Below are 144,179 nucleotides of genomic sequence, written 5' to 3'. Positions count from 1 at the left end.
AAAGTTAGTGGGAGATGTGACGACAGAAGCAAGAGGTTAGAGCAACGTGAGGAAGGGGCCATGAGCCCAGGAACGCTGGTGACTCTCAGAAGCTGGAAAGGGCAGGAGAACAGTTCATCCTTAGAGACACCTGAAGGAGCCTGCCCTGCTGAAGCCTTGATGTAGCCCGCAAGGCACATTTTGGGCCTCTCCCACAACTGTAAGAGAGTCAGTTTGTAATGTTTTACGCCACTAGGTTTGTGGCGATATGGTACAGCAGCAATAGAAAACTAATACTGGGTTTAAGCCGTAACCTTCCCAGTGTCACAAATCAGACAATGATGAAGCCAGGATTAAAACCAAGAGTGAGGCCGGGCGCAGTGCTCACGCCTGTAATCCCAGCACTTTGGGAGGCCGAGGCAGGCGGATCGCGAGGTCAAGAGATCCAGACCATTCTGCCCAACATGGTAAAACCCCATCTCTGCTAAAAATGCAAAAATTAGCCAGGCGTGGTGGTGCACGCCTGTAGTCCCAGCTACTCAGGAGGCCAAGGCAGGAGAATCTATTGATCCCAGGAGGCAGAGGTTGCAGTGAGCCAAGATCGCGCTACTGCACTCCTGCCTGGCCACAGAGTGAGACTCTGTCTCAAAAAAAGAAAGGAGTGACTAATTCCAAAGCCCAAGTGGTCTTTTTCCTCTTAGGAAACTCTTTGGTCTTCACTCAACATACTTTGAAGAACTTGTCTATCAGTCTCTCTTCTCTCTTGCCTAAGGCACAAATATGTACTCACAGAGACAGTAAGTGGCATTAGATGCAAAAACGTTGGAATGCAAGGGAATGAACATTCGCAGATGAATGAATGTTTGTTTTTTGAATAGTATTGTGGAAACGGAACTGGATTAAATGTTAAGAGACTTAGTTCCAGTCCTAGTTCTGGTATTAACCAGCTCTGAGACTGGAGCAAAGCCCTTCACATTTCTAAGCCTCTTTTTTGCTCATCCGCAAAGCGAGGGCTTAAGCTAAATCGTTTTTCAATATCCTTTTAGTTTCAACTTTCTGCAATTCCTCAAGACTACCGGTATGCCCTGCCTCTTCTCTTCAGCACACACACTTTGAGGCCATTCAAGCCTCTAATAGGGGTTCAGTCTTAGCAACTTAGATGCCAGTTCATTTATTATTTAGCCAAGGACGAGGAAAGAGACCTCTCCTTTTGCAGTGTCAGCAGAGATCATCTTAAAGTCCCTGAGTTTCAGAACCTCTGCAGATAAGCTGAAAGATTACTTAGCAACTGGCAGAGCTGATGAGAATGATCTGAGTTTGTAAATTCTGACATTGCATGTAAAGCCTTATTTGAGTGGTCTTAGAGGAAAAAATAGTTCCAGCTAGTTCTGGAGATGGCCATACTCCAGGTCGTCTGGTGCTTGAAAGGGGAGCTTGAAATGAGATCTGGATCATTGGCAAATGATCTTAGGGGCCTCAGTATATTAGATTCAAGGCCGTTTCAAGTTATGAGTTCAAGCCAAAAGCAATACTGAGGCTTCAGCAATGCAGGAGTGATCCCTGCGGTTTTCAAGCTGCCTTAATGATTATACCTGCCATGTCACAGCTTGGCATATCTGAAGCATGGAAACCAGCACACATTTCCCTCTATTTTTCTATGCTGGTTCTAGGTATAATTCTACCAACGCTGCTGCTGTTTCCCACATTGGTTCCTTGACATTCCTCTGCTTTCTGCACTGTGGATGCCTAGAAATTAAGGAGGCAAACATATTACTTATTAGCCTGAGCAATCGAAACAATAAATAATAAACACTCCCCTGGCCCTAAAGGATTTGTCCTTCTTGACACCTTTCATCACTTTCTCCTAAAACCCGTTTCCACGCTATTCTAGGACGCTTTACTCACTTCCTCTTCTTGGCTGCCTCTGCTTACCCTCTGGCTCCTCTTCCCTTTGCCTGCTCACTCGTAGTCTTCCTTTTTTTTTTTGAGACAGTCTTGCTCTGTCACCAGGTGCCAGGCTGGAGTGCAGTGGCGAGATCTCGGCTCACTGCAACCTCTGCTCCTAGGTTCAAGCAATTCTCCTGCCTCAGCCTCGCAGGTAGCTGGGACTACAGGCACGCACCGCCATGCCCAGCTACTTTTTCTGCATTTTCAGTGGAGGTTGGCCAGGATGGTTTCAATCTCTTGATCTCGTGATCCGCCCGCCTTGGCCTCCCAAAGTGCTGCGATTATAGGCTTGAGCCACTGCGCTCAGCCAGGCTTTCATTTCTATGCTTGCTTCTCAACTTCCGTCTGCACATTAGCTCCCTTGACAGCCTCGTCCAATCTCAGTGCTTTAACTTCTTAATGCGGACCACACTGAAGTCTACAGAGTTCCAAGCTGTCTTTCGAGCCTCAGTCCCACATGCTGAAGACACTGCATCACCGCGCCTGGGCTGGATCCTATCTCTGTCACTCAGAACAGCTGTGCGAATGTGGTCACATGACATCAGCCTTAGTTTTCCTTATTCATAGAATGGGGAGAATCACAGAATCCACCTCTTAGTGTTGTAGTAAGCATTTAGATGTTAATTTTGTAAAATGATTGATTCAGAGTAGTCACTTAATAAATGATACCTTTTTTTTTTTTGACATGGAGTCCTGCTCTGTCACCCAGCCTGGAGTGCAGTGGTGCAGTCTCTGCTCACTGCAGACTCTGCCTCCTGGGTTCTAGCAATTCTCCTGCCTCAGCCTCCCGGGTAGCTGGGATTACAGGCACGCACCACCACACCCAGCTAATTTTTGTATTTTTAGTAGAGACTGGGTTTCACCATGTTGGCCAGGCTGGTCTCGAACTCCTGACCTCAGTGATCCGCCCGCCTTGGCCTCCCAAAGTGCTAGGATTACAGGTGTGAACCACCACACCTGGCCATAAATGAGATGTCTAATTTTATTTGAATCATTGATCTTTAGAACTTGAATACTCTGCTAGCATATCAATACATTCCTCTCCTCTCCAAACAAGCAAAGCCAAACACCCCGCGCAATCCAGCCAGTGACTGCTACTTCAGTTGATGGTGTCACCTACCTTCCTGTTTTCCAGACCTAAGAGTTTGAAATCAACTTCGAGCCTCTTTGTTTTGCCCCCATAGTAGTCAATGGCCAAGTCATGCCTCTCAGTTCAAACCCGGTCCCTCTTCTCCGTTCTTTCCCCAGCAGCCCAGTTTACATTGCTCCCGGTCACACTCCCTAACCAGCCTTCCGTCCTCTCACAAGCAGCTATCCTGCACCTCACAGAAACATTCGTCTTGGCTGTAATTGCACACTCCCTGCTCCTAAACAAACTTCCACTGACTCACCCATCTTGTTGGATAAAATCCAACCCCTCAACGTGGCATTCAAGTTCTTGCACAGTATAATGGAGGCTTGGCTCAGGGTGCGTGTTAAGGGGCTGGGCAGGTGGGGACTGCCCTCTGGATGGCATGAGTAGGCGTCAGCTTGGAGTGGGAGAAACTATGAGTCACTTGGTTGTTTTCAGTAAGTGGCAGAGAGTTGAAAAAGAGAATGGAGAGCGACATTCTAAATCGCAAAAAATGTAAAAAAATCTTATGAACATGAATAACATTCAACCACAAATATTTATGAAGCATCTGCTGTGTGCCAGACAAAATGGCTGAGTGTCAGGGACTGTGACAGTGAAGATAACACAGCCCTTGCTCTCAAGAATGTACAGTTGGTGAGAAAGCAGACAAATCCAGGGGCCGCTATAAACCACCACGACAGCTGCTGAGCTCTTCTGTGGGAATTTGCAGGAGTGGCACCCACACGTGGGCATTTGGAGAAAGCCGGGAAGGGAGGAAATGATGACTTAGCTGGGACAGAAGCGAGAAGCATCAGTCAGGTAAGAGTGGACAGGTCAGGGTCGGGAGGGGTCGTTTCAAGGCCAAGAGGATGGCCTGGGACCACCAAGAGACAGAGAGAACTTGATGGGTTGCTGCCATTTGGCTGAGACTTACCTGAGGCAGAAGTGAGTCATGTTGAAAGATATATTTCAAAACATCATGCTGTACATGATAAATACATCCACTATTATACATTGATTTAAAAAATAATAAAAGGTAAGGTTGAAGAGGTAAGCAGGGAATGGATCATGAAGGACTGTGCCGTGAGAAAAGACGGGCTTCACCTTGGAGGTGAAGGGACTCTGAGTTTTATTCGGGGGAGTGGATCAGATTTTCTTTATTCTCAGAAGCTGGGGAAAAGGTTGGTATTTTAGTTGGGAGGAGGCTAAATACCCCAATAATTAGAACTCAAAAGAATTTCAGTTAGTGACAAAATAATTGTTCTTGGCGCCATGTCTCTGACCCTTGTGATGTATAGGTAACAAGGGAAGTCATGAACTCATTTATGTTGTTGTCTAAATAAATGTTTCTCAGGATCATAATTATAGTGTCAGAATTAGAAACGGCCTCAGTTAGTGTCTGCTTTAAAATAAAAGCATTGGTGTATTGAATGGTGTGTCCTTGCTTTTTTTTCTGGTTTTCTGCCTTAATTTAGCACCATCCACCTTCTGTAGCCCCTGATTAACTGTAAAACAACCCAGGGTGGAGGCTCTGCCTGGGAGGGCTCTGGGAGGGCCGTGGCCCAGCCCAACACTCCCCTGCTCACGGTGATGAGGTCACGCAGGCCCCCACAATACAGGCGCAGCAGGTTCACTAAGAGAGAGGTGGGAATGGGCTGGAGAGGTCAGGCATCCTGGGAGGAGAGAAACTGGAGCCTGGTTATATTAATACATACCACCCCCTTCAGCCTAATTTTCAAAGGCAGTGATACAATGACTCCTCCAGATCCAGACTCAAAAAGGCTGGCTTAATAGAATTGAGTCCTGTGCAGCGTATGTCATCTGGAAAAAAACCCATCTTGATGGCTTAGTCATGACAGTGGCTTCTGCAGCATAATGGAACAGCCCTGGAAATGGGTATTAGTCACAGACTGGAGATGACTAAGGTTTGATTATTTTCCACGATGGAGGTTGAAGAAACAGCTCCCTAACCCCCAAGCGGTTTTTAAGGTCCCTGGAAATTTCAGCATCATCACCATTACCCTTATACTGGTATGTCCAACCTGGGGAAGAACCTCAGACTTTGAGTTAACACTACAGAATGGGCTTGCTTTTCAGAAAATACCTGCCTTTTTATTTCATCTGCCAGTGAAAGTTCATTGGCAAGCAATAACGTATAGTGCAGTCTCTTGTGAGAGATCTGCCTGAGTTCATGCTCCGCAACCATTACTTAGCTGTGTGTCTTTGAGCAAATTACTTAACCTCTCTGTGCATCTGGGTCATCATTTTCCAAATGGGAATACTAATATCTACCTTACAGAATCATATTAAAAGAGGTAATCAATATAAGGTGCTTAACACAGTAAATGCATTTCAGAAAACAATTTTCTTTTTATTTGTGGATTTCTGTTGTATGGGGATAAAGTCACACCAGGAATAGACAACACTACACATGTTAGCCATTATTATAATTCCAACCACGATTTCGGGTAATCTCGTTCACTTGTCAAGAAACTGATGATGACAGTTGCAACACAGTCTGTGAGACGTGTCAACCTAGCATTTTACAGCTCCTGGGGGAATTTGTGTCTCTTATGATTTACCTGCTCTTACCATTTGTCCAATTTTCAATTAGAGGCAAGGTACCTTTTCTAATCAATCTCAATTGAAATCTCTCACACATTCATACGACAGCAATGCCAAGGGTCTTAGACCTTGAGGTGGCCCTGATTTACAGGTAGACACCACGTGGAATTTATAGGTCCCTTTGCAGTTAGTTCATTATAGTCCTGCAGACTTTCTGTCTACAGCGTCTGTGTTTTCATAGGAACACACAACACTTTTTTTTTTGAGACAGAGTTTCACTCTCTTATTGCCCAGGCTGGAGTTCAATGGTGCAATCTTGGCTCACCACAACCTCTGCCTCCCAGGTTCAAGCGATTCTCCTGCCTCAGCCTCCGGAGTAGCTGGGATTATAGGCATGTGCCACCAAATCCAGCTAATTTTGTATTTTTAGTACAGATGGGGTTTTTTCATGTTGGTCAGGCTGGTCTTGAACTCTGGACCTCAGGTGATCTGCCCGCCTCAGCCTCCCAAAGTGCTGGGATTATAGGTGTGAGCCACCGCACCCAGCCTTATTTCTTTTTCTTTTCTTAATTCTTTACCCACTTCCTATTTTTCCTAAACACTTAGGCTTCCCAACTAAGGAGACATTGACTGTGAGATTTTGTATATAAACCACCATGGATCCCAGAGGGAAAACGGATAATCCAAGAAATAACTACACTCCAATTACTCCTGCATCTTCCACTATTTAGTTGTAAATTGCATTTGTTCAGTCAGCCGTTTACTGTCTGTTCAGCACTCAATGTGTCAGGAAAGGCACTGGCACTCGTCCAAAGATGGAGAGACATGGACCTAGGCTGGAGAAGCGCACACCAGTAGAGGACCTGAAGGAAGACAGTCACTACACTTGACCAAATGGCTGCAGGGACCAGGGGCACACCAAGAAAAAGGAACTGTGTGCGCTATCTGTAAAAATATATCTGTGCTGGGTGCATTTTCTGTTTTAACGTTTGTTTACCTTTTCTTCTTATTAAACTTCTGCAAGACAGAGTCATCCACGGCGCCTTCTTGGCTTCGCAGAGCTCCAGGGCCTTGCCCACCCTGTGTCTTACAAGCAGCTCTTCCCTTTGCATTCTGTATACACAACATGAGTTGTGTAGGGCCCAGGGAAATCAGGGCACAGTTGTTTCAGCACAGCTCAAGTCGCTGTCGACTTTTTTCTCTGGTGTGATTGGTTCAAATTCAGACATCATCTTAATAGAGCAACAGAAACCTGTAAATGAAAAAAACAGTTTTTCCAAAATGCATTTTCAGAAAGGGTGCTAAGCATATTATACAAATTATCCCGTTTTTTTTTGAGATGGAATTTCAGTCAGTCTTGTCGCCTAGGCTGGAGTGAAGTGGTGCAGTCTCAGCTCACTGCAACCTCTGTCTCCTGGGTTCAAGCGATTCTCCTGCCTCAGCCTCCTGAGTAGCTGGGATTATAGGCTCACACCACCACGCCCAGCTAATTTTTTGATTTTTTAGTAGAAACAGGGTTTCACCATGTTGGCCAAGCTGGGCTCGAACTCCTGACCTCAGGCGATCCACCCACCTCTGCCTCCCAAAGTGCTGGGATTACAGGCGTGAGCCACTGCATCCTGGCCCAAGTTATCTCTTTTAATGATCATAACAAATCTATGAGGTAGATATTATTATCCTCCTTCTAGAAATGAAAAAACAGAGGCACAGAGAGGTTAAGTTGCTCTAAGTCACACAGGTGAGCAGTGAAGTTTCCAGAGTATGAATCCAGGCAGGCCTCTTACTAGAGCCTGGCACTATACAATATTGTTTACCCATGAAATCTCACTGTTATATAGATGAAATTTTATAAAGAGAGACAGTAAATCCGCTTATTAGATTATCAAAGATCGGGAGGCCAAATACCCTGCAGGGCGAGAAGGGCCTGGGGAAAGGTGTGCTGTCCATCCGGTGTAGATAAAGTGATGGGCATCCGTTCATCCCTTCCTAACAAAAGTCAGAATTTGTTCAGGTAGCCACCTACCTCTAGCTCCAGGGAGCAACTCAAGTATTTTAAACCAGTGCTTTTCAAACTGTAGGTCATGATCCCCTTGTGAGTCATGAAGTCCATTTAATGGGTTACAACTAGTCCTTTTCTTAAGAAATGAAATTGACCAGGTGCAGTGGCTCACGCCTGTAATCCCAACACTTTGGGAGGCCTAGGTGGGCGGATCATGAGGTCAGGAGCTCGAGACCATCCTGGTTAACATGGTGAAACCCTGTCTCTACTAGAATATAAACAAGTATTTGGGCGTGGTGGCATGTGCCTAGGGTCCCAGCTACTCAGGAGGCTGAGGCAGGGGAATCACTTGAACCTGTGGTTGAACCCGGAGGTTGCAGGGAGCTGAGATTGTGCCACTGCATTCCAGCCTGGCAGCAGAGCAAGACTCCGCCTCAAAAAAAAAAAGGAAAGAAATTGAGGTGGAGAAAATGGAGTGTTCGGTGGCACCTTTCATTTGGAGTTCTGGCTTCTATGAGAAGACAAATGTCTTTGTTATGGAAGCCAATCTGTGTTGAGATTGTTGTTCCTTTGCAGCTGAAAGTATTCTGGCTGATTCACTGGAAGTGTGAACTGTGTGATATTTCTGGAGGGCAATCTGACTATATGTGTCAAAAATGTAACTGAACATATTCAATAATACCATTTCTAGGAATATATTTCAAGGCAGGAAATGACTAGGTGGACAGCATACAAAGATGTTCATAGAATCAATATTTTTAATTGCAAAAAATTAGAAACCATGTAAATAATCATCAACAGAGGTTCAACTGTGTTTTATTCTACATTCTATACAACAGAATGCTATGCAGCCAGTAAAATAAATGGATAAGACTTAGAAAGTAGCGAATTGGGCTGGGCGCGGTGGCTCACGCCTGCAATCCCAGCACTTTGGGAGGCTGAGGTGGGTGGATCACTTGAAGTTAGGAGTTTGAGACCAGCCTGGCCAACATGGTAAAACCCCGTTTCCACTAAAAATATAAAAATTAGCTGGGCATGGTGGCACATGCTTGTAAACCCAGCTATTCGGGAGGCTGAGGCACGAGAATCGCTTGAACCCTGGAGGTATGAGGTGGAGGCTACAGTGAGCTGAGATGGCACCACTCCACTCCCGGCTAGATGACAGAGTGAGATTTTTCTAAAAAAAAAAAAAAAACAAATTACACATATCATATATTAGCATAAAAGACCAGAATAGGAAATTAGTCAAGACACTGAGTTAAAATGAAAAGTTAAGACACCTGTGATTTTCGCAATCACTAATGTATACAGGCAACAAGCATCATTAGATGCTAAAACCGAGTAAATAGGAGCAGGATGCTTATATGGTTTCAAAAGACCACCTCTGATTTGGGAAAAACGAATCTTTACATCTGGCAGAGGCCGTTTTAACCAAGTAATCACACTTTGTATTCCCAACAATGGGACAAACTCACTCAGGGAGCCCCTGATGCGAAGTCTCAACATCACTTAGATTATATCCTTGTCAGAAATATTTAAACAGAATCTACTCAAAAGGAAACAGACAAAGCCATATTGTAGGTCCTTCTGTAAGATATTGGCTTGGACTCAAAAAATGTCCATGTCACAAACAACAACAACAAAACGTGAGAGAGAATATTATGAGCAGTGATGTCCAATAGAAACACAATGCAGGCAAAAGATGGAATTTTACTTTTTTTAAAAGCCACATGAAAAAGTGACAAGCTAGGTGAAATTAATTTTTAATAATGTATTTTAACCCAGCATAATCAATATATTCTCATTTTAACATGCAATCAAAATAAAATTTGGATATAGCGTATTTGAAATTGAATATTGAATTTAAAATTTGAATATTTAAAATTTAAATACTGAATATCAAATTTGAATATTTGTGTATTAGATAATACTACTGTATTGATGGTAAAGTTTTTAGCAATGATTATGAACTCAATGTTTGCGTTCCTCCACAATGCATATGTTGAAGTTCTAACCCAATGTAATGGCATTTGGAGATGAGACCTTTGGGAGATAAATATATTTAGATAAAGTCATAAAGGGGCAGGACCCTCATGATGGGATTAGTGTCCTCATAAACAGAGGAAGAGATGTCAGAGCTTTCTCTCCACCTCCACCACATGAGGACATAGTGAGAAGACAGCTGTCTGGGGGTGGTGGCTCATGCCTGTAATCCCAGCACTCTGGGAGGCCCAGGCGGGCGGATCACTTGATGTCATGAGTTCGAGACCAGCTTGGCCAACATAGTGAAACCCCATCTGTACTAAAAATGCAAAAACTAGTCAGGTGTGGTGGCGCCCCCTGTAATCCCAGCTACTCAGGAGGCTGAGGCAGGGATTCGCTTGAACTCAGGAGGGGAGGCTGCAGTGAGGCAAAACTGCACCACTGCACTCCAGACAGAGCAAGACTCTGTCTCAAAAAAAAAGAAAAAAACAAAGACAGCCATCTGCAATCTGCAAGCAGGAAGGGGGCCCTCGCCAGGAACTGAATCAGCTGACACCTTGATCTTACACATTCAACCTCTGGAATTGTGAAAAATAAGTGTGTGCTGTTGAGGTCACCCAGTCTATGGCATTTTGGTATCACAGACCAAGCCTACTAATACTAATACGGTAGTAATAGTACTTTGTTCTATAGGAGGATGCTGTTATTCTCAAGAGACACACACTGAAGTACTTAGGGTACAGTCATGATATCTGCAACTTTCTTTTTCCTTTTTTTTTTTTGAGACGGAGTCTCATGCTGTCACCCACACTGGAGTGCAATGGTGCAATCTCGGCTCACTGTAACCTCCACTTCCTGGGTTCACATGATTCTCCTGCCTCAGCCTTCCAAGCAGCTGCGATTACAGGTGCACACCACCATGCCTGGGGAATTTTTTGTATTTTTAGTAGAGAAGGGGTTTAACTATCTTGACCAGACTGGTCTCAAACTCCTGACCTCAGAGTCTGCCCACCTTGGCCTCCCAAACACAACTTACTTTCAAATGCTTAAACAAATTATATATAGATGATAGGTAGATAAATAGAGATAGAGATAGAGCAAGCAAAGAGGCAACTATTAATAATTGGTGAATCTATGGTCAGGTGCTGTGGCTCATGCCCGTAATCCCAGTACTTTGGGAGGCTGAGGTGGGCAGATCACCTGAGGTCGGAAGTTCGAGACTACCCTGATTAATATGGAGAAATCCTGTGTCTACTAAAATAGAAAATTAGCTGGGCATGGTGGCGCATGCCTGTAATCCTAGCTACTCAGGAGGCTGAGGCAGGAGAATTGCTTGAACTCAGGAGGTGTAGGTTGCAGTGAGCCAAGATTGTGCCATTGCACTCCAGCCTGGGCAACAAGAGTGAAACTTCATCTCAAAATAATAATAATAATAATAATAATTGGTGACTCTAGGAAAAGGAAATTCAAGTGTTTATTATTTTTCCAACTTTTTTCAGGGTGTAAAATTTCTAAATAAGAATTTGGGGAGAGTAAATAGAGTAAAATGATCTGAGAGAAAAAAAACCCAATAATGTTATTTTATATTATTTTATAGTTTACAGTGTATTTTCACATGTATTAATTTGATCCTTTAAAATATCCATGGAGGTAGATACACTGTGTGTTTTATCCATATTGTAGTCTTCAGAAACATTTCCTCAGTGCCTAGCCATGTGCCAGGCATGGCACATACCTCATCCCTTTTAATTTCTACAGGAACTCCAGAAGGCAGATATCGGCTCTCTCATCCATGGAGGCTCTGGTGGGGTCCTGAAGCTAGCAGACTGCAGAGCTGGCATCTGAATGCAGCTTTGTCCAACTCTAAGGCCTGAGCTCATCCCTCTGTTGGCATCCTGTTTGTGATTCCTGGTTTACAGATGTAGGAATGGAAGCCCAGAGAGGTTAATTAAGCTGTGCTGTGTCACACAGCCACTCAGGGGCAAAGCCAGAATTGAAGCCAGAAGTTCAGTCTCTTATTCCAGAGCTCAGACCTCCTTCCAAAGCGCCTGTAATGAGCACTCTGGAAATAGATTCAGGCTCTAACCTAGTGGCTCATAGGATAAGAAGTCGCAGCACACAAGGGCCCTCAGCATAGGAAGTTACTCAAGTTATTGGAGTGGAGCCAAGGAAAGGCTCTGAAGCTCAGGGCAGGCCTCGCCAGGGAGACGCTTTGTAAAAATAAAAACAAGACTGCACTGACTCAGTCATTTGATGCTCTGATTAAGAAGCATGAGTTACCACACCATGTGACGGGAGCTGTAAACTCCAGCCCTGGAGACATAATCTGGCACAGATTCCCTTGGATGCACAAATGGTATTCAGGCAGGATTATCATTTCTGGGAGGGGGAGATGGGGTGGGGTCGGGGGAAGCAGTTCAGGACTTGAGGCTCACAACCATGCTGCACTGATTGGTTTAAAAGTAAATACTATTTGGTTTTCAACAAAATTTACATTTTTAAATGAAAATTAAAATGTTCACTTACTCTGAGTTATTGCATTAAAAGATAGTCTGCTTTACTGAAAGTCTTAGACTGGAGAGCAACGAAGTCCTTTGTAAGAAGAGAACGGCAATCATAACAGGAATCTAAGGGGACTATGAGTCTTGCATCGGCGAAGCTCAGAGCAGTGGAGATCTGTAAAGGGGGCACTGTGGATAAGCCCTTCAGGATCCACTCTCCTCCCCATGACCAGCGTTGAGGAGGACACTCCAGCAGGGATCTACCAGGTGGCTGTAAAGCTAAGAAGGTGACGTCCTGGGTGTCCATCTTGAAACACAGAGCACTGTTGGAACTGCAGGAGGGAGCTGGCCAGCTGTCACAGAGATCACAGAGCCCTGCAGTAATCAGCTGCCATCTGGATCTGCCTGGGTGCTAGCAAACTGCACAGCCCCGGAAGCTTCCCCAGGGCTCCAAGGGAGCATCTGCATATTGGGGAGCCTGGAATGCGCTGCAAGAACTTCGCTCTGACCCTGGCAAAGCCTGTGTACGCTAGGAGTCACATCGACCTCTTTCCTATTAATAATAACTTATCTGAGCTTCTGCAGCGTCTGTCAATCTAGAATCTGCATTCAGGAATGATCAGTGTCAGCGCTGAGTGCTCAGGAGTGGGACACAGATTTAGGCAGAGATGTGGGAAGCAACCATCAGTGAAGGATGATGTGACTGGTGGCTAAAACTGCAAGTAAACACCGAACTGCTAACAGGGTGGTCGCGGAGGTAGATGGCAAGCAGCCAAGATCAGTCATTTGGAGTCCATGCAGGTCTGACTTGAGACTTAGTGAATTCTGCAGAACTCCGAACTCATTCTGAAGTGATTCTGTTAGGCAGTCAGCTTTACCAGATGCCTTCGTCCAGGCTGTCTGAAAGGCACCCAAGGCAAGGACTGCAAACCTCAACAGCAGAGGACTTATGTGGAAACCCTTCCAAATGCATTCTCCAGACTGGCCAACCAATGCGTCTTCTCTGCTGTCCAGCTTGAATCTCCATCAGATTGTCTTTTTAAAAAAATCCAAGTCTTTGCCCTGCCTTGTACCAGGAAAAGCATGATTTACACATTTGAGAGCTAGTGAAAGGAGTCCATCCGTGTCCTTGTGAATCTGCAGCCCAGGTGAGCTCACGTTTCCCTGTGTACCCCACATCCCTATGAGCCCCAAAGTGGTTGTCCAGACCCCAGGGCAGAAAGAACCTTGTGTGGCTCAATCTCAGAGCAGAGTCCTCTGAGATAGAGATGCTTGATTGACAGACCGCTGGAGGGGCCTCCCCCAGTCGACCCAAAGATATAATGCTGGTGCCACATCTTGTGACTTGTGGTATCAAAGACTGCTGCTGGTGAAAAGGAAACGATGGAGCTTCCACCCCCTGGAGAAGGTCAGCGGTCACTGTAATCAGAGGAGTGCTCTGTTCCATTTCAGTGACGAAATGGTCACATTATCTTCTAAAAAAAAAAAAATTCACATGCCAGCCCTAATAATATTGCCTCTCTTCTCTTTCCCATTTTTCCTCTCTTCCCTCCACCAGTCTCTCCCTTACCTTTTCTCTCTCTCTTTTTATTGATGAGCAACTCACATAACAGACCATTAAGGGTTATAAAGTGCACAATTCAGTGGTATTTCGCAGTGTTGTGCACTTGCCACCTCTCTCTAGTTTCAAAACCTTTTCATCTCCCCGAATAACATCTCACTCCCATTTTCCCCTTCCCCAGGCCCTGACAACCACCAATCTGCTTTCTATCTCTGTAGATTTGCCTATTCTGGACATTTCATGTGAAAGGAATCATGTAACATGTGTTCTTTCTGTGTCTGGCTTCTTTCACACAGCCCATTTTCCAGGTCCATCCAAGTTGCAGCACGTATAACATTTCATTCCTTTTTGTGGCTACATGATATTCCATGCTGTGGGTAAACCACAATTGCTTTATCCATTCATCTGTTGATGGCTGTTTCTTCCTTTTGGCCATTGTGAATAATGTTGCTATAAACATGAGTGCACAATTTCTGTGTAGACACGTGCTTTCATCTCTCTTGAGTGATAGACCTGGGAGTAGAAAGGCTGGGCAGTACGTCTGTATGTTTCACATTCTGAGGAGTTGCCAGACTGTTTTCCATATTAGCTACACCACTTTCCATTTCCACCAGCCACAGGTGAGGGTCTCTCTCTCTCTTTTATGTAACAGAACAAAATCAACAAAACAATTTGTTTATCCTAGACTGCTGAGTGTGCCAAGGGCATTTAAATGACCAGCCATTGTTCTGCAGCCGAGATTCACAGAGTGGCCATGTTAAAAGGTAAGCCCAAGCCAAGCAGGTCCCCAGCTGGTCTGCAGACTTACCCTGGAGGCCAGGAACAAGATTGTCCCTCCCTGCTTTAGAGAGAGAAGACTGCACTGGAGGTTTCTGCTCCTGCGCTGGTTCCCCTGGTCCACTGCTCTTCTCCACACACGCTCTAACTGCAGTGAGCAGGTCAGCTTGGCTGACACCCACTGAGTAAAGAGGCCCCAACCCTCCAGATGATGAGAAAATATATGGCAAAAGATATCAGAGGTAGTGCAGGGAGCTTATTATAATGCAGAGAATTCTGAACCCACAGCAAAGAGATGGCATCTTGTGGCTGGAAAGGACCTGGAGAGCTCAAGACTCAAAATCAAGTACAGGGTTAAAGGTGAGGAAATGGAGGCCCCCACATACCCCCCTCCCCCAGGTCCAGAGACTTGAACCTGGCTGATCAGAGCAGCCCTGTTCCGGCCTTGTCCAATAAGACTCATGTGAGGAGCTTGTTCAAATGCTCCTACCCAAACCAAAGGAATCTGAATCCCTGGGGAGGGGATCTGTGCTTTTAATGTGTCTGTGATGAGGCAAGTTTAGGAAACATGCTGAGCTAAATAAAGATAAGGTCGATTTAACAGCAACAAAGGTGCCTAGTTCTTGATTTGAGTGCTGATACACCCTTCGTGAGAGTGAAAATTTGAAGTCAGCACTCAGGAATAATCGTGTTTGTTTGATATGTGGTTTCTGTCAGAATCTGCCCGAGGCTGTGATGATCTGGACAATCACTATGGTACACACACGTACACACGCACACACACACACACTCTCTCTCTCTCATGGGGCAGGAGGGGGTGCTAATGGATGGATAGTTGCCCGCCCTCTTTTAACCCAGATTGTAGTAACTAACCTCACTGTTCTCTACCTTGCTTTAAAAAACAAAGTTTTGTGCCTTATCTAATCTGCTAACAGTTATTAAGAAAGTAGCCTGCACAGTGGGTATTTTTTAATCCCTATTTCATGGATCAATAAACTGCTTCTGTGAGGTTCAATGACTTGCTCCAATTCACAAAACAAGTTATTTGCTCTTATGAGTTTAATTGTATCCCCCAAAAAGATATATTGAGGTTTCCCCAGTGCCTCAGAAAGTGTCCTTATTGAAAGATAGTGTCTTTACAGACGTAACCAAGTTAAAATGAGATCATTGGGGTGGCCTCCTCCAATATGTTTGATGTCCTTGTAAAAAGAGGAAATTTGGGCCAGGCACAGTGGTTCACGCCTGTAATCCCAGCACTTTGGGAAGCTGAGGTGGGTGGATCACCTGAGGTCAGGAGTTCGAGACCAGCCTGGTCTACAAGGAATGCCAAGGATGGCCAGTGAACCACCAGAGGCCAGGAGAGGGGCTAGAACAAATCCCTCACTCCCTCAGAAGGAGCCCACCCTGACCACACCTTGCTCTCAGACTTCCGGTCTCCAGACATGTAATTTAAGGTAGCTCTAACAAATTCATAGACTGGCCAAACTGAGATTCACACACAGATCTGTTCCACATCAGAGATCAGTGCACATTCCACAGCACCCCAACCACCTTGGGGAGCCCCGAGTGCAGCAGGTGATGGACACATGAGCAAATGCCCGCCCAGTAGTTCCATGACGGGTCTGCGCAGAATAAACAGAGCAGGCAGGGGAAGGGGGCCAGGAGATTCTAGAGGCGGGTTAGATCAGATGGTGTCTGGATGTGCCCTTGTGCTCAAGCCGCTTCCAGGGTTATGGTTTAGGATGCACACAAGGGGAACCCTAGATCTGACTCCGTGCACTGCATGAGCAGCCTCATGCACGGTGGGAAGAGCGGCCCTGAGGAGGCAACTTGCAGAGTCCTGGCTGTGCTCTCTCTCGGACAGGTCGTGTAGTCTCCAGGGGCGTTGGTTATTTCAACTATGAAATTGAGATAATAATACATCCCTACCTAATGCAGGGTAATGCACCAGATGCCCATTTAAGGTGCATTTATTAGCTTAATGTCTGGGTAAAGGTGGCTTGCTGTTAGCCTTTCCAAATTAGGTTCAGTCTGGGAGCTTTGGAAATATGAGGATTTCAGGGTCCCACTCACAGACACTCAGATTCTGCAGGTCTGAGATGCTACCATAGGAAATACATTAAAAAATGCTCCTGGCCAGGGGCGGTGGCTCACACCCATAATCCCAGCACTTTGGGAGGCCGAGACAGGTGGGTCACCTGAAGTCGGGAGTTCGAGACCAGCATGACCAACTTAGAGAAATTACAAAATTAGCTGGGCGTGATGGTGCATGCCTGTAATTCCAGCTACTTGGGAGGCTGAGGCAGGAGAATTGCTTGAACCCAGGAGGCAGAGGTTGCAATGAGCCGAGACTGCACCATAGCACTCCAGCCTGGGCAATAAGAGTGAAGCTCTGTCTCAAAAAAAAAAGAAAAGAAAGAAAAAGTAAAACGCTTCCCAGATGATTCTACTGGGCTGCCAGGTTTGGCAACCACTAGGTCAATGCACACTGCTGTGGAAAACAAGAATGGCCAAAGGTTTGGGTTCAAATATGTGAAAAGGCAGTTTGGAGATGCTGGCATTGAACTCATATAGTATTGAGCTAAAGGTGACATTGAGATGCAGATGTCAGCTGTGTGTTGATGTACAAGGCTAGTTCCTCATAATGAAATCAACACTCTCAGTAGGAAATAATCCTGTGTACACACATGCACGTATCTGTACACACACATACACCCATGCACATAAACACACATACACGAACACACATATACATGCGTGCACGCACACACACACACACACTTAAAGGTGTCCATGTAAAGGGTTGTGCTACCAAGGAGTCTAAGAATTGGTAAGAGCAGGTCTAGGAAGATCACAAGAGATAATCCAGGAGACAAGGGAGGTGCTGGAGGTGGCTGCAGTTCCGCCTCCCAGGGACCGTAATTGAGGTGGCACGGGCCCAGCAATAGTCAAAATAAACATCACTATGCAGGAGCCCAGAAAAGTTCAGAGCATGGAGCACAGGGGATGCTGATGGTGGGAGAGGCATGAAAGCAGAACCCTGCCACAGAAGATACTTAGGAAGACTTGTCACCATGAAATGACATGCCAGGCCCAGTGGCCACCTGAGAGGGGTCATGGGGACAGAGAAGAGGATGGGATGAAGAGTTGTGAGCAGACCTGTCTGAACAGGAGCGAGGGGTGGACTGAAAGGGTGTGGACAGGGAGCCTGGGTGTTGGGGTGTCTGATGGAGGCAGTTGATCTGGGAATCTGAGGCCGAGCTTGCTGTGCAGGGATGTGTGAAGGGTGACTGGAAGAATCATTTGGATATTTTTTTGTTTGTTTTTTGAGACGGAGTCTTGCTCTGTTGCCCAGGCTGGAGTGCAGTGGTGTGACTTTGGCTCACTGCAACCTTCGCCTCCCGGGTTCACATGATTCCCCTGCCTCAGCCTCCTGAGTAGCTGGGACTACAGGCATGTGCCACCACGCCTGGCTAATTTTTTTTTAATTTTTAGTACCGATGGGGTTTCACGGTGTTAGCCAGGATGGTCTCCATCTCCTGATCTCGTGATCCGCCCTCCTCAGCCTCCCAAAGTGCTGGGATTACAGTGAGCCACCGCACCTGGCCTCATTTGGATATTTTTAACTGGAGAAGGAGGTGGTTTAATATTATCATTTATAGCAAACATGCTTAATTTCAGTATGTTTATTTTTGCATCTGTTTACTTGCTGACTCAATAACTAGCAATCTATCCCATTTACCAGGTAATGTGTAGGAAATATAGGGAAGCAGATGTTGGGCTCAGTACATGGCGCTTTTAACAAAAGTCCAAAATAACTCTAAAGAATCAGCTGACTAATCTCTTAGGGCTGAGGCCCATCTCTGCTAAGAGTCTGGTGATCAGAGCTGAGTGGGCTTTGAATTTATTCTAAGAGGTGACAAGTGGGAAAAACCAAAACTAGAGCCTGCAACCACTGAGACATTTGACCTTTAAGGGTCAAATTAGAGAAGCCAGGTTCAGACTTCAAATTGCAAGGGTCAAGGCAGGTTAAGTCAAGTGAGACTGGAAAAGCCTGGATTTGGAAGTCAGCACCTGGAGCAGAGCAGGAAGCGAGGGCAGGGTGGGGTCTGGAGGTAGATTATGACATTTATACAAACATCCTGTCTGTGGGTGTTGGGTGAAGGCAGCTTTAAATGTGCCGGCAGCACGGGCTACATAGTTTGTGGGGCCCAGTGCAAAATAAAAATCCAGGGCGCCCCTTGCTCAAGAATGATTAAGAATTTCAAGACAGCAACAGCAGACCATTAAACCCAGTGTGGGAGCCTTCCAAGTGCAAGTCCTGTGCCATTGTACAGGTCGCTTGCCCAGGAGGCCAGCCCTGTGCCCTGTGCCCTTGGCAGAGGGGAAGGAAGGCAGTGAGCTCCTGCTGCATTTATTGAAGCAGAAGCTGCTCGCCACTGGGCAAAACAGCCCCAGGAATACCCACTACGGCCAGTCCAGTGCTAAGATTCTTTCATTTTACCAGCCAAAAACACCCTGGGATTTTGTAGATGGCATCACAAGGTCCAGATTAAGCCAACCGAAAAGACAGAGCAAAGGTCCCTCCAGGCTCACAACCCAATTACAGAGACTGCCCCCTACCCTTGCATCAGATTCTGCAGCCAGCCTTAGTCAAAGACTATTGTTCTGCTGCAATTCAAACAGGACGGCAAGTACAATAGCAACAAATAGCACAAACAGTCCAGGGCAGGTGGGGAACAGGGGTACAGCTCCCTGCATTCATTACTTTTCTAAGGTTGCCAGTACATTCCTGGCGCCAAAGCTCACAGGCCACTTGTCTTTCTGGAAGGGTCTATTTCCTTTCTGTTACATACAACAATGTGAACAGATGAAAACACAGAGAGTGACAACCCGGGAATTGGATTCAGGCTTTGATGTTGTAACACCTCTGCTGGGAACAGATGGGGGAGATACATTATTCAATTACACTCCAGAATCCAAGCAACCAATTTGCTATTCCTTTTCCTCCTGGAGAGGACAAAAAAAGATGATCTCAAATGTTGAGGTTAGCAGCCCACAGGTTTAACTTTTGAATACACACATCGGTCTTTCAGCTACCTAAATACACACACACACACACACAAACACACACACACACACAAAGACATGTACATATATAAAGACGTGCAAATATATAAATCATTATATATATTTATATAATGATTTATATAATTGCACGTCTTTATATATAATTTATAATATATAAATATGTCTTTATATGTGTATGCATCTATATGTATATGTATATGTATATGTATATGTATATGTATATGTATATGTATATGTATATGTATATGTATGTGTATAAAACACTGACAAGAGATGGCTATGAAGACAGCTTCAGTCAGTAAATACTTGTTTCGGAGAAAAGTAGTGTATTAAAGGCATGCTGTGATGGTTTCTGAGAATATAATTTAGAAGGGGAAAAATGATCTATGACCAGGGTCTAAGTCACCTAAATCATCTCACTCCTCTCCCCTAGATTTGCCCAGTCAGCAAATGCATACAGCATATTTCTCCCTCGTGCACATGGGGAGAGGAACTGGGACGCTAGGCGGAAGACCACCAATCAAGCATGCTAAGAGTGTGACCTTCCAGCACCTCCCCGATCAGTTTAAATTGGTAGTTGAAAGCCTCTATTGGTGAAAAAACCACCTAAAAGGGTGTTTTTCCATCAAGCTGCCTTGAAGTCCTGCATTGATGGAGCTACAACCCAAAATTTCATGTACAATCTAGTCAGATTTTGACTTCAAAGTAAGGATCAGGGTGTCTTTAAAGTTTTCTGGGCTGGGCAAAGTGGCTTATGCCTGCAATCCCAGTAGCACTTTGAGAGGGTTGAGGCAGGTGGATCACCTGAGGTCAGGAGTTTGAGACCAGGCTGGCCAACGTGGTGAAACCCTGTCTTCACTAAAAACACACAAAAAATTAGTGTGGTTGGCAAGCACCTGTAATCCCAGCTACTTGGGAGGCTGAGGCATGAGAACTACTTGAACCTGTGAGGCAGAGGCTGCAGTGAGCCGAGATGGCACAACTGCACTCCAGCCTGAGCAACAGAGTGAGACCCTGTCTCCAAAAAAAGAAAAAGAAGTCTGTTTTCTGCGTAAGTCTGACAGTGCCCTGGTGAGATGCATCAGATATTGAGATGAGACAAACCACCACCGAGTATGAAAGCGCTCTGTCAGGTTTTTTGCCTTGTATTAAAATTTTATATATTGAAATGTTAATGATTTTTATGAATACGGCATCAGTAATATTTCAGGACATTTAATATTTTATTTAAAAAATTTTTTCGAGATAGAGTCTCACTCTGTCACCCAGGCTGGAGTGCAGTGGCACAACCTTGGCTCACTGCAACCTCCACCTCCTCGGTTCAAGCAATTCTCCTGCCTCAGCCTCCTGAGTAGCTGAGACTACAGGTGTGTGCCACCACGCCCAGCTAATTTTTTTGTATTTTTAGTAGAGATGGGTTTTCACCGTTATAGCCGGGATGATCTTGATCTCGTGACCTCATGATCCGCTTGCCTGGGCCTCCCAAAGTGCTGGGATTACAGGTGTGAGCCACCACGCCAGGCCAAAATTTTTTATTTCAACAGATCTTGGAGTACAAGTGGTTTTGGGTTACCTGGATGAGAAGTGTAGTGGTGAAGTCTTGAGATTTTAGTACACCTGTGTCCTGAGTCGTGTGCATTGTATCCAATATGTAGTTTTTAATCTTGCAGTTCCCTCCCATCCTGTTCTTTCTGAGTCTCCAAAATCCATTACACCAGTGTGTCTGCCTTTGCATGCCCATAGCTTAGCTCTCATCTGTGAGTAAGAACGTATGGTGTTTGATTTTCTATTCCTGAGTTACTTCATGTAGTATAATGGCCTCCAGTTCCATCCAAGTTCCTGAAAAAGAGATTATTCTATTACTTTTTATGGCTGAGTAGTCCACGATGTATTTAAACCATATTTTCTTTATTCACACATTGGTCGAAGGGCACTTAGGTTGGTTCCATATATTTGCAATTGTGAATTGTACTGCAATAAACATATGTGTGCAGGTGTCTTTTTCATATAATGAGTTCTTTTCCTTTAGGGAGATACCCAGTAGTGGGATTGCTGGATAGAATGGAAGATCTACTTTTAGTTATTTAAGAAATCTCAGGCCAGGTGCAGTGGCTCATGCCTGTAATCCCAGAATTTTGGGAGGCTGAGTTAGGGAGTTCACGACCAGCCTGATCAACATGGAGAAAACCGGTCTTTACTAAAAATACAAAATTAGCTGGGCATGGTGGCCTATGCCTGTAATCCCAGCTACTTGAGAGGCTGAGGCAGGAGAATTGCTTGAACCCCAGAGGCAGAGGTTGCAGTGAGCTGAGATCCGCCATTGCTCTCCAGCCTGGGCGACAAGAGCAAAACTCAGTCTCAAAAATAAAAAAGGAACACTCCACATTGCTTTCCATATAGGTAGTACTAATTCACATTTTCCTACCAGCAGTGTATAAGCATTCCCTTTTCACCACATCCATGCTGACATCTATTGTTTTTTTGACTTTTTAATAACGGCCATTCTTGCAGGAATAAGGTGGTAGGTCGTTGTGATTTTAATTGGCATCTCCCTAATGATTAGTATTTTTCATGTTTTTTGGGCATTTGTAAATCTTCATTTGAGAAATGGGTATTCATATCATTTGCCCAGTTTTTGATGGGATTATTTGTTATTTTTCTTGCTGATTTGTTTGAGTTCCTTATAGATTCTGGATATTAGTTTTTTGTTGGATGCATAGTTTGAAAATATTTTCTTCCATTCTATGGGCTGTGTGTTTACTCTGATGATTTTGCTGTACAGAAGCTTTTTAGTTTCATTAGGTGCCATTTATTTATTTTTCTTTTATAGTTTAATTAGGTGTCATTTATTAATTTTTCCTTTTGGAGTCTTAGTCATGAATGTTTTGCCTAAGCCAATTCTCAGAAGAATTTTTCCTAGGTTATCTTCTAGAATTTTTATGGTTTCAGGTCTTAGAATTAAGTCTTTGATCCATCTTGAGTTGTTTTTTTGTATAAAGTGAGAGCAATCCAGTTTCATTCTTCTATAGAAGGCTATCCAGTTTTTCCAGCAACATTTATTAAATAGAGCGTCCTTTCCCCAATTTGTGTTTTTGTATGCTTTGTCAAAGATCAGTTGGCTGTAAGCATTTGGCTTTATTTCTGGGTTCTCTATGGTCTACGGGTTGACTTTTATACCAGTACCATGCTGTTTTTGTAATTATGGCCTTGTAATACAAAGTCCAGTCATCTTATGTCTCCAGATTTATTCTTTTTGCTTAGAATTGCTTTGGCTTTTCAAGATCTTTTTTGGTTCCATATGAATTTTAGGATTATTGTTTTCCCTAATTCTGTGAGAAATAATGTTGGTATTTTGATAGGAATTACACTGAATCTATAGATTGCTTTGGGCAATATGGTCATTTTTATGACATTGATTCTTCCAATCCATGAGCATGGGATGTGTTTCCATTTGTTTGTGTCATCCATGATTCCTTTCAGCAGTGTTGTGTAGTTCTCCTCGTAGAGATCTTTCACCTCCTTGATTAAGTATATTCCTAGTTTTTTTTTCTTTTTTGCAGCTGTTGCTAAAGGGATTAAGTTCTTAATTGGATTCTCAGCTTGGTGACTACTGTATATAGCAGTGCTACGATTTGTGTATGTTGATTTTTGTAAGCTGAGACTTTAATGAATTGGTTTATCAAATCTAGGAGTCTTTTGGAGAAGTCTTTAAGGTTTTCTAGGTATATGATCATATCATAAGTGAACAGTGATAGTTTGACTTCCTCTTTTCCAATTTGGATATCCTTTATTTCCTCCTCTTGCCTGGTTTCTCTGGCTAAGGCTTCCAGTGCCACATTGAATAGACATGGTGAAAGCAAGTGTCCTTATCTTGTTCCGGTTCTCAAGGGAAATGCTTTCAACTTTTCCCCATTCAGTATGATGCTGGCTGTGGGTTTGTCATATATGGCTTTTATGATTTTGAGGAAAGTCCCTTCTATGCCTAGTTTGATGAGGGTTTTTATCATAAAGTGATGCTAGATTTCATCAAGTGCTTTTTCTGCATTTATTGAAATAATCATGTGGTTTTTGTTTTTCAATACTGTTTATGTGATGTATCACATTTGTTGATTTGCACATGTTAAACCGTCCTGCATCCGTGGGATGAAACCCACTTGAAATGGTGTATTTTTTTTGATGTGCTATTGGCTATTGTTAGCTAGTATAATGTTGAAGATGTTTGCATCTGTATTTATCAGTGACACTGGTCTTAGTTTTCTTTTTTTTTCTTATGTCCTTTCCTGGTTTTGGTAACAGAGTGATACTGGCTTCATAAAATGAGTTAGGAAGGATTCCTTAAAGAGAGAATAAAAAGCTCAGAGTTGCTCAAGTCCATTATCACATGAGTCAGTACCATAGTTCACAGACATACGAATGCCACAGTCAAAATCACGTCTACTCAAGGAGAAATTGTTACTGGGAATACAACATGGTTAGCCTGTAAAGCTAGTGTTCAATTTGACATCGAATGAGAATAAAAAATAATAACAATGAACACATGTTTAAAAGAAATCCTCTACACTGAAAGAGGGGATCCTAAGGGGCTAGCAAACTGTGGCCCACGGGCCAAATTCAGCCCCATGTGTGTTTTAGTGTGGCCTACAAGCTGAGAATGGTTTTTATGTTTTCAGTTGTTTGAAAAAAATCAAGAGAAGCATGCTATATAATGACACACAAAACTGAAATGAAATTGAAATTTCAGTGCCACTGTATACCCTTCTGCTGGAACACAGCCACGCCTGTTCATTTAGGGATTGTCTATAGCTGCTAGAATGCCAGAGATGAGTAATAACAGCAGAGACCATTTGCCCCGCAAAACCAAAGATAATTAATCTGTGGCCCTATAGGAAGAATTTTACTGACCTCTCCTCTGGTGGCTGGACAGTACTTCCAGATGAAGGCAGACCACCTTCAATCTACGACTTCTTGATAAAGCCACCCTCCAGAGAGAGGTTCATCAAAGAGAGAGAACATACTCCAGCACCCCAGACGAGCCTGCTCCACTGACCTGGAGGGCCAGGAGGCAAACTGCCAGGAGAAGCCAGAGAGAATGAGGGGCTGAGAGCACCTAGGGCCATAGCTCCTGTGAGTGACAACACCTTTCATGTGCTCTAACCCTCACCGACTTTATCAGCTTCTATAGATACTCCTGATAAGTTAATAATATTCCATGTATATTAAAGTCACAAGAGTAGAAGGATGGAAACATTACTGAGTTAGACCAGTATGTGCTAGATACTTACACGTTAATCTTCCTCACAACTTTCCTATGAGTTAGGCATTATCATCTCCATCTTTCAAATAATATCAGCTTGTTTTCTTTTTTTCTGAGTGATTACCATAGTCTCTGGCATTATTCTGTGAGCTTTGCATAAATGGAGTCATTTAATCCTCCCAACGATCCTATAGAAGTCATCAGGGTGAGATGCCCTAAGTAATTTGCTCAAAAAAAAAGTTTTGGGCTAAACTATGTTAATTTCCTTCAAGGCCTGCTATGTCAGGTGATGTTACACCAGAGTCGAGTTGGAACTTGGTATCTTATTGTTGCAGTCTGTTTTGTCAGTCTTAAGAGCTTTGTTTGCATGTTAATAATACTGGTCAGCTGTGCCTAAACTCCAAAGGGAGGAGGTGAATGAGGGATGTCCCACCCACTTCCCACCATGGCCTGGGCTCATTTTTCAGTTTTGCTCGGGTCCCCTTGACCAAGAGGAGGGTCCGTTCAGTCATTCGTTGAGGGAGGAGGTGCTTGAATTTTTAATTTTTTTGGTTTTAAAAGGAATAGCCACTCAGTTACTATTTTTTGCAAGACAATGACTAAAAAGACAAACTTCCTCTGATAAATGCAGTTTATCCAGAGAGAGACACATACACAGAGAATGAACTTCTTTGGTTCCAAACTGGATAAAACACTGCGGAAATCTTTTAAGATGCATTATCTATGTGTAAGTACGTGTGTGTAATGATGTATGATTCAGGCAGCAAACACAAGTGCTCATTCTAAACAAAGGCGTCAGCGTCAAACTCGGTCTGAAAAGTTTGCGAGGGACTCAAGGCTCAGCACCTGGGGCTCATGCACCTTGTACCTGCTTAAAATGGATCGCAGCTTGTCAGCAGCGACTTGGAAGAACAAAATGATCTGGAGGACCAGATGTGAAAGAGAGCAGAAGGAATCTTCTTGTTTCGTGAAAGCTTCTGGGAGTTTGACTCAGCAGGTGAAGAAAGACTGGACCCCAGGTGGCAAGAGAGAGATGAGTCCCTTTGCTCTTCTCCCTGGCCAACTGCACTTTCTCACACTCTCTCTAACCCCCACTTGCAGCCTGCGGTGGAGACTAGAGATGCCCCAGAGACCTGCTTTCAAGACTGAGATGAAGAATGAATCAATAGACGCATTTTCCAGGTGTGAGAGTGCTACACTGTTGATGTGAACAGGAAGTTGGTGCTGAGCTGGCAGGAACGTGTATGTAAATAGCATCTGGTGGCTATTGCCTGTAATGCCAGCACTTTGGGAGGCTGAGTGAGGCGGGTGGATCACCTGAGGTCAGGAGGTCGAGACCAGCCTGGCAAACATGGTGAAACCCTGTCTCTACTAAAAATACAAAAATTAGCTGGGCATGGTGGTGGGCACCTGTAGTCCCAGCTACTTGGGAGGCAGAGGCAGGAGAAAGGCTTGAACCTGGAGGCAGAGACTGCAGTGAGCTGAGATCACACCACTGCATGCCAGCCTGGGGCGCCAGAATGAGGCTCTGTCTAAAAAAAAAAAAGAAGAAGAAAGAAAAAGAAAAAAAGAAGGTGTCAGTTAAGAGTGCTTAAGATCTGCTATTGATTTTAGCTGGCTACACTGCAAAAAAATGTGAAAGCTACTTTCTGTCTTACATTTTTGTCCATTTCCCTCAATCTTTGATGTTATTTTATGAATACTTACTGAACAGCTACTCTGGGCCAGGCCCTTCTACCAGCTTCTAGGAGAATAAGATGAATTAGGCATGGTCCCTAATTGCAAAGGGTTCACAATTTAGCATACTGTGCATTCTTGTTTGCTTGTGCTCTTGAGGTAGACATTCGGGGGTAGACCCTCGTGGCTGTGCGCCCTGCTTTTCCCAAGGCCTGTCCTCCCCTTTCTCCCCATCATTCCATGGGTGGCGCCGTTTTGGCAGCTCTGAAATTTCAGCCACAAAGGGCTGCTCCACCCTTTGTCCTGGCAAAACTCTGAATTGTCCTGTAATTATTGCCACACTGCAACCTGGTGCCATCTGATAAGTACAGGTTTCAAAACTGTGCTCACAATTCCTGCCAAAGCCATCCTGCCAACATCAGGCACTAACATTGGCTAACCTACTCAGTCTGGGCTGAGAGTCGAGTTAAGGTGCCATGGAATCTGGAGACAGGAACTCAGCAACCACCTAGAATAACATCACTTGCAACACACACACACACACACACACACACACACACACACACAATCACAGGCACACATGAGTCAGCATACACCCTTTCTCCCTGGGGTTTTGGCTCAGTCCCTTAAGTGATTCTATGTCAAATTTGTAGAAAAAAGAAGTTGTCCTGAGTACAGCACATTGAAAAATAAACACTGGCAATTCAATAGCTTTGCAGAGAAGGGATCAATAGAACAGCGTTAGGTTTCCTCTTGTTTTGGAATGGAAACATGCTCAGGTGAGGTTTGTACTGGAGCGTTCTGTAGTGATCCCGGGGGCTGATCAGGAAGTGTCAGGTGTGGTGTGTTTAAAAAGTGAAAGCCGGCCAGGCACAGTGGCTCATGCCTATAATTCCAGCCCTTTGGGAGGCTGAGGCGGGCAGATCACTTGAGGTCAGGAGTTTGAGACCTGCCCAGCCAACATGGTGAAACCCTGCTCCACTAAAAATTTAAAAATTAGGCAGGCATGGTGGCGGGGCCCTGTAATCCCAGCTGCTCAGGAGGCCAAGGCAGGAGAATCACTTGAACCCAGGAGGCAGAGGTTGCAGTGAGCTGAGATCGCCCCACTGCACTCCAGCCTGGGGGACAGAGTGAGACTGCATCTCAAAAAAAAAAAAAAAAAAAGTGAAAGCCACAGTTATCCTTTGGCAGATGTTGCCAATAGCCCGCCTGTAGTTTGCTTGGGCATGTTCTGAACATGCAGAGAATAATGTGCTGGGACTCAGTTAGTTTGGCAGTCATTTCAGGAAAGCAAAAAAGAGAAAAATGTTATTAACAGGATTTCCAAGAATGGACTCTAGTCCCAGCCCTGTGATGGAGGTGTTACATGCACTGGCCCACAGAATCCTCACAACCACCCAGTGAAGTGCTTACTATTATTATGTTATTAGTCACATTTCACAGATGGGGAAACTGAGGTTTAGAGAATAAAGCAACTTGCCCAAAGGTCACATATATAGTAGATAATGGAGCTGGACTGGGAACCAGAGCTGTGTGATCCAGTGAAAAGGCCACGGGCTGGTAGAGGCTGCCTTATGCCTGCCCACCGCCTCTTGCCACCATGCTTGTCCCTGCTGCCCCCTGGCAGTGGCAGATTTGCAGGCTATGGTATATGAGATAGCCTCAGGGGGCAGAAGGAGAAGCTCGGAGGCTCACCGGCCTACCTGGTCCCAGATGCAGTGGGGAAGGAAAAGTACATTCATTTCCTCATTCTTGGCAGCAAAATCTCCTTCCTTCCCCATCCTTTTTTGAAACTTTTTTTCTACTTTCACTTATATAATCCTACACTTCAATTCCTGGCCCCCTACCATCCATGCAGGCAAAGCTCCTCTCTTGTTTTATTCATTATTTTTCCCCTGTTCCCCTTCCAAACTTCCCTTCTCACTTCTGTTAGGTGTACATTCTCACATGCTAACATGCCTGTCCTTAGACATGTGTTTACCTGAACTATGGATAGCAGCATTTTGCATATGTGTTTTTTAAAGTTCCATAAATAATATGATACCATCAATTTTATTCTATGCCTTTCTTTCAATTGACTATTTTTTTTTTTGCCTTCACCAAAATAAGACTTCATTTTGAAAGTCATTTGAAAAACACTGAGTAAGACAGGAGACGTTAGATTCAATGGGTGTAGATTCCAAATTTGGATTCTTGTCAGCCTCAATCATGTTCTGTTAGGCTGCAAAGATGGTTTCTTTGGTCATTCCAATTTTTAGCCTACTGGAGAAAAGATCTTTTCCCAGAAGCCATCTTCGTGTGTGTGTGTGTGTGGTAGAGTCTTATTTCTAGGAAACAACGTGTTAGTTGGAGATGGGTATTTTTTTTTAATTGAGGTCGTTCTAATACCTTCAACAAAGTGGGGTGGCTCAGCCAGAGGTGAAGTGGAAGGTTCTCTATTATTTGCTCAATATCCTGCTGCAGCCAGAAATCCACATGTGGAAGCAGCATCCAGGGATACAGAACTGGACAACGTTGTTCTATCTTTGCATCATCAATTCTAATCACTGGTCAATTGACTATGTTTTCAAAGTCTATTCGTATCCCGTTTGTAAATTTAGTTTACGACTTTGTTTTTTGTTTTTGTTTGAGGCAGAGTCTCGCTCTGTCACCCAGGCTGGAACGGAATGGTGCCACCAGAGCTCACTGCAACCTAGACACCCTGGGCTCAAGAAACCCTCCCTCATCAGCCTCCCAAGTAGCTGGGACTGCAGGTATGCACCACCATGCCCAGCCAGTTTTTGTATTTTTCATAAAGATGGGATCTCGATATGTTGCCCAGGGCTGGTCTCAAATTCCTGGCCTCAAGTGGTCCTCCCCTTCAGCCTCCCAAACTGCTAGGATTACAGGCATGCGGCACTGAGCCCAGCCTAGTTTATTACGTCTGACTATGCAAAGTGCCCCCTCCAACTTGTCTTCCTATACCCCTTCACTTCCCACTCCCTGATGAGTGTCTGTGTGTGGGGAGGGTGTGTGCGGATGATATTTGCTCATTGTCTGTTATCACTAACTAAAATATATGTTCCATGAGAACAAGGACTTTCTTTTATTCACTGAGATTCCCGCATCTCTGAGAGTAGGAGCAATACCAGACCACAACAGGTTCTTCATCAATATTGAATAAGCGCATGAGGATATGTCCACCACATTCTACATATTGCCTTCTGTAATGAGGTGGTCTTTCACTGCCTGCTACCGTGGACACCGTATGGAAGAGACTGGTGGGTTTGTGAGGTAGATGCATATTTAATTCTCCTTTCTCCCTCCCTCCTCCACACCATTTCAGGGTGGGGTTTTTTTTTTTTTCAGTCTGAATTGCCCTTAGGCAGAAGAAAGAATATTTATGTTCTTTGAGGCCTGACTCTAGTGAAGTATAAATGAAATCCTTGTCAAAGAAACTTCTGTTGAAACACTTACCCCTGAGAAGATATGCAGACCTTAGATCACACGTTTTTTATTAACTTTAATGTGACCTTCAAATGTCAATTTACGGAGTCCCTGCTCTGTGTAAATCTCTGTGATTGGTGGGGAAGGGACACGAGAAGGAGGCCCCGTCCTGAAAGTCAGGGAGGAGTGCAGCAAGATGGGAGGAAGAACGAGAAGGATGGGAAGGGTGGAAGGGCCAGGGGCTGAGGGCGTGGGTGGCCAAACTCCAGGTGCCTGGCAGCGGTGCCATGGCGTGCACAGCTTTCCGATCTGTTCTAGAGGTTGCCGGGTGCAGGCTTGCGAGAAACAGGATCTCCAAATATCTCCCCACAGATTAAAACAGGATCTCCAAATATCTCCCCACAGATTAAAACGGACATCATGTGCCTCTCAGCATGATGTGCTGAGAAGACATGGCTTGTGCAGGCTTCTGTAGAAGTGCAGAATCTGAACAGGATCACGAGGAGCAAATCAGACAGGCCCAGATGAGGGGCATCTGCACATTCTGCATTCTTCAAAAATGGTTCAACTCGAAGGACAAAGCAAGGCTGAGGAGCTCTTTCAGATTAAAGGAGACTCATGTGACCTGGCAACTGCAAGCAACATGTGATTCTGGGTTGGATCCCAGAACAGGGAAGAACAATCTCTTTAAAAGGCATTAGAATGGAGTCAATGGGGGAAATTTGAGTAGGGATTGTATATTTCATCATAGTATTATATTAGTGGTACCTTTCATGAATATGATCTTCTTACTGTGGTTATATAACAGAACCTCCTTGTTCTTAGAGGTAAAGGGTCAAAATATTCACAACTTAACTCTTAAATAGGTTAGCAAAAATAATAATTATAACGATCATATATATAGAGTAAGAGAAAGGAAAAAGAGAGGGAGATAAAGCAAATGTGACAAAATATTAACAATCAGTGAATCCAAAGAGTGTATGGAGTTCATTGCATTGTTCTTGCAACTTTTCTGTAAGGTTAAAATTATTTCAAAATAAGTTTTTAAAAATCTAGGCCTGGCACGGTGGCTCACGCCTGTAATCCAGCACTTTGGAAAGCCAAGGCGGGCAGATTGCAAGGTCAAGAGACAGAGACCATCTTGGCCAACATGGTAAAACCTTGTCTCTACTAAAAATTCAAAAATTAGCTGGGTGTGGTGGCACGCGCCTGTAGTCCCAGCCAGTTGGGAGGCTGAGGCAGGAAAATTACTTGAACCCAAGAGGCAGAGGTTGCAGTGAGCTGAGATTGCACCACTGCACTCCAGCCTGGCAACAGAGTGAGTCTCTGTTTCAGAACAAACAAACAAAAAAACCCAAATCTGTTTGTGTTAAAGTCGGGGGTAAAGCCATGGAGACAGATGTAGCATAATAAAAGCAATGGCTAAGACACACAGTGCTTTGCAATGTGCCCGGCACCTTATACATATTACATTGTGTAATCCTCAAAGCCACCTATCAGGTAGGTATTACTATTGTCATCTCCATTTTACAGATGGGGGAACTTCGGCTCCAAGAAGCTGAGTATTTTAAATCAGCAAGATCTCAGAGTCAGTAAGTGGAAGAGCTGGGATTTTTTTTTTTTTTTTTTTTTTTTTTTTTGAGTCAGGGTCTGGCTCTGTCACCCAGGCTGGAGTCCACTGGTGCCATCTTGGCTCACTGCAACCTGTGCCTCCTGGGCTCAAGCTATCCTCCTGTCTCAGCTTCCCAAATAGCTGGGACTACAGGTGCGTGCCACCACACCCAACTAATTTTTGTATTTTTCGTAGAGATGGGTTTTCACTACATTGCTCAGGCTGGTCTCGAACTCCACAGGCGCACAGCCACCACACCTGTGCTATGAGCCTGTAGTCCTAGCCAGTTGGGAGGCTGGGGTGGGAGGATTGCTTGAGCCCAGGAATTTGAGGCTACAGTAAGCTGCGATGGCACCACTGCACTCTAGCCTGTGTGACAGAGTGAGATTCCAACTCAAAATAACCCAAAATAACCCCTTCCTGGCTACTGTGACAAAAATCTCTTGACACTCTGTCTGGTCTCGTCTCTCTCCACACGCACCCACACACCCACTCATGGTTCGTTCATTGTGAATCCCCCAGAGGCATCACCATATATAACAGCATAGCCTCTGTCTGGCCCTGATAACCACCCACCACCCTGAGGAGCTGCTCTGTTGGGGAAGATCTGGTACCCATGGGTTCCTGTGACAAGCACCCCAGGGGGAGAGCAGGAACTCTAGTGTTAAGGGCAGATAGGTCCAATGGGCTATCTTGGGCCCCAGCTGAAGTTGGAAAATGTTAATGGGGTGTTGACCAGCAAGCAGTGGATGGGAAATTTAGGTCCAGATGTTTACAAAAAGGAGGGAGCCAGGTCTGGGAAATCTAAGACAGTTCTTGCAGCCCACCCACCCAAACCAGTGCCAGCCTGACTGAGGAACAGGGCAGAGGAAGGTGACCCAAGAATGGAGGCCTTTTTGGAGCAACTGGCTTAGTTAACTCGGAATGTTTCCAGTTTCTCTTCAGGGACTGGCTGGGATGAAGACACTGAGTCTCCTGCCCAGCCTGCCGGGCACAGGGCAAGATTGGCTGCAGAAAGGAGAGAGGCCGCAGATATCCTGCAGAGGAGACACAATTTTGAAAAGGAGGATTCAAGCAATGAAAGTCTTAGATCCCTTTAGTGTGATTTTAAATTATTTTTAGGTGGCTATCAGTGAAATGTGAAACATCCTCTGTCACTTGAGGTAATACTATTTAGTTTCTATTTTATTTATTTAGTTTTTTTGAGACAGAGTTTCAATTTTGTTGCCCAGGCTGGAGTGCAATGGTGTGATCTTGGCTCACTGCAGCCTCTGCCTCTCGGGTTCAAGTGATTCTCCTGCCTCATATTCCCAACTAGCTGGGATTATAGGAATGCACCAGCATGCTGGCTAATTTTGTATTTTTAGTAGAGTCAGGGTTTCTCCATGTTGGTCAGGCTGGTCTTGAACTCCCGACTTCAGGTGATCTGCCCGCCTCGGCCTCCTAAAGTACTGGGATTACAAGTGTGATCCACCGTGCCTGGCCAGATTCTATTGTATTTTAAAATTTTTCTTAGAGACAGGGTATCGCTCTGTCACCCAGGCTAGAGTGCTGTGGTGTAATCATAGCTCACTGCAGCCTCAAACTCCTGGGCTCGAGCCATCCTCCTACCTTGGCGACTTGCGTAGCTGGGACTCCAGAAGCACCTCATTATGCCTGGCTAATTTAAGCAAATTTTTTTGGTAGAGACAGGGTCTCCCTGTGTTGCCCAGGCTGCTCTCAAACTCCTGGCCTCAAAGAGTCTTCCCTCTTGGACTTGCCAAAGTGCTGGATGACAGGTGTGAGCCACCTATTTACTTTAAATCTTACAGTATACGCTTAGCTGTCCGTTGCCCCCATACTGGCCATGAGCTGTGACCTCAACCTGTTCTGGAGCTTTAAGGTGATTAAAGTGGACAATGATTCAACGTAAACACCACCAGAGTGAATAACCAGGGGCCCAGCCTCCTCCTGAAGGTGCATTTATATGTTTATGTCAAATGCACAGTCACAACCCTTGCGTGTTACTGGACCGCTTGCATTGAAAGAGAATGTTTTGCTGAGAAGGTTGAGTGCCCTGGAAGGAAGTTGCTCAATCTAAGTGGAAACCAAACCCTAGCTTTGGTTTCCTTGGGAAATTCTGCAGTAACTACTTCTCTCTAATTAGTGAGCATGGGTTTGACCAAGCCCTTAGCCTAGATCCTGCCCTAGTCCTATGTAGACACAGCAGTGCCCAGACCTAGAGCTATGAGACCGGCCATGCTGCTATCCTGTAACCATGCAGGTGTTGAGTCTTAGAAGGAACTACCCAGTGTGGGAGCTTTCAGGTTGTTTTCTAAATCCACAGTGGATCGACGGGAAGGAGGGACGGCGGCGAGGAGAAGCCGGGTTCCTAGCAGCTTGACTCTCATGTACGGCACACAATCAAGTCCACATTTGAAAGGAGGTTATATGATCAACAGAAAGTGAAAAGGAATTAGCTACCATTGATGACTCTAACTTTGCCATCTCACCGATAAGGAAATGAAGATCCAGACTGGTTAAGTGACTGGCCTGAGGTCATGAGTCTATGATAAATGGCAAAGGCTTCTGACCAGGGCCCATTCTCAGTACTGCACTCCAGTCACACTGATGACAGCGGCGTGACAGGCACTGTTGATAAGCCTCCCGATGGACAGAGTGACAGTCAATCGATATCTGCTGACCCCTACACGTAGGCAGCTTTACTTTTATTTTATTTTATTTTATTTTTAGACGGAGTTTTGCTCTTGTTACCCAGGCTGGAATGCAATGGCACGATCTTGGCTCACCGCAACCTCTGCCTCCTGGGTTCAGGCAATTCTCCTGCCTCAGCCTCCTGAGTAGCCAGGATTACAGGCACGCGCCACCGTGCCCAGCTAATTTTTTGTATTTTTAGTAGAGATGGGGTTTCACCATGTTGACCAGGATGGTCTCGATCTCTTGACCTCGTGATATTTTATTTAATTTTTAATTTTTTTTTTTTGAGACAGAATCTCGCTCTGTCACCTAGGCGGGAGTGCAGGTGCGATCGTGGCTCACTGCAACCTCCTCCTGCCGGGGTCAAGCAATTCTACCTCAGCCTCCCCTAGTAGCTGGGAGTAGCTGGGATTACAGTCATCGCGCCACCACGCCCAGCTAATGTTTTTATTTTTAGTAGAAATATTTTACCATGTTGGCCAGGACGGTCTTGATCTCCTGACCTCGTGATCTGCCCTCCTTGACCTCCCAAAGTGCTGGGATTACAGGCGTGAGACACCGTGCCTGGCCCATAGGCGGCTTTATACTGGCTTCTGTGAGACACTCGTGACTTCTACACTATACCGCGAGCCGTGGCCCATTTTCAAAACATGTAAATAACAGTGCGAAACAAGTGTGGTAGAGAGAAAAAATGCCATAGGAATCAGCAGAGGGAGAGCGTTCTATGAGGAGCCCTGCTGGGGGAGGTTTCATGGAGGGCTGAGCCTTGGAAGATGTATTTCATTCACACAGGTGGAGGAGGGCGGTCCTTAGAGACACTGTGAGGACAAAGTGTCAGCTGCAGAAATGGCAGGGTCTGTGAGGACGTAACAGGGTGTCTTGGGTGGAGTTATGTTCACACTAGCAAATACCGAGCATGAAGGCTGAATGGGGGACTTAGAATGTAGCCATTAAAAAGGGATTTTGGCAGGTATGGTGGTTCACCCCTGTAATCCCAGCATTTTGAGAGGCTGAGGCTGGAGGATCACTTGAGCCCAGGAGTTTGAGACCAACCTGGGCAACAGAGCGAGACCCTATCTCTACAACAAATTAAAAAATTAGCCAGGCATGGTGGTGCACACCTGTGGTCCCAGCTACTCGGGTGGCTGAAGTGGAGGATCTCTTGAGCCCAGAAGGTCGAGGCTGTAGTGAGCCATGATCATGCCACTGTTTTCAGGTCTGGGTGACAGGGTAAGACTCTATCCCTAAAACAAAAGATAGCTTTAAAAATGTATAAATAACTTAAATTATTTTAAATAAAATGGGAATTTAACCTTTATGCAATATGCTCTACAAGCCGGCCGGGGAGAACAGGGATGGGATGACACTGCCTGGGGAAGGGCTGGGTACATGAGATAGCAAAGAGCTGGGGGCCAGGGAGTGGACAGGCACCCAGAACTTGTTGCCAGCAGAGGGAAGAGATCCGACCTGCCGGCTTCCCCACCATCATTCTCCCAGCTGGCCCATAACTCCCAGCAATGCAGTATCATGTCAACACCCGCTGCTGGGTACGAAGCTTAGGCTTTCACCACCCACCACCCAACTTGGTTTCATGATCCTTCTTCTGCCCCTGGGCCCCACTTCCCTACCCTATTTATGGCTACCAGAACTCTGGCTATAAAACCATGTCTATTTCAAGACTGCTTCAAGACTCAGGCAACCCGATGTCTGTAAGATAAGTCCACACCCCTTTGGAGAGTAGACAAGGCCTTTCAAAACCTGGCTATGTCTACTCATGTTCTCCTCCCATCTTGCACCCTTGGCTCCAGGCTGATGACCTCACAGTTTCTCCTAAAAACAATGTGTATGACCCGCCATGCCTTTCTGAAGCTGTGCCTTGCAAACAGATTTCCTTCTTTGCAGAAAGTCTTTTCCTATTTGTCTTCCTGTCTTTTCTTTGGGACTCACTTCCAACGTATCACCTCTTCCAGGAAGCCTCCCTTCCTTGACACTTAGATTCCTGGCACTTAGAGCCTGTTGGCTATTCCATTATTCCTGCTCTGTCTCCACTCAGTTTTTATTATTTGTTTATTTTTGAGATGGAGTCTCACTCTGTTGCCCAGGCTGGAGTGCAGTGGCATGGTCTCGGCTCACTGCACCCACTACCTCCTGGGTTCAAGTAATTCTCCTATCTCAGCCTCCTGAGTAGCTGGGATTATAGGTGCCCACCACCACAACTGGGTAATTTTTATATTTTTAGTAGAGATGGGGTTTCACCATGTTGGCCAGAGTGGTCTCGAACTCCTGACTTCAGGTGATCTGCCCGCCTTGGCCTCCCAAAGTGCTGGGATTACAGGTGTGAACCACCATGCCTGGCTCCATTTGTTTAAATACCTGCTTTCTCTGCAAGCAGTGAGCCCAGGACCTACTTCTCATTCCATGTATTCTCAGGGCTTGATAGGACTCATTGTTCATAGGAAGGAGCTTAATAATTGTTTTGATGAATGAATGAGTGAGGGAAAAAGGATAAAGAGGAGTGAAAAAATGAAACTGGGTTTTGGGGCTTTTGGAGCAAATTAAGTGGGAATACCATGTGGAGATGTGGCCCCATCAAGACCAACCCTGTCCCAAGAATGGCTCAGGTTTGCCTTGCTGGGGTCTTTGCCCCACTATTGCCAAACCCCCATCCTCTGAACTGAGCTTAGGGTTCCAGGAAAGGTACCCCTGTCCTGAGTTGACAGCAGTGATCACAACTGCAGACAATCATGACTCTTTGAATCCTTTTTTTGATGTTAAAGCCAAAAAAGAGCATTATATAAAGTCAGAAAGAGAAAATAAATTTAGCTATCATCCCACAACCACAGTACAATTATTATTATGTTTCCATTTTCCTTTCCAGTCTTTTTCCTTATGTCTATAGTTTTTTGTTTGCTTGTTTTGTTTTGTTTTGCGTCTCACTGTCGCCGGACTAGAGTGCAGTGGCACAATCTCGGCTCACTGTACTCACCACCTCCCTGGTTCAAGCGATTCTCCTGCCTCAGCCTCCCAAGTGGCTGGGACCACAGGTACACGCCACCATGCCCAGCTAATTTTTATTTTTGGTTTCACCATGTTGGCCAGGCTGGTCTTAAACTCCTGACCTCGTGATCCACCCACCTTGGCCTCCCAAAATGTTGGGATTATAGGCCCGAGCCACCACGCCAGGCCTATATCTATAGTTTTAATTATGTTTTCCCATATAAAATATAAGCAGGAAATAGAAATTTTCGGAAGGACTTCTTTTATTTGCCTCCCTCTGTTTTGCATACAATGAATACTTAATACATAATTTTAGGTAGACTGAGCCATCTCCTGACAAAAAGCTTTTCTCAGAGGCCATGTGGTTGTGGCAGTGAGCCTTCCAGAGGATGCTGATTATAAACTCCCTCCATCACGTCCAGCCCTCTCTTTCCTGCCTGGCATACATTTGCCTTCCTTTAAATAATATTGCCCATTCCTACAATCAGTCATTTGATCAACAAACATCTAGTGGGCAGGAACTATGCCTAGGCCCTTGGCTGGGCCCTGTATTTACCACCCTGTGGTGTTCATAGGGTCTCAGCCTGGTGCCTCCACCCTGGTGTGAACCCAAGCGCCCCAAAACCTGAAAACTCATGAGCCTTCCTGATGGTTTATCTCTCAGGCCTTCTCCAGCTCAAAATGAGGTCTGCGTGTACCTTGGCCCCTTCTTTTGTGCTTACTGCCTCCAGAAGCCAAATAATTGTCTAGCTGTCCCAAGAACGGCCAGCCGTTGAGATTGTGTCATTGTGTCTCTATTCAGTTCCTGTAAAGATCGGCCTATTAGGTAATGCAGCCATTCCAAATGGAAAACAGGCCTTTTGAAAGGCCCGAAATAACCTATTGCCACATCCCCATTTGAGCCACAAACGGTTGTTCCACTATGAAAGAACAAACTAACTAGAGCCTCAAAATGTCTTTTCTAACTTTAATACATGGGGAATCTGGCCTCGGGGTCACACAAGGATGACCATACATGAGGAAAGCTCAAAGGAACAGTTATGCCAGAGAGGGTTGGCCTGGGTAAAGCTGGCATTGCTCTCAGATGGAAGCCGAGTTTTTCCAATTGTTATTCTTGTGCCATAGGGAAGATCAGCCAGGGTGGGCCTGTGAACACTGCACTGTCACATCACGATGCTTGCAGGAAGGGACTGCTTGAATCGAGGCTAAATGCTGCGTGAACCTAGGAGGAATTCATCTTAAACCCTGAGACCTAAAGAACTATGTTTAGCTGGGAAATAATGGAGCTAAACATTCAGCTTCTTCATAAACTCACCAATCCAGGATGAGGCTAGAAGAAAGTCAGATTTCTTACTTGCCAGGACCCTTGCTGGGCAAGAAGTCACTCAAGGTATTCCCCAGGGTCACCAGGCTTTCTGCAAAGCACCTCCCTCATGCTCCCAGGCCCATCACACACATGTGCATACACGTATACATGTACACACACATGCATGTGCACACATACATACACATATGCACATGTATACATACGCTGTTATAGACTGAATCTTGTCCCCCTCCCAAATTTATATGCTGAGTCCCTAATCCCTAGTCCTTCAGAATGCCACCTTATTCGGAAATAGATTCTTAAAGAGGTAATTAAATCAAAATGAGGTCTTCAGGTGAATCCTAATCCAATCTAACTGGTGTCCTTAGGCCAGTTCTCTTCCTGAGCACAGCAATGGTTTGCGGTGTGTCAAGTTCATTCCTCTCACTGGAAACTTGGGTTTCCCTGGGGCTCGTTGCCCGGAGTCTGGCTTTTTGTACCCTGACATTCCCTGAATGTCCCTGAATGTACTTTCTTCTCCTGTCTCCCAACTTGGATCTCCTAGCCTTGGCCTGAACCTGGATTTGGGAGGCTGACTCTATTGACCATGGGCAAGGTGCTAACAGGAATGAACCTCAGGACCGCCCTCTGCAAAATGAGGAATGTCGGCTAGCACAGTGGTTCTCAAAGTGTGGTCCCCGGACCAGCAACCTCAGCATCACCCTGGAACTAGTTAGAAATGGACTTTCTCAGGTCCCAACCCAAACCTACTGAATAGTGCCTTTGGGAATGGATCCCAGAAATCTGTGATTAAACATACACGCTATCTAGGAGGTTCTGATGCAGGCCAAAGTTCGAAAACCGTTGAATGGGAAGATGTCTAAATTCCTGCTAGGAATTTGCCTAGGTTTGATGCTCCATTTCAGTACAACATCTGGTAATTTCGTGACCAGCAATTGGTAGAGTGGGCGCAACTCATCTTCTCTCTCTCTCTTTTTTTTTAATTTGAGACGGAGTCTTGTTCTGTTGCCCAGGTTGCACTGCAGTAGTGCAGTGGCATGATCTTGACTCACCGCAACCTCCATCCCCTGGGTTCAAGTGATTCTCCTGCCTCAGCCTTCCAAGTAGCTGGGTCTACAGGCACAAGCCACCATGCCCAGCTAATTTTCATGGTTTTGTTTTTTGAGATGGAGTTTCGCTCTTGTTACCCAGGCTGGAGTGCAATGGCGCGATCTCGGCTCACCGCAACCTCCGCCTCCTGGGTTCAGGCAATTCTCCTGCCTCCGCCTCCTGAGTAGCTGGGATTACAGGCACGCGCCACCATGCCCAGCTATTTTTTTGTATTTTTAGTAGAGATAGGGTTTCACCATGTTGACCAGGATGGTCTCGATCTCTTGACCTCTGGGGATCCATCCACGTTGGCCTCCCAAAGTGCTGGGATTACAGGCATGAGCTACCACACCCAGCCTCATCTATTTCTATGCTGCCCACCGTGTCCTGCTGAAGGGCTGACCCCTGGGCCTGGTAATTTTGGACTGTCAGTAGTTTGGAATGGGCGTGTCACTACTGCCCTCTGGAACCAGGTCTTGGTTACTGACTGCAGCAACCAGACAGGAGCCCTGCAAACAAAACCCTCAGTTAAGGGAAGAAATCCGTCTTCTCCTTTTTAATAATAACCTCATGTTTGAGGTTAATAAGTGGAGGTTCTTTAAAGGGCACACAATTGAGGCCCCACAGTCTGCTGGCTGCTTTCCCGTGAGAACTTCCAACAGGGCTGTGGTTCCCTGTTTCTAGAGAAGGGATGAAAAACCAGGGCTGGAATGCGCATTATAAATGACAACGTAGGCCAAGCATGGTGGTTCACATCTGCAATCCCAGCACTTAGAGAGGCCGAGGTGGGAGGATTGCTTGAGCCCAGGAGTTTGAGACCAGCCTGGGCACCATGGTGAAACCATTTCTCTACTAAAAATACAAAATTAGCTGGGCATGGTGACGCATGCTCCTGTTTAGAGCTCTTAGAGGCCAGCACATCTGAGCACAGACCAAGGGCCCTGGGTGGAGGGGAGCACAGCCTTGTTCTCTGTTCCCAGAGCTTCCTCACCAAGAGCAAGGCTGGAAAGCCCCAGAGAAGGTGAAGGAAATGTATTCAGCAGGAAGCAGGAGCTGCTGTGAACAGCCACCTGGTTTGCTAAGAGATTCACGTACTTTAGAATGGGACTGGTAAGTCCATGGTGCTCCTGTAGCCTCCTTATCAGGGACAACGACAGGACCATGAGCAGACCCCGAGCCGGCCAGACTGGAGGGCGTGGGCTGGAAATGAAGGTCCCGCCAGACTGACCTGCTGCACGTCTCTGCTCTCGACTCTATGTGTCCCAGGGCACAGAGAGGACCCTTGATGTGCAAATATTTGATGCTAGTGATCACAGCAGCGGCATGTTACTGTGAATATCCTCATGTGTTTCTAGGCCAGATACTAGCTGGCAGGAGCTGCTTGCTCTAACAGACTTATTTATTTATTTATTTATTTATTTTTAAAATGGAGTCTTGCTCAGCCACCCAGGCTGGAGTGTAGTGGCACGATCTCAGCTCACTGCAATCACCGTCCCCTGGGTTCAAGTGATTCTTCCTTCTCAGCCTCCTGAGTAGCTGGGATTACAGGCACCCACCATCATGCCCAGCTAATTTCTGTATTTTAGCAGAGACGGGGTTTTGCCATGTTGGCCAGGTGGGTCTTGAACTCCTGACCTCAGGTGATCTGCCCACCTCAGCCTCCCAAAGCGCTAGGATTACAGGCATGAACTGCTGCACCTTGCCCAGACTTTCTTTTTTGAACTATTTTATGCTGACAGAAAAAATTGCGCAGGAAATACAGACAGTTCTCCATATACTCCTTAACCTCTATTATTATCTTGCATTTGTGTGGTATATATTTTGAAATCAATGAGCCCATATTGATATATTATTATTAACTAATGTCCATAGTTTACATTAGGGTTCCCCTTGGTGTAACATATTCTAAGGCTTTAGACAAATGTGTCACACACAGCCTGTAGCCATCATTGTAGTGTGACACAGGATAGTTTCACTGCCCGAAAGATCCCCTCTGCTCCACTAGTCATCTCTTCCGCACCCCACCTCACCCCAAAGCCACATATCATGTTTTTACTGTCTCTGTAGTTTTGCTTTCCCAGTGTCCTACAGTGAAATTATATAATACGTAGCCTTTTCAGATTAGTTTCTTCCGCTTCGTGATGTGCATGTAAGTTTCTTCCATGTTTTTGCAGAGCTTGATAGCTCATTCTGTCTTAGTCCTGAATAATAGGCTATTGTCTGGGTGTTCCATAGTGTGTTCCACGGTTTGTGAATGGAGGCATTCACCCACTTAAAGACATCTTGGTTGTGTCCAGGTTTTGGTAATCATGAATAAAGCTGCTAGAAACATCTGCGTGCAGGTTTTTGTGTAGATGTAAGTTTTTAACTCATTTGAGTAAATACCAAGGAGCATGATTGCTGGATCTTATGGTGAGACTGTGTTTAGCTTTGCAAGAAATGATCATGCTGCGCTCCAAAATGGCTGCACCATGTTGCATTCCCATCAGCAAGGAATGAGAGCTTCTGTGGCTCCCATCCTCACCAGCATGTGCTCAGGGTTCGGTTTCTCAGCATGTTTGACATTCTCAGCGTTTTGAATTTGAGCGGTTCTAACAGGTGTGCGGTTATATCTCATTGTTGACTTAACTCATGATTCCCTAATGACTTCTGATGTTAAGCCTCCTTACCTATGCTTATTTGCCATCTGTAGATCTCTTTTGGTGAGGTATCTGCTCAGATCTTTTGCTCATTTGCTCATTTTCTAATCAGGCCATCTCTTTTCTTATTGCTGGGTATAAGTGTTCTTTGTATGTTTTGGACATCCGTCATCAGATATGTGTTTGCAAATATTTTCTCCTGGCCTGTGGCTTGTCTCACAGGCTGCTATGCATTTGGACGTTTAGGAGGGCCAGTGAGGACAACACCAGTGTCTCCCACGGCATGCCTGTGTGTGTGCAGAGGAATACACTCACTGGAAAGCAGACTGAGAGGTGAGGCCACAGCTGGGCAGTGGGAGAGAGTTCAGGCTGGAGGAACGTTGGTTTTGGATGGAAATACGTCAGCCTCCATTGCTTTAGCTCCATCTGTTCATTCATCCAACCAATATTTATGAAGTGCCTGCTATGTACCCAGTGTGATTTTAGGTAGCAGGAAAGCAAAGATCAGTGAGAAGAGATCCCACCTTCAAAACACTCACAGGCCGGTTTGGGAGGTGGTCATTTCAATACAGTGTGAAAACACCCCACTCTCCAGTGTGGGCAATATAGGGAGACCCTGTCTCTATAAAAGTTAGGAAAAAGAATAAAAACAGGCATGGTGGCCTGTGCCTGTAGTCCCAGTGACTCAGGAGGACAAGGTAGGAGGACTGTTTGAGCCCAGGAGTTCAAGGCTGTAGTAAGGTATGATCGCGCCACTGCACTCCAGCCTGGGCAACAGAGCGAGACTCCAGCTCAAAATAAAAAGCACTCCAATGGAGGGAAGGGCGGGATGTGGAGGGGACAGAGAAGGTTGTTGGGCAAGGGGCAATCACAGGGAAGGAGAATCAGCGTGAAGATCTCACCTACTCCATGGTCTCCACTAGGAAGTGTTCCATTTTCTGCTGAGCCATTTGCATGGGTGCCCAGGAGAATCCCATTCCCAGAAGGCAAAAGGTGGGGGTGGGGGGCACACCATGCTCTCATTGTTGCAGCCACAGCTTCCTCTTTGTCACTTTCACAGGCTACCTTCATTCCCTAACAGGAACTGCTGCAAGGCCTGCAGCAGCCATGGGCGAGCGACTCTGGAGATGGGGTAAGTGATCCATGCACCCCAGAAGAACAACTTGCAGCCTAGTCTTGGGGCAGCAGCTACACTCAGCCCTGGGGGTGACAGATACAGGTTTGTTCCCTCAGGTGCATGTGTGCGTGTGCTCGTGTGCATCTTCCTCCTCTGCCCTCATTCCTGTAAGGTGCATCCTCAGGAGGATGGAGTTACTCCACAGTCACTACAGTTATGAAGGGGAACCAGGCAACTTCCCATTTTTGAGGTTTCACAATTGGCAATATGGGGAAATCTTACCCCATTGCCACACAACTCGATTATTCCAATGCAAGCTTGTCCAACCCGTGGCCTGTGGTCCACATGTGGCTCAGGACGACTTTGAATGCAGCCCAATGCAAATCCATAAACTTTCTTAAAAGATTATGAGATTTTGTTTTGTGATACATCAGTATTGTTAGTGTTAGTGTATTTTATGTGTGACCAGAGATAATTCTTCTGCTGGTGGGAATGTAATCTAGTATAGCCACTATGGAAAACAGTGTGGAGATTCTTTAAATAATTCAAAGTAGAACTACCAATGGAGCCAACAATCCCACTACTAGGTACCTACCCAGAGGAAAGGAAGTCAGTATCTGAAAAAGATACCTGCACGTGTATGTTTATAAGCAGCACAATTCGCAACTGCAAAATTGTGGCACCAACCCAAATACCAATCAGTCAATGAGTGGATAAAGAAACTGGGGTGCATATATATGACAGAATACTACTCAGCCATAAAAAGGGATGAATTAATGGCATTCACAGTGACCTGGATGAGACTGGAGACGTTATTCTAAGTGAAATAATTCAGGAATGAAAAACCAAACATCATATGTTCTCACTGACATGTAGGAGCTAAGCCATAAGGACACAAAGGCATAAGAATGATCCACTGGACTTTGGGGACTTGGGGGGAAGGGTGGAAAGGGGGTGAGGGATAAAAGACTACAAATGGGGGTACAGTGTGTGCTCCTTGGGTGATGGGTGCACCAAAATCTCACAAACCCCCACTAAAGAGCTTATGTAATCAAATACCCCCTGTACCCCAATAACCTATGAGAAAACCAAAGTGCTTGGGAACAGAGCTGTTTTGGATTTGGAATTTTTTCTTTTTTGAGACACAGCCTCGCTCTGTGGCCCAGGCTGGAATGTGGCTTGATCTCGGCTCACTGCAACTTCCACTTCGCGGGTTCAAGCGATTCTCCTGCCTCAGCCTCCCAAGTAGCTGGGACTTCAGGCGCAAGCCACCATGCCTGGCTAATTTTAATAATTTTATTAGAGATGGGGGGTTTCATCATATGAATCAGACTGGCCTCGAACTCCTGACCGCAGGTGATCCACCTGCCTCTGCCTCCCAAAGTGCTAGGATTACAGGCATGAGACTGTATTAAATCTGGATTTTAAAAATTACCTCTTCAGTGTTTCTCATGCAAAATTTTTTTCTAGCATGTGATAATAAGTAAACTAAAACTATTTTCAGCTTTTCTCAATTAACATTTTGGTAGTATACTTCAGAGTGATGTTATCTGAGTTTAAGTAATTTAAGTATGTTAAATGTGGACCTTTTTTTTTTTTTTTTGAGACGGAGTTTCGCTCTTGTTACCCAGGCTGGAGTATAATGGCACCATCTCGGCTCACCGCAACCTCGGCCTCCTGGGTTCAGGCAATTCTCCTGCCTCAGCCTCCCAAGTAGCTGGGATTACAGGCACGCGCCACCATGCCCAGCTAATTTTTTGTATTTTTAGTAGAGATGGGGTTTCACCATGTTGACCAGGATGGTCTTGATCTCTTGACCTCGTGATTCACCCGCCTCGGCCTCCCAAAGTGCTGGGATTACAGGCTTGAGCCACCGCGCCCGGCCTAAATGTGGACCTTTTACACCACATCACTGAACACACTGGGGAGACGTGCTTTTTTGGAAAACTCAAAGGTGCTAGCTCCCTGATTCAAAGAAATGTTTCTCATGTTTGTTCATTCTAGTTTATATTTTCATTTAAAATCCTTTAGGTTAAGTTTAAGCTTTTTAAAAGTTAGTTTTGAGAATTGAGACACAATACTAATACTGTAGGAACTGGTGAGGCCTTGACTTAAAACTTTCTTTGTACTGGAATTTCCTAAGTGGATTTTGGATTAAAAAAAAAAATGGAATATTTGCGTTATATTCACCAGTTGAGCATCCCTGATCCAAAAATCAGAAATCCAAAATGTGCCAATGATCATTACGACCTTTGAACACCATGATGGCACTTGAAGAGTTTTGAATTTTGGAGTATTTCCGATTTTATTATACATTTTGGATGAGGGCTGCTTAACCTGTTTTATCTCTCATGGTGCTGAAGTCGACTGGGGTTCCTGGGCTCCTCTCGTGAGATTTGCAAGGTTGCTGTCAGACAGTGGCTTGGGCTGGAGTCACAAAGGAAGGTCTCTTTGTTTGTACGTCTAGTGATTGATGTCTGCGGTAGGCTGAGGCTACAGCTGGAGCTGCCACCCCAGGCACAGGGACTCTTCATGTGGCCTGAGCTTCCTCCTATCACAGAACTGGAGAGAGAGAATCCCACAAAGACCGGGGAGAAGCTGTTTCCCCTTGTAAGACTCAGCCTCAGAAGCCACATGTCACCCCCTCTGCTATAGTCATAGGCCCATCCAGATTCAAGGAGAGGGGACAAAGGCCCTAGTTGTTGATGAGAGGAATGTTAACATCACTTCGACACACCATTGTAAGAAAGTGGGATGGGAGATTGTGTTGAGGCCATTTTGGAAAATACCATCTGCCGCAGGGTGGAGCCTGGACAGTCTTGGCCTCTTGACTTCTTGGCTCGTTCTTTTATTCTAATTCACACTGAACTGGAATTGACTACATGGAGATTAAGACCTTCTGTATGTCCTCAAATCCTCTAGAACAAAAAACTAACCAAAAAAAAAAAAAAAAAAAAACCCTTGGGAAATATTATTTACAAAATAGATGACAAAGGGTTAATTAGCTTTAAAATGTAAAGGACCCTTATAAATCAGTAAGATTCTCCCAATTAGGAAAAAGAACTGAGGATAAGTGGCTAGTGTGCGTTTCAAAAGTTTATCAGAACTTAAAGAATGTAATTATTTTTCTTTTTACAGACAGAGTCTCACTACATTGCCCAGGCTGGGCCTCAAACTCCTGGCTTCAACAAATTCTTCCATGTTCGCCTCCCAAAGTGCTGGGATTACAGGTGTGAGTCACCACAGCCAGTCAAGAATGTAAATTTTAATAAACAGGCTGGGCACGGTGGCTCATGCCTGTAATCTTAGCACTTTGGGAGGCCAAGGCAGGTGGATTGTCTGAGCTCAGGAGTTCAAGACCAGCCTCAGCAACATGGTGAAACCCCGTCTCTACTAAAAATACAAAAAATTAGCCAGGCATGATGGTGGTTATGATAGTAATCCCAGCTACTCAGGAGGCTGAGGTAGGAAAATCACTTGAACCCAGGAGGGGAGGCTGCAGTGAGCCGAGATTGCACCACTGCACCCCAGCCTGGGCAACAGAGTGAGACTCCATCTCCTAAATACATAAATACACCACCTATGTAATTAGCAAAAATGAAAACATTGACTATGCAAAGGCAAAAATATAGGAAAATGGGCCCTCTCAAACACTCCTGCTGGTGGGAGTATAAACTGGTACAAACTTTCTGTAAGGCAGTTGGGCAGTATCGATTGAAAGTCTTAAATTTTTAAATAATTGTGAGTTGAAGTTTATCCTAGAGATATTAATAAGGACACTGATATTAGTATGAGGGTGCTTATTGTTATTTACCACGTCAAAAAACACACAGAAACACCCTAACTGTTCATCAATGAATGAGTTCATCAAAGTTTACTGTCCATTTATATAATAGAGTATAATAGTACTATGTAGTTAGAAGTCATATGCACATTTATATAATAGAGTATAATACCACTATGTAGTTAGAAGTCATGTTCATGTGCACATTTATATAATAGAGTGTAATAGTACTATGTAGTTAGAAGTCATGTTCATATGCACATTTGTATAATAGAGTATAATACCACTATGTAGTTAGAAGTCATGTTCATATGCACATTTATATAATAGAGTGTAATACCACTATGTAGTTAGAAGTCATGTTCATATGCACATTTATATAATAGAGTATAATACCACTATGTAGTTAGAAGTCATGTTCATATGCACATTTGTATAATAGAGTATAATACCACTATGTAGTTAGAAGTCATGTTCATATGCACATTTATATAATAGAGTGTAATACCACTATGTAGTTAGAAGTCATGTTCATATGCACATTTATATAATAGAGTATAATACCACTATGTAGTTAGAAGTCATGTTCATGTGCACATTTATATAATAGAGTATAATACCACTATGTAGTTAGAAGTCATGTTCATATGCACATTTGTATAATAGAGTATAATACCACTATGTAGTTAAAAGTAATGTTCATATGCACATTTGTATAATAGAGTATAATACCACTATGTAGTTAAAAGTAATGTTCATATGCACATTTGTATAATAGAGTATAATACCACTATGTAGTTAGAAGTCATGTTCATGTGCACATTTATATAATAGAGTATAATACCACTATGTAGTTAAAAGTAATGTTCATATGCACATTTGTATAATAGAGTATAATAGTACTATGTAGTTAGAAGTCATGTTCATATGCACATTTGTATAATAGAGTATAATACCACTATGTAGTTAAAAGTAATGTTCATATGCACATTTGTATAATAGAGTATAATACCACTATGTAGTTAAAAGTAATGTTCATATGCACATTTGTATAATAGAGTATATTACCACTATGTAGTTAGAAGTCATGTTCATGTGCACATTTATATAATAGAGTATAATACCACTATGTAGTTAAAAGTAATGTTCATATGCACATTTGTATAATAGAGTATAATAGTACTATGTAGTTAGAAGTCATGTTCATATGCACATTTGTATAATAGAGTATAATACCACTATGTAGTTAAAAGTAATGTTCATATGCACATTTGTATAATAGAGTATAATACCACTATGTAGTTAAAAGTAATGTTCATATGCACATTTGTATAATAGAGTATAATAGTACTATGTAGTTAGAAGTCATGTTCATATGCACATTTGTATAATAGAGTATAATACCACTATGTAGTTAAAAGTAATGTTCATATGCACATTTGTATAATAGAGTATAATACCACTATGTAGTTAGAAGTCATGTTCATGTGCACATTTATATAATAGAGTATAATACCACTATGTAGTTAGAAGTCATGTTCATATGCACATTTGTATAATAGAGTATAATACCACTATGTAGTTAGAAGTTATGTTCATGTGCACATTTATATAATAGAGTATAATACCACTATGTAGTTAGAAGTCATGTTCATATGCACATTTGTATAATAGAGTATAATACCACTATGTAGTTAGAAGTCATGTTCATGTGCACATTTATATAATAGAGTATAATACCACTATGTAGTTAGAAGTCATGTTCATATGCACATTTGTATAATAGAGTATAATACCACTATGTAGTTAGAAGTCATGTTCATATGCACATTTGTATAATAGAGTATAATACCACTATGTAGTTAGAAGTCATGTTCATATGCACATTTGTATAATAGAGTGTAATACCACTATGTAGTTAGAAGTCATGTTCATATGCACATTTGTATAATAGAGTATAATACCACTATGTAGTTAAAAGTAATGTTCATATGCACATTTGTATAATAGAGTATAATACCACTATGTAGTTAGAAGTCATGTTCATGTGCACATTTATATAATAGAGTATAATACCACTATGTAGTTAGAAGTCATGTTCATATGCACATTTATATAATAGAGTGTAATACCACTATGTAGTTAGAAGTCATGTTCATGTGCACATTTATATAATAGAGTATAATACCACTATGTAGTTAGAAGTCATGTTCATATGCACATTTGTATAATAGAGTATAATACCACTATGTAGTTAGAAGTCATGTTCATGTGCACATTTATATAATAGAGTATAATACCACTATGTAGTTAGAAGTCATGTTCATATGCACATTTATATAATAGAGTATAATAGTACTATGTAGTTAGAAGTCATGTTCATATGCACATTTATATAATAGAGTATAATACCACTATGTAGTTAGAAGTCATGTTCATATGCACATTTGTATAATAGAGTATAATACCACTATGTAGTTAGAAGTCATGTTCATATGCACATTTGTATAATAGAGTATAATACCACTATGTAGTTAAAAGTAATGTTCATATGCACATTTGTATAATAGAGTATAATACCACTATGTAGTTAGAAGTCATGTTCATATGCACATTTATATAATAGAGTGTAATACCACTATGTAGTTAGAAGTCATGTTCATGTGCACATTTATATAATAGAGTATAATACCACTATGTAGTTAGAAGTCATGTTCATATGCACATTTATATAATAGAGTATAATAGTACTATGTAGTTAGAAGTCATGTTCATATGCACATTTATATAATAGAGTATAATACCACTATGTAGTTAGAAGTCATGTTCATATGCACATTTGTATAATAGAGTATAATACCACTATGTAGTTAAAAGTAATGTTCATATGCACATTTGTATAATAGAGTATAATACCACTATGTAGTTAAAAGTAATGTTCATATGCACATTTGTATAATAGAGTATAATAGTACTATGTAGTTAGAAGTCATGTTCATATGCACATTTGTATAATAGAGTATAATACCACTATGTAGTTAGAAGTCATGTTCATATGCACATTTGTATAATAGAGTATAATACCACTATGTAGTTAGAAGTCATGTTCGTGTGCACATTTATATAATAGAGTATAATACCACTATGTAGTTAGAAGTCATGTTCATATGCACATTTGTATAATAGAGTATAATACCACTATGTAGTTAGAAGTCATGTTCATATGCACATTTATATAATAGAGTATAATACCACTATGTAGTTAGAAGTCATGTTCATATGCACATTTGTATAATAGAGTATAATACCACTATGTAGTTAGAAGTCATGTTCATGTGCACATTTATATAATAGAGTATAATACCACTATGTAGTTAGAAGTCATGTTCATATGCACATTTGTATAATAGAGTATAATACCACTATGTAGTTAAAAGTAATGTTCATATGCACATTTGTATAATAGAGTATAATACCACTATGTAGTTAGAAGTCATGTTCATATGCACATTTGTATAATAGAGTGTAATACCACTATGTAGTTAGAAGTCATGTTCATATGCACATTTGTATAATAGAGTATAATACCACTATGTAGTTAAAAGTAATGTTCATATGCACATTTGTATAATAGAGTATAATACCACTATGTAGTTAGAAGTCATGTTCATATGCACATTTGTATAATAGAGTATAATACCACTATGTAGTTAGAAGTCATGTTCATATGCACATTTGTATAATAGAGTGTAATACCACTATGTAGTTAGAAGTCATGTTCATATGCACATTTGTATAATAGAGTATAATACCACTATGTAGTTAAAAGTAATGTTCATATGCACATTTGTATAATAGAGTATAATACCACTATGTAGTTAGAAGTCATGTTCATATGCACATTTATATAATAGAGTGTAATACCACTATGTAGTTAGAAGTCATGTTCATGTGCACATTTATATAATAGAGTATAATACCACTATGTAGTTAAAAGTAATGTTCATATGCACATTTGTATAATAGAGTATAATACCACTATGTAGTTAGAAGTCATGTTCATATGCACATTTATATAATAGAGTATAATACCACTATGTAGTTAGAAGTCATGTTCATATGCACATTTGTATAATAGAGTATAATACCACTATGTAGTTAGAAGTCATGTTCATATGCACATTTGTATAATAGAGTATAATACCACTATGTAGTTAAAAGTAATGTTCATATGCACATTTGTATAATAGAGTATAATACCACTATGTAGTTAGAAGTCATGTTCATATGCACATTTATATAATAGAGTGTAATACCACTATGTAGTTAGAAGTCATGTTCATGTGCACATTTATATAATAGAGTATAATACCACTATGTAGTTAGAAGTCATGTTCATATGCACATTTATATAATAGAGTATAATAGTACTATGTAGTTAGAAGTCATGTTCATATGCACATTTATATAATAGAGTATAATACCACTATGTAGTTAGAAGTCATGTTCATATGCACATTTGTATAATAGAGTGTAATACCACTATGTAGGTAAAAGTAATGTTCATATGCACATTTGTATAATAGAGTATAATACCACTATGTAGTTAGAAGTCATGTTCATATGCACATTTATATAATAGAGTGTAATACCACTATGTAGTTAGAAGTCATGTTCATGTGCACATTTATATAATAGAGTATAATACCACTATGTAGTTAGAAGTCATGTTCATATGCACATTTATATAATAGAGTATAATAGTACTATGTAGTTAGAAGTCATGTTCATATGCACATTTATATAATAGAGTATAATACCACTATGTAGTTAGAAGTCACGTTCATATGCACATTTGTATAATAGAGTATAATAGTACTATGTAGTTAGAAGTCATGTTCATGTGCACATTTATATAATAGAGTATAATACCACTATGTAGTTAGAAGTCATGTTCATATGCACATTTATATAATAGAGTGTAATACCACTATGTAGTTAGAAGTCATGTTCATGTGCACATTTATATAATAGAGTATAATACCACTATGTAGTTAGAAGTCATGTTCATATGCACATTTATATAATAGAGTATAATAGTACTATGTAGTTAGAAGTCATGTTCATATGCACATTTATATAATAGAGTATAATACCACTATGTAGTTAGAAGTCACGTTCATATGCACATTTGTATAATAGAGTATAATAGTACTATGTAGTTAGAAGTCATGTTCATGTGCACATTTATATAATAGAGTGTAATAGCACTATGTAGTTAGAAGTCATGTTCATGTGCACATTTATATAATAGAGTATAATAGTACTATGTAGTTAGAAGTCATGTTCATATGCACATTTATATAATAGAGTATAATAGTACTATGTAGTTAGAAGTCATGTTCATATGCACATTTATATAATAGAGTATAATACCACTATGTAGTTAGAAGTCATGTTCATATGCACATTTATATAATAGAGTATAATAGTACTATGTAGTTAGAAGTCATGTTCATATGCACATTTATATAATAGAGTATAATAGTACTATGTAGTTAGAAGTCATGTTCATATGCACATTTATATAATAGAGTATAATACCACTATGTAGTTAGAAGTCATGTTCATATGCACATTTATATAATAGAGTATAATAGTACTATGTAGTTAGAAGTCCTGTTCATATGCACATTTATATAATAGAGTATAATAGTACTATGTAGTTAGAAGTCATGTTCATATGCACATTTATATAATAGAGTATAATACCACTATGTAGTTAGAAGTCATGTTCATATGCACATTTATATAATAGAGTGTAATAGTACTATGTAGTTAGAAGTCATGTTCATATGCACATTTATATAATAGAGTATAATACCACTATGTAGTTAGAAGTCATGTTCATATGCACATTTATATAATAGAGTGTAATAGTACTATGTAGTTAGAAGTCATGTTCATATGCACATTTATATAATAGAGTATAATACCACTATGTAGTTAGAAGTCATGTTCATATGCACATTTATATAATAGAGTGTAATAGTACTATGTAGTTAGAAGTCATGTTCATATGCACATTTATATAATAGAGTATAATACCACTATGTAGTTAGAAGTCATGTTCATGTGCACATTTATATAATAGAGTATAATAGTACTATGTAGTTAGAAGTCATGTTCATATGCACATTTATATAATAGAGTGTAATAGTACTATGTAGTTAGAAGTCATGTTCATATGCACATTTATATAATAGAGTATAATACCACTATGTAGTTAGAAGTCATGTTCATATGCACATTTATATAATAGAGTGTAATAGTACTATGTAGTTAGAAGTCATGTTCATATGCACATTTATATAATAGAGTATAATACCACTATGTAGTTAGAAGTCATGTTCATATGCACATTTATATAATAGAGTGTAATAGTACTATGTAGTTAGAAGTCATGTTCATATGCACATTTATATAATAGAGTATAATACCACTATGTAGTTAGAAGTCATGTTCATGTGCACATTTATATAATAGAGTGTAATAGTACTATGTAGTTAGAAGTCATGTTCATATGCACATTTATATAATAGAGTATAATACCTCTATGTAGTTAGAAGTCATGTTCATGTGCACATTTATATAATAGAGTATAATAGTACTATGTAGTTAGAAGTCATGTTCATATGCACATTTATATAATAGAGTATAATACCACTATGTAGTTAGAAGTCATGTTCATATGCACATTTATATAATAGAGTGTAATAGTACTATGTAGTTAGAAGTCATGTTCATATGCACATTTATATAATAGAGTATAATACCACTATGTAGTTAGAAGTCATGTTCATATGCACATTTATATAATAGAGTGTAATAGTACTATGTAGTTAGAAGTCATGTTCATATGCACATTTATATAATAGAGTATAATACCACTATGTAGTTAGAAGTCACGTTCATATGCACATTTATATAATAGAGTATAATACCACTATGTAGTTAGAAGTCATGTTCATGTGCACATTTATATAATAGAGTGTAATAGTACTATGTAGTTAGAAGTCATGTTCATATGCACATTTATATAATAGAGTATAATACCACTATGTAGTTAGAAGTCATGTTCATATGCACATTTATATAATAGAGTGTAATAGTACTATGTAGTTAGAAGTCATGTTCATATGCACATTTATATAATAGAGTATAATACCACTATGTAGTTAGAAGTCATGTTCATGTGCACATTTATATAATAGAGTGTAATAGTACTATGTAGTTAGAAGTCATGTTCATATGCACATTTATATAATAGAGTATAATACCACTATGTAGTTAGAAGTCATGTTCATATGCACATTTATATAATAGAGTGTAATAGTACTATGTAGTTAGAAGTCATGTTCATATGCACATTTATATAATAGAGTATAATACCACTATGTAGTTAGAAGTCACGTTCATATGCACATTTGTATAATAGAGTATAATACCACTATGTAGTTAAAAGTAATGTTCATATGCACATTAAATGGAAACAAAAATACTAAAAAGTATAACATGATCCCATTTTTGTCATATATTTCTTACAAAAATATATGTAACAATATTGTGTGTGTGGGTGTGTGTATTTACAACATTTCTGGGACAAGATTGTATTGATGAGGCTATTACTGAGTAATGAAATTACTGTTATTTACTTTTCTTGTACCTTTATTTTCCAGTTTTCTAAGTATAAATGGGCTGAATACAAATAAATAATAACGTAAGATAAAGTAAAAATAAATTTTTATTTAACGTATTTCTTAAAAAGGGGGGTGAGGAAGGGTATTTAGAATCAACAATCTGGAGCTGGACCCTGCTCTGACTCGTCACCTTTGTGAAGTTACTTCGCCTCCTTAACCCTCAGTTTCCTGCCCTACTCAATGGGCACAGTGCATTCTACTGCATAAGGTTATCAGGAGTTAGCGTTCCCATTTCCCATTTCCATCCAGCTTACAAAAGCGTCTTGCTGCACTCTCTCCTGGGCCTTCTCCCTTCTCTGATCTCCTTAACAAAGTGGTTTGAAGCAATCATTTATCACCACCTGTCATTAATATCTCCTTATTGACCAGCCACCCACTTGCTGGGTGAAGACCATGTCTTATTTGCAAAGGCTCTGCATTTCCTGGAATTAGCCTTTTGTTCTCCACGTAGATTCACTCAGAACCAGGTCCATGAAGAGACGTATGCACTTTTGCATACAGAAAATACACTCAGGAATACTTCCGTGTATTGGTAACTCGGTGTACGATGAATACGATGCTGAGCCCACAGCTGGGGGTCTCCTGTGATGAACGCCTGTAATTGAGTAAGGAGATGACTTTGGGAGGAAAAGTGCTGAATTTGGTGGAAATCTGAATTTAGATGAAGAGGCTCGACCATATTTGGTAAGTTCTTTTGGTAGCAGTTTAGGCAACTGATAGGTATGAAGAAAGCTCTTGAGTGAAACGTTGGGAAGGCCGGAGCATGGCTTCTTTTGGGGAAGTTATCTGGGTGGCCAGGCCTGGGACACGCCTCCTCCCCTCCGCCCCCACGTCTCTCTAGCCCCAAAAACAGGCATTGAGAGGCTCTTACTGCCCTCACGTGGCCTCTTCTGGAACTGCCTATTGAGAAGACCGGCCCAGATTTAAACGGAATCATGGGGCTGGAGGGCACTCAGTCAGGCTGTCATTTAAGCTCCTCTGTTCCCACATAAGCTTATGGCAAGCAGGAAGCCACTCTTAGCCTGTTTCTCAAGGCTTTTTGGCCCTTCCATCTCTTAAGACTCCGTCGTAAGGAATTCTAAATTCTTCTGGCTGCAGCTTTCAGCAGCTCCTGACATCCTGGCCGAAGAGGAGAAAGGGAAAAACAGCAGCCCAACTTGAGAATCAGAGCTGGGCAGTGACACTGCTGGGGAGGGCTCTGGGCCCCGTCTTCGCCTCTTTCCAGACCCGTGGTCTTCAAATGTGCTCGGTAGAACACTCCCTAAAAGAATTGTTGCAAAGCCATGTTTTCCCTGTTAAAAATCAAGTTTAGCGGCTGGGTGTTGTGGCTCACCCCTGTAATCCCAGTACTTTGGAGGCCAAGGTGGGTGGATCACTTTTGGTCAGAAGTTCAAGACCAGCCTGGCCATCATGGTGAAACCCCATCTCTACCAAAAATACAAAAATTAGCTGGGCCTGGTGGCACGTGCCTGTACTCCCAGCTACTTGGGAGGCTGAGGCAGGAGAATGGCTTGAACCAGGACCCGGGAGGCGGAGGTTATAGTGAGCTGAGATTACACCACTGCAGTCCAGCCTGGGCTACAGAGGGAGACTCCATTTCAAAAAAAAAATATATCAAGTTTAGCCTAAAGCGACTCTTACATATTTTAAGTTCAGTCTAAAGGGTGAAGTGTAAACAGTCCTTTCCCCGCTTCACGCTCTCCCCTACCGCTATTTCTGCCTTATCTCTCTGACTTGTCTGCCTTCCTCCTCTGTTTTATTTATTTATTTATATTTTCTTGAGACGGAGTTTTGCTCTTGTTGCCCAGGCTGGAGTGCAATGGCACGATCTCGACTCACTGCAACCTCCACCTCCCAGGTTTAAGCAATTCTCCTGCATCAGCCTCCTGAGTAGCTGGGATTTCAGGGATGTGCCACCACGCCTGGCTAATTTTTTGTATTTTTAGTAGAGACAGGGTTTCTCCCTGTTGGTCAGGCTGGTCTTGAACTCCCAACCTCAGGTGATCCACCTGCCTCAGCCTCCCAAAGTGCTGGGATTACAGGTGTGAGCCTTGGCGCAAGGCCTCCTCCTCTGTTTTTAAGGGCCCACCTGCATAACCCAGGATAATTTCCCCATTTTAACGTCAGCTACTTAGTCATCTAAATCCTATTGGCAAAGTCCCTTCACAGCAGTACTAAATTAGAATCTTGAAATCTTTAGAATTCAGCCAGTCACAACAATTGGCATTTTGCCAACCTTAGGTAACCAGGAGTTTTTGTTTTTGTTTGAATAAGTGATTTTTTTAACAGCTTATTTATTTATTTATTTGACAAGGTCTTGCTCTGTGGGCCAGGCTGGAGTGAAGCAGCATGATCATAGCTCCCTGTAACCTCAAACTCCTGGGCTCAAGCGATCCTCCTGCCTCAGCCTCTTGAGAAGCTGAGACTACAGGAACATGCCACCACGCCCGGCTAATTTTTAAAGGTTTTTTGTAGAGGTGGGGTCTCACTATATTCCCCAAGCTGGTCTCAAATTCCTGGTCCACCCACCTTGCCCTCCCAAAGTGTTGAGACTACAGGCATGAGCCACTGCACCCAGCCTACTCATTTTTCAGTAAATTACAATCCCTAAGTTTTTTGTGGTTGAGGAACGTACCAGCTCTCATAATACTGGGGGAGGAGTTTCTGGGTTCCACAGGTTTTGCAGATTATTAAGTGGCTGTCTTTCTATCATGAATGAGCTTCCCAACATTAAATCTCTTTACTCAAAAAAGACAAAGGAAGATTTTCTTTTTAACAAAAAAAATTTATTTTCCACACTAATATTTGTACAGTTGTAAACTCAAGGAATCATCCAATACTTACACAAATCTGGGGGAACAATTAATAAGCACCTTCAGTGGTTTCCACAGTTTAAGAATTTACCATTAAAAAATTGTAGAATAAATCTAATAAAATGAATAAAATAGTTATAAAAATCATACAAAATCATGATGAACATTTGATATAGAGGGTTTAATATGAAATGATAAATACAAAAGAGAGACTAATTTATGGCATTGGGCTATGGAAAAGACCTACATGGTCCTAAAGTCTTGTGATTCTTGGGGCAGTATTTGCCTCTCAAGACAAACTTCAATTATTAAAGGAAAGACTCTCAATTCAGGTTCCAATGTACTGCAGAAGGAAGTGAGGACAAAGTCAGGAGAAGATGGGGCGGAGGGGCTGAGTGAACTGGGGTTTGAGGAAAAGAGGAGACAGTCTCTTCTTCAAAGAGAGTATCAGGCAAGTTTTCCATATTCTCAAGTATAAGTGGTCTTTGGCAAAATGTACCATTTTCTTTTTGGAGTCACTTAAGAGTTTTTCCGATTGCTATTCTTAAATCCCCTCCCCTACCACTTTCTCCTGGGTTTTAAAATTTCTCTTCTTGATCAATCTCTTTTTTTATGATACTTTCCATTGAATCTTCTCTACTACTTTATCCCATTCTTCACAGACTGAAACTCCTTATGCTGAACTTTTCAATCAAAAATTTCTGTTGTTTTAGGACTCTGGGAAGCAGTTGATAAAAAGGTGACACCAGCTACTGATATGGTCAGGAGATGTTTTCTAAACAGATTGTAGAAATAGAAACATGAAATGTGGCAATGATCTCTTTAATTAGATCACTGAGCAATAAAGGATAAAGACCATCAATAGAAATATTCAATTCAGTCTTTCTGGATTGTGTTGTTAGATGACAGTACATCCAACAAGGGCCACAGATTCAGGGAGAAACCAAGGAGGGATGAGGTCATGGTTAAGTGTAAATTGGTTCTCTAGTGAGGAGGCCAGAGGTGAGGGTCTGTGGTGGGACATCACCTGGTGACAGCCCCATCCTGTGCCTCAGATAGTTCTCCATGAAAAGGAGGGACATTGGTGCCAGCAGTGGAGCTGAAGACAAGTACAGCAACAGAGAATAGAAGCTTGGCTGCAAGCATTTTGGGCAAAGAGGAATAATTAGTCATCTTTTATATAATTTAAGGCACATCAAAACAATCTCCTATTCTGAAATAGCTGACCTACACCTTGAAATTCCTACCATCAGACATTCTTTTGACTTAACCCTTTATCAAATGCCAATATCCTACTCTCAAATACTGGCATTCTATCTGGGAGGGGCTGCTCATTATCATCCACCAAATACCCATATATCTCTAGGACAGGGTAGGTTTTGATCAAAAAGCAGAGAATGAACATTATAATGGGAGTCTTAGACAAGATGATGATGGAGCAGAACTGTGGAGTAAAACTACAGGAGTATAAAGAGGAAATTCAGAGAAACCAAAACAAAAATTAAGGAATGCTAATTCCCTCAACTCCCAACCTTTCCTAGTCAAGCCCTGGCTCTTATGTCAAAGAGCTGACAGGATGGTGGGTGCCTCAAAGTGAGGCTGAGCTCATAAGGCCACAGGGAAGGATGCAATTCAAACTTGGGAAGTTCTGCTCACCACTAGGGAGCTAGGATTGGGAAAAGGTCCTAGGACATTGGGATGGGCACGTAATCCTCACTCTGTGGTATATAAGTCTGTCTGAGGGTTGGGGTAGGGGGTGGAGGGTTCTGTCCTTGTATAGGGGTAGAGACTTTTCCATTTGAGAATCCCAGGAAGCATATTTTGGGGAACAGTGAGGGTAAAGTTGTTGGGGCTCAGGCTAGGCTGGGTCTGGGCCTAGTGGCCACTCAGCCAGAGGACACTTTTCAATCTGGACCAAGTTGCTTCAAGTAGAGTGTCGCTGTGAAATACTTGAAAAGGAAATAAGGCACTCTTATCTTCATTTCCGCTCGATACAGTCAACTCCCAGGGTGTTGTCGGGGCAACGGCATGTCCTGCTCCCTGGTGTGGCCAAGCAGAGGTGGGTGCAGCCGCCATTGTTCACTGAGCAGTAGTTATGGCCTGGAAAAGGCAGAAATCAGTTCAATAGCCCTCTCTGACCTGACTCCATAGCCACTTAAGAGAGTGGCCTTCTTATTGCATGTGACCCCCTTTTTAGTTTCCATGAAGCCACACTAGGAAGGGCTTCAGGAGAATGGGCCACTGTGCTAGACAGTCAGCTGAGCTGATCCATTGTCTGTCTCCTCAGTATTAAACCAGACAGATCAAAACACTGATTCCCAACTTGGGGGCTAGTCTGATTTTCTAGTAAGGCTATTAAATAGATCTCAGGGGAGTTCTTCAGCTCTGACTATAACATGGGGTTGGAATTTTAAAGTACAAAGTTCTCTCTGTGTAGCTTGCACTCCTAGCTTCACACAGACAGGAGAAGAGGAGGGAAGCTGAGAAAGAAAGTGGGTGATGGAAAGGGTCTTCAAGAGGCAGCATAGCATAGACTCCAGGGCCAGGCTGCCTGAACTTGCCCTGTGAGCTGCATGACTTGGAGCAAGTTGCTTCAGTTTTCTTATTTGTGCAATGAATATAATGATAGTACCCACCTCGTAGGGTTGCTATGAGGATTACATGAACTAATGAATACAAAGTATTTAGAACTCTAAGTGGGCTGATCTATGTAAGTTCCTAGCTCACAGTAAGTGCCACACATATGTTTGCAATTATTTATTAATTATTGTTATTGCTGTTAGGCCAAATGGATGGACTTTTAAAGCAGCAGAGATCCTAACATTGTAATATCATAATCTGACTACTTAGAACCCAAAGACCCTATACTTTTATATCCAGCCCAAAACGCCATACTTTTCCTCCTCCTGACAACTTTGTGACCTAATATTTTCTGTTGCTTTAACTGGTTCACCTGCTGATGAAGAGTCTGGATGCAAAGGACTGCATCTCTCTTACGGCATAATCAAGGCTACTAGTGGCCATCTGGGTAGCAGCCAGAGTGTGGGCTCTGAGCCTCTAGGTGCGCCCAGTACCCCAACAGTAAATCAGCACAGGAGAGTTACCTTGGGGACACTGAGACAGGGCCGTGGTGATGCCATACAGCCGGGTCTGCTTGTGGGGATGGAAAGCATCCGTCTCCTTGGAAATCACAAGATCGAGAGCAACCACAGAATTCCTACAAAGCACCAGAGGGCAGAAGGTGAAAACACATCTGATGGCTTGAACTCATATCTACAGGGCCATCTCTTTTGTCACTATGAGGATAAACTGGAGGCCATAAGCGGACATGATGGCGTTGCTTCCTAGACATCCCTTCCTTCTCCTGGGGTGGGTCAAGCCTACATTTTTCTGGCTTTTTACAGGAAGATAAAGACCAGCTAGCTCTCCCCTCCCACTCTAAATCCCAGGCAGGAAATGAGTTTTCTAGACACATGCCCCTGGCCAGTTGTCTTCTTAGTTTAATCCCTTCTTTTGCAGGAAGGGGTGGTCAAGAAGAGGCTGTGGGAATATTGCAGTTTAACAACTATAATGAAGCAGGGACATAAAGTGGACATGAAGCCCACTGGCCACACGACCCTGGGCCAGCTCCTGGGGAAAGAACAGACATGTTGAGGAAGTCCAGGTTTAAAGACTTGAAACCACACAGTCAGGAGCATCTGGGTGATAAATGACACCTCCTGTCCCCTAGGGCCTTGTCCTCCCTCCTTCTTCAGTCCCCCTCTTGCCTCCTGACAACGAGAAGAATGAGGGAGAGGAGACATCTCTAGAGGGGACATTTCTGAAGACTCAACCAAGAGGCCAAATGGGAAGGGCCTGGCCTCCCAGAGACAGTAGGTGGAGGGGCAGGCCCACGAACCCCCACGGCTGCAGCCAACGTACATCTTCCAGTCTGTGTAATACAGATTCTTCCCGAAGCTAGTCACAGCAAAAGGATAGTGGAGCCCTTCGAGAACCCTGCGTCTGCTGGGCTGAATGGGGTTCAGGCATTCTGCCCGCTTGGTGCCTGTATGGAATGGAAACAAGTCATTCATTGTTCATGCAAGAAATGGCCCCTTCGTGCCAAAACAAACAAACAAACAAACAAAAACAAGAGGAATGAGGGCAAGAGTGGGAGAAATTAAGCATTACATTGACAAACCTCAGAGAACACACGGGGTTTGCCCTTAAAAACTGGGAAGTTGTCCCTTCCTCCTGTCTTGCTTCTGCTGAGGAGGCACGAGCCAGGGGAGAGGAATGTAAGTTGTGAATTGCTTGTGGTGCCAGGGTGACTACAGGCTCTGTGCCATGCCACTTACAACACCAGGGTGGCCAACTTTTTCTTAAAGCACCAGAGAGTAAATTATTTCAGGTAGTGCAGGCCAAGAGGCAAAGCCAAGGACAGTACACAGGTACGTATACAGCCATTTAATGTGCCAGTTAAAGACGTCAAAACCATTCATACCTTCTGGCTTATGTAAAAACAGGTGGCTAGTTAGATTTGGCCCCAGGGCCATAGTGTGCCCACCCCTGCCTTAGGAGATTGAGACCCTTCCTGGACAGTGTCCAGCTTTCCATCACCTGCATCCACCCAACAGAGCTGAGATGAGAAGGCATCAAAGGTCAGCCCATTGGGCAAGCCCAGGTCATCCTGCACAAGGATCCTTCGGTTCGTGCCATCCATGTAGGAAGTTTCAATCTTGGGGTTATCTCTGTTCCAGTCTGTCCAGTAAAGGTTCCTAGGGGAGGAAAAGGTGGGGAAAGAAGAAAAGAAATGATGGAGATGCTTGAGAAAAAGTTCATGAAAAGCACTCGGAAAGAATTACAATGAAGAGATTGGCAGGCATGAAAACACAGAACCACTGAGAGGATCGAGAGGGGAGACAACACATTTTCTTCTGCAAAAACACTTGGATTTGGTTTCTCAGGGGTCTCCAGGGTGTTCAGGCTGAGTCTGCCCCGGAAGGCAGCCTCAGGGGTCCATTTATGCCGCCCTGCTGCTCTTCTGGAGTTGATGCAACCTAAGTGCTGATCCACATTGAAGCCAAATGGAAAATATCCAGTTTCTGAGCACGTCAACTTAGAATGTCTCTTAGCAAAAGATTTGAAAGTGAGACATGGTATCAAGGCCACACTGTTCATGTTCTGGCACTGCACCATGGATGTCTACAAGTCACCAACTGTAGACTCTTTCATCCTGCACTCGTTAATTTCAGGAGCGCAATGCTGGCGTTAGAGCCTCACATCTGAGAATCTCTAAAAGGGCAGATGCAAATCAAAGAGTTGCACACACAGATTTACTCAAAGATTACCCTCTCACGGAATCCGTTACGATGCCTCTGGGATTCACCAGGTCGGTCTCAAAGAGCACCCGGCGCTGCGTGCCATCCAGCCTCGCCACTTCTATGCGATCCAGGTTAGAGTCTGTCCAGAAGATGTTGCGGCCAAGGTGATCAAGCGCGATGCCTTCCGGACTTCCAAGATCTAGAAGTAAACATAGAGCTCCTCTAATGTTCTTTTCTAAGCAGTGAGATGAGGTTTTCTGAATACTCAATGTTATTTCACACGGCGTCCAATCCTTGCACTTTGAGAAACCAAATGGGAATGTGAAATGCTCGTGGTTCTTAAGGTAAGCAACCCTCAACGTGACGAATTCAAAAATGCCATTCACTCACTCTGTGGATATCCGTCATGCAGCACATTGGGAACCAGGGCAGTAACAATGACTAAGCCGTGGCCCAGCCTTCCATGAGCCCACAGCCAACCACAACTGAGACCGAGGTCCAGGTCCGGTGGGCGCGAAGGAAAAACCCTGGGCCCAGCCTGGGGAGATGAGGGAGGGATTCCTGGGGGAGGTGACACTGGTTGAAGCTGGCAGCTGAAGGACCAATAGTAGTTTGTCAGACAAGGGTCCTGCATGAGGATTTTCTATGAAGCAGGACTGGCACGCAGGTATAAAGGAAGACGGGACAGTGGCTTGAAGTGAACAGGATGTCACTGCATATGGCTGGAGACTATGGGCGTGGGGAATGGTCAGAGTGAAGGTAGAATGCCGTGTTAATGAACTTAGAGCTTAGGCAGAGGGGAAGCAGTGGAAGATCTTAAGATGGGGAATGGAAAAATAGTTCTATCCTGTTCATCAGTTATGGAGGAAAAAGGTCATTTCACAGAAATAATACTTTCAAGAAATCATAGCTGTTACTACTTTCATGCAAGTATAAGAGGTACAAAGAAGGGGTGTCAGTGACCACAAATAACACCCCAGGAGCCTTTACTGGGTCATAGCAACCGATTTCCAAGCCAGGAGTTGCCACTGGTAACATGAACATTCCCTGTGAACCCTCAGCACCCATCTCACTTTCCTGGAAGCTCAAGATTGCACTGGTGTTTTATTTACAGCTTTTAAAAATTAATAATAACAGTTTGGGTTTTGCTGATATCACTTAGGATTCTTTCCTTCCCCACTAATGAAAGGAATGAAGGTTATTTAGTATGGCTGGAGCATAAGCAGGAAGGAGAAGAGGCTACCCTACCTGAGGGGTCTGGGCTATGAAGAAAACCATTCCAATACTGTGTTCTTTTTTTTCCTTTTTTGATACAGAGTCTCATTCTGTCACCCAGGCTGGAGTGCAGTGGTACAATCTCAGCTCACTACAACCTCTGCCTCCTGGGTTCAAGCAACTGTCCTGCCTCAGCCTCCTGAGTAGCTGGGATTACAGGTGTGCACCACCGTGCCTGGCTAATTTTTGTATTTTTAGTAGAGACAGGGTTTCACCATGTTGGCCAGGCTGGTCTTGAACTCCTGATCTCAAGTGATCTGCCTGCCTCGCCCTCCCAATGTGCCAGGGTTACAGGTGTGAGCTACCGCACTCGGCCCCAATACTGTGTTCTTTTGTCAATATACAAGCAATGCAGACCCTCAGCCCCCTTTGCATCAGCCTTCGCCAGAGGCCTCCCATGATGGTGAGCATGGATGCTGGCCACATCTGAGCCCCCAGAAAGAAAGCCCAGCAGAGGAAGTTTATTGAGAATTAGACACCCTCCCTGAACAAGGTCTTTATTATCTGAACCTAAAGTAGAAATCTGTAAAGTATTAAAATATTTCCCACATTCCCTAGAGGAAAAGGGACAGTGAGACTGACCTCCAAAGGTCCCTTCTGGCTTTCAGATAGAACCAGAATAAGTCATTGTGGAGTATATTTGGAAGGAGTTCCTGTCTCCCGGCTCTCTCATTCTGTGTGAGAGACAGGAGCCACTCAGACATACACCAAGAGAACAGAGGGGAGAGGCTGCTGTGTGAGAGTATTTTTGTGAGGCACCCGGAGGAGGCTCCGAGCCTGTCGTCTCCTTAGAAAGAGCACTTGTCCCAGTCCCAAATGCAAGAGCAACCAACCCCCTTGTCCCTCAACTCAAAATACTTCTTCGTAAGCTACTCTTCCAAGGGAACAGTCTGAAAAATCTTATCCTTCCATGTGAAGTCCGAGGAAGAAGGATTCCTTACTGCTTGTCAAAGATATGATACTTTTTAAAGATACTTGGTTGGGAATGTAACTCAAGAAAAGGAAGAAAAGCCTGGGGTTCGGGGCTGTTATGAAATAAGGAAGAAAATAAAATGATACCTAACTCGCTTTCACTCACTAGGGAAGCGCCAAGCTATACCACGCTAAGGAGTTAACTTTTCTCTCTTAAAAAAAAAATTATTCCCAGTGATCTTTCTTCTCCAGAGGTCACATTTTGGTTTAATTCTGTGTTTTCACAGTAAGTAGGCTTTTGCTTGGAATGTTTCTTATTGTGCTTACAGAATTCTTGGATGACTATGAGCTCCAAAAGCAACAGGAAATAGCAAACGATGACCTATTCCCTCTTCCACTGGGTTTTAAAATGAAATCGCAGATAATAACAGGAACGTTCTTAACACAGAGAGATAGGCGTTTTCAAACTGTTTTTCACTAAACCAAAGCATGAAAACTAGCAGACACGACTTAAATAGCCTGTTGGCTTCCAGAAAAGGGTCCAGGGCCCATATGCAAAGTCAAACCCAGTTAGTTCAACCTCAGCTTAATTCCTGCTGCATCATCTCTAGTGAAGGCAACAAAGAAGGGAAAAAAATGCTTTGGGGGGTTGTTCCACAGGCGCGGGAAACCTAGAATATCAATTGTTAGGGAAACATGCCATTGAAAATAGAAAAAGGTACATTCAGTGCCAATGGAAAAGAAATACAAAATGAGGCTGTTCTATTTTAAAGACGTATCTTTGACGTGAATATTTTGCAGAGAACACAAGATGACGCCACAGAACAAATACCATCAGCACGACAATGTCAAATGAGCACAAATATTCTCAAGTTGGTTGATGAGTCACCCACTTAAGCAACATGTAATACTTGACCATTTCAGCACAGTGAAATTTTTGGAGGTCCTTGGATTTTTGTTGTAATGATCTTTGAACTACATAAATCATATCCATGTCAAATCGTCTTGATTTGTTGAATGTAGGCGTAAAAACATGCACCGAGTCCTCGGTTGAAATTGGCATCCTTAACTGAGGAATTTCCTCAATAGAGGAATTGAGGTTGAATACGGAAGAGTAGACTGTGCCTAACCTTCACGTACTGTATCATAGCAATGCAACAAAAGACTGGGAAATGTTTGTCAAAGTTGGGCTTAATTGGCTGTGCTTTTCTGGCATAGTGGCCACCTGGGCTGCTAGAAGCAAAATCAAAAAGGGAAAATGCTGTTTTCTTGCTTACCTTGTCTAACGATGATGGTTGGCTCTCCGCCGTGCAGACTAGCTCTCCCAATGGAAGGCTCACTGATGTCGGTCCAGTACACCACCCTATCCACACAGTCAAAGGCCAGGCCAATGATGACTTTAGCCTGGAAATGAAGACCCGTGGTGAGAATCGTCCATCTACAGGCATCTGAGTAACTACTGATCGCGAGAATTTTTTCACGTGCTTACAGGCTTTTGGATATCTTTTGTAATGAAGTGTCGAGTCTTTTGTCCATTTAAACATTTTTATGCAGTGAGCACGGTGGCTCATGCCTGTAATTCCCGTAGTTTGGGAGGCCAAGGCAGGTGGATGATGAGGTCAGGAAATCAAGACCATCTTGGCCAACATGGTGAAACCCCCATCTCTACTAAAAATACAAAAAATTAGCAGGGTGTGGTGGCGCCCACCTGTAATTCCAGCTACTCGGGAGGCTGAGGGAGAATGGCTTGAACCCAGTAGGTGGAGGCTGCAGTGAGCCAAGACTGTGCCATTGCACTCCAGCCTGGGTGACACAGCAAGACTCCATCTTTTTTGTAGCAACAGGCTCTCACTGTCTTGCGCACACTGGTCTCAAACTCCTAGCTCAAATGATCCATCTGACTCAGACTCCCAAAGTGCTAGGAATACTGGCATTAGCCACCACACCCACATATTATTTCTTCTCAGTATGTAGTTTGCGCTTTCATTTCCTTTTTCTTTTTAAAAGACGGGGTTTCACCATGTTGGTCAGGCTGGTCTTGAACTCCCAACCTCAGGTGATCTGCCCGCTTTGGCCTCCAAAGTGCTTGGATTACAGGCGTGAGCCACCACGCCCAGCCTCATTTTCCTAATAATGTTTGAGATAGCAAAAGTTTTTAATGTTTAGTAAATCTAGTTTGTTTTTTCTTTGTATAGCTAATGTTTTTTGAATGCTAAGAAATCTTTGCCTATCTGAAGGTGATAAAGAAAAAGAAATAAAAGGCATGAATATTGAAAAGGAAGAAGTAAAATCACTCTATTCTAAGATAATATGGTTGTTTACGTAAAAGTCATGGGGAATCTAAAAAACTACTATAATCCATAAGTGAATCTAACAAGGGTGCAAGAAACAAAACAAACATAAAATTACTTTTCTATATACTAGCAAAATATAAAAAATAAACCTTAATAATTGTGGCAACATCAAAAAAACAAAATATATAAGGATAAACATTTTTTAATATGCAAGATTCCACACGGAATACTATGAAACATTGCAGCATGAAACTACAAAAGACCCAAATAAATGAAGGGGTGAGTTAGGTTAAATACAAACTATCCTCCCAGCCTCCAGAGTAGCTGGGGGCCACAGGTATGTGCCACCACACCCAGTTAATTTTTCCATTTTTTTCTACAGATGGGGTCTCACTATATTGCCCTGGCTGGTCTCGAACTCCTGAGCTCAACTAATCCACTTGCCTGGACATTTCAAAGTCCTGAGATTACAGATGTGAGCCACTGCACCTAGCCAATGCTGTGCACTTTTAAGGCATTCACTCTCTTAAACCATCACAACCAAATGCTCAGGCCCCAGCTATGGGCACCTCCTCCTTTAAAGCATCTCATGCTCATCAACTTCTCTGGACCTCCTGGTACTAAGGAACTCTGACCCTCCTTGATACTAAGGAAAGACAACATTTCCTTCAGCAAACACATTCATCAGCTTCTCTGGCCCTCCGTGGCATAAGGAAAGAGAACATTTCCTTCAGCAAACACGCCCAGCGTCCTTTTCCACACATCAGTTCTTAGGAAAGTTGAAACAAAAAAGGACTGGAAGAAGCAAAATTGAGTAACATTTTACATGTAATTTGAGTTTCACGAAAATCTACTGCGCTATACCTCGGTTTGAAAAGCCACTGGGAGTTAGCTGTGAGTAGGCCAACCTCTCCTCAGAAGAGGCAAATCTATTACCTGCCTGTAATTCATTAATGAGTATTCAGGGCTCATTATGCATGATGAACTATGGTGATATTTAGACAAGACTCCAACCTAGAAAGAACACTAAGTTACTTAAATTATCCAAAGCAACAAAGCCAGAAAAAAAATCAAAACAAGTCACCTGCCCACGGGTTGATTTGGAAAAGCCTTGTTGGGGTCTCTTACAAATTACAGTATTTTAAAACAATAGGCATTTATACTTATGTAAAATTTAGCCAATGTGAGAAACCAGGTGAAAGGTACACAGAACCTCTCTGCATGCCTTTACAGCTTCCTGTGGCTCTGATTATTCCAAAATGTTAAAACAGAAGCACAAACTTTTCCCTTGATCAGACACTGAGGAGCTCCTTTTTTTAGATGCTGCCCATGAGAGGCTCAGGAGGAGGCTGGCAGACTGTATGATCTCAGCATGCAGTGAGGTTCGATTCTGTCAATAGCCTGGAAACACTGAATTGTTCAGTTACAAGAAACCCTGGGAGTGGGTACTTGGCCGTGAACACAGTACTAGGCATTATGAAGCCAGGGAAGGACTCAGGAGGGAAGCTCTCTGGACCAAGGAAGTGGTGGGCCAGGATGATCTTTTACTGGGAAATCAGAGGATGAGCACATACTTCCTCCTTAACGGGTCAAGTCCAAAAGGATAGTGACTCTTACCTCACACCACATACAAAAATTAACTCAAAATGAATCTAAGACTTAAAGGTAAGAGCACACTTATAAAACTCTTAGAATAAAACCAGGGGGGAAAACCTCATCACATTGGATTTGGCAACAATTTCTTGGATATGATACCAAAAGCATAGGCAACAACAAAATAGGTAAATTGAACCACATCAAAATGTAAACTTCCTGTGCATCACAGGACACAGTCAAGAGAGTGAAAAGACAACCTATGGAATGGGAGAAAAGAATGCAAATCACGTAGCTTTTAAAGGGTTAATATCCAGAATATATAAAGAATTTCCAAAACTCAACAGCCAAAAAGCCGATCTAAAAATAGGCAAAAGGATTTAAGTAGACATTTCTCCAAAGAAAATATACGAGTGACCAATAAGTACATGAAAAGATGTTCCATGTTATAAATTATTAGGAAAATGCAAATCAAAACCACCTCACACCCATTACAATGGCTATCATTAAAAAACAAAAACAGCATGGTGGCTCATGCCTGTAATCCCAGCACTTTGGGAGGCTGAGGCGGGTGGATCACCTGAGGTCAGGAGTTCGAGACCAGCCTGGCCAACATGGTGAAACCCCATTTCTACTAAAAATACAAAAACAAGCTGGGCACGGTGGTGGGTGCCTGTAATCCTAGCCACATCTGTGTCCATCTTACTGTGAGCCTCAGAGGCAGCTCAGCAATACAGTGGCCCCCATGTAGAGATGGTCACCTGGGATCACATGGAATGAGCACCCATGGTTCCAGGGTTGAGCCTGGAGTCCTGGTCTGACCTCGTCCTGCTTGTTTCTCCAGGTCCCTGAAGCAGGAGCTGCCGCCACATAGTCAGCCAGCACTCACCGGGACATGAAGGAGCGCCTTTGCCTCTGTCTTCCTCATGGTATTTCCCTCCAGGGGTAGGCGCTCAATTTTCCCAGTCTGGGCAAAGAGTAAATGTGTGCCGGGGGGCAAGGGGATCACGGCGGTAGGCACTGCGGGCCCTTGGTGAATCGGGGGAGCCACTGTACTCAGACCTGCATGGCAGAAAGGGTCAGTGAGCAAGGTCCGTGTGCACCCGGAACACACAGATGCACACTGCACACCCACATACATGCACACACATATATACACACCTACATACCAGATCACATCACCTTCATGGCACCACAAACTGCCACAGCCACACAATGCCCATTTTATATCTGAAAGCACCAGAAGTAGAAAGCCCTCAGTCCTTCAAAGGGCACTGATGAAGGTAATACAGAGCATTAAAGGTCACATGAAAAAAAATGGCTTGGCGTCCCTCTTTTCTTTTCTTTTTCTTTCTTTTTTTTTTTGAGACAGAGTTTTGCTCTGTTGCCCAGGCTGGATGGATGTGATCCCGGCTCACTGCAACCTCTGCCCGCATGGTTCAGGCAATTCTTATGCCTCAGCCTCCTGAGTGGCAGGGATTACAGGCATGCACCACTCTACCCAGTTAATTTTTGTGTATTTAGTAGAGACAGCATTTCACCATGTTGGCCAGGCTTGTCTCAAACTCCTGACCTCAAGTGATCTGCCCACCTAGGTCTCCCAAAGTGTTGGGATTACAGGTGCGAGCCAACGTGCCCGGCTAGCCTCCCTCTTAATGGAAAAGCTTGGCTACTCATGCTCTGCTTTGGGCACTGGCACTAGAGGGTGAACCAAGTAAGAGCAGCACCAGCACCAGAGGCAGCACAACAGCAAACACAGCATCCACAGGGAGCCGTGTTACAGTGCAAGCTGTTGAGCCTTTTCATGCCGGAGGAGCCATAAAATAAGGGCCTCGTACAGTGCACCCTGTCCCAGTGCCACAGGGATGGGACAGGCCGGGGCCTGACAAGCAAGAGCATGATGCTTGTGGGCTTTCAAGAACAAAATGATGGCCAGGGGCTCCTTTTCTCTTTGAATCAGGCTTGCCTTCCTATCTGCTGACCTCAACCCCTGGCCTGGCTCCTTGATCCACTTGATAAGACACATCCCAGGATGTGCTGCAGGGTAAGGAGGGCCAGGAGGGCTGATGGGCATCTGGAGACCTGAGTTCTGTCCTGGCCCCGCCCACTCACTCTCTGTGTGCAGGGTACGGATCTTCCCAGGCCTGGTCTCCTGCTCTCTACAGTGAGAACTGGGCAAGGCTGTCCCCAAGGTTACTTTCTCTTGTCTATCCTGCCTATTACACCCAATCGGTGACATAAACCAATCTGGTCGAACTCTGTCATAACTCTAAAATCCATCCGTTTCTCACGTGGATTCGTCGTAAGTACAGCAACCGCCTTCACCTCCCCCTGCCAGGGACTGTCATGCCTGCATCTCCGCTTCCACCCCCAAGCCAGTGATATTCTAAAACTAAAACCTGCTTCACATGGGCACCTGCTCCAAACCCAACCCAGGTTCCTTGTTGCCCCCATGACCAATACACAGGCTTAGAAATGTGGCTCACATGCCAACATGGTGTTGCTTCTGGAAAGCCTCACCCGAGAGCCCACTGCCCTGCCCCACACAAGCCAGGGTTCCTCCTCAGCTCCCCGGCCCCTGTCCACTGTTCCTGTTTATTCACCGTCATTTCTGGTTCTTGGGGGCCCAGAACTGTGATTTTCCTCTTGATATCCTAGTACCGACCACAGCATTGGCCCGTCGGTAAATGGGGCCTGCGTGAGTGAGTGAAGTTTGTAATTGTTTTACTGTTTCTTAGCAGGTTTGGGGAAATATTTGATAAGAGATCAATCTATGATTACTAGCTAAATTGCGAGTGGAGATTCAAAGATTCATTACATTCTTTTTTGGTAATTTGTGACAATGACCAATTTCTACATTTGCAACAGAAGCAGAATTTTAGAGCTGGGAATCGTTCTCGGGGTAATTTTGACTCATGTTTGAGGTGGAGGCTGAGGACGCTGAGGCTAGGGAAGGTGTCTGTCCAGAGTCACACAGCCACCAGTCTGGGCCTCACACAGAGCCGCTGGCCCCCAGGACGGCAGCTTCCCACTGCCTCTGGTGACGGTCTTAGAACCAGCTCATGCAGAAAGCTTCATGTTTGCTCCTTGGATTGGAAAATCAACCCAAGTAACTAAAGGCCGTAGGGCGCGACTGAAGGAGGCAAGCGTTACAAGGGTGCGCACAGGTCCCACCGCCTGGGACCCAGCCCTGGGGAAGGGGTCAGGTCGGTCCCCACCACCCCTGCCATATTCCAGCGCAGGAACATTCCACCGCCAGGCCTGCCTTGGCAGAGAGTTCTTCTGGAGAACCCAGAGCACACACAGCCTGTCTGCTACCACTAAGGGTACTGCTGCGGCAGGCCCCGCTGGTATTTACACCCTACACGTGTGTGGGGGTGTGGGGAGAGAGAAAGAGGATAGGACAGAGAGGATGACGAGGAGAGGAAGGATGGGGAGGAGCGGGGAGAGTGAGGAGAGGGAAGAGGGGTGCAGAGGGAGGAAGTGGGGTTGGAGCCAATGGGGCAGCTCAAGCTTTAGGGCCAGCAGAAGAGCCAAGTGGGTGTTCAGCAATTCTGCTCCCGGAGGTCCTTCTCAGGCACATGCCCACACACAGCCTGCACCCACTTACACGGGGGCGTCATCCCGGACCTGGTCCTGGTGCCCTCCACCTCGCGGCCGTCGCGATCCACACACCAGCAGTAGCCGGTGCTGCCGTGGCACTGGGTGGGTGCATAGTGCCCGTGCTCATCGCACTCAGGAACGAACAGTCCCAGAGGAATGGGTCGCTGTGGGTCGGCCGCCCGCGCTGCGCCGAGAATGTGTTCTCGCTCGAGCTGGCACCGGGTTTTCTCCACCTCTGTCAGAGACACAGGCAACAAGAAAGCTGTCAGGTGTGTCATCGTCCGTGCTCCCTGGTGGGGCTGCAGGAGTCCCCCCAGCTCGCTCAGAACCACGAGGCCTGTCTGCGCATCACTGGCTTTTGTTTCATCAATTTTTCAAAATGCAAAACATCATTATTCTTGAATAGGTTTAACTGTCAACAAAATGATATTTACATCTCCTTTTTACTCCTAAAACATTATTTTAAAATTGAGACGAAAAGAATTGAAGCAGCCGGGCGCGGTGGCTCAAGCCTGTAATCCCAGCACTTTGGGAGGCCAAGGCGGGTGGATCACGAGGTCAAGATATCGAGACCATCCTGGTCAACACGGTGAAACACCGTCTCTACTAAAGATACAAAAAATTAGCTGGGTATGGTGGCGCGTGCCTGTAATCCCAGCTACTCAGGAGGCTGAGGCAGGAGAATTGCCTGAACCCAGGAGGCGGAGGTTGCGGTGAGCCGAGATCGCGCCATTGCACTCCAGCCTGGGTAACAAGAGTGAAACTCCGTCTCAAAAAAAAAAAAAAAAAAAGAATTGAAGCACATTGATATAACATAAAGTGAACTTTTTTTTTTTTTTTTTTTTGAGATGGAGTTTTGCTCCTGTTGCCCAGGCTGGAGTGCAATGGGACGATCTCAGCTCACTGCAGCCTCCACCTCCTGGGTTCAAGTGATTTTCCTCCCTCAACCTTCCGAGTAGCTGGGATTACAGACACCTGCTACCACGCCCGGCCAATTTTGTATTTTCAATAGAGACAGCGTTCACCACGTTGGCCAGGCTGGTCTCAAACTTTGGTGTCAGGTGATCCGTCCACCTTGGCCTCCCAAAGTGCTGGGATTACAGGAGTGAGCACGCCCCTCCGAGTGAACCATTTTTAAGTAAACAGTTCAATGGTATCTAGCGCATTCACCATGCTGAGTAGCCACCAACCAGAAGGAAGCCCATCTGCATTAAGCAGTTAGTTGATCTCTGTTTCCTCTTTCTTCCCAGCCCCTGGCAACCACCAATCTTCAGTATCTCTGTGGACTTACCTATCCTGGATATTTCATATACGCAGAATCATACATGTGACATTTGTTCTGGTGTCTTTCATTTATCAGAATGTCCTCAGTTATCCAAGTGGTAGTTATCACAACCTCCTTCCTATCCACGGCTGAATAATACTGCGTTGTATGGACAGATCATATTTTGCTTACCCATTGATGAACATCACTGGGTTTTAGCTGAAGGAATTTTTTTTCTAAATGTGTCATTTTAGAAAAAAGTCTCCAGCTTCTTTTGTGTGTGTGTGTGTGTGTGAGGGAGTCTCACTCTGTTGCCCAGGCTGAAGTGCAGTGGCACAATCTCAACTCACTGCAACCTATACCTCCCAGGTTCAAGCGATTCTCCTGCCCCAGGCTCCCGAGTAGCTGGGATTAAAGGCAAGCACCACCACACCTGGATGATTGATATATTTTAAGTAGAGATGGGGTTTCACCATGTTGGCCAGGCTGGCATCTCCAGCTTCTTGATAACAGACATTAAGTCAAGGCCAAAGATTTCAGGGACCAGATACCACCAAGTGTGTTTACCAACATTTGTATGTTGTCCTGTCATTATGCCCTACTTTTTGGCATGAAAATTGACCTTTAAACTGTACAACTCAGATCTTAAGACAGGGAAATACAGTGAACAGTCCATATCCATGGGTTCCACATTCGTGGATTCAACCAACCACAGATAGAAAATATTTGGGGAAAAAAAGGATGATTATATTTGTACCGAACACGTACAGATTTCTTTTCTGCCACTATTTCCTAAGCAATACAATATAACAACTTTTTACATGACATTCACATTGTATTCGGGAGTATAAGCAATCTAGATATGATGTAAAGTATACGGGAGGGTGGGCATAGGTTATGCGCAAATACTACACCATTGTCTATCAGGGACTTGAGGACCCGTGGATTTGTATCTTCGGGAACCAATGCCCCATGGATACGGAGGGACGACTGCACTCCTAAAGCTATGGAATTGCTAATAAGCAGCTATGGCCTGGAATAAACAACTTCAAATACACCAGGCTGTAGCGGGTTCCACACTGGTTAGAGTTCAGTCACCAGTCCGCAGTTGTAACCTCTGCAGTATCGAACACACAACACGTCCGAACACTGACAGGAAGTGCCCAATCCCCACGTCACTGACTGCTAAGAGCCATACGTCATCCATGTCTTGTTGCCTCTCCTTCTCCCTGTCTGGTTAATCCTTCAGAAATCGGCTTAGGCACTTAATTCCCTCAGGAAGCCTGTTCCGCCCCCCAACGCTGAGTCCAGTCCCCTCTGTGAGCTCCCAGGGTGCTCTGGGCTTGCCCACACCACACCTGTGTCTAAGGAGCTGTTCCTTGTCTGTCTCCCTGAACAAATCTGTTCCTTGTCAGCCTGAAAAATCACCTTAGTCAAGAAGCATCTACTCAGCCAGGCACAGTGGCTCACACCTGTAATTCCAGCACTTAGGGAGGCCAACGAGGAAGGATCACTAGAGTCTAGGAGTTCAAGACCAGCCTGGGCAACACAGCAAGACTCCACCTCTACAAAAAAATAAGCTTAGCTGAGTTTGGTGGCATGCACCTGTGGTCCCAGCTACCTGGGAGGCTGAGGCTTTGTGGGCCATGAGGTCTCCGTCACAACTATGCGACTCTGTGGCTGTAGCATGAAAGCAATCATGTTTCATACATCAATGAACAAGTGTGACTATCCCAATAAAACTTCATTTACAAAAACAAGCAGTGGGCCAGATTTGGCCTATAGGGAGTAGTTGCTCTAAGGCATTACTAGTTATGTTAAGGGGAAATACGTGTTTATTTGTATATATGTTCACATGTGTGCATTAATATATACTAAAATGTTAGTAATAAAAATTATGCTATAATCACATAGACTAGAATATTATATATTTCTCAGAATTTTGCACCTGGGAATGTTTTTGATTCTCAATTTCATTACTACTTCTTTTTTTTTTTTTTTTTTTTTTTGAGAGGCTGGAGAGTCACACTCGGCTCACTATAGCCTCCACCTCCCGGGTTCGAGCAATTCTCCTGTCTCAGCCTCCTGAGTAGCTGAGACTACAGGTGCCCACCACCATGCCCGGCTAATTTTGTATATTTTTAGTAGAGACAGGGTTTCACTATGTTGACCAGGTTGGTCTTGAACTCTGATGTCAGATGATCCACCCACCTCGGCCTCCCAATGTGCTGGGATTACAGGTATGAGCCACCACACCTGGCCTCAGTTCCATTACTCCTGGTGCACCTTGCACCTGTCAATGATACAGACTCAGCTGTGCCTCCTGCAGCTGTGGAATGGGTATGGCGGTGATAACGGAGCTCACAGGACTGTTTGAGGAGCCAGTGACGAGACAAGCACACAGAGGCATTTGGAGCTTTGCCCCCAGATGTTCATTTGCGACTGGATCGCCACAAGGCACCCACAGTGACATTCCATGAGTGTGTTGCCAGTTCTCATGCTGGCATCCTTAACGGGGTTGCTCCCTTGGTGAGAAGCAGTTAGCATGCCAGAAAAGTGTTTGTTGAACCTGGAGAGAGAAAATCATATGTGCTTTTCTTTTGTCCCAGAGGCTAACTAAAAAAAAAAAAAAAAAAAAAATTGATGTAGGAAGCACCAAAGATATAAGCAAGCCATCTGGTTAGAATAAAAAATGTCTGGCTGGGCGTGGTGACTCATGCCTGTAATCCCAGCACTTTAGGAGGCCGAGGCAGGCGGATAACTTGAGGTCAGGAGTTTGAGACCAGCCTGGCCAACATGGTGAAACCCTGGCTCTATTAAAAATACAAAAAGTAGCCAGGCATGGTGGCAGATGCCTGTAATCCCAGCTACTCGGGAGGCTGAGGCTGGAGAATCACTTGAACCCGGGAGGCAGAATTTGCAGTGAGCTGAGATCTCGCCATTGCACTCCAGCCTGGGCAACAAGAGCAAAACTCTGTCAAAAAAAAAAAAAGTCTGGTTTCGTTCATTCTTGAATGTAAAACGTGCTTACTTCCTCAAACTCTTACATTGGCATAGGGTTTTAGAGTTTTCATATAAGCCGTTTCCATTCACAGACATATTTCATTTGATTCTCATTGCAATCCTACATGATAAGCAGCTGCAGTTTTTACACCACATGAGAAAACTGAAACTCAGAGAAGCTGAAACTCCTTCAGGCCACAGCACTGGTTGTTGGCTCAGTTCAAATGAGAACTTAGGTCTCTGGGTTTCTCTGGCATCTGGCATCCACATTGCCAGTGCTCAGGATGGCTCCCACACATGGAACCTCTTATGACAACAGCTATGTACACACATTACTTTAGCACATTCACCAAAATCACCTGTGCATCCACAGACCCATTTTCCTGCCAATCCCATCTGCTCCTGGTGGTGCTTTTCCAGTTAGAAAACAAAACTGGCATTCTGTGTGCTGTCGGCCAAACAGAACTTTTCAGGCAGTAGGGGTTGTTCCACTTTATGCGGCTGACAGAGTTGTGTTAACAAAGTATTTGGCCGCCAGGCGTGGTGGCTCATGCCTGTAATTCCAGCACTTTGGGAGGCTGAAGCGGGTGAATCCCAAGGTCAGGAGTTCGAGACCAGCCTGGCCAACATAGTGAAACCCCATCTCTACTAAAAATACAAAAATTAGCTGGGCGTGGTGGCAGATGCCTGTAGTCCCAGCTACTCAGGAGGCTGAGGCAGGAGAATTGCTTGAACCTGGGAGGTGGAGGTTGCAGTGAGCCAAGATCTCACCACTGCACTCCAGCCCGGGTGACAGTGCAAGACTCTGTCTCAAAAAGAGAAAAAAACAACCCAAGGTATTTGGCCAACACACAAAATCTCAAGGGATCCGGAATTTACAGTGGAACTTTGAAGTACTATATCTTGACCTTGTAAAAAGGAGGGGAAAACCTCAACTGTACTCAGGAAATAGAATCTCAAGTGTGTTTATGGAAAGCTGTGACCTCGGTGGACTTCCTGGGCCAGCAGACAGTGGGAGCAGCCAGGGCTCTAGGGAGACCCCCCTGCTGGAGGCCCCCAGGCCCCCATGGGAAACTTTCCATTAAAGGTTGGTGGATGGGGTGGGGGTAGTGGGGATGCTAAAGACACTTTTCCTGGTGTATTTCTGGTTGAGAAACTGATGACTCAGGCAGGCTCCTTCTTACTCATCTAGTTCGAACTGCGAGGGAAGAAAGCATTCAAGACCTGATACTTATCTGAGGAATGGCAGGAAGTCTGGGGTGACTTTTCTCAAGGTGGGGGGACAAAGAGAATGAGAGGAACATGAAATAGAATATAAACCAAAAATAAAATTCCAAGTCCTCCAACCATCTGAATGGACCTCTCCTCTCAGCCAAGGGCAGTCCAAAGTAAAGCTATGAAACTTCTTCAGGCCATGAGAGGAAGGGGAAGGTCGGCCATGTGTCATTGCCATTCACATGGACCTTAAGACCAAAAGACCAGGCCAGGCACGGTGGCTCACACCGGTAATCCCAGAAGTTGGGGAGGCCGAGGCAGACAGATTACTTGAGGTCAGGAATTCAAGACAAGCCTGGCCAAAATGGTGAGACCCCATCTCTACTAAAAATACAAAAATTACCCAGGCATGATGGCAGGCACCTGTAATCCTAGCTACTTGGGAGGCTGAAGCACGAGAATTGCTTGAACCCAGAGGAGAAGGTTGCAGTGAACCAGATCACGCCACTACACTCCAGCCTGGGCAACAGTGCAACACTCTGTCTCTGTTCAAACAAACAAACAAACAAACAAACAAACCAAAAAAAAAAACAACTAACAAAACACGCTCTTTAAGTCCGGTAAGAAACAGCTACAATCTGTTTTCTCTGAAGCCGGCTACCTGGAGGCTTCATCTGTATGATTAAACCTTGGTCTCCACAACCCCTTATCATACATAACCCAGACATTCCTTTCTATTGGCTCCAGGTCTTTGGATAAAAACTCAACCGATTGCCAATCAGAACCTCTTGTAATCTACCTATGACCTGGAAGCCCCCACCCTACCCTCGGCTTCCCATTGTCCCACCTTTCTGGACCAAACCAATATACATCTGACCTGTACTGATTGACGTCGTATGTCTTCCTAAGATACATAAAACCAAGTTGTGGCCTGACCACTTTGGGCACGTGACATCAGGACCTCCTGAGGCTGTGTCACAGGCATGTCCTTAACTTTGGCAACATAAACTGTTAAACCGATTGAGACCTGTCTCAGATACTTTTTGGTTAGCGAGAAGGAGAAGTAAGAAGAAAGTACATTCTTGATCTTGGATTTGCATTCCATTCTAGCACTTTGGGAGGCTGGGGCAGGCGAATCAGTGATGTCGGGAGTTCAAGACCAGCCTGGATAACATGGAGAAACCCTGTCTCTACTAAAAATACAAAATTAGCTGGGTGTGGTGGTGTGCACCTGCACTCACAGCTACTCGGGAGGCTGATGCAGAAGAATTGCTTGAACCTGGGAGGTGGAGGTTCCAGAGAGCTGAGATTGCGCCACCTCACTCTGGCCTGGGTGACAGAGCCAGACTCTGTCTCAAACAACCAACCAACCAAAAACAACTTAAGCAGGATGGGACAATAGAGACCAGGAAAGAGAGGGCCCAGATATAGGCAGGGACAGGGACAGGGACAGAGCCGGGAAATCACAAAAGCGAATTGTAATACTTTTTTTTTGAAGATACAAGAGTGTTTTGCTCTGCTGAAAGCATACTTACTTATTTACTAGCAGTCTAAACACAAGAACCTACATGACTGCTTTTGGAAAGCATAAAGAACACTGATCATTATTTTGAAAGATACAATTCTCAAGATATTCAAATCAATTGCCATGTTCTTTTCTGATTGCAAAATGACCCATATGCCATACACTTTCACATAAAATTTCAGCTACTAAAAAGGATGTCTTCTAATTTACCTTATATTTTGCAATTTTTAAAACAATACTGGGCAAAAATTATGTGCTATATAAGTATTAGCTATTACTTTATTATTAACCCTTCCATGAGATAAAAATTTCACTTTTTTAAACTACCGTTTGTAGATATCGATTCGTATTCTTTTGGGGAGGCAATCTTTAGTGAAGACACATACATATAGATATCTAATATCAAATAGATATGTATAACTATATATAGTTATTTATGTATATAGATACACACATATGAGGTTATATATATAGATATATGTGTATCTATATACATATTTTATATATAGATATAGACATATATGGATATATGTCTCTATATAGATATACATATGTATATCTATATATAACTACATATGTATATAGAAATATGTATATCTATATACATATATAACTCAATTTTGAGAAAAACTGCTATAGAAAATTCTTTTATATAAAGAATTTGGCTGGGCACAGTGGCTCACAACTATAATCATCACCTTGGGAGGCCAAAGTGGGAGGATCACTTGAGGCCAGGAGTTCAAGATCAGCCTGGGAATACTGAGACTCTGTGTCCAGAAAAAAATAAAACGAAGTTAGCTGGGCATGGTGGCACACACCTGTAGTTCCAGCTACTCAGGAGGCTGAGGCGGGAGGATCACTTGAGCCCAAGAGGTCAAGGCTGCAATGAGCTATGACTGTACCACTGCACTGCAGCTTGGGTGACAGCAAGGTCTTGCTCTTAAAAAAAAATAAAGATATGGCTGGGCGCAGTGGCTCGTGACTGTAATCCCAGCACTCTGGGAGGTTGAGGCGGGTGGATCATGAGGTCAGGAAATCAAGACCAACCTGGCCAACATGGCAAAACCCGGTCTCTACAAAAAGTTAGCCGGGCATGGTGGTGCACACCTGTAATCCCAGCTACGCAGGAGGTCGAGGCAGGGGAATCGCTTGAACCAGGGAGGCGGAGTGTGCAGTGAGCCAAGATTGCGCTACTGCACTCCAGCCTGGCAACAGAGTGAGACTCTGTCTCAAAAAAAAACAAAAGATTCAATAAACCTTTTTTTGTAAACTAAGAAATTATTCAGACCTCATGTTCCTTATTTGTAAAACAAATAGGATAAAGAACACACTTCCTAGTGTCCTTTCCAGCTCTAATTCAGAAATTCCAGTTTTCAGACACAGGGTTTGCTCGAAACATAGTGTAAACTATAACATAAACAACAGAAGCCTAACACACCAAAAGCATACAACAGCGTAATGTTGTTCCTCGGCTTTCTGTCCTTTGAGCTGTATCGTCCCACATGTTCTCATCTTTCCTTGCAGCCGTGCTTCCTGAACTCTCATTTTCTTCCTGCCTCAGATGTGTGGTGCCAGATCCAGATGCAGAATGCTGGTAAACAAAACCGGTGCCAAGGGTATAGCGAAGGGACCCAACATCTGCAGGCTTGGGGTTTGCCCTTAAGGGCCAGGTTTTACATTTCTAGCCCAATGTACATTTACGTTATGCCTCTCTTTGATCTTCTAATAAACTCCCCTACGTTACAAAAACCTAGCCAGTTACATTTCCTCAGATGCTGTTCAGGCAAAGTCAGGGTCAGTGGCTGTGGTGGCCAGCCTCCAAGATGGCCCTCATTCTTCCCACAACCTGGTCTTCCATGCTTGGGCAGACTCCCATGACACTGCAAGAGGGATGGCCTGAGACTGATGAGATCAACAGAAACTATACTTGTCACTTCCAAGATTTGTTTATAAACAACTGTGGCGCTGGGCATGGTGGCTCCCACTTGTAATCTCAGCACTTTGGGAGGCTGAGGCAGGCAGATCACAAGGTTGGGAGTTCGAGACCAGCCTGGCCAACATGGTGAAACCCAGTCTCTACTAAAAATACAAAAACTAGCCGGGCGTGATGGCACATCCCTGTAGTCCCAGCTACTCAGGAAACTGAGGCAGGAAAATTGCTTGAACCTGGGAAATGGAGGTTGCAGTGAGCAGAGATCACACCACTGCACTCCAGCCTGGGTAAGAGAGTGAGACTCCATCTCAAAAACAACAACACTGTGGCTTCCATCTTGGCCTGTCTGTCTCTGTGTCTCTCTCTCTCTTTCTCTCTCTCAACTTGGTCTGGAGGGAGCCAGCTGTTAGGTCTTGAAGATACTTAGCCATCCCTGTAGAGAGACCCATGTTTTGAGGAACTGAGGCCTGCTGACAACCACGTGGGTCCTTGAATGGGGCTCCTTCTTTGCCGTCGCAGGAGACCACAGCCCTGGCTGATGTCTCAACAACAACCTCATGAGAGTCCCTGGACGCAGGGACCACCCAGGAAAGCTGCTCCTGAACGCCTGACCACAGAAACTGTGAGAAAATAAATGTTTATTGTTTTAAGTGGCTACTTTGGGAATAATTTGTTATGCAACAATAGAGAACTAATATGCTGGCTTTCTAACTTTCTAACCGTGACCCACAGAAAGAAACACATTTTACTCAGCAGCCGCATATGGCAGCCCATGCACACTTAGACATGTACACACGAGCACACACATGTGCACACACACTCACGCACACACATGCACACGTAGACATACGCACATGAGCACACACATGTGCGTGTACACACGTGCACACTTAGACGCGCACACATGTGCGCACATGACACCCACACCCACACACATGTGCGCACATATGCATGCATGCTGGCATGCACTCATCCATGCGCATACACAAATATTGCTTCATGAAACAATACTCACTCCTACTACATATACTCTGCACACTCTGATATTCTCTAGACTGTTGTTTTCTATCTCATGCATTCCATTTAAAAGAAAGTGAGAAAAGTGAGCCACCAAACTGACTTTAAATCCATTCATGGGGTGTGGAGCAGCATGCAGAAGACAGAGGGGAACAAATCGCAGTTTCTTGTAGTTTGCCTGTCATCCGTCGACACTGCAGTAGCCGTGATCTTAACTGGCTCACCTTCAAAGCCAGTTTAGTTTTCTTTTGGAAACGAGCCCCCTCTGTATACTCTGTATACAGTAAGTACCAAATAACTGCTGTTTGATCCCTGTCCTTCACTATAATAGGTACCAGGAGTCCAGATGACACTACACATTACTTTTCTCTATGTAATGTTTCATAAAGTATTTTATTTATTTATTTAGAGATGGAGTCTCTCTCTGTCACCCAGGCTGGAGTGCAGTGGCGCGATCTTGGCTCACCACAACCTCCCCATCTTGGGCTCAAGCGATTCTCCTGCCTCAGCCTCCCAAGTAGCTGGGATTACAGGCACATGCCACCATGCCTAGCTAATTTTTGTATTTTTAATAGAGACAGGGTTTTACCACATTGGCCAGGCTGGTCTCAAACTCCTGACCTCAGGTGATCGATCCATCCGCCTCAGCCTCCCAAAGTGCTGAGATTCCAGGCATGAGCCACCACGCCCAGCCTTCATAAAGTATTTTAGTCATACACAGTTTAGAATAATATGATGAAAATCTCTGTATTCATATTCCGACTGGAAAATAAAACAACAGAAACACAAATGTAGCTCTTGTGCTGCAGTCTGAATGTTTATGTCCCTCCCAAATTCATACGCTGAAATCCTAACTCCCAAGGTGATGGCATTAGGGGGTGAGGCACCGGGAGGTGACTAGGTCATGAAAGGGGGCCCTCATGAATAGCATTAGTGGTGCCCTTATAATAGAGTCTCCAAAGAGGCCCTTGCCCTTTCTACCACGCAAGAACACTGCAGAAAGATGTCTGGCTGTCTGTGAACCAGTAAGTGAGCCTTCGTCAGGCACTCAACTTGTCAGCACGTTGATCTTGGACTTTCCAGATCTCTGGAACTTTCAGAACTCTGAGAAACAAGTTTCTGTTGTTTACAAACCCGCAGTCTACGGTATTTTGCCATAGTAGCCCTAAACAGACAAAGACACCCCATGTGTCCCTCCCCAATCCCAGTTCCCTTTCTCCCATTGGAGACGTAACCTCTGTCCTAAACTTTTCATTTCTCATTCACTATGCAGACTGTAGTTTTCTTATGTATGTACATTACATTACACATGTAGGTTTCTTTTCATATAGGCTTATATTTCATACACAGGGGGCCATGCTAAACGTATCCTTTCATAATTTCTTTTGCTCAACATTACATTTTTGAGACTTATGAACCATTTTTGAGACCATGAACTCTAGTTCATTCATTTTAACTGCTTTCTGTTATTTCATTGTACGGATTATATGAAAAGTCATCTGTTCCTTCCTCCTGTTTGCAGTCATTTAGATTTTTTTCTATTGTAAACAATATGCAGTGAACATTCTTACACGTTTCTAGTACAGGCTCTCTCCGGTATATAACCAAATGTTAAACTTCTTAAGGGAACAAAATCAAATCTATAAACAATCCTGGCAGGCGCCCTGATTGGTTTTATCTTTGTCCCATCTTTAGATCCCGGCCTACAGGTCTGGATCTGTTTCTGTTTACTCAACAGAGCTTTCAAGAGGGGACAAAGAGTCAGGTTAAAAAAACAAAAAACCAAAATTTGAAACATCTGCTTCTCTTTAAGCTGGATGAATATTAGTCATTTTTAATAGGAGCTGGAATGTCTTGACTCAAATGATCATAAACTCTTCTCTATGTAACCTACCCATTAAAAATCTATGGGAAGTGGTATTTGTTCCCATAATTTCAGGAACAAAAGGTTGCCTTGCCTGGGTTTATCCAAGCCGGGAGTCAGCAAACTGTTTCTGTCAAGAGCCACATAGCGGGCTGTTATACTTTTTTTTTTTTTTGAGACAGGATCTCACTCTGTCACCCAGGCTGGGGTGTAGTGGAGTGATCTCTGCTCACTGCAGCCTCGATCTCCCTGGCTCAAGCAATCTTCCCACCTCAGACCCTCCAGTAGCTGGGACTACAGGTGTGCCGCACCACACCCAGCTAATTTTTGCATTTTTTGTAGAAACAGGGTCTCGTTATGTTGCCCAGGCCAGTCTCGCAAACTCCTGAACTCAAGTAATCTGTCCACCTTGGCCTCCCAAAATGCTAGGATTACAGGCGAGAGCCCATGGTGCCCAGTCTATTTATGCTTTTTATATTTGCAGAGCTTACAGTCTCTGTCACAACTACTGAGCTCTGCTTTTGTGACATGAAAGCAGCCACACTATACATAAGCAGGGCTGTGCTCCAGTAAAACTTTATTTACACAAGCCAGACAGCCAGATTTGGCCCATGGGCCGTAGTTTGCTAACCCCTGTTTTAAGCAGAAGAAAATAATTCAGACTAACAACATGTGCTATTACACATTAAAATTTAACTCTTAATCTGATATTTTCTCCTTTTTGATTGACAACTATTCTAAAAACTAGTCTTAGTGAGAGTGAGGATAAACAAATATTTTCAAATGTTGTTGTAGGAATGGACTAGTGCATCCATTTATTTCTTCAACAGCTGTAAATAGCTGTGAGCCCCACCATATACCAAATTCTCCACTGGCTGCTGGAAACATATAAATATAAAGCGTATATGCACCACCCTCAATGAGCTCACAGGTCCTCAGTGGGCTCACAGGCTAGTGAAGGGGATGCTTACTTAAGCAGTTTTCCTTTTTTCTGAGAAATAGTCTCGCTCCGTTGCCCAGGCTGGAGTGCAGTGGCATGATCTCGGCTCACTGCAACCTCTGCCTCCCAGGTTCAAGCAATTCCCTGCCTCAGCCTCCCGAGTAGCTGGGATTACAGGTGCCCATCACCATGCCCAGCTAATTTGTGTATTTTTAGTAAAGATGGGGTTTCACCATCTTGGCCAGGCTGGTCTTGAACTCCTGACCTTGTGATCCACCGCCTTGGCCTCCCAAAGTGCTGAGATTACAGACATGAGCCACTTCACCCAACCTATTTAATAGTTTTTAACTGCTTAAAAAGTGATAAGATGAAAATATCTTATCTCTAATTGAAAACATTTATAGTGGCATGAATACATCTAACCAACAACAGCAGCAGTAATGAAAAATAAATAATAAAACTGGTTAACTCCAGTCTAAGGTGTCAGCTATATTCTTTTTTTTTGAGGCAGAGTCTGACTCTGTCACCCAGGCTGGAGTGCAGTAGCACGATCTTGGCTCACTGAAACCTCCACCTCTGAGGTTCTAGCGATTCTCATGCCTCAGCCTCCTGAGTAGCTGGGATGACAGGCATGAGCTACCACAGCTGACTACTTTTTCTATTTGTAGTAGTGAGGGGGTTTCACCATGTTGGACAGGCTGGTCTCGAACTCCTAACCTCAGGTGACCCACCCGCCTTGGCCTCCCAAAGTACTGGGATTATAGGCAATGAACATGATGTTCTACCATTTCAAAGACTGCAGTCCATGCTCTGATCTCCCTCTTCAACAACCCTTAGAACTCTCCACGGAGCCTCCTATTTTCCCACCTCACCGTCTCTCCCAGGGCCACATGCTCTGGATTCATGGATAGGGCAATGGGCTGCCAATTCCCAAATGTCCCACCACCTTACCTCCGGGCACGCAACGGAAGCCATCTCCCTGATAACCGGGTTTGCACTGGCATGTGAAGGAGCCTGGGGTGTTGTAGCAGAAGGCGTCTGGGTGACATCGGCTTGGCTGGCATTCATCCACATCTGTAAAACAGCCACCAGGACCAGGGACAATGGGATCTCTTTCAGAATTCTCAATAATTTAAGCCGCTTACTCAAATCTATGGGAACCTGCTTCTGATTGGGGAATAGTAATTCAAAACTTGCTAAACATTAACTATCTAGTCACTAACTCCCTAGTTTCTATCTGTTGCACTTACAAATACGTTTCACTTTGGCAACGCTTCCATGAAAAATGTTTTCATGAAACTTACAACAGGGGAAAAAATAGGATTTACGTGCATTATAAAACATCTCTCCTGCCATTAATGAGAGCTTCAAAAATGTCTGAGTGTTTGCTAACAGATTATTAAGTACTTGACAGAAAACCCTCAGCAACAAGAAAAAATTCATATGTTCAGTAATAAAGAGAAAGTATCTCAGAAAGTATCATCTATCTTAGTTGGGACTTTTTAGAAGTGCTCTATGGTATAATATTAAGTACTTTTGCTAACCAAGAGACTCAGGGTGCTCTGTTCCTGGGCTACCTTACCAACAATACCTGTATGAGCACCCTGGCAGCCAGCGAGCTCATGTCTGAAGGAATTCTACTGAGTCATTTCTTCTTTGACTCTGCAGTCATCTATTCAATATGAGAACTTTGCTTTTTTGAAGGAGGAGGTTAGAACAAGCCGGATGAATGACTATATATTAATAAATCTTATTAAATGAAAGGATGGATGTTAAGCTCCATGCATGTCCTCCCATAAAAGGACAGTTTGTCTCTTTGTGAAAGACAGAAAATACCCCCAGTTCCTCACAGAAAGCTGGTATCTAATTGTCACCTGAATGAACTAGTCACCTAGAACAAAATAGTCACCAATGAGAACAGCCCCTAAAAGACAATGTGTAGTTCAAACTACTAGAAAGACATAAAAAGCAACTCACTTACTCAATGGAGATGACAGAATTCTTTCCTGTATTTGGGAGTGAGTGGGTAATTAGCACATGGTCAATACCACGTAGGAAACTTTCTCAGGTTACATGCAGGGAAACTCAGAGCAATCACACACCTTGGCAGGCTCGGCCATCCCCAGAAAAGCCTGGCAAACAGGAACAGGTGTAAGAGGAGCCTCCTGTGTAGACACACCGGGCCCGCTGGGGTATGTCGCAGTCATGTAGGCCAGTTGCACAGTGGTTGATGGGGCGCTGGTCCACGACAGCTTCAGAACAAAAGGTTGATGTACTGTCTTAGGAAGAAAGTCCCCTGAGCGGGCCACGTGCCCCTCCCAGCTCTATAAAGAGGAACCATGCCTGGACCCCAGACCTCCAGGCACGTCCATAGTCTTCACCCCCACCCTTCACTACCACTGCTGTCATTGTTTCTTCCCACCTGGGTTCTGCCACTGACGGGTCTTGGCTGACTGACACTGCAGTTGGTCATTCTGACTGGCTTGACCTCAGTTTCATGCTGGGGCTCTGTCCGAGGCCACTCTCCAAACCAGATCCCCATCATGGGTCCCCAGGAACCAACTTTCCCTTCATCAAGATGTGGGGGTGGGACATCTGCAGATGCCACACTTCTGATGGCAACTCTGTTGAGACCGCTTGGAGGGAAGGAGCTGAGACTTCCACGTGGCATTCAGCCTTGGCCCACCCTGGACAGGTGGAACATTCACTACAAATGCCCAAGTCAGTCACCCACTTGCCACCAAGGAAGGGAAAATAAGTGTTTACAAGGGAGGGAGATAGATATGGTCGGAAGACTGTGGGCCTTTGGAGTAAGTAGCCCTGGTATGCACCATGTACACATGGGTCAACCACATGGCCTTAGATAAATCGTGTAATTATCAGAGCCTTGGGTTCTTCCTCCTCTACCACCCCCCACCCCCATCCCTATTTTTCTCTGTCTCTCTGCTAAGGTAGGACAAACTGAAATCAATCTTAGGAAGACTCATGGAGGAGAAATGAGTCCTCCTTCATCTGGGATAATCCAACTACCGAAAGCCTGCTGGGAGGGAGAGATTTCTGTGCTGGCGTTGCGAGGATGGGACTCTGTCCTGTCTCTTAGCACTTTCGGAAAATCAGAAGCAAAATGGTGCTTTAGGAACCCCAGAGTAACTGAACTAGCCATTGAAAATCACCCTGTAGACCTCAACCCTTGCCTTCATCTTGAGGTAACAGCATAAGATGGGGCATTATCAGCTAGCCTCTGTGACACTCACCTACTCCTCAGCCCTCATTCCATGAGTTCCATCGTCAGGACCCTTAAGAGAATCACAGTCCCATCTACTGGCCTCTCCGTGCTTGGCCTACTGGAAGTTGGCTGCTGCAGCCATGGCCTAAGCCTGGCCCTGTTCTTGCCTCGAGAGGGGGGCTGACACATGGCATTGTGCCTGCACCAAGATGCCCTGGGGAGGTGTACATAGGACCTCAATTCACCACACTCCATATGCCAGCCCAGTGTCACAGGGCTATGTCCATTCAGAGGGGTGTCTACATCTTCACATCAAGGTTACTTAAGCTGAGGCCCATCTTTCCTTCACAAAGACATGTTTTGTACATTTCAGTTAACTGCAAAAGTTGGTACCCAGTGGAAAAGAGATTCATGAGGAAATGCCAAAGATGGAATTCCACAAACATCGCTTCCCCGATAATGGATACCAATCCTCATGAAAAGAGAATTCTCCTAGGCCAGCCCACATGACCTGCCTGAGCCCCCAGCCCCTCACAGTTGGCAGGGCACACCTTGTCCTATTTCTATCCTCACCTTGCCCCGTTCTGATCTGCAGGGTAACCTTCCCAGTGCAGGCTTCCCACCTAGAACACTGTTTCAACAAGGAATTCCAGGAGAGATGGAATGACCACTCAATTACTCAGTGACAAGCCAGAGTTATTTCTCTGAATGCATGCAGGCAAACTTGTTCTATAGTGATCCTTCTCTCTGCACAGTGAGTCTCAAAGGAGCTAATTAAAAGGGGTGAGGCTGTTTTCCCTCAAATATGTAGGCTGAGCGCCGTGGCTCACGCCTGTAATCCCAGCACGTTGGAAGGCCGAGGCAGGCAGATCACCTGAGGTCAGGAGTTCGAGACCAACCTGAAGAACATGATGAAACCGTGTCTCTACTAAAAACGTAAAAATTAGCCAGGTGTGGTGGTGCACACCTGTCGTCCCAGATAATCGGGAGACTGAGGCAGGAGAATCACTTGAACCTGGGAGGCAGAGGTTGCAGTGAGCTGAGATCGTGCCACTGCACACCAGCCTGGGCAACAGAGTGAGACTCTGTCTCCAAAATAAAAAAAGTGAAGTTGATCTCATAGAAATAAAAAGTGGAAGAGAGGATACTAGAGGCTGAGAAGAGTAGGGGGAAGGGAGGGAAAGGGAGAGATTTATTAAAGACTACAAAATTACAGCTCAAAAGGAGTAAGTTCTAGTGTTCTATTCCACTGTAGGATGACTATAGTTAACAGAAATATTTAAATATTATATAGTTTCCAATAGCTAGAAGGAGCATACTGAATGTTCCCGACACAAAGAAATGATAAATGTTTGAGATGACGGATATGCTAATTACCCCGATGTGATCACTGTACATTATATGCATTAACACATCACTGCGTGTCCCATGAGTATGTACAATTATTACGTGTCAGTTAAAAAATATATATCTTTTTTAAAGGGGTGAAGAGCTAAGCAGGATGGAATTGCCTGGAGTCCTACAGGCAGTGGGAGAATCAAGAAACCTCAGGAGGCCAGGTCTCGGTGGAACAGAACGGTCATCTGGTGGTGTTCACACTTGTTTCTGAGCAATGGAATCCTTTATTCAGACAAAAATCCTGCTGAGACTTTTACATATTAAAAAATAGGAAGACAGTGTATTGGCTCACGCCTGTAATCCCAGCCCTTTGGGAGGCCGAAGTAGGTGGATCACTTGAGGTTAGGAGTTCGAGACCAGCCTCGCCAACATGGTGAAACCCCGACTCTATTAAAAATACAAAAATTAGCTGGGTGCTGTGGTGGCCACCTATAATCCCAGCTATTCAGCAGGCTGAGACAGGAGAATCACTTGAATCCAAGAGGCAGAGGTTGCAGTGAGCTGAGATTGCACCATCGCACTCTAGCCTGGGCAACAAGAGCAAAACTCCATCTCAAAAAAAAAAAAAAAAAAAAAGGAAGGCTAGAGGTCAGGGAAGAGGACAAGAGCCTGCCCACAGCTTGCCTGTGTCCCCCTTGGCAGCTCCTGAGGCACCTCCAAGAGCTCCATGGGTCCCAGGAAACCAATGATCCAGTCTAACTACCTCATTTTACAGATGAGGAACTGAGGCCCAGAGAGGTTGCCTTCCTGAGAAGTAAATGCCTGAAGCAGACATTCGTACAGCTCCTGCCTCGCACCCCACCCTGCCCCTTCAGCGAGTGCGGACATCAGGAATGACTGGATCCAGAAACCCAGGTCACCATGCTCCATTACCCAGGCTTGAGCTGAAGTGTAATGTACACGGTATGGCCATTAAAATTAAACTTTCGAATCTCCTTAACCTCAAAAAGCAGAGAAAGAAATCAGGCCAAATACACAGAAACTGATGTTCTCTACTGAGGAAAAAAAAAAAAGAAGAAGTTAACTTTAGCAGAGTAAAAATCTCAACTCTGTGCAAAGGGGACTGGCCTCCCTGAGCTCACAGATGTTTGGGTCACACTCAAAATATGAGAACTGCCTGTTCCCTCCCATCCTCAGGACACCACCTCACCCCCGGACCTTGGCAGCCTTACCCAAACTTTGAGACAGAGCAAAAATAAAACATTCTAGGGTTTAGTGAACAGTGAGGAAGAGGCAAGAAGATGGTTTGCTGACATGAAACAAGAGGAGTCTGTTTTAAGTTGGGAAGACATGTTGAGTTCAGACGCCTGTTTGACGTGTCGCGCTCCAGACCCGGAAACACGCTGTCCCTGGCCGTTCAAGAATCTTGAATGACCAGGTCACAGTGCAGCAGCAGGAAAGAGGAAGAATAGAAACAGCCTGGCTGTGTGTAGCTGGCCCATCAGCAGCAACACCACAATCACCATTCAACAAGAGCATCATTAGCCTAAAAGCTGCAATTATCTCAACAAGCATAAGAAATTATGCTGCTGCTCATGGTTGGTAAAATTAAAATCCATCAATAGAATGACCCCAATTGGAATTTTAGATGTAACTCAGGTAGAATTCAATCTAAGATAGGTAACGAAACAAAGGAACCTAGAAGGGGTCCTTCTATACGAATCCCAAAGCTACTAATTACTGGGAGAAACACGTCTAATACCTTTATAGTTATTACAAGCCTAATGAAAATGATGAAAAGAAGTGTATAAGAAGCAGATGTAATGCAGAAGCTTGCAACAGGTGAGGCGATGGCATTACTGCTGTAGGCAATCTGCTGCTGCCTCCCTGTACTTACAGCAGGGGCTAAGTCTGATTCATCTTTGTAAACTGCCCTCCCCAGCACCTTCCAACGTTGGCCAGACTCATTTTACCTGGGACCAGACCTTTTGCACAAGAGCTAATGCATACCATGTGAATAATGCCGTGGAAAGTTACCTGGAGAACTTACCCACACACTTTCCCTCGTCTGAAAACTGGTGGCCCTCCACACACTCGCAGCGGAAGGTTCCTGGGTGATTATTACAGATTGCGTTGCTCCCACACACTGAGGGTTGTTCTGAGCATTCGTCAATATCTGCAGCAAATTTTTTTTAATGCAGACTTTTTAAAACCTCTTCAAACATTACTGACTATAATAGTATTTTCACCTAAGAATAGATCAATTTTAAAACAATTTTTTCTTTTTTTTTTTTTTCCCAAGATGGAGTCTTGCTCTGTCACCCAGAGCTAGAGTACGATGGTGTGATCTCGGCTCACCACAACCTCCACCTCTCGGGTTCAAGCAATTCTCCTGCCTCAGCATCCCGAGTAGCCACCACGCCCAGCTAATTTTTGTATTTTTAGTAGAGATAGGGTCTCACCATGTTGGCCAGGGTGGTCTCAAACTCTGGACCTCCTGATCCACCCGCCTCAGCCTCCCAAAATGCTGAGATTATAGGCGTGAGCCATCACACCTAGCCTAAAAGTAGTGTTAAATATAATTTTTGTCTGTGCAAAACCTGAGAAAGTGATCCCCAAACCCTTCTCCTAAGGAAATGTGTGCTTCTCCTACCTCTCCTGGAGTTAATTGTTGAGCCTGGGGCCCCTGAACATGGGTCTCTCCCATTAGATTGGCAAATACGTGTTATAAGGACACAGAGACTCATCTTTGGACTCTGAGTATTGAGAGTCTCTGAATATTAAAATATACTCTCAAGCCCTAAACTTGAGAGTATATTTAAATATGCTGTTATTTAAAAATATGACTTTCTCCATTACAGTTACAAAGAAAAGTTGAACAATTTAAAGCTTAATTGTGAATTTTTGAATATTATCTAGGGCTTAATGGACTGAAAGGAAAGTCATTCATTCATGAGACTAGAGTGATGACCTTCTTTATGTCAATACTACAGCCACCATCATGGGGTAACGTGGAACAAACAAACATAGGCTTTGGAGGTGGACATAGCGGGGTTCAAATCCTGCTTCCCTTAGCTACTAACTTGTGTGGCCTTGGGCAAGTTACCCAACTTCTCAGCCTCAATTTCCCCTTTGGTAAATAAGAATAATAATATTCATCTTGAGGGTTCTTCTGTGGATTATGGAAAGTGGATGTAGGTCAGAGAAGCACCCAGCAATGCTCCAGACACCTAGCTATTATAATACTAACCAGGGAGTCATCCAACACCCCAGCCATGCTGATGAATTTGGCTAACTCTGGGAACACGCCCCTCAGATGGCCCCTAGGCTTTGGGGGCCAGGCTGTGGCTACCACTTGTTTAAAGCTGGTTGGCCAAGGCGATAAACGGAGCAAACCTATCATTCCGCTGGTTACATGGCCACTGATGGGTTGAAATAAACAGTTACACAAGGTCCTTCTCATGCCAACCTCATGCTCAGAGTGTAGACAGCTACTTCTGGCATTTCTAAAACCCTGAGATGTACATGAAGAGATCTCATAATGACTGAGACCACACAGTTCTTCTCCCCCTCATATATCTCTTCCCCCCCATACATCTCTTCCCCACTTCATATAGCTCTTTTTCCCTCACACATCTCTTCCCCACCGCATACATCTCTCCCCCCATACAGCTCTTCCCCCTGATACATCTCTTCCCCGCGTCATATAGCTCTTTCCCCCTCACACATCTCTTCCCCGCTTCATACAACTCTTCCCCCATACAGCTCTTCCCCCCTCATACATCTCTTCCCCGCCTCATACAGCCCTTCCCCCTCATACAGCTCTTCCCCCCACCATACAGCTCATCTCCCCCCATACATCTCTTCCCCCCATCATACAGTTTATCTCCCCCTCATATAGCTCTTCTCCCCCTCATACAGCTCTTCCCCCCCTACATCTCTTACCCCCATACATCTCTTCCCCCCTCATACAGCTCTTCCCCCCCGCATACAGCTCTTCCCCCATACAGCTCTTCCCCCCCATACAGCTCTTCCCCCTCATACAGCTCATCTCCCCCATACAGCTCTTCCCTCCCTCATACAGCTCTTCCCCCCATACATCTCTTCCCCCCCATACATCTCTTCCCCCTCCTACCTCTCTTCCCCCCACATACAGCTCTTCTCCCCCTCCTACATCTCTTCCCCCCACATACATCTCTTCCCCCTCCTACATCTCTTCCCCCCACATACATCTCTTCCCCCCTCATACATCTCTTCCCCCCATACATCTCTTCCCCCCATACATCTCTTCCCCCCCATACATCTCTTCCCCCTCCTACATCTCTTCCCCCCACATACAGCTCTTCTCCCCCTCATACGTCTCTTCCCCAGCACTTTCATGTGTATCTTTGACACATGGGAGTCAAAGCCTCATATGTCCATCCTCAATGGCCAGTCCAGCCAGGCGGCCCTTGTTGGTGAGACAAATGTCCTGCTGGCCTGTCGGTCAACATTGCACAAGACAAGCATTCTTGCCATATCAGCCCCCTAGCTTGTCCTGTACCCAGGGAAATAAATACCTAAACCAAATGCTCTTCAACTTTTGGAGAATATACTGGTATGTGTGTGTTCTGTGACGTGTTTAAGACACAAGATCTCAGGACGGAACCAGGCACAGCCAGAAGGTTCTGGAACAAAGCCCCTCCCAAAGCAGGCTCTTCTGCAAGCTGGAGCTGGAGGTGGCCGTGGGGGAGAAGTGCATCCAGCATGTGTGGACTTCACAGCTTCATCAATCAGTTGCTGCTCCAACATGGGAGAAAAGGGGCTTCCTGTGTCCACTGCCTCTGTGCTACAACTCTCAGAGGACACTCCCAGCACAGATGTTTGGACACACTGTACACACTGCAGGACTGAGTGGCTTAGATGCCATTGCCAAAGCCCAAGAGCGCAGAGCAGCAGTTTTCAATCGAGAAGGCAGAGCAAAATCACAGGGGAGCTTCTTCAGGCTCTCTTCCTCCCTGGGAACATTTACAGAAGGGGAAGCTGTGTTTTGGAAAAGCTTCTATGTGACCAGGCTCTACTCCCTCGCCCTACCTGAAGAGCTATTGACAAATAGGACTTCAGGGCTACTGGGATGACGGAGGGGACAGTTCCTTAGCACAACCTCTGCCTCCATGCAGGCTTACACATACATGCCAGACTAGACAACACCTTTTTTTTTTTGGAAATGGTGTCTTGCTCTGTCACCCAGGCTGGAATGCAGTGGCACAATCTCAGCTCACTGCAACTTCTGCCTCTCGGGTTCAAGCAATTCTTCTGCCTCAGCCTCCCAAATAGCTGGGACTACAGGTGCATGCCACCACGCCTGGCTAATTTTTGTATTTTTAGTAGAGATGAAGTCTCACTATATTGATAAGGCTGGTCTCGAACACGTGACCTTGTGATCCGCCCACCTCGGCCTCCCAAAGTGCTGGGATTACAGACCTGAGACAACACCCTTTCTTAAGGGGCAAGACCCTAGCAATTTCCCAGCTAATAGTTCATGGTCCTTGTGGTTTGGACATTCTTCTTCATGTATAATTTAACTCTTCTTTTCTAGGGCCAGGCATGGGGCTCACATCTGTAATCCAAGCACTCTGTGAGGCCAAGGTGAATGAATCACCTAAGGTCAGAAGTTCAAGACCAGAATGACCAACATGGTGAAACCCTGTCTCTACTAAAAATACAAAAATTAGCTGGGCGTGGTGGTGCATGCCTGTAATCCCAGCTACCTGGGAGGCTGAGGCAGAAGAATTGCTTGAACCCAGGGGGCAGAGATTGCAGTGAGTCGAGATTGCGCCTTTGTACTTCTGCCTGGGCGACAGAGCGAGACTCTGTTTCAAAAAAAAAAAAAAAATCTTCTCTTCTATAAATTGAAACCAGTACCTTAACTCTTTCTTCGGTGGAAATTGTAAACTGGCAATAACTGTCTCTTATACCAATGTATCTGCTGGAAAATGATTCTTATTCTTATTTTGAGACAGAGTCTCACTCTGTCCCCTAGGCTGGAGTGTAGTGGTGCAATCTTGGCTCACTGCAACCTCCGCTTCCCAAGTTCAAGTGATTCTCCTGCCTGGGATTACAGGTGCACATCACCACGCCTGGCTAATTTTTGTTCATTTTGGGTTTCATCATTTTGTCCAGGCTGGTCTTGAACTCCTGACCTCGTGATCTGCTTGCCTCAGCCTCCCGAAGTGCTGGGATTACAGGCATGAGCCACTGCACTTGGCCGATTATTCTTATTATTTAACATCTGGTCAATCTCTTCTCTGGAAAGAGATTTCCTTTCACAGGGTCACTTTCTAACTCAATAGGAAAATCCTGGATTATTCTTGTCATTACTGCTTCTTTTTTGACTTTTTTTCAGAGTGGCTACTTTTCACATATTTTCAGCAACTCTAAGTTTCTCTAATTTTTCCCTTTTGTAAAGGCCAGGCTCTTAGAGGAGAAAAGTCTCATTACCAATTTGCCAAATGCCTTCTACACACTCAACGATTACTCAGTGAGAGATGAGCCAGAACTATCTCTACAGGCACTAACTTGAGACACATGTGGGCGCCATCCTGCCATGCACCCAAGTGAATCACAGAGCTCTGTGCAACCTTCTCCACATTACTGCGGGGGTTTACTGCGATGTCTCACCAAATCCACCCTTGTTTGGGTGTCATATACCATCATATCATCGCTGCACACACTGAATCACAAAGGCTCATCCTCATTCTCCTCTAACGCACGTCGCAGGTCAAAATAACACAGGAAGTGATCTGCTTAATGCAATTTCCTATTTTAAGCCTCGTATCTGGATGCATTAACACTTCGAGGCACGTTCTAGAGACCCAGAACAATACGTGTCCCGACTGGGAATATATCCGCATTCCACAGAGGTAGCAAGTCAGAACAGCCACTCACCACAGGACAGAAGCAAGGCTACATGCGACCACCTGTCTTCCTGGACAAGGATAGCCAAGGATTTTCTAGGATGGTGCAGATTACAAAAAGCGTGGCTGGTTGTGCCTTCCAAAGTGAAGCACTCCCACCGTGGCGAGCTCAGGCGCCAAAGGCCGAATTAGGGGGTCACAATTCAACAGCAGCAGACTTGGTTACTTCGATGCTTTATCACTATTCAGGAGGCTCAGGAAGTGGAAGCATCACTGTGTAATGAGGAGGTGTGGATGGGTGAAGGAGACCCCCCTGTGCGCTGGCCGTCTGCACCGCCTGGGAGGGCTCTCATTCACACACACAGATCGTGCTGCTTTGAACTGGCTGGAGCCAATTCAGCCATTCAAGGCTGTCAGGGTCTTCACAGGAAATAGTGGGAAACTGAGATTATGGGTGAGTGGGCGCTATGTCCCCTCCCCAGCAATAAGTCACTAGGAAGGTGAATCTCAGACTGGATTCTGCCACACATACAAAGCTATCAGCAAGCTGGCCAAATATACAACCTGTACTGTGTGCCCAAGTTCCTGCCCTACAGTAATTCTGACATCCCGACAGCCACCTTGCATGACAGGTTCACTGGGAGGCAAACACCACAGTGCCCTGAGAGCAGGATCTGCTGACCTTTGTTATATCAGCACACCAAATCTGCCATTAGCTGGGGCTGCTGGATTCCAGACCTCAGGCATTAGTCCCAAATTCTGAGACTGCTGGGCTTACAGGCACCTGCCACCACACCCAGTCGGATTTTTTTTTTTTTTTTAATTGAGACAGAGTTTTGCTCTTGTTGTCCAGGCTGGAGGACAGTGGCGCAATCTCAGCTCACTGCAACCTCCACCTCCCAGGTTCAAGCAATTCTCCTGCTTTAGCCTCCCGAATAGCTGGGGTTACAGGCATGCACCACCACACCTGATTAATTTTGTATTTTCAGTAGAGACGGGGTTTCTCCATGTTGGTCAGGCTGATCTGAAACTCCCGATCTCAGGCGATCCACCTGCATTGGCCTCCCAAAGTGCTGGGATTAGAGGCGTGAGCCACCGTGCCTGGCCCTGCTTACCAGATTCTTATACCTTGGTCAAGCAAGGGAACTGTCTGTTTTTCTGGCTGTCCATTTTTCTGGCCAGCTGTGTGTCAGCACACTACTCATCCCACCAGGGAATCTTCTAGCATTCCTCACGCTCATTAGTGAGCCCTCTCACTAACTGCAGACTTAGGCAGCACTGAAGCATGTGATGGTCTTGCCCCTGGTAGTGGACTAACTTCTTTTTGGTAGTAGATTAAAATTCAGTAACAAACACATAAATATCAAGCTGCCTACATGAAAGTATCTGAACTTAAGTTATAAATAATAAAATAACTGCAGTTAGAAGACGGAGTAATACAGAGGCTTGAGTCAGAGGCTTCTGTTCAAATACTATTCATCATGGCTCACTTAAATGAGCCTCAGTTTTCTCATCTACAAGAAAAGAACGTTCAGAGGCTGAGGCAAGTGGATTGCTTGAGCCCAGGAGTCTGGGCAACCAGCCTGGGCAACATGGCAAAACCCCATCTGTACAAAAAATACAAAATTAGCCAGGCATGGTGGGACGCCTGTAGTCCCAGCTACTTGGGAGGCTGAGGTGGGAGGATCACCTGAGCTCAGGAGGTTGAGGCTTCAGTGAGCCAAGATCATGCCACTGTACCTCAGCAGCAACAGAGTGAGATTCTGTCTCAAAAACAACAGAAATAAAAGAAATAGATGAATAGAAGAATGAAAACTCACACTCATTAGGATGGCCTCTTTGTCATTCTGGAGATGGAGTCTTACTCTGTCACCCAGGCTGGAGTATAGTGGCATAATCTTGGCTCACTGCAATCTCTGCCTCCCAGGCTCAAGCAATTCTCCTGCCTCAGCCTCTCAAGTAGCTGGGATTACAGGCACCTGCCACCACACCTGGCTAATTTCTGTATTTTAGTAGAGATGGGGTTTCACCATGTTGGCCAGGCTGGTCTCAAACTCCTGACCTCAAATTATCTGTCTTCCTTGGCCTCCCAAAGTGCTGGGATTACAAGCATGAGCCACTGTGCCTGACCCCCTATTTAAAAAAAAAAAACAAAAACAGAAAACAAGTGTTTTCAAGGATATGGTGAAATTGAAACACTTGTGCAACTGTAGGTGGGAATATCAAATGGTGCAGTCACTGAAAAACACTATGGTAGTTCCTCAAAAAATTAAAGATAGAAAGGCCAGGCGCAGCAGCTCACACCTGTAATCCCAACATTTTGGGAGGCCGAGGTGGGTGGATCACCTGAGGTCAGGAGTTCAAGACCAGCCTGGCCAACATGGCGAAACCTGGTCTCTACTAAAAATTTAAAAATTAGCTGGGTGTGGTAGCAAGCACCTGTCATCCCAGCTACTCAGGAGACTGAGGCAGGAGAATCACTTGAGCCCAGGAGGCAGAGGCTGCAGTGAGCCAAGATCACACCATTGCACTCCAGCCTTGGAGACAGAGCAAGACTCTCTCTCTCACACACACACACACACACAAATTAAAGCTAGAATTACCATATGATTCAGCATCCCACTTTTGAATATATATCCAAAAGAACGAAAGCAGGAACTTCAACAGTTATTTGCACACCCACGTTCATAACAGCATTATTTGCAATAGCCAAGAGGTGAAAGCAACCCATCTGTCCACTGAGGGATGGATAAACAAAACGTGATATGTACATGTAATGGAATATTATTTAAGCTGCAAAAGGAAAAAAGTTCTGACACATGTGACAATGTAGGTGAGGCTTGTGGACATTATGCTACGGGAAATAAGCCAGTCACCAAAGAACAAATACAATATGATTCCACCTATGCAATCGTTAGAATAGTCAAATGCATAGAGACAGGAAGTGGAATGGTGGTTCCCAGGGACGGACGGAAGCAGGAAATGGAAGTTGTTTAATGGGTACAGAATGTTCTGCAAGATGGAGAGCTCTGGAGATGGACAGTGGTGATAGTTACACAATAAAATGAATGCTTGTAATGCCACCGACCACACTAAAAAAGTGTTAAAATGGTAAACTTTATGTTATGTTTATTTTATCACAATCAAACAATTAAAATTTAAAAAAAGGAACAGGTCAGGCACAGCGGCTTATGCCTTAAATCCCAGTACTTTGGGAGGCCAAGTCGGGTGGATCACAACGTCAGGAGATCAAGACCATCCTAGCCAACATGGTGAAACCCCGCCTCTACTAAAATACAGAACATTAGCCGGGCATGGTGGTGTGTGCTTGTAGTCCCAGCTACTCAGGAGGCTGAGGCAGGGAAATTGCTTGAACCTGGGAGGCAGAGATTGCAGTGATCTGAGATTGCACCACCCTCCAACCTGGCGACAGGCACTCCAACCTTGGTCTCAAAAAAAAAAAAAAGGAACAAAAAATCCATCTCATTAGAGTTGTCAGAGAATTAAATGAGATGGTGTTTGTGAAGCACTTACTTCAAACAGTGCAGGGGTAAATTATAGCTATCCTTATATTACTGGTGTTACCATTAACAGCTCTTACTTATAATTCCCTTTAAACTTGTGCATTCTTAAGAGGGAGTTGGGTGTGGCCTTAGGAATTCTACTCTGCTGCGTAGATCAGATGGAAGAACGAGCCAGTACTCCTGAATTTACCCAGGGGAACAGTGAATGTGCAGCATAAATGAGTCAGGCCTGGCATGTCCAGCAGTATTTATCTCATCTGTGCTTCCTTGCTGCACCCAGTTCTCTGATTTACAGAATCTGGATGCCTCCTCCCCACCTGATTTCCCAGCCCCAACAAGTCAGAATCAAAGACCGTACCATAGCAGGTCCGCCCGTCTCCTCGGAAGCCGATGGAGCACTCACAGGTGAACTGTGTCCTGGAACCAGGGCGACACGCTGCGTTGGTGTCACACCCATGAGTGCCGATGTAGCAAGGATTCTGAAGAGCATCGGGGGAGCCTTCTGTGAAGACAGAGACATTGGAACCAAGTGAGTCTTCAGGAGCTCTTGTAGGTTTCCTCCTTCCATAAAAAATCAAACACAATTGGTGACCAAGAAGGTGATCACAGAGGAGCAGGGTGGAATGGGACACCAGCCAATTCCTGTGTTGCCCTGAGGCAGGACCAGCAAACTCTGTGCCTCTGGCCCCCTCCCTGTTTTTATAAAGTTTTATTAGCAACCAGCCATGTCCATTTGTTTATGTATGATCTATGGCTGCATTTGTGCTATCATAGCAGAGCTGATGTCATGAAAGAGACTGTATAGCCAGCAAAACCTAAAATATCTACTATCTGGCCCTTCACCAAAAATGCACTGACTCCTGATGCGTGCAGCCACAGCTGTCAGAGGAAGGAGAATGCCTACCTTCTTTCTACTTTACAAAGTTAAAGTGAGGACAAATCGATTAGCTGGAGAAATGATTTGGATATGGAGGAAGAACCAAAGACAACTGAAAAAAAGGGAAAAATTACTTTGGAAGATCGAGGCAGGCAGATCACCTGAGGGCAGGGGTTCGAGACCAGCCTGGCAAAAATGGTGACACCCTGTCTCTAGCAAAAATACAAAAAAATTAGCCAGGCATGGTGGCGGGTGCCTGTAATCCCAGCTACTCAGGAGGCTGAGGCAGGAGAATCGCTTGAACCTGGGAGGCAGAGGTTGTGGGTGAGCCAAGATCACGCCACTGCACTCCAGCCTGGGTGACGAGCAAAACTCCATCTAAAAAAAAAAAAAAAAAAAAAAAGGGAAAGACCAATTATACAGGACCCCTGATGTGGGAAGAAAGTTGCCCAGGTGCCATGGCAAGAGACTGAAGGCACAATCTGTGCCAGCATAATAAATAACGGATACTTAGTTATAGCAATGATACCAAATAGAGTTACTGATTACTTCGTTATAGCAATGATACATTTACTGATTAGTTACACATAGGACACCAAATAGATAATCAGGTTTAATCTCATAATCAATTATATAATCAATCTTATTACATTATTATTCTCTATATCTTTGCTCTAGTGTAGGAACATCTTAGTCTTATAGTACAGACATAATCAAGTGAAATAGAATTCGGAACCGAAGCGACATTGTGAGAAGTGATCAGGAGGCGAGAGTAAATGCCTTGCGGTAGCGCCAGTGCCTGGGGAGGTGCCCGTTGCTTAGCAGGCCCTGAGGGGGAGTTTCCCTTTCACTGGGGAGTTCAGAGAAAACTCTGCTCTGTCCGGCTCTCGCTCTCGAGGAAGGTTTGACACTAGCCAGGCGGGTCGCAGACATCCAGGGGCTTAAACACCTCTTGGTGGTGCTGTGCTCTGATGGTCACCACTCTTGTCCACTTTCATGTTCCACTTTCCCACCCGATGCTCCCCTGTAAATTTTTAGAAGCTGTGAGAATAGAGGAATTCTAAAAGCCTTTGATCTCTCTGATAAGTGCATAGAAAGATACCGACTAAATATGTGCCTCCCCTCCTTGCAGCGGCTACCTGAGAGGGAGGGGCCTTCTATACTGTATCCACGTGTCCCCTGAACTGTGCCCACGTGGCCCCCCCATATTGTAAGGATGTGATGTGCTTGATCTCTACCAATCATGTCAGATGAGTCACTCTCCTGACCCTGCCCCGCTACCTTGTCATAAAATAAACAGTGTGTCCAGGCATTCTGGCCACTGCTGGACTCCGCCCCTTGGTAGCAGTGGTCCACCGGGCCCAGCTGAATTCTTCTCTTATCTCTGTGTCCTTGAGTCTTTCTTTTCTAGATCTATGGTCTTCACACTCAAAAGAGTATCCACTAGACCCTGGGGGGCTGGACCCAGCACCCTGAGGCTTAAAGATATGGACAAATGTGAAGTCTGACATTGGTTCTGTCACAAAAGCTCCCTTCAGCTCCTTCCTGACAGCCAGGAACATCCATAGACCAGATCACAGCCCCAGTGATGCGCAGTCACAGGGCGAGAGTTTGTTTTAGGCTCCCTGCCTGATTTCATTTAATTTCCTCAGGCACTAACCACACAATTTCTTTTTCTTTTCTTTTCTTTCTTAGTTTTTTTTTTTTTTTCTTTTTTTGACAGAGTCTCGCTCTGTCACCAGGCACCAAGCTGGAGTGTAGTGGCGCGATCTCAGCTCACTGCAACCTCGGCTTCCCGGGTTCAAGCAATTCTCCTGCCTCAGCCTCCCGAGTAGCTGGGAATACAGACACACGCCACCATGCCCAGCTAATTTTTGTATTTTTAGTAGAGATGGGTTTTCACCATGTTGGCCAGGATGGTCTCGATCTCTTGACCTCGTGATCCGCCCACCTCGGCCTCCCAAAGTGCTGGGATTACAGGCGTGAGCCACCGTGCCCGGCCTCCTTTCTTTCTTTCTTTTCTTTCTTTCCTTCCTTCCTTCTTTCCTTCCTTCTTTCATTTCCTTTCTTTCTTTCTGTCTGTCTTTTTTGAGGCAGACTCTTGCTCTGTCACCCAGGCTAAAGTGCAGTGATGTGATCTTGGCTCACTGCAACCTCTGCCTCCCGGGTTCAACCAATTTTCCTGCCTCAGCCTCCCTGAGTAGTTGGGATTACAGCCACACATCACCACACCTGGCTAATTTTTGTGTTTTTAGTAGAGACACAGTTTCTCCATGTTGGCTAGGCTGGTCTTGAATCCCTGGCCTAAGGTGACCCACTCATGTTGGCCTCCCAAAGTGCTGGGATTATAGGCGTCAGCCACTATGCTCAGCCCTACAGTTTCTTTTTGCCAGAGCACCTGGTCCTATAATTCTTTCTTTTTTCTTTTAAGGCAGAGTCTCACTCTGTTGCCCAGGCTGGAATGCAGTGGCGAGATCTGAGCTCACCGCAACCTCTGCCGCCTGGCTTCAAGTGATTATCCTGTCTCAGCCTCCCGAGCAGCTGGGATTACAGGCATGTGCCAACATGTCTGGCTAATTTCTATAATTTTAGCAGAGAGGGGGGTTTCACCATGTTGGCCAGGCTGGTCTCGAACTCCTGACCTCAGGTAATCCACCCGCCCTGGCCTCCCAAAGTGCTGAGATTACAGGCATGAGCCACTGCGCCTGGCCTACAGTTTCTTTCGAGGTTGACTATTAAAGGGTTTTTAGAGCCCTGCCAACGCCAGCAGAAGCCTTAAGATGGTCCACTCTGTAAGGTACCCCAAGAGGTTAGCATTCTGCACTCTACTCTGTACGGGATCATGGATAGGCCTTCGGTTAGAAGAACAGACAGGTGGCTTTTCCAAGAATCACAAATAACAAGACATTCTTTGTTTCCTGCCGGAAGATATTTTAGCATAATTTTCTTCTACAGATGAAGAGTAAGAGACCAAAAACCATGTCAAAGAGTGGGGTTTAAAAATGCACGAGCACCGTGCCCAGCATGAGCTGCGTCCCCTTACCCCTCACAGGCCCAATGGAGTTGCTGAGAGCATAGCGCAAGATCCTCTCCTCCTGGGCGTACAGGACAAACACGCTGTCCACCGAGAGCTGCTGGGTGCCGGGCAAGGCTCGCCGGGAGGCATCGTGGACGCATTCCTGGAAGGTGATGGTCTGGCGCCACTGGTAAGTGTAGATGCGTGAAGGAGCTGCCCCGTCTCGCTCGGGCTCAGTCACCGTGTACTCCCGAGTGGAGGAGGAAGTGATCACTGCAGAGTGAGAAGGATGGAGGGGACAAGGCAGGGAGACAAAGAGGAGACGGTTAAGGATGCAAGAAGCTAAATCAAGGGCTTTAAAAGCACCTCGGCATTCCCTGCCCATAAGGCTACCAGAGGACCAATCAGACAGAACAGCTTAAATCAGACAATCTGTTTGTACTGGGACTCATTTTATGAAAGACCTGGATTTCCCACATGATCATTGGTATTATTTGTACTGTTAATATTTGCCGCTTTTCTCATCAAGTGGTTCTCTGTAAGTTCTGAAGACCCCCAGAACTAGAGCTGAAGGTCCAGTGGAGAGAACACACACTTGGAAATAGACTCCCTGAATTCATACCTAGTACCACTCACTAGCTGTGTGGCCGCTGCCTGGTTACTCAATATCTTTGGTCTCGGTTTCTTATACAAAACAGGTCAAGATGAGGATTAGACCAGGTAACGTATGTAAAATTTCTGGAATCAAGTAGATTAATAGTAAGACAAATTTACTGAGCGAGCATTTACTCTGTCACAACGTGCTAACTGCTTTATATAGGTTATCTCAATTAGGATTCAATAAATGGTGATTTCTTTTCTTTTTTTTTTTTTTTGAGACAGAGTCTCACTTTGCCGCCTGGTCTGGAGTGTAATGGCACGATCTCGGCTTACTGCAGCCTCCGCCCCCTGGGTTCAAGTGCTGACCCCTGGGTTCAAGCAATTCTCCCACCTCAGCCTTGCTAGTAGCTGGGACTACAGGCATGCGCCATCCAGCCCAGCTTTTTTTTTTTTTTTTTGTATTTTTAGTAGTGGAGACGGGGTTTCACCATATTGGCCAGGCTGGACTTGAACTCCTGACCTCAAGTGGTCCACCTGCCTCAGCCTCCCAAAGTGCTGGGATTACAGGTGTGAGCCACCGTGCCTTGCCAATAAATGTGATTTCTACATACCGCTCTAGACTAAGCCGTTCTGCAATACTAAAAAAAATGAGATACTAAATGAGTTTCAGTAGCCAAGTTTGGAAAGATTACTAAAGCACCATGAGCAAGCCTGAACAGAGGAGAGGACAGATAATTCTCCCCACTCACAAGGGGGCCTGCTATGGCCCATAGGACAAAACCCTCAACTTCCTGTTTTTTTAAAAAAAAGAATAAAAGATTCTTTATCTTTTTGTGCTCTGCTGTAGTTTGCTCCATAACAGAAGCATAAAAGCCAGAGGATAAATAAAAGATCGGTGTAATCTGCCTCTGTCCAGCTCCCACGTGCCAGAAAGGCCATTCAGCTGCAAGCCGATTGCCCGATCGCAACTGTGGTCCTGCTGCTCATTTCTCTTCATCTTCACTGGCTCCCAGATCCCCAGAAGGAGAACTCAACCAAGCCACAAAGCCCCAGTGATTGGTGCAACCTTTCTGAACAGCAATTTAACGAGAGCCTTTAAAAAGGTGGCCAGGTGTGGTGGCTCATGCCTGTAATCCCAGCACTTTGGGAGGCTGAGGCAGTCAGATCACTTGAGATCAGGAGTTTGAGACCAGCCTGGCCAACATGGGGAAACCTCATCTCTATTAAAAATACAAAAAATTAGCTGTGGGTGGTGGTGTGCGCCTGTAATCCTAGGTACTTGGGAGGCTGAGACAGGAGAATCACTTGAACCCAGGAGGCGGAGGTTGCAGTGAACTGAGATTACACCATTGCACTGCAGCCTGGGCGACAGAACAAGACTCTGTCTCAAAACAACAACAACCAAAAACCAAAGGGGTGCTTAACCCGGAATCCAGTGATCCCTATGGGAGTTCACATTCATGAATATTATCCAATGGGTCGCTACATGAGCGAGACATCATCTCAAAAATAAAATAAATTTTAAAAAAATATAAACTTCCTGGGCCAGGCGCAGTGGCTCACGCCTGTAATCCCAACATTTTGGGAGGCCGAGTCGGGTAGATCACGAGGTCAAGAGATCGAGACCATCCTGGTCAACATGGTGAAACCCTGTCTCTACTAAAAATACAAAAAATTAGCTGGGCACGGTGGCACGTGCCTGTAATCCCAACTACTCAGGAGGCTGAGGCAGGAGAATTGCCTGAACCCAGGAGGCAGAGGTTGCGGTGAGCCGAGATTGCGCCATTTGCCATTACACTCCAGCCTGGGTAACAAGAGCGAAACACTGTCTCAAAAAAAAAATAAAAGTTTCTATTGTTTGATTCAGTGCTTCTATTTCTATGAACTAAGTCCTAGAAAAGAATCAGAAATTTGGCCAAGATTTATGATTAAGATGATCATTTCAACTTACAATGAGAGGGGAAACTGGAAACAACCCAAGCTTTAAAAAAGAGAAGAATGGTTTGAATGAATAGCCATCCAGTAGCCTCATACAGAGTTCTTAAAAACTGTTTTCTTTTCTTTTTTTTTCCCTGAGACGGAGTCTCGCTTTGTCGCCTAGGCTGGGGGCAGTGGCGCAATCTCGGCTCACTGCAACCTCTGCCTTCCAGGTTCAAGCAATTCTCCTGTCTCAGCCTCCCAAGTAGCTGGGATTACAGGTGCACACCGCCATGCCCAGCTAATTTTTGTGTACTTTAGTAGAGATGGGGTTTCATTGTGTTGCCCAGGCTGGTCTCAAATTCCTGAGCTCAGGCAATTCACCCACCTCAGCCTCCCCAAGTGCTAGGATTACAGGCATGAGCCACCTCACCCAGCCTAGACAGTGTTTTCAAATACTGCTTAATGAAACTATTAAACATTCATGATTTGATACTAACTGAAAAGGTAAAGCTATAACAATGTGGTATGACTGCAATTTTTTTTTTTTGAGACGGAGTTTCGCTCTTGTTACCCAGGCTGGAGTGCAATGGCACGATCTCGGCTCACCACAAACTCCGAACCCTCCACAACCTTCTGGGTTCAAGCAATTCTCCTGCCTCACCCTCCCGAGTAGCTGGGATTACAGGCACGTGCCACCATGCCCAGCTAATTTTTGTATTTTTAGTAGAGACAGGGTTTCACCTCGTTGACCAGGATGGTCTCGATCTCTTAACCTCGTGATCCACCCACCTCGGCCTCCCAAAGTGCTGGGATTATAGGCATGAGCCACCACGCCCAGCCGACTGCAATTTTATGTAAATAAAAACTATAATCCTAGGTAACATGGCGAAACCCCATCCATACAAAAATTTGAAAATTTGCCAGGCATAGGGGTGTGCCTGTAGTCCCAGCCTCTCAGGAGGCTGAGGTAGGAGGATCGCTTGAGCCCAGGAGGTTGAGGCTGCAATGAGCTGAGACTGCGCCACTGCACTCCAGCTTGCGCGACAGAGTAAGACTTGTCTCAACACAAAACAAAAAAATACTGTACATATCACTGTGTATCCATGTTAAATTTCCCAATTTTGATAACTACTGTGTCCTTGTAAAAGAATGTCCTTGTTCTTAGGAAAAACAAATGAAGTATTTAAAGAATGAACTATCATGATATATACAACTTATTCTGAAATGGTCAGAATATATATCTAGAGAGAAAGATAAAATGGTAAGGTAAATGTGGCAAAATGTTAAGAATTGGCGAAGCTAGATAAATAGTATGTGAAAAGTTTTGTGCTATTTTCAGTTTTCATGTAAGTTTGAAATTATTTAAACCCAGGCACCAAATGGAGAATAAGTGTAGTTTATAAAAGTACGTATGTGGCCAGGTACAGGCACCCACCTGTAATCCCAGCACTTAGGGAGGCTGAGGCAGGCAGATCACTTGAGGTCAGGAATTCCAGCCTGGCCAACATAGTGAAACCCCATCCCTAGTAAAAATACAAAAATTAGCCAGGTGTGGTGGCGTGCATCTGTAGTCCCACCTACTCGGGAAGCTGAGGCAGGAGGACTGCTTGAGCCCAGGAGGTGGAGGCAGTAGTGAGCTGAGATCACGCCACTGCACTCCAGCCTGGGTGATGGGAGGGAAATCCTGTCTCAAAACAAAACAAAACAAAAAGTACAAAAAATTTAATTATAGATGTATAATAAAATTATAAAATTATATTAATTATATTATCTTGAAATTATATGCTGGGATATTTGATATACACGTAAACAGATAGATGCTGGAGAAAACGCTGAGAGGAAATACACTTCAATGTCATGATAATTATATCCAGGTTTTACAATTCTAAGTCATGCATATCGTCTTTTTACACTTCAATGTCATGATAATTATATCCAGGTTTTACAATTCTAAGTCATGCATGTCGTCTTTTTGCACAAAATTCTCTACAAGGAGTGTGTCCTCTGTCTGTAAGTGGAGGGAAGGTGACTGTAAGCAGCTAAGGCCCAGTGTATTTCCCTGTCCAGATTCCAGAGACAGCCCCAGCTCACGGCTGCACGGTGGGTCAGGAGCATGAGGCTGGTGGCTGATCCAGGGCTGGCCCTGGGACACAGCGGGACTCACCTGAGCTGGAGTAGTGGTACAGCTCCGTGTAGGGCTCAATGTGCACGGAGGAGCCGAATGGAATCTGCGGCACGCGGCCCTCCAGCTCCGTGTCAATGGTCAGGTGCCCATGCTCGTCAATGCCGCTGAACCGCTGCTTAATGATCAGCTTGCCCGGGTGCTCCACGAAGGTCACCTCAGCCTGGCGAGTGAACTCGCCCCCTGAAAAACAAGACGAGACTGTCACTTTGCCATCTGGGGAGCATGCTCTTCTGTCCGCCTCAGGTCACAGTGGGGAGCGGGGTTGGTGCAAACCCTTCTGTGGGTGCTTTAGTTTGGCTGGTAGACCATGGAGCTGGTGACAACGGGAGAGCTCAGACATCCCTGTGGCCCAGCTGAGCCACGCACAGAGGAGAGAAGAGGCTTCCCAGCCACAAACCAGCCTCTGAGACGGGTTGGCTCAAGGGTTGTGGAAATAGCGGACAGGAGTTTGACTCCCAGCGGTGCGAGGTTCTGTCTGGATAAACCTGGGTAAGCTACTTAACTCCTCTGAGTCTCCGTTTCCTGTTGATTAAAAAAAGAACTACAATCTATGTTGTAAAGGATACAACGTATGTTCTGCAAATTGTCAAGTGCCCCACGACGCCAGTTACAGTGATAATTATTGAAATAGCTAAGTCCTGGTCAGATGGATGAGTTGCTCAGGGCAAAGCATTCCCAGTACCGAAAACCACCCTAGGAACTTCTCTCCGTCTGTGCAAGACAGCAGCCCCAGACAGGCAGGAAAAGTACTTCTCCCTTTTCACAATGGCCTGCCCCTTGACAAACTACGGCCTCAGGGCTAAATCTTGCCAGCTGCTTATTTTTATACAACCCTTGAGCTAAGAAAGGTTTTTACTTTTTTTTTTTTTTTTTTTTTGAGATGGAGTCTCGCTCTGTCACCTAGGCTGGAGTGCAGTGGCACAATCTTGGCTCATTTGGCTCATTGTAACCCCTGCCTCCTGAATTCAAGCAAATCTCTGCCTCAGCCTTCTGAGTATCTGGGATTACAGGCACATGCCACCACGCCTGGCTGATTTTCTTTTGTATTTTTAATAGAGACACGGTTTCACCATCTTAGCCAGGCTGGTCTCGAACTCCTGACCTCATGATCCATCTGCCTCGGCCTCCCAATGTGCTGGGATCACAGGCGTGAGTCACTGTGCCCAGCCAATGGTCTTTATATTTTTTTTATAGTTAAAAAAAAATCGAAAGAACAGCATTTCATAGTATGTGAAAATTATATAAAATTTAAATTTCAGTGCCCATTCAAAAAGCTGTACTGGAACACAGCCATGCTCATTCATTTATATATTGTCCGTGGTTGCTTTTCACTCCACAATGACAGTTGAGCCATTGCAACAGAGACCAGATGGCCTAAAATATTTAGGCGTAGCTTAAGGTATTTACTATTAAGCCCTCTGCAGAAAGTTAGACAACCCCATCTTTATAGTTAAACAAGTCCCAGGCAAAATCTCACTGATAACACAGGACCAGGAGAAATTCAGAAGGATCACTGTAGTAGCGTGCTGTTGTAGGGAATTTGCAAAGACTCCCTCTCCCTCAGCCCTGCTGAAGTCCACATATATTACAAAATATCACCAATATAAACTACCTCATTTAAAAACACCACCAGTGCAAAAAGCCATGCAGGGAAGGAGTGGGGTCTGTGAGTTTTACTGCACTCAGTTATAAAGCAGCAAATCTTTTGAGCAGGCTCACTCCTTTTTTTTTTTGAGATGGAGTCTTGCTTTGTTGCCCAGGCTGGAGTGCAATGGCATGATCTTGGCTCACTGCAAGCTCCACCTCCTGGATTCAAGCAATTCTCCTACCTCAGCCTCCCAAATAGCTGGGACTACAGGTGCCCACCACCATGCCCAACTAATTTTTTTTTGTATTTTTAGTAGAGAAGGGGTTTCGCTGTGTTGGCCAGGATGATCTCAATCTTCTGACCTCGTGATCCACCCTCCTTGGCCTCCCAAAGTGCTAGGATTACAGGCGTGAGCCACCGCGCCCGGCCCCACTCCTTTTCTAATACATAGCGTCTCCTTTCTTAAGACAGCCACACTTTATGTATTTATATGCCATAACTTTTGGAGGGGTTACCAGCGTGAAGCCTGGATGGAGACCCTGCTTCCAGCAGTGTTTCCTCTAATAACGCCTTGGCTAAGGCTCCAGGTGGGCTGAGGCAACGGGGGAGAAGGCAGGTCTAGGTTGTTGGAGGTAGTGGCTAGGTACCTGTGCCCCAGCACAACAAGCTCCAGGTCCTGGAAGTGACCAGTGATGAAGGACACAGACTCCTCCAACCCAGCTGTTCCTGGGAGTGGCTCTCCAGCAGGGCAAGGAAAAGGCCACGACAACACCAAGGAAACATCCTTCAAGCCATCTGCCCACATGTCCAATAATGACTGAACCTTCCTCAATAGGGCATGGTCTCTAAAAACTCCAAAGATATTCAGGTTTCCTAAGACTTCTGAGGATTATGTTGATGCAGCTTAATTAACCAGCTAGAAATGACAGGTTCCTTCTCTCTGAGCAGATACTGAGGAAATGTCAAAGTCAATTTCAGGTTGGTTTGGAACTGAGAGGCAGGCTTGATAGAATGAGGCAAACTGTGAGCCCCGCAGCTTTGGCTGTGAGGTTCTATGAGCTGATATTACTTGTTCTGACAGAAATACCTAAATCTCCACCGGGAGACTGCTCCTCAATAAAAACCCAATTCTAGGCAGTCTCAGTTGCTATATACTAATGGTAATATTACACGTTCATTTTACCTCATCATGTTATTTCCAGGACAGAACTACAGGATGTCCTGTCTTCTGACAAAAAGAGCAACAGCATGCTCTTCACTAAGTTGTCTGCAGACTCAGAGTTCTCTTTCCATTCATTCCCAGGCCTCCCGCCAGGCACCACTCTGTGACCCATGAATTTTCATGTCAGATGTAAATTACCAGTGATGCTGAACCCATTCTTGAATCCGTCCTGCTCCACTGCAAACATCCATCCAATGATGCCTCCAACTGGGGCCAGCGGAAGCAGAGAATATCCAAGGGTCTCGGGAATGGTGCTGATGGCCGTGTAGGAGCGCCCATGGTTCATTACTACGTAAGAGTGGAGGTCAGTATTCTCAAAGACAATGGGGACCTGGCTGTTCCCCACAAAGATCCTTCCTTTCACCTTGCCATTGACTCGCTGGGGGGAACCTGAGCGAGAAAACAAAGAAAGAATGTCGAGATCACTTCCAAGCCAGCCTTTCAAACAAGAGTAATATGTATGACCTGTACCTATTGTAGAAAGAAAAGAATCAAAACAGCACTGGCGTACATGGCTTTGGGTTAGCAAAAGGAGTTGTTCTTCCTGAGAGTACCCACAACTGCATGCTGTGAGCCTTCAAAATTCCAATGCCCCTGACTCTCTCTTCCCTGTGACTGAAAATGGATAGCACAAAAGGTGGCTCCACGTATAGCCATTGAGGAACTGCAGGAGCAAAAAATAGAATTTCAGAAGAATATCAGGGGTGATCTAGAACTAAGGGGACTATAGAATTTATCATATCTGACAGTAAAAGGAGGCCAGGCATGGTGGCTCATGCCTATAATCTTATCGCTTTGGGAGACTGAGGTGGGCGGATCAGCTGAGATCAGGAGTTCAAGACCAGCCTGACCAATGTGGTGACACCCCTCCTCTGCTAAAAATAAAAAAAAATTAGCTTGACATAATGGCAGATGTCTGTTATCCCAACTACTCTGGAGGCTGAGGTGGGAGAATAGCTTGAACGCAGGAGGCTGAGGGTGCAGTGAGCCAAGATCACACCATTGCGCTCCAGCCTGGGCAACAGAGTGAGACGCTGTCTCAAAAAAAAAGTGGGGGAGAGAAAGTAAAAGGAGCAGAACTGCTCATTTCACTGGGACAGCAAGGCTAACCTGAATGGCCCTAGAAGTCTAGACATTTACCTGCGTCATCTGTAACACACTTTAATAAACACTGGGCTCACATACAGTCTCACAGCCAGCATTAGGACTGACAGTCTGCATCCCGGAGCCTCGGCCAGCACAAGCCACACACACATGTGCAGAGTGCACCGCCCCGGCCTCACAGGAATGCTCTCTGAGTGAGAGCCAGCACGGTGCGCCTGGTGCTGAGTGTTCCATGTCGATGGTTGGGACCAATGGGATTGCAACCTACTATGTCAAATTTCTAAGCTTCCTTAATGCATTGACAATAAATTGATCTGGGATGCCATTTTTGCTTAAAAAATTACATTCATAATAAATATTTGCATATACCTGGGGAAAAACTGCTAACTGGTTAACTCCAGGCAAACATGGTGAATGTTCATTTTCTATAAATTTGGATAATGTTTGAGTATTTATAACTTGCATATATTTATTATTGTTTAAACAGGAAAAAAATGATAACTAGGGAAATTAAGTTGCTCTTTGTTGTATTCGAATACGAAAATGGAAGTTTACTGTTTGACCCAGCAATTCTAATTCCTAGGTATACAGTCAAGAGAAAAGAACACATGTCCACACAAAACTGTGTACACAAATGTTCTTAGCAGCATTATTCATCAGAGCCAAAAGGGAAACCACACAAATGTCCACTAACTGATAAACAAAATATGGTACATCCATCCATTAGGGTATTCTTTGGCTAGAAAAAGGCATGAGGCTGGGCGCAGTGGCTCACACCTGTAATCCCAGCACTTTGGGAGGCCAAGATGGGTGGATCATCTGAGGTCAGGAGTTCGAGACCAGCCTGGCCAACATGATGAAACCCCATCTCTACTAAAATTTTAAAAAATTAGCTGGATGTGGTGCCAGACACCTGTAATCCCAGCTACTCAGGAGGCTGACGCAGGAGAATCGCTTGAACCCAGGAGGCAGTGAGCTGAGATCGTGTCACTGTACTCCAGCCTGGGCAACAAGAGTGAAAATCTGTCTCAAAATAAATAAGTTAATTAAATTAAAAGAAAAAGGCATGAAATACTGATATGTGCTAAAACTTGCAAGAACCTTGAAATCATCACACGAAGGGAAAGAAGTCAGATACAAAAGGTCATGTATTATACAATTCTATTTATATGAAACACCCAGAATAGGAACACCCATAAAGACAGAAAGCAGGTGAGGGTTTGACAGGGGTTGGCGGGATTCAGAGAAATCAAGAGTGGCTGCTGATGGATACAGTGTTATTTCGGGGGTAATTACAATGCTCTAGAATTAGAGGTAATGGTTGGACAACTTTGTGAACATATTAAGACCCACCAAATTGTATACTTTAAAAAGTATGTGAAGCGTAGCTCAGAAAAACAAAAACTGAAAGAAGAGGGAAAACAAAGGTCATGTTGCATTGTTCAGGTGTGACGTGGCATTTCTTTCAGTTACTGATTGTACATATCTTACTTCTGTTCCTAGATTATGATAATTATAGAATCAGGACTTTCACATCCAGCCCCTCACAGGTCCTCTTTATGAAGGGTTTTCTCTTTACACAGGGTTTTAGTTATGTAGTCAGCTCTCAGTGAATGTTGTTGAAAACCCTAGGCAGGAGCTGGCACCTGGGGGTCACCTTCATTCTGATGACCTTTCGCTGCGTTCCATATGCCCAAACTGCTCAACAGGTTCTGTGTTCAGCCAGGGCATATCCGACACAGAGTCATTCTGCACACATGTGTCATTTCACTGGGGAAGGCCGTGAAGTTAGCTGGCCCACAACGCAGAAAGGCATCCCAAGAATATTAGAGAAACAAGCAAGAAAGCCAAGTTAAGAAAACAAACAAAAGTGTTTCCACCAATCTTTGAGCTAGAAACATTTTTTTTTTAAAGTAGCAAGAATCCAACAAATATTTAAACCACAAATAGATTCCAGGGTGTATATATCATGTCAAAATATGTGGCTGAACAGTCTGTCACATCTGAGCTTGCTGTCAAACACAAACTGTTCAGCATTTCAAGCTTGGATATTTGCGGTAAAAGGGCTGATGAGGTTGCTCTTTAAACATAAGCTTTTCTTGTGGATTTTGGAAGCTTCTCCTGGGGTGGGGGAGGTATAAAAGCCAAGCCTGAAACAAAGAAGCAAAGGCACACCGCCCGTGGGGTGATGGAATTTAGAAGAAAAGAGAAAACGCTTTAGAGACGTTAATAACATCTCCCAAAATTAAGTAAAGCATGCTCAATTTTCTTTCATTGCTGAAGGTGGTATTTTTTAAACCTCACTTTATCTAATGGTGACACAGGAAATGATTTTTTGTTTTTAGCAACTTATAATGATAATGGATTTAACTGTAACTATGGCAGGCAGGGGGTCTGAAAAACCATTCTTCCAGCTGAGTTTTATTTAGTCAAATTTTGCAAAGCAATTAAAGTTCTACATGAAACACGCAAGGAAAATGACCCACAACAAGTGAGATAATTTGCTGGCATCTGCTATCGCTTTTGTCCCTTCCAAAACTCATATTGAAACTTAATCCCCAATGTGGTAGCATTTGGAAATGGGGCCTTTAAGAGGTGATTGGGTCATGAGGGCTCTGCCCTGAAGAACGAATTAATCCAGTCATGGATTAATGGATTAATGGGTTAATGGGTTATCACAGGAATGGAACTGATTTTTGTTTTGTTTTGTTTTTAAAGACAGAGTATGGCTCTGTCACCAGGCTGGAGTACAATGGTGCAATCTCAGCTCACTGCAACCTCCACCTCCAGGTTCAAGCAATTCTCCTGCCTCAGCCTCCCAAGTAGCTGAGACTACAGGCATGTACCACCACGCCCAGCTAATTTTTGTATTTTTAGTAGAGACGGGTTTTCACTATGTTGGCCAGGATGGTCTCCATCTCTTGACCTCGTGATCCACCCACCTCAGCCTCCCAAAGTTGCTGGATTACAGGCGAGATCCACCACCCCTGGCCCTGGGACTGATGGCTTTACAGGAAGAGGAAGAGAGGCCTGAGCTAGCATGTTCAGCCCCCTATGCCACCTCTGCAGAGAGCCCCCACCAGAAAGAAGGCCATCACCAGACACGGCTCCTTGATCTTATACTTCTCAGCCTCCATTAACTATAAGAAATAAATTCTTTTTTTTAATGAATTACTCAGTTTCAGGAATTCTGTTATAAGCAACAGAAAAGTGATTAAAACAGCATCTGAAGGGATGGACATTTAACATGGTGGGGTTTTCACCATTCTTACTTCAATTCTGGAATTTCTGAATGAATGTTACCAGGATCCCCAGACTTACACAGAAAGGATTCTCCTGACCATCTGCAAGCATCCAAATCAGTTGATCCTTTTGAGGGCAGAGTTTAGAATGGACGTTGGCCTGTCACCAAATCCATTTCAGTGCTGGCCATACAATGGGATTGGCACCCCAGCATTCACTGTGGCGCACCCCTGGTGCTCAATCATAACCATGTTATGACATCAGGAGCACCAGGAAAGAGAGACAGGAGGGAGAGGATGACAAAATAAACTTTACCTGCCACAGACTTGGTCTAAGCCAGCCTTCTGTGGCCCTGCTGGGGCATGACAACCATTATTATAGGTCTGGCCAGGCAAGGTGGCTCACATCTGTAACCCCAGCACTTTGGGAGGCCAAGGCAGGCAGATCACCTGAGGTCAGGAGTTCGAGACCAGTCTGGCCAACATAGTGAAACCCCATCTCTACTAAAAATACAAAAATTAGCTGGGTGTGGTGGTGCATGCCTGTAATCCCAGCTACTTGGGAGGCTGAGGCATGAGAATCACTTTAACCTGGGAGATGAAGGTTGCAGTGAGCTGAGGTCACGCCACTACACTCTAGCCTGGGAACAGAGTGAGACTCTGTGTCAAAAACAATGATAGGTCTGTGAGCAACACCACATAAAATTAGAGACACTCTAATAAAAAAAGACACGAAAGAGGTTTCAAAGAAATGGAGGAAAGTGAGGGGCCTAACCAATTCTTTGTCCAGGCTGCATAATTTTAACACTACAGCCTTTGTGGCCACACTCCAGGTGGTTGTAAAGATGGGCTCCCAATGGCTGTCCCCTGAGATGGAGAAACAGCACAGGAAAGACTTTGCCGTATGAGAAAAATGGGCCTTCCCAAGAGTTTCCTGTAGAGAATACGAGAAAGAATGGGGAAAGAGACACCATGTATTGCTGCCGTAATAAAAACACGCACACCTCTGGAGATGTGGGTAAAGGCAACATGGAAAACAAGCACCAAAACAAAAACTCCACTCCTCCTTCTCCCACATGAAATGGACATAGAAAAGAAAATTACCTTCCGCAACACATTGCCTTCCATTGCCCATGTAGCCAGCGACACAGCTGCAGCAGAAGCCCGTGGCGTAGTCCCTGCACTCTGCGTGCACCGAGCACTGGTGTCTGTTGCTGGCACACGTCTGGCGGGAATCCGTGTTATAGCTGAACACTGGTCCAAGAAAACAATGGAACACTCGTAAGCATTTCACGCAGCTCTAGTCCAGTGGGCCCTCAAGCACTGCAGGGACTCACAGCTGCATGGGCAATTCAAGAGACCAGGCTTACTACAGAAGATTAAAATCCATGGCAGGTAGCTACTTAAATAGTTATATGAGCCTGGGCAACAAGGTGAAACCCCATCTCTACAAAAAATACAAAAATTAGCCGAGCCTGGTAGCATGCACCTGTAGTGCCACGTACTGGAGGAAGCTGAGGTGGGAGGATCGCTTGATCCTGGTTGGTTGAGGCTGCAGTGATGGTACCACTGCACTCCAGCCTGGGCAACAGAGCCAGACCCTGTCTCAAAAAGATTTTTAAAACATATAATGTGGCTCCCCAACTCACATCACTGAGGCAAACAGGTCTAAAAGGAGTTGAGAAATCACAACGTGATTATTAATTGTTGAAAACTGAAGCTGGGTGTGGTGGCTCATGCCATAATTCCAGCACTTTGGAAGGCTGAGGTGGCCGATCACAAGGACTAGAGTTCAAGACCTAACTGGTGAACATGGTGAAACCCTGTCTCTACTAAAAATACAAAAGTTAGCTGGGCATGGTGATGCATGCCTGTATTCCCAGCTACTTGGAAGGCTGAGGCAGGAGAATTGCTTGAACCAGGACCTGGGAGGCAGAGGTTGCAGTGAGCTGAGATCACGCCACTGCACTCCAGCCTGGGCTATAGAGCAAGATTCTATCTCAAAAAAGAAAGAAAGAAAGAAAACTGCTAGAATCCAGTGTACTTGGCATCACTGAGTCAATATTAGATTAGTGCAATCTTAGGATGGTGTCCATCTAGAGTAGTGAGAAGAATGAGCTTCACATTTGCAGGGACTCTTACTATACATATATATTACAAATATATTACATATATGTAGTAGATATAAAATAGAAAACATGTTACATCATAAACATACGTATATGTATATTATATGTATGTATAATGTGTATATTATACATATAATGCATGCTATATATTACATGGTAATAGATAAAATACATTTATATATTATATGTAGTAGCATATATAATATATAGTATGTATAATTATATAATTTTTTTTTAACTTTTTTATTGTGGTAAAATATATATAACATAAAATTTGCCATTTTAACAACCTTAAAATATATACATATATTGTATCCTCCTTCCTCAGCCTCCCGAGTAGCTGGGAATACAGGCGGGTGCAATTGTGCCTGCCTTATATTTTTTTTAAATTTTAAATCACCCCCCTCAACATACTTTTTCCCCAAGGAATAATTTGGAAGCACTTATACTCAAAAGCTGAACAAAAATAATGCCCTCTTCACACCTGGACTAAAAAGCCTTTGACCCGAGAAACAAAAAGAATGTCTCCCTATTTTAAATTTCCACCTTTCAAGTTCATTTTATTAGAATCGTGAACTAGCTCATTATATTTAATAATCCAGAGCAAATTAATTTGGAATGAAGTTCAAAAGCACAAGAGGGGTGAACTTTTAGAGAGGAAAATGATCCCATTTATAATTGACTGTTATGAGTGAAGACAAAAGCAGGGTTTAAGCCCAGGTAGACTCTGAATCCTACATACTGGGAAGGGAATTTCCGGCTTTATAAAGACAGCGTTTGGAGCGGAGAATACTTGAGCCCTGAACGAAACACGTGATGCTACTGATTGCTTAAACTCCGGCAGGCCATAATGACCTCCACTCAGGGGTCATTATGTCCTGTGTATATGTGAGTTATTCAAATAACATCAGGAATGTACTACTGGCCACAGAAGACTGATCTTTCTCATAAACACAGGGAAATACTGTGGCAGAGGGACAGAAAAACATCTATTTTAGATGCATTCTGGGTGCAAATCTAGGAGGCTAGAGTTAGTGATGCGATCTCAGCTCACTGCAACTTCCCGTCTCCCAGGTTCAAGCGATTCTCCTGCCTCAGCCTCCCGAGTAGCTGGAATTACAGGTGTCTGCCACCACGCTTGGCTAATTTTTTGTATTTTTAGTAGAGACGGGGTTTCTCCATGTTGGCCAAGAAGGTCTTGAACTCCTGACCTCAGGTGATCCACCCACCTTGGCCTCCCAAATTGCTGGAATCACAGGCATGAGCCACCACACCCAACCGGAACATCTTTTATAAGACAAACGAAAGCATCCAGGAGTTCTATTTTCCCTTAAAAATAGTTGACCAGAAAATGTACTGTAAACTTTTTTTGGTTTTCAGAGGGAGTCTTGCTCTGTTGCCAGGCTGAAGTGCAGTGGCGCAATCTCAGCTCACTGCTACCTCCGCCTCCCAGGTTCAAGCAATTCTCCTGTCTCAGTCTCCAGAGTAGCTGGGACTACAGGCGTATGCATTATGCGCAGCTAATTTCTGTATTTTTAGTAGAGATGGAGTTTCAGCATGTTGGCCAGGATGGTCTTGATCTCTTGACCTCGTGATCCACCTGCCCTGGTCTCCCAAAGTGCTGGGATTACAGGCGTGAGCCACCGCACCCAGTCCCATTTTTTTTTAAATGAGTATCTTCTTTTACTGTGTGGTTTTCTTTCTTTTTTTTTTTTTTTTAATCTCCACAAACCAACTCTGAAACTGATGGGATCTGGAAAGAAAAATAATCAACAATTCTAATTCCAAAACCAAGAGGAAGTAAATGTCAAAGATAAGCTTCATTAACAGCCAAAGAACTTCTAAAATGTTTTTTCAGGTGGATGAATACATTTCTGGTCTGAGAAATTACAAGAAAATCTGACTTCCAAAATAATTCTAAAGCATGTTTTCTCTTTAAAACAGACAGAATGGAATACTAGGAAACTTGAAAGAAGACACACTCAACAGTCTCCAAAACCACAGTCCTAATCCCAAAAGATCAATGAGCATCTCTGAAGCCATCGGGCACGTAACACCAAGGCTCCCCGCTGTGAGAGTTCAGCCTCTACTTTCCCAGGCTCTTACAAACCACCATGATGCTCACAGCCGACATCTCCGCAGCAATATGCCTGTCTGGGAGCCCACACGTCCAAGAACGTTACCAACTGCAGCTTAAATGGTCTTACCAACTCCCGTTTCCTCAACTTCATCCACATCTAGGACCTGCGGGTGCTGCTGGTGAAAAGTCTCCACTGCCAACTGGAAAGACCTGGCCCTCTCCGTGGGAGGTCCAAGGGGCTTTTCAGTAGCTGCCCAGTGTGGGGAGAGAACGCTGGGCACACTGTATGTGTCAGCACCTCCCCTTCTCAGAGCCTTGTAGGGGAAGGGTGTGGTGCTCACATCCTCCAGGCCCGGATGAGTAGTCACCAGGACATAATCTTCATCCTCATCATCATACTCTGCCCCATCTTCGGTTCCGAGTATCACATCCGCGGGCACCACGCCACTGGTGGTGGCTGGACTCCCAATCTCGAACACCCAGACACCCTGCTGCCCAGAGTTGCTACTCCTAGGAAGAAGGACAGGCTTCTTAGAAATAGGCCAGCAACCCACCAACAGCCGCCACTACCCAAGTAGAGGGAGACCTGGGGATCTGTGTTGGTCTGCAACCCATCACCTGCAGCAAGGACTGGAGAGTGGACAGAGCACTGGCCACCATGTCTGGGCATCATGAGGCTGTGTCCAAATGGGCACAATACTGGCACAGGCTCAGTCCCAGCCATTCCAGAGCTGGCTGCAGGGACACTGTCAGGACTTAAAAATCAACTTACTCATCCTAACTGCTGGTTACATGCCCCACCTTACGAGCTAAGGTGGCTCATAGGACTGACGGTAGCTTTAGGACTGAAGTCATTCATGTTCTCCACTATCTCTTTCCACCGCACAGTCTGATACAATAGAAAATACATATTTGGTCTCTGTCCTCGGGTTCTGATACAAGAGCTCCTAAAGCCCTTGGAATTTCCGGAGTGATAAGAGTGTCTTTTGTACGCTAATGAGTCAACTGATGGCTGGAGGCTCCTAGACAGTTTCAGGATGGAGGCTGGTGGCCAGAAAGACCAAGGCATGATTAGAGGGTTGGAATGTTCAGCTCTCTCCATTCCTCCAGGGAGAAGAGATGGGCTGGAGATTGGGTCAATCAGCAATGATCAGGGATTTAATCAACCATGCCTATGTAATGAAACCACCATAAAAATCCTGAAATGATGGGTTCAGAGAGCTTCTGGGTTGAACACATCAAGGCACTGGAAGGGTGGTGTACCCAGAGAGGACATGGAATCCTGTCCTCTTCCCCATACCCTGTCCTATTTCTCTCTTCCATTTGGCTGTTCCTGAGTTGTATCGTTTAGAACGAACTGGTAATAGGAAAGCATTTTTCTGTGTTATGTGAGCCATTCTAGCAAACTAACAAATCTGAGGAGTATGTCATGAAAACCCGAGATTCGAGTAAGGACAGTGATGTGTGGGAGCTTATTTGTACTCGCTTGTGAGAGCTAGCTGTTAAAATTTTAGGAATTTTGCAAGCCAGTTATTGAACATAGCCATTCTAAACAATTAAATTAAATTAACAATTAAAACAATTAAAGTACATGAGCTTCTAATTAAACAAGTTATATTTTTTAACAGGAAAAAATATCCAAAACTCATCATATTCTAATTCTCTTACTATCCATGCTCTTGAAATTATATATATTAAATCTACTGTATCTTTATGGTGAGAATATATATAGTGGTGCATGTTTTCTGAACTCTTCATTGAGTGACATGATGTTAGTAACTTGAAATTGGCCATGGTAGGAGTATTTACATCACAGAAATAGGCAAATGCTGGAAATCAGGGCTCCCCCTGCCCTCATAAAACCAGTTGTTAAGCATTTACCAGCACTCAGTACTAAGTGAAGGGCAGAGGAATCGCCAGCTAGATTTGATGATATAAAATTCAAAGGTGGTTTTAGAGGATTCACTCTTGGTTTTTAAAGAATAATGGGAGAAGAAAGGTTTTAACTTTCAAAAACCAATTTGAGCTTTTCCCCCTTTTGCCAATTCTACAACCTAACCTGAGAGCACTATTTCCGTTGTAAGAATTTTCCCCCTAGTCAATGTGAAGGAAAAGGTTTTCTCAGCCTTGAGATCAAAGAAGGAGATAGCTTTGAATAACCCTTATTTCTAACTGAACTTAAAGAAAAAAATGGTAAAAACTGTTTTAAGTCTGGGTACAGTCGCTCACACCAGCACTCTGGGAGGCTGAGGTGGGCAGATCACCTGAGGTCGGGAGTTCAAGACCAGCCTGGCCAACATGGTGAAACCCCATCTAATCAATTTGTCTAAAATACAAAAACTAGCTGGGCATAGTGGCGCGCACCTGTGACTCCAGCTACTCTGGAAGCTGAGGCGAGAGAATCACTTGAACCTGAGAGGTGGAGGCTGCAGTGAGCCGAGATAGCGCCACTGCACCCCAGCCTGGGCAACAGAGTGAGATTCCGTCTCAAAAAAAAAAAAAACTGTTTTGAATGAGGATGATATTTAAAAAATAGGGTAGCTGTTCATTCTAAGAACATATTCCCTTAAGTTCATCAGAAAAAGAGTACTTAATAATATAAAAACTGTATGCAAAACTTAAATCCACAGGAACATGTTTAGGTAACTATCTATAATACCCATTACATTATCCTTATTAAAAAATATTATTGAGAGTCTACTGAAGAACAAACAAAGCATACTTGGCCAGATTTTCAATGGATTCTCTGTCATTTGCAAATATATTATAAGCTCCGTTGCTCTTCCACAAGTAGCCCACTGAACCTTGACTGAATGCAACCACTGCAGGAACTAGGTTGTTTTCCTTCTTTGAGAATGTCGTATGGAACTGCAGACCATCTTCAGGATAAAGGAAAATGGCATAGGAGCTGGAATCAGAGGAGGCTAGAACAGCCTGGAACGTGTTTCTCTGTGAAGATGAGTTAAAATTCAGTTACTTGGGAAAATATCTACAGATCTTAAAATGCGTTATTCACCAGACGATATATAAAGAGTACAGTACTGTAGAGACACAGCAATATCCTCACCTTATTCTAAAAGAAGTACTTTTGTAGCAGGGACCAAGGACTCTGGGATAGTTCCACTGAAATATCCCTAAGGCGATGCCAACATGACATTTTCTGATTAATTCGTAAATATCTTCTGCATGAGTGTGGCCCTAAGGTTAACAAAACATTGTACAGATGGTACCTCCAGATGGTGGCCTAAAATCTCATGCAATTTAGGACATTTTTACCCACAGAATTTGTTTCCATGGCCTTTAAACATATTCAACCACATTCATCATTTAACAAACATTTACTGAACCGAAGCACCATATAGTAGGAAAATAAAACCATGAGATGTGGTAGAAAACAGACCTGGCTCCAAATCTTTGCTCTACTCATTAGTGGCTGTGTGACCTTGGGCATGATACCTGAGTTTCCTAAGCCTCGATGTTTGCATCTGTAAAATGGAGATAAAACCACCTCCTTCACAGAAATGAGGAAGACTACATGAGGTAACATCTGAAAGAGCAGGCTGGTCAGCCATGGTGGTTCATGCCTATAATTCCAGCACTTTGGGAGGAGGAGGGGGGGGTGGATCACCTGAGGTCAGGAGTTCGAGACCAGCCTGACTAACATGGCAAAATCCTGTCTCCACTAAAAAAAATACAAAATTAGCTGGGTATGGTGGTGGGCACCTGTAATCCCAGCTACTTGGGAGGCTGAAGCAGGAGAATCGCTTGAACCTGGGAGGCGGAGGTTGCAGTGAGCCAAGATCACGCCATTGCACTCCAGCCTGGGCAATAAGAATAAAATTCTTGTCTCAAAAAGAAAAAAAAAAGCCGACACAGAGCAAGTATTCCTTTAATATTAGCACCTTTCCTACATGCCAGGCATCGTCCTGAGCTCTGTGGATGTGAAGAAAAAAATAATGTGGTTCCCGCACTCATAAGAATCTACAGTCTAGATGGGAAGGCTTACATGTGAACAAAATATTGCAAAACCTGAGGTTGGATTCTGTAATAGCAATATTTGCAAAGTGCTGCAGGAGCTGTAAGAGGAAGCGTCCCATGCCACGAGGGGTGGGACTGGAGGAGGCTGCGGTTGGTCAAGGCCTCACGGGAGGCCACAGTCTGAATGAACAAGCAGGAGGAAGTTGCCACCTATAGGGGTATCAGGGAGAGGACGTATCAAGCAGAGAGGACAGCCTGCGCAAGATACTGCGGGGGAGGTGGGGGAAGAGTGGAGGCAAGGTCAGGGAATTACACGGCATTTGGCACAGCGGCTGCAAAGGGTTGGCGGAGGTAGAACAGATGAGACCCAAGGGGCAAGCAAGGGCCCCTCCATACTAGGGATTGGGTGTTTATGGCCCAAGTGAAAGGGAGGCACTTGGGACATTTAACATTTAAACTGTTTTCAAGTTTCACACTCAGACAGATAATAGCTGGCGAGCAAAATGTGTCATGTGGCCGGTAACAGACTTTCCCGCAGTGTGCTGTGGGATGTAATGTGTCCTTGATGAGCAGGGAAGGAAGAGGTGTGGTCACAGGTTTGGAGACTGCTCAGTTAAACAATATTAGGCAAGGCCGGGAGTGGTGGCTCACGCCTTTAGTCCCAGCTACTCAGGAGGCTGAGGCAAGAGAATCACTTGAACCCAGGAGATGGAGATTGCAGTGAGCCAAGATGGCACCACTACACTCCAGCCTGGGTGACAGAGCAAGACTCTGTCTCCAAAAACAAAAAAACAAAAAAAACAATATTAGGCAAGTTTCCTGACTGCAGCACTTTTCCGGGTGAATCACCAAGAGGGAGACACAGTTTCAGCATTTCCCAAACTAGAAGGCCTTTTCCTCAAGGACTATCATGTAGGACCGATGTTTTGAGGTACACACTTTAGGAACCACCAGCCCGAAGTATCTCCCACTTATATGAAGTGGTTTGGGACCCTTCGAGCTTCTCTCTTCCTCATTACCCTGTAAAAGCGAAGTTAGGGTAGACAGAAATTTTTTTTCCAAGAGAAAATTGAGACCTGTCCTAAAAAGTCACTTCAGGTCTAGCAATGAGTTCCCAACCTACTCAAATACCCTGCTTCCTTTAAGTGCAAGCCCATGCCCCACAGCCCTGCCCTTCAGCCTTCCCTGAAGACCGCACCCGCAGAGGTGCCAACCCTGGGTTATGGCAACACTTGGGTTCTGAGCCACTCACATGGTCCAAATGATTCCTGCCTCCCCAACTCAAGTCTGGGCTCTACTTTTCTATCTTTGCATCCCTAGGAGTACTTTGTTATTTTAACCTATCATTTCACATCGATAATTTCTCTAATCAGAAACTATCCTTCCAGCTGGACTCAGTGGCTCAGGCCTGTAATCCCAGTACTTTGGGAAGCCGAGGCGGGTGGATCACTTGAGGTCAGGAGTTCAAGACCAGCCTGGCCAACATGGTGAAACCCCATCTCTACTAAAAATATAAAAATTAGCCAGTATGGTGGCCCATGCCTGTAATCCCAGCTACTAGGGAGGCTGAGGCATGAGAACTGCATGAACCTGGGAGGAAGAGGCTGCAGTGAGCTGAGACTGCACCACTGCACTCCAGCCTGGGCAGACTCCATCAAAAGAAAGAGAAAAGAAAGAAGAAAGGAAGAAAGAAGGAAGGAAGGAAGAAAGAAGGAAAGAAGGAAGGAAGGAGAGAGGGGAGGGAGGGAGGAAAGGAAGGAAGGAAAGAGAGAGAGAAGGAAGGGAGGGAAGAAAGGAAGGAGAGAGAGGAGGGAAGGGAAGGGAAGGGAGGGGAAGGGAGGAGAGGGGAGGGGAGGGGAGGGGAGAGGAGGGGAGGGGAGGGGAGGGGAGGGGAGGGGAGGGGAGGGGAGGGAAAGCAAAGCTATCCTTCCACTATCTGCCACCTGAGGTAAGAGCAGCCAGGGAATACCATTTATCAACCCTATTTTTGCCACATAGCAGTCTTGGCAGAAATTGGCTTTTTTTTATGTCTACTTGTCTTTGAAACATAGAGTTGTACAGCCTTGCAGATAAGCTTCTGGAGGTTTGGGTCCTGCAATAACTGCCTACTAGATTCCGCTTTGGATTTCCTGTCTGTGTCAACGGTGTATGATGTATATCATGATGTATGTCAAAGCAGCACAAAGCGTGAGACCAAAATATACAAAGACAATGTGTCCGACTCCCTGCACGTGGACCTGGAAGAGTGCTTACCTTGCCTTCCTGGTCCGGGTCCCGGCTGGGTCCTTGGTAGGGGGCCACGGATTCCCAAGTGACAACCACCACAGTACTAGGCTGGAAAGAGATCTCCGGGAACCCTCTCTGGACACACTCTGCTGCCCGCTGAGTAACGGAGGGGGAAAAGTCTTCTCGATAATAAACCTTCCCCAGACCATCCGTCGTGTCCAAGTCGGCCAGGAAAGGGGCGACTGCACCAAATGTTGGTGGGAAGAGCCCGGGATGGGATTCTTTGGCTGGGGGTTCATTCGTGGCGATGATACCATTTGTGGTGACCTGTGCCAAACCAAGTGTGGTTAAAAGGAATGCAGAAACAAGTCCTTTCTCAGTAAGGCTGAGCACCCACCCCCAGAATACTGTCACCAGTACCCAGGCTATGTAAAATACAACAGAATCTGAGAAAGATATGAGCCTGAACTGCAAACCCCAGCATTCTTTTCTAGGCAAAATGGGCTGTGTGGAAGGAGAACAGGGGTCATTATTCAAATCCTAGTGAATTTACTCAGAAAAGGGAATAATCACTCCCTGCTAGGACTGCTTAGTGCTGTGGGTACAAAGCACAATGTGAGGTCCCATCTCTACACAAAAATACAAAAAATTAGCCAGGCTTGGTGGCCCGGGCCTATAGTCCCAGCTACGTGGGAGGCTAAGCTGGGAGGATTGCTTAAGCCCCGGGAGGTCGAGGCTGCAGAGAGCCATGATTGCGCCACTGCACTCCAGCCTAGGTGACAGAGTGAACCCTTGTCTCAAAAAAAAAAAAAAGAAAAGAAAAACAGTTAAGGTCCAGTCCCTGCCTTTAAGATATACACAAGGATAAGCAAAAGGACTGATGCAAAGAGATGAATAGTTTAATGTGTCAGGATAATAGCTAATATTTACTGAATACTTACCATATTCCAGGCATTTTACTAACATCTAATGCTCAGAAGAACCTTTTAAGACTAGGTACTACTGGCTGGGCACTGTGACTCACGCCCATAATCCCAGCACTTTGGGAGACCGAGGCGGGTGGATCACGAGGTCAGGAGTTCAAGACCAGCCTGGCCAACAACATGGTGTAAACCTGGTCTCCACTAAAAATACAAAAATTAGCTGGGCATGATGGTGGGCGCCTGTAATCCCCACTACTTGAGAGGCTGAGGCAGGAGAATCACTTGAACCCGGGAGGTGGAGGTTGCGGTGAGCCGAGACCGCATCATTGCATTCCAGCCCAGGTAACATAGCAAGACTCTGTCTTGGGGGCAGCGGCGGGGGGAGGCTAGGTACTACTGATACCCATATTTTTCTAATGGGGAAAATTAGGCAAATTCATCAGTGTGACCAAAGTTACCAAGTAATAAGTGGCAACACAGGGATTTGAACCCCCGGAGTCTGACTCTAAATTTGGTCCTTTTAATTACCTACATGAATTGCCTACTTGAAGTCAATTATAACTGCCTATTAAAAGATGTCACTGGCTGGGCATGGTGGCTCACACCTGTAATTCCAGCACTTTGGGAGGCCAAGGCGGGCAGGTCACTTGAGGTCAGGAGTTCAAGACCAGCCTGACCGATATGGTAAAACTAAAATTTCTCTACTAAAAATACAAAATTAGCTGGACATGGTGGCGCGTGCCTGTAATCCCAGCTACTCAGGAGGCTGAGGCAGGGAAATCGCTTGAGCTTGAGAGATGGGGGTTGCAGTGAGCCGAGATTGCAGCATTGCACTCCAGCCTAGGCAACAAGAGTGAAATTTCGTTTCAAAAAAGATATCACTGTTCTTAAGCTAAAACCCATACGCCTTGGGAAAATGGAAAAAGGGCCCCTGAGATACTGTGGCAAACAGCCCCTTGGTGTGGAGGCACTCGGGCTCACCCTCAAGGTCTGACACCCCCTCACTTTCTTGTTATTGCACAATCCACTGATGATGGAAGACAAAGCCAGTGGTCGTTTTCCTTAGAGAATCTGAATTGAAAGAAAAAAATTCCCTAGCTGGGCGAGGTGGCTCACACCTGTAATCCCAACACTTTGGGAAACGGAGGCGGGTAAGTCACTTGAGACCAGGAGTTCAAGACCAGCCTGGCCTCGAGCATTGCAAAATCCCATCTCTACTAAAAATACAAAAAAATAATTAGCCAGGTGTGGTAGTGGGCGCCTGCAGTCTCAGCTACTCAGGAGACTGAGGCAGGAGAATAGCTTAAGCCCAGGAGGCAGAGGCTGCAGTGAGCCGAGATCGCACGACTGCATTCCAGCCTGGGCAACAGAGCAAGACTGTCTCAAAAGAAAAATAAAAAAGAAAAAGAAATAGAAAAAAGTTCCCTAATCAAAAGGGAGAGATTTTGCGAATGGCACTTTATTTTCCTCTTTAAGGAAAAACACGAATGCAGAATAGCAACTCTCAGCTGATGGAAGTACAGTGGATTTTCCAGGCCGCTTACTTCCCTTGTCTTCCTCTTCCTTCTCCTCCCCTTCCACCTCCTCCCCTTCCACCTCCTCCTCTTCCACCTCCTCCTTCTCCCCTTCCACCTCCTCCTCCCCCTCCTCCTCCTCCCCTTCCACCTCCTCCTCCCCTCCTCTTCCACCTCCTCCCCTTCCACCTCCTCCTCCCCCTCCTCTTCCACCTCCTCCCCTTCCACCTCCTCTTCCACCTCCTCCCCTTCCACCTCCTCCTCCCCCTCCTCCTTCTCCTCTTCCACCTCCTCCTCCTCCTCCTCCTCCCCCTCCTCCCCTTCCACGTCCTCCTCCTCTTTTTCCACCTCCTCCTCTCCCTCCTCCTCCTCATCTTCCTCCTCCTCTTCCTCCTCATCTTCCTCCTCCTCCTCCTCATCTTCTTCTTCCTCCTCCTCCTCCTCCTCCTCCTGGCCACTATTTCCCTCCTCCTCCTCCTCCAGTCTCTTCACACCTCATTACAAGAGGAGAGGGCAGGGTCAGAAAAAAGAAAGGAACTAAAGACCAAACTCTCAATATACCAGAAACCTGCTGTTAATAAAAAGGTTCAATGTGCAGAACTGGTTGGAGACCAGGTGAGAGTTGGAACGAGAGCTCTGGGAGGGGAATGCGGACTTAACAAAACCCTCTTTTAATATCTTTTAACCACATGTTATGAGCTGTTAACTCTTTGGGTGACATGTTTTCCATCATCACCTGGCACCAGCAAGGCTTTTCTAGAAGGTGCTGGCAGGCTGTGGAGAAGGGAGTCAGACAAGGGGCTTCTCCCAGCCAGTCCCTGTCTCCCTTCCAGGAACCCAAGCATCTCCCAGCACAAGCATCCCAGGGAGCTGCCGTGCAGGAGCGTGGGAAACGGCTCACTTTCTCAAGCCGCCAGAAGTTGGCAGTGAACAGCTGCTGGTGGGAAGTGATCACCCCGAGGCCACATACAGACAACTTAGTTTTAAAAAGCTGTTTTCCAGTGAAATTTAAATCAGTCCCATAATTTTGAAAACACTCTGAGTGTCTGTTATTATTTGGAGTCTAGGCACAGAAATATTTCTATTTTCACAAGGAATGTTTTAAGAGTCAGATTTTTAGACAAAATCATGAAGCACTGCAAAGCTTTGGACAATGATCTAATAAACTTCTTTTCCTGGAGATAACAATTAATAGCAAACCTGATGAACAATATTCCTGTCCACTTGAGTGCAAGCCTCATTTTTCAAAATCCCTCAAATACGGGATGCTCCTATTAGGCTCGTTCCTTTTCTTCATCCTTTGAAAGTGACATTGGGGCCGGGCATGGTGGCTCACGCCTATAATCCCAGCACTTTGGGAGGCTGAGGCGGGTGGATCACGAGGCCAACAGATCGAGACCATCCTGGTCAACAAGGTGAAACCCCGTCTCTACTAAAAATACAAAAATTAGCTGGGCATGGTGGCGCGTGCCTGTAGTCCCAGCTACTCGGGAGGCTGAGGCAGGAGAATTGCCTGAACCCAGGAGGCGGAGGTTGCGGTGAGCCGAGATCATGCCATTGCATTCCAGTCTGGGTAACAACAGCGAAACTCCGTCTCAAAAAAAAAAAAAAAGAAAGTGTCATGGGGCAATTCAACAGCAGAAGGGCAGGGAGCAGAAGGGAAAGGCCACAGGCCTTTCTCAGGCGGGAAGAGGCACAGACTCAGGCACAATCCCCAAGGGGATTGGGCTGGGGAGTCCTTGGGCCCATGCGGCTGCCTGACACCCAGGCCAGCATCATCATCAACATTCGCTTAGTGGGCAAAGCCAGAAAACCTGGAAGAGGGTCCCGGTTCCTTCTCTTTCTTACCAATGTCCTAGCTCCAACATACAGTAGGTCCCCAAATAACGTCATTTCACTCAATGTTGTTTTGTTATAACATTGATGAGGAAAAAAAAACCTATTTCCAGCTGGAGCCACTGTCTGTGTGGAGTGTGCACGTTCTCCCCATGTCCGCATGGGTTTTCTCTGGATGCCCTGGTTTCCTTCCACATCCCAAAGTATGCTGACGTTGAATGAAGTTGTCCTAAACAGTGTGACTACGAGTGAGTGTGGGTGTGTGGGAGACCCCTTGCCATGGACGGCATCCTGTGCAGGGTGGTTCCTGCATGGAACACTGTGCTGCGGGGATAGGCTCCGGCCACCCTGTACTCTGAACTAGAATAAGCAGTTGGAAAATGAATGAATGAATATAAATTATCACAGAATGAATATTCCTCAAGTACAGGTCATCACCCAAACGCACACCAATAAATGATGCGGTGCCAAAGCGCTCAGCAGGCAGCCGGATTTGTGATTGTTTTTGAACTTCATGATGGTCAGAAGTGCTGACAATGTTGCTTCACAAGCATTTCTCCCTTGATTGAACCCACTACCACCATGACCTCCATCATTCACTGACTCATCAAAAATTGAGCAGATAATATCTTAGTTGTTTTTAATCCATCTTTCTGAAATGCATGTACAGCCACGTTAACTTCAATGTTTAATACCAGAAATGTTTGGGGTTTCATGTAGAAGTCTGGTGACGTGTTTGTGACCAGATATGAGCCATAGGATATACATCTTGTTTCTGTCAATTAGCCTACAGTGAAATTGGTTTAGTTACGCATTGGTTAGCTCAAAGTCACAGTATCCAAGAACCTATCCACAATGTTAAGTGAGAACTTACTGTATACGGCACCTTCTCCATCTCAGCTACCACCTGCATGCCGCCGCCCAACCCCACCTCCTTAGACACATGGCTGGCCCTTCTCCTTCAGGCCTCAGCTGAAATGGTGCCTTCTCAGAGAGCTTCCTGGATCCCTCCAGTGTAAGCTCCTTCCACTCACCCCTTTCTTTCTTCCTTTACACCCGCAGCCCCTGATAGAGATCTCTGCTTCCTATTTGTCTTCTTCCTGTCTATTCGTAGGTTCTGGCTGCTTTCCCCACTGTGTGGTCATTCCTTCAGGGTCAGGGACTCCATTTGTCGAGGTCACACTATAGCTCCAGAGCTTACAGATGGTCTGATACATATGAGTCTCCCGACTTCTTGACTTCCTCCAACAAAGGGGTAGGCAGGTTCAAAGCAGACGAAGACCTGTGCACCCAGGTTATTTTAGAAATAAGGCCTGAGGGCAAGCTCTGTTGTAAGTGAGATGAAGGGCTACAGAATTGTTCATTACTGCTGTTCTTGCCACTGGAGTAAAATGTCAGTTACTAAAATAAAAAGTGCATAACTTGAAATCAGTCATGTTTCCAGATCTAACTGTGCCAGTTTACAGGAAATACAGGAGACAGAAGAACATGCTAATGGACACAATGGGATGCAGTGAGCAAAATCCAGAATATAAAACACTTGAATGGAGAAATACCTAGTTTTTTTAATAAATAAAGTTTAAAGGAAAAAAAAGAGCTGGGGGTTTGGAGAGGACATGTAGATTTTAAAAGTCCTAAAAGCACAGCCAGACACAGGGGCTCATGTCTGTAATCCCAGCACTTTGGGAAGCTAAAGCAGGCAGATGACCTGTGGGCAGGAGTTCGAGACCAGCCTAACCAACATGGTGAAACCCTGTCTCTACTAAAAGTCCAAAAAATTAGCTGGGCATGGTGGCAGGTGCCTGTAATCTTGGCTACTTGGGAGGCTGAGGCAGATTGCTTGAACCTGGGAGGAGGAGGTTATGGTGAGCCGAGACCATGCCATTGCACTCCATCTTGAGCAACAAGAGAGAAACTCCAACTCAAAAAAAAAAAGTCCTGGCCAGGCACACTGGCTCATGCCTGTAATCCTAGCACTTTGGGAGGCCGAGGCGGGTGGATTACCTGTGCTCAGGCGATTGCAGCCAGTCTGGGCAACACGGTGAAACCCCATCTTTACTAAAATACAAAAAAATTAACCAGGCATAGCAGCATGCGCCTGTAGTCCCAGCTACTGGGTAGGCTGAGGCAGGAGAATTGCTTGAACTAGGGAGGTGGAGATTGCAGTGAGTCAAGATCGCACCACTGCATTCCAGCCTGGGTGACAGGGTGAGACTCTGTCTCAACAACAAGTCCTAAGAGACCCGTCTACCAAATGCAATGTGTGGGGCTTTGTCTGGGCCCTGATTTAAACCAATCAACTGAAAAGCAAAATAAAACATTTCATGAAACCATTTGTATATTGGATGATATTAAGGAATTATTATCATTTCCTCAAGTGTGATCATGATTTTACTATTTTGTTTTTTTAAATCTTAAAAAAAAAAAAAATGAGGCTGGGCGCGGTGGCTCACGCCTGTAATCCCAGCAATTTGGGAGGCCGAGGCGGGTGGATCACGAGGTCAAGAGATCGAGACCATCCTGGTCAACATGGTGAAAACCCATCCCTACTAAAAATACAAAACTTTAGCTGGGCATGGTGGTGTGTGCCTATAATCCCAGCTACTCAGGGCAGGAGAATTGCCTGAACCCAGGAGGAGGAGGTTGCAGTGAGCCGAGATTGCGCCATTGCACTGGGTAACAAGAGCGAAACTCTGTCTCAAAAACAAACAAAAAAAAACAAAACGGAGTCTCACTCAATCACTCAGGCTGGAGTGTAGTGACACAATCTCGGCTCACTGCAATCTCTGCCTCTTGGGTTCAAGTGATTCTCCTGCCTCAGCCTCCCAAGTAGCTATGGGTGCCTGACACCATGCCTGGCTAATTTTTGTATTTTTAGTAGAGACGGGGTTTCACCATGTTGGCCAGGCTGGTCTCGAACTCCTGACCTCAAGTGATCCACCCGCTTCGGCCTCCCAAAGTTCTGGAATTACAGGTGTGAACCACGGCGCCCTGCCTTAAGAGTCTTTTATTTTGAGGTACATTCTGAAATACTTACAAGATAAAATATTTGGGATTCACATAAAAATAATTCAGTTTGGGGATAAGAAGGGAACATTAGGAATAGGTGGGGACATTAATGAAAGAAGATGAGGGGAGAGGAGGGGAGGAGAGGAGGAAGGGAGGGAAAGAAAGAGAAAGGAATAGAAAGGGAAAGAAAAGAAAACCTCCTTGAAAAACCTTGATAACCCTCAGCTCCTATGATTGGCAAAGGCTCTTTGTCCCTTGGGAAGCCTTTCTGACCTCCCAACCAGGGTTTATCACATATTTCTTTCTGTCTGCCCCTCTTTAAGTTTGCAATTGACACCTTAGACCCCTCCCAATGACAGTAGCACGTTCCCTGCTATGTTAATCATACCGCAAAATCCTCATGGCCCGAAGGTATTTCTGAGAAAGCCCATCTGAATCACTGAGAGTGCTGCTAATAATAATCATGTAATACTGTCATCTTAAGGTAACTTAAGGTAACCAAATGTTGCCTAGGTGAGGTTCTTTGTGAATTTCCATTAAGGAGTAAAAACTTCTTGATTGAAAAACGGCAATTTCCAGCCTGTTGAGCAACATAAATATTGCCCTGAAATAGTGCTTACAATATCAGCTCACACTGGGAAAAAGTTCCTTTAGCAAAGTTAAACTTCAGCTCGTATGCAGCCAGTAAAACTAAATGCCCCTTTACAGAACCATGTCTTCCCACTCACCCCAAGAAACACAGCAAACAATACGGCTTTTCATCCCACTGCCCTAGGGCAGAGCATGTCAATTATATCACAAAAAAACCCAGGGTGAAAATGCCAAGCACCACATGAGTAACAGCTGGAACCATTTATGTACAATTGTTTCAACCCAACTGAGAAGAAGGGGACGGACAGAGCACCTCACTTATAACGGGAGGGTGTCTCCCATCTTAGAAAGCACTTCCCGTCTCATTTCATCTTTAACGTGAACTTTCAGATGGCGTGAGTCACTGGAGAAAGTCTATATGCAGATGCTCAATAAATTTAAAATTTATGTTAGATTTCTGATGTCCAGATTAGCTGGGCGTGGTGGCACACTCCTGTAATCCCAGCTACTCGGGAGGCTGAAGCAGGAGAATTGTTTGAACCCAGGAGGTGGAGTTTGCAGTGAGCCAAGATTGTGCCATTGCACTCCAGCCTGGGCAACAAGAGCAAAACTGTGTCTCAAATAAAAGAAAAAAAAAAAAGGTTTTCTGATATCCAAATACACCCTGAAAAAGTGAAACAACAGCCATTTGGGTGGGGGGAGCTTAAATGAGCCTAGTAACAGTCCCCAGGGCAGAAAGCAGCCTGCAATAATTCAGGGGAGCCTTCTCCAAAACATGTGTGGTTAGAGAATACTTGAGGAGAAACAAGAAACAAACAGGGTCCTTTTACAAATGCAAATGGTTGTACTGACAAAATAATGAAACTTGCAAAAGCAAACTCCATGGGTGGGAGGCAGCGGGAACTTGAAATAATTTAACATAAAGAGCGGAAAAGCAACAAACACTGACTGTCACCTAACGTTGAGGTCCTTTAATAAGGCTGTTTTCATCTTTCAAAATGTCATACAACAGGCATTTAGTACAATCATCCCTCTTTTCGAATACATGAAACCGACGAGGAAATGACAAGAGATTTTAATTTAGCTTAATGTCACACAGCCAGCAAGTGATGGAACCAAGATCAGAACCCACATCTGCTGGAGACAGTAACCTGGGCTCTTTCCGTCACACTTGGCTGCCTAGTTTACAGACACTGGGGGCAAGTCATGCAAGTTGCAATGTTTCTTGGGAGGGACGGCTTCAAAGTTAGTGATGGGGCAGCTAGAAAAAGCTGGAAAACGAAAAGGGTCCAAAAAAAGGAAAACACAAAAAGGAAGTTGAGAAAATAGGCAAGTCTGGGACACAATCAAGGTGGAGACTGATTAACTTCAGCCCAGAGTCCCCAAGAGGACCTGAAGCCTAATCCGTTTGCAAGGCACTTTAGAGCTTACAAAGTGTTTTTACTTTAGCTATCTTGTTAAACCTAGTAAATATTAATATCATTTTCATTCTTTGAGAAAAAAGTTTCAGTTCCTATAACTTGCCTAAGATCGGACATTAGAAGTGCCAGAACAAAACTCCATGTGGAAATTACAAGTGATTCCCATTAACCCCGTGGAAGAAATGACTCTGGCATGAAGTGGAAATAGAAACAAAAGGATTAGTAAATAAAGCTTAGGGACAATCTATGGGTTACCAGAAAGGGGTCCCCATCCAAACCCCAGAAAGTATTCTTGGATATTGTGCAAGAAATAAATCAGGGCAAGTCCATTGAGTAAAGTGAAAGCAAGTTTATTGAGAAAGTAAAGGAACAAAGAGACTGGAAGGGCTGTCAGCTGCCCGTTTTCTTAGTTATTTCTTGACGATACACTAAACAAGGGTTGGATTATTCATGCCTCCCTTTTATGGTCCAAAGAACGGCTGGAACTATGAAGATTTACCATTCAAAAATAAAGGGTTATTCCATGGGGACAATCAAACCTTATCATGCAGGAGGTCTGCTGTGGCCCACAGGAGGAAGCAAGACGGAACCTCACCCTCCCACGGAATACTCCCTAACCTTACCCTCCTGCCTGCGAACATCTGTCAAATCCAGGCTAGGGCGTGTGATGTCTGGATAGCATTAGATCAGCAGCTCTCCAACACTTTGGTCTCAGGATCCCTTTACATTCTTAAAAACTACTGAAAATCCCCAAATGCTTGTATTTATTTATTTATTTTCAGATGAAGTTTTGCTCTTGTTACCCAGGCTGGAGTGCAATGGCGCGATCTCGGCTCACCGCAACCTCCGCCTCCTGGGTTCAGGCAATTCTTCTCCCTCAGCCTCCCGAGTAGCTGGGATTACAGGCACGCGCCACCGTGCCCAGCTAATTTTTTGTATTTTTAGTAGAGACGGGGTTTCACCATGCTGACCAGGATGGTCTCGATCTCTTGACCTCGTGATCCACCCGCCTCGGCCTCCCAAAGTGCTGGGATTACAGGCTTGAGCCACCGCGCCCAGCCAAATGCTTGTATTTATATAGGTTATCTCGATCAGTACCTACCAGAAGAGAAATCAAAACTGAGAAACATTTAAGTATTTGTAATATTTAAATAAGAATGAATTCATTATCTGTTCATGTAAATAATGTTATCTTTTCTGAAAATAACTATATTTTCCAAACCAAAAACATTCAGAGAGAGAAGCATCATTGTTTTTACATTTTTGCAAATCAGTGTGATGTCTGGCTGAATGGAAGACACCCGGATTCTCCTACTTGTTTCTATATTCGATCCGTTGTGTCAGTATCACACAGCATAGTCTCTAGTAACTCCACTGCATATGGCAAAAAAGCATGGGAGTATAGAAAGCAAATTACATCTTAGTAGCATTAGGAAGAGTTTTGACCTTGTGAATTCCTTGCAAAAGTCTCCAGGACACCCAGACAACACTTTGAGAACTGCCTCTCATTTCTCAGGGCTCTGAATCCAGGTCTCAGCCTTTTTCCCCACTACCCTATTTCCCCTGGTAAGCCAGTGTCTCAAGGTTTTATTCACCTCCCCAACCTGACTGCTTGCTTTCAGGTCTGCTAGCCACAGGGAATCTCCCCATTCTGATCCCCTTGTTGGCCTAATGCCACAAAGTCAACATGGGCTAATGCCTTTTCATTCAAATCAGCCCGCAGGCCACCCCGTCACTGCCTGCCTTCTCCATCATGTCCCATGTGTGACCAGGTGACCAATCCTAAGTCCTGTTGATGCATCTCACACCACCTCTCAGGTCTACCCTATTCACTGATCATCCCCCTTTCTGTAGACACTCATTTCCATGTGTCTGGATCAACCAGCAGTGGATGGGACTGATTTTCCTGCTTCCAAACTCTCCCTGGTCTTTTTCTCCATGCTGTCTTGCAAACCACTGCCAAGCTTCCCTTTCTAAAGATGAGCATGCCTTATGACCAGCTACAGATGGTTTAACCCACTCACCAGCGACCTTCTAGGCATCTTTCATGACCCCCAAGGTAGTATGTCATTTGGTCCCAGTTCATTCCCTTTGCCAGCACCCATACCTGTTGCCACCAAGAATGGGATGACCTGCTTCACCCATTGACCCTGGGCTTGGCCATGTGACTTGCTGTAGTCCATGAGATACTAGCAAATATGACCCAAGAAGAGGCTTGAGAAAGCACGCGGGTATTTCCTCTTGTTCTCCTGTGTCTCTGCCATCCCCGTGAAAAGGACAAGCCTAAGCTGGCCCTCGAAAGCGGTGCTGTCCAACAGCATTTTTAGCAAACATTTAGAAATGTGCTATAGGAGCATCGTCCAATATGACAGCAGGCCCCATGATGGTATTGAGCCCTTGGAATACGGCTCGTGTGACTGAAAGCCTGAAATTTTCACAGTGCTTAATTGTAATAAATATAAATTTAGATACCTACATAGGGCTAGTGGCTACCATATTAGCCAAAATGGGCTTGGAGGATGAAAGACCTGTGGAGCAGAACAAAATCATCCCAAATACCCCATCAAGGCCACCCTAGATCAGCCCACTACCAGCTGATTGCAGACATGTGAGCAACAAATGCTTAATATTACATGTCACAGGTTTTTGAGGTTGGTTTAAAAAAAAAATTTTTTTTTTTTTCCTTTTAGAGACAGGGTCTCACTGTGTCACCAAGGCTGGTCTTGAACTCCTAGTCTCAAGCAGTCCTCCCACCTTGGCCTCCCAAAGTGCTGGGATTATAGGTGTGAGCCACTGCACCCTGTCAAGGTTGTTTGCTACACAGCAAAAGCTAACTGATGCTTTTGGAACCTATTCCAATACGAATACCTGCTTTCTTCAGATCATACTCATGGTTTCCCCAGTACATGGCAGACTTCTCCCCATCCTCATGCATTTGCTCCTGCAGTACATCTGGAATGGCCTCTTCATTTCCTGTCCACCTCCTCCAGTTGGACCTGTCTGAAATCTTAAACGTCACCTCCTCTGTGAAGTCTTCCCTCACTACTCCAGCTCATAGCAATGGGTTTGATGCTTGAAAGCTCTATGAGTCAGACACAGACTTGGGTTGCCATTCAAGTTTTGGCATTTAACTGGTCGCATGCCCTTGGGTATGTCACTAATTATTGATACTATTATTGTTTCTTCATCTGAAGAAAGGGAGGATTGTTTCGAGGATTAAATTACATAAAACTAGCAAATCTCTAACATACAGAGATATACACAACCAACAAGTGTTTTCTTTCTTGGTGAGTGTCTCTTTCATGTTCCTAATGCCTAGAATGGCGAAGACCATCCATTGATGCCTACACTTCATATCAATTCACCTTCTTCCATCAATGTGCAAAGAGCATCTGCACAGCTGTAGACAGGGATGGACACTGCGATGTGTCACCAGATCCCCCTTCAGCTGCTGGAAATGTATCCCTCCACCGTCAGCCCTCTTTGAGGGTTGCCTCCAGGGAAAAAACTGCCTCACCCCAGGGTACACCTCCATCCAGGGTAGCTCTTATCCGCTGACTCCCTGACTCACTGATCCATGCAAGGGCACAGGGACCAAGTCCTCTCAAGGCTTGAGACGACTCTGAAAGGCTGTCCCAGCTTCTAAGCTCCCCCAGGGGCTGGCGGAGACCTTTGCTGGGACTGCCTTGCTGCTCTCAGCTTCTCTCCCTGCTCAATCCTTCCTCATTTCCCACCCTTACACAATGAAATAACCTGAGGAGCACCCTAATGAAATAACCTGCCTCCCAATCTCCAGCATAGTCAAAGTCAGCTTCCTGGGAACCCTACCTACAGGACAGATAGAAGACGCAGAGACCCCCGGGATCCCTTCTCATGGAAATGCCAATCAAACCCAAATAGACAGAAAAGTCTTTGACAGGAACTGTTTTGTAGGAATAGATTTTCCAGACCTTTAGAATGTAGTGCAGTTAGTCTGATGTCACAAGTAAAGGAGGACAGCAGGTCCCAATTTAACAAAAGGGTTCTTGGCCAGGCCTGTAATCCTTTAGTCCTAGCACTTTGGGAGCCAGAGGTGGGTGGATCACCTGAGGTCAGAAGTTCGAGACCAGCCTGGCCACAGATGGTGAAACCCTATCTCTACTAAAAATACAAAAATTAGCCAGGTGTGGTGGCTGTGTCTGCAATCCCAACTACTCAGGAAACTGAGGGACGAGAATCGGTTGAACCTGGGAGGCAGAGGTTGCAGTGAGCCACGATCAAGCCACTGCGCTCCAGCCTGGGGGACAGAGTGAGACTGTGTCTCAAAAACCAACAAACATATACACAAACAAACAAAGGGGTTCTTATTCAGTGAGTCTTTACATGATAAAAAGAAGTTTTATTTTTATTTTCAATAACCATAAACTGGCCAGGCGAGATGGCTCACATCTGTAATCTCAGCACTTTGGGAGGCTGAGGCAGGCGAATCACCTGAGGTCAGGAGTTAGGGACTAGCCTGGCCAACATGGTGAAATCCCGTCTCTACTAAAAACACAAAAATTAGCCAGGCATAGTAGTGGGCACCTATGGTCCCAGCTACTTGGGAGGCTGAGGTAGGACAATTACTTTAACTCAGGAGGTGAAGTTTGCAATAAGCCGAGATTGTGCCACTGCACTCCACCTGGGTGACAGAGTGAAACTCCCTCTCAAAAGAAAAAAAAAAGAATAACCACAAACTGATATATAGCATTTCCTTTAATTATGAATGCAGGCAACAAAGCAGTCACTAACAGAAGTCACAGATCTTTTCATATCAGATCATAGTTACTGCACGTGTCTTGGAATATTGCTCATGATCTTCAAAGTTCATTCATTACCTGACCTGCCCTTGGATCCACTGCTACACCTTGTTATTTAATGTTGCTAAAAGTAAGCATATATTGGGCTGGGCATGGTGGCTCACACTTGTAATCTCAGCACTTTGGGAGGCCGAGGCGGGTGGATCACCTGAGGTCAGGAGTTCAAAGCCAGCCTGGCCAACATGTCAAAACCCGGTCTCTACTTAAAATACAAAAATTAGCCAGTTGGTGGCAGGCGCTTGTAACCCGAGCTACTCAGGAGGCTGAGGCAGGAGAATCACTTGAACCGGGGAGGCAGAGGTTGCAGTGAGCAGAGATTGCAGCCAGTGCACTCCAGCCTGGGGGATAGAGTGAGACTGTGTCTCAAAAAAAAAAAAAAAAAAAAAAAAGTAAGCATATATACTACATAAGATGTGTGATTTTTAATATTTTGATCTGTATTTCAACATAATTGCCTTCCTTGGCTCAAGCCACAGGATAGCTGAGCCAAGGAGTTGGAGGCTGCAGTGAGCCAAGATCAGGCCACTGCACTCCAGCCAGGGCAACAGAGCAAGCGCTCATCTCTCTCTAAACGTTAAAATAAAAGCATTATACTGAAAAGGGGTCTATAGACTTCGACAGACTGTCCAAAGGGGCCAGGGCAGTCAACCAACAAGGGTGAGGGCTCTTTGTGCGTCCGGACTTTAAAAGCCCATTCGTTTTAGGCAAAGCCGAAAAGCTTCACGTGAGTGATGTCTAAGGCGCAGTGTGCCCAGGCCAGACTGGGAGCACAGCCATTTCACGGGCAGGACAGGCTGCAGCCGCTGCGTGTGCAGTTCCAACCCCCCTCTCCCCAACTCCTGGAATGCACACAAGCCTTATATGAAATCCACATGGTGCGCGGCCGAGGAAGGCAGCGGCATGAAAGGACTTCAATAAGTTGACAACGCCGCCAGGCCGGCCAGTTCTGGAGAGGCTCCAGGGAGCTCTAGGTCATCTGGCCCCGCTCCTGGTTTGGGGCCTCCGTGGTGACAATGCCGGGCCACAGGAAATTGGATCACCGGGCCCCCTGTGTTCCCCACTCTGGACTCTGGACTCTGAAACGAGCCCAACTGGAAAGCAGCATCACTGCCAAGACACATCCGGAGTCCACACACAAATACCGGAGGCTGCCGGCGAAACTCTCCCTGCGGAGAGCGGGGTTTGGCCACTTTTTCCGCCCCCCGCCAGCAGCCACAGGAGTCCTAGGGCCCGCGCGCCGGCTGCGACCCAGCTCCGGATCTAGCCCTATGAAGGCTCCGCGCGAAGGCTTGTTTCCTCCACCCGGGCCCGGCCGGGTCCTAGCCCCGAAGGGTCGGGACAACCAAGGGACGCGGATCGACCTCCCTGCCGCGATGCAGCCCACAGCAGCCGGAAAGGAAGCTCCGCGGGGTCCCGGGGTGCCGGGGTCACGGCTGGGAGCGCGCGGAGCCTCCCGAGACCCTGCGAGCCGGCGCTGTCCGGGATCCCGCGACCCGCTCTTCGGATGGCAGGGACCGGGTCGGGGAGACCTCCGCGGACCCGGCAGAGGCGGGAGACCCTGAGCTGCGCCCTGTGCCCCAGCGGCCAGCGGGTCCCGCTCCCCGCCTGCGACGCCCACGTCCGTCCGGCTCCGCGGGCGCCCCCGGCCAGCCGCGCCCTCCAGCCCCTCGGCCTCCCTCCCCGAGCGCACTCACGTAGACAGAGCCGATGTCGGATCTGTCGTAGAAACGGAGCGCCCCACTCAGCTCCAGGGCCGGGGAGACCAGGTCGTCCCCGTCCTCCAGCTCCAGGTCCCCGTGTGCGGGGCCGAAGGGGAAGAGCTCCTGGCGGCTCAGGCAGCCCCCGGGCCCCGCCAGCAGCAGCGGCAGCAGCAGCGCCCGCGTCCACGCAGCCCGGCTCCGGCTACTCGCGGCCAACATGTTCCCGAACTGCGCTCCCGCAAACCCAGTCCCGCGGCCGGAGCAGAGGAAGGCGGGGCTGTAACCCGACGCCCCTGGCAGCCCCCTCGCCTCACGCCTCCCGCCTCCCGCCTCCCGGCGTTCCCACCCAGGGAAATAGGGGAGGAGAGCCGCGGGGAGAGGGAAGGGCCCCGCCCCGTCCAGCGCGCGAGCCGCGGGCCAGCCCAATGGCCGCGAGGGGGAGGGCGAGGGGCGACGCCGAACCTCCCGCCTTACCGGCCGCGGGGCCTGGGGCGCCGGTGCCTGCGATTCCCGACACTAGTCCGGCTCGCACCGAACGGCGCCTCGTGGGTGGGGAGCAGAGCGCCGCACTCGCACCGTGGTCCTCGGGTTAGGGTTGGGCGGTGGAGAGCCCGCGACGTGGAAACGCTCCGGATTCAGAAACGGCGCCCACCCCATCGCCGCTCGGCGGCATCCGGGGCCCAATTCGCTTGTCCCGGGCTGGAAGACCCAGTGGGAGCTGGGAGTGAGCCAAGGGACCGAGCCACCAGCACGTTCCTGCACTCACCCACCCATTCATTCCGCGTGTTTTTGATGGCCTGATCCCGTGCTCCCCACTGTGGAGGTTCCCCAGGAAACAGTGTCCCACCTACCGAGGCAAAGTCGCCAGTGCACAACACAAGCCAGTGTCAGGTGGGGGCCCCAAGTCATCAAGGACCTTAGGGCTGGAGAAACTGGAGGCGAAAGCTTCGGGTGGGATGGCGAGAATCCACCCGGTTCTTCTGGAAGGAATGGGAGTTCATCAGGCGGCGGCGAAGGGGGCTGGAGGGCCGAGCCGGGTGGATTCAGGTCATCATCCCTCAACAGAGAATTTGGGGAGGGGCAGGTTGAAGTACAGCCTTCAAATCACAAATCTAGGCATTTGAATTCGCTCTATCACTCGGAGAAGAAACTATTGAAAGTTCTTGACAAAGGGAGATAAGGGATTTAAGCGGTATCCTGAATAAATCGGTTGATCGTTAATTTGGCACTAAGGTGGAAGTAGAGACAGGTAAGTTATTAGAAGACCACGTCTAAAACAATGCAATGAAAGAAGGAGCAAGATCTAATCATGTTTGACGTCGAAGACGAGAAGGAATGAAATTAAAATTGAGTTCAAGGTTTTGCACCTGGAGGACTGGAAAACCAGTACTGCCTTTTGACGTTAGGGAAGAGGATCGGAGACAGCCGGATATGTTTGATGTCACACCTATTAACTTGGAGGGGTCAACAGGACGTGCCCATTTCCTGTAAGCAGCTAAAATTAAGGACCTTGAACCTAGTTCATAATAATTCTTCAGAAAACAGCAAGTTCTGTATAAAACCTAGAGGGCGTGAGTTCTGAACCAGCAAAAACTGGAAGAAAAAGCCAAGGAAATATGCCTTCTAAGCAAAACGCTTTTGATCTCATGAGACCTTGTCTTTTTCTTTTAAATTCATCAGCCATCAGAGATAACGTGTTCCACAAGTATTTATTTATTTTGCACTCACAGTAAACCTAGGAAACAG

General features: G+C 45.0%; 1 protein-coding gene and 2 long non-coding RNA genes across 4 annotated transcripts; 1 reads left to right on the top strand and 2 right to left on the bottom strand.

Annotated features, from left to right (window-relative positions):
* Nucleotides 1–5,387: 5,387 nt before the first annotated feature.
* On the bottom strand, nt 5,388–12,505 carry LOC128930201 (uncharacterized). Its single transcript, XR_013529964.1, has 2 exons — nt 12,114–12,505; nt 5,388–6,857 (listed from the first exon to the last, which is right to left on the bottom strand). It is a non-coding gene; the product is annotated as an uncharacterized LOC128930201 (long non-coding RNA).
* Nucleotides 12,475–30,925, top strand: LOC103789365 (uncharacterized). The gene is made up of 4 exons (XR_013529963.1): nt 12,475–13,236; nt 14,335–14,413; nt 29,084–29,721; nt 30,280–30,925. It is a non-coding gene; the product is annotated as an uncharacterized LOC103789365 (long non-coding RNA).
* Nucleotides 30,926–57,660: 26,735 nt separating this feature from the next.
* Nucleotides 57,661–142,665, bottom strand: NID1 (nidogen 1). 2 transcript variants are annotated; one of them, XM_035281512.3, is made up of 20 exons: nt 142,428–142,665; nt 126,629–126,928; nt 123,120–123,346; nt 120,525–120,907; nt 117,293–117,442; nt 111,981–112,232; nt 109,012–109,212; nt 104,355–104,600; nt 100,793–100,936; nt 92,065–92,190; nt 87,553–87,702; nt 86,402–86,524; nt 72,697–72,924; nt 69,976–70,148; nt 66,477–66,603; nt 63,040–63,211; nt 62,309–62,466; nt 61,631–61,754; nt 60,814–60,926; nt 57,661–59,809 (listed from the first exon to the last, which is right to left on the bottom strand). In XM_035281512.3, the coding sequence occupies exons 1-20, from the start codon at nt 142,650–142,652 to the stop codon at nt 59,688–59,690; spliced, it is 3,744 nt and encodes a 1,247-aa protein (XP_035137403.2). In that variant the 5' UTR covers nt 142,653–142,665; the 3' UTR covers nt 57,661–59,687. The 2 variants fall into 2 exon arrangements, with proteins under 2 accessions (XP_035137403.2, XP_078213415.1); XM_078357289.1 differs by lacking the exon at nt 87,553–87,702.
* Between the last annotated feature and the right edge of the window lie 1,514 nt (nt 142,666–144,179).

Source organism: Callithrix jacchus, chromosome 19 (assembly GCF_049354715.1).
Source record: "Callithrix jacchus isolate 240 chromosome 19, calJac240_pri, whole genome shotgun sequence".
Taxonomy (NCBI): domain Eukaryota; kingdom Metazoa; phylum Chordata; class Mammalia; order Primates; family Cebidae; genus Callithrix; species Callithrix jacchus.
The sequence above is the reverse complement of the archived record's forward strand: the minus strand, read 5'-3'. Positions and strand labels throughout refer to the sequence as shown.

What these genes read in the sequence shown, in the direction of transcription:
- NID1 (XM_035281512.3), bottom strand. Translation starts at nt 142,652, where the DNA reads ATGTTGGCCGCGAGTAGCCGGAGCCGGGCTGCGTGGACGCGGGCGCTG. An exon ending in AGACGGGCGGACCTGCTATG is followed by an intron (nt 92,191 to 100,792) that starts GTACGGTCTTTG and finishes AATTTGCTGCAG; the next exon opens with ATATTGACGAATGCTCAGAA. An exon ending in TATTACACAGACTGGAAGAT is followed by an intron (nt 60,927 to 61,630) that starts GTACGTTGGCTG and finishes GGTGCTTTGTAG; the next exon opens with GAATTCTGTGGTTGCTCTCG.